At 43.5% G+C, this 112,823-nt stretch overlaps 2 protein-coding genes across 2 annotated transcripts; both read right to left on the bottom strand.

Annotated features, from left to right (window-relative positions):
- Positions 1-4,214: 4,214 nt before the first annotated feature.
- On the bottom strand, positions 4,215-61,860 carry LOC141469841 (cell surface hyaluronidase CEMIP2-like). The gene is made up of 25 exons (XM_074155589.1): positions 61,836-61,860; positions 61,579-61,728; positions 58,851-59,348; positions 53,997-54,137; positions 53,281-53,842; positions 52,862-53,031; positions 52,357-52,545; positions 51,829-51,998; positions 50,764-50,973; positions 46,689-46,894; positions 44,990-45,059; positions 44,212-44,340; positions 43,133-43,218; positions 41,633-41,764; positions 41,477-41,512; positions 40,496-40,648; positions 38,432-38,609; positions 32,941-33,156; positions 24,811-25,019; positions 13,424-13,606; positions 11,268-11,481; positions 10,409-10,510; positions 8,014-8,174; positions 6,625-6,734; positions 4,215-4,566 (listed from the first exon to the last, which is right to left on the bottom strand). The coding sequence occupies exons 1-25, from the start codon at positions 61,858-61,860 to the stop codon at positions 4,346-4,348; spliced, it is 4,521 nt and encodes a 1,506-aa protein (XP_074011690.1). The 3' UTR covers positions 4,215-4,345.
- A 3,485-nt stretch (positions 61,861-65,345) lies between these two features.
- ABHD17C (abhydrolase domain containing 17C, depalmitoylase) lies at positions 65,346-94,331 on the bottom strand. The gene is made up of 3 exons (XM_074156170.1): positions 93,793-94,331; positions 70,104-70,283; positions 65,346-66,846 (listed from the first exon to the last, which is right to left on the bottom strand). Exons 1-3 carry the CDS (start codon positions 94,329-94,331, stop codon positions 66,627-66,629), a joined length of 939 nt encoding a protein of 312 aa, XP_074012271.1. The 3' UTR covers positions 65,346-66,626.
- Between the last annotated feature and the right edge of the window lie 18,492 nt (positions 94,332-112,823).

Raw genomic sequence — 112,823 nt, 5'->3', positions numbered from 1 at the left:
GTCCACTGCCCTCCCTGCAGTTTTAACACTGGAGGAAACACAGGGCAGACAATCCCAAGACCAAAACAGCAAAGAAATGCTCTGAGGACACAGGATCATCACAGACATCATGGTGGGGTCACACAGACACCCTGAATCCCGGGGAGGGAAGAGTAGATCTCTCCAGAACAGTCACACCAGGCTCTGACCTCGACTTGCCACCTTGCAGGACTCTGGGCCAACTACCCAAGCCCAGCATCAAAATTTTAAAACAATTAACTCATGATATTTGGTACCTTGAAATGCTTTTTATGACCAGCGTGACACACTGTGGAGGATGTACCTTCAGCATCTGCTGAAGATGAGGGTCCTTTCTGGTATGTCAAGCAGGGCTTAACAGGACCATTGACCCATCTGTTACAAACACGGCAAGGATGGGAGAAAAGCAGCAGCTGCCTGATCTCCCTTGAAAAAGATGTCAAACAGGAGCAAGAAACCTGACGGCTACTCCTACTGCTACTGCCCAGCAAGTGAGACCACAGACCTACATGGGGGCAAAGCAAGGATGCAGAGCCATCCCCAGAGAAGAGCAGGAAAATCTTACATGGAAAAGACACTTCTTAGTCTGGTGGAGAGTGAACTCTCAGCAGACACCCATTTTCACTTGAGACAACCTGTGAGTAAATCTGTGTTCCCCAGGGACTCTCTCTGCAAGGCAAGATCTCTGGGAGACCCTGCTGGGTCCATGCCAGGGTTGTGATGCACTCTCGTCTTGCAGGTACCCAAACCCGGACCCTTCCACTGCCAGAACTAAGGCTGAGGTTTCACTGGTTTTATGGCTAGGACTGAAGCCTTGCTGCATATTTCTTCATTCATATGCAAAGAAGCCAACATCGATTTGGAAGTTGATCCCTGGGAGAGGGAGGAGCTGTTTAATTAGCGCCTCTGCTACATTCTTGCTGACATTGCATGGCACTGACTGTCCTCTCGCCCCACTTGGGGAATTTTACATTTTAGCCCCGGCTGGGAAGATGGATTTGAGGAGCACATTTGCCTCTCTGACCCGAGGACATGCCAGCTCTTGCTGCAGTGACGTTCCTGTGCAGGGGGAGCCTTTGCGCACCCAGCCACAAGCACAGCTAAAGCCTTCAGACGGCCTTACAAATAAACAAATGCACTTCTAGGGATGGTTAATGAAAATGCTTTCCCAGTCCCAGCGTATGACAGCAGCGTAGCTTCCCCTGCTCTTCAGCTTGATCTTGTGCTTGCCACCCAGCCATTAACGGCTCTTTTTTACTGGCAAGTAGAGGAGGATAAATCTCAGGGACAGCCTTTACTTCTCAATGAAATCAGTACTGGAGTCAAAAGCAGCCCTCTGACTTTTTACCCAACAAACTTTCATTTCTTATAAATTTATCTAATATCTTTCCCTACAAGGAAGAGGGTTCTGCTCAGATATTCTGTATATAAACATCACTGCAAATTCCTTGATTCACGATGTTCATAAAAACAGAGGAGCAGGAGTTAGAGGAAATTTTTACAATTAATAAATTAAAGGAAACTAAAGTGTTTTCAAATTTGTTGCAATATTGGCAAAGTATTTTGAGACAGAAATAAAAGGGGAAAAAAGTTATTTTAAAGCTATGCTTTTTTTTTCAGATTTAACATTTTTTTTTGTAGAGGCTTACGGACCTTGAAAAGGAAAGGAAGCAATTTTTGGCTCAGCTAAAACAAAATCATTTGCACATCACTCCACCCATCCGAGGCTGCCTGAGTCCCAGTTTCACATGCTTTTGAAGTGCTCTGCATTTCACTGAATTAAACCCTCATCCACTGCATGAAGTTTTCAAAGCACCGAAGTGGTGGGAAGCTGAACCCCCTTTTCGGAGGTTGAGGGTGCACTGGTTTTGCTGTGCCTGCTGACAGCAACTCGGTGCATAGCCAAGCTAATGCTTCCAGGGAGTGCCAGAGCTACTGTGTTCCCACTGCAGAAATGCTCTAGGGAGTAACCAGGACAGCCGTACGTCCTGAATGCATTAGATGTACGGAACATGCCTGGATGAAATGCAGGTCCACGTGGACGGTCCGTGTGGCCTCCAGCATGCAGGTGGAGATCCTCCTGCTCAGGAAATCCCCAGGGAGGAGTACTACAGCTTCCCACAAACACAACGCCCACGCGACACTTACCCCCGCAGCTTCACACACACAGACCTGTGGTGCATGCCAAGTTAGCGGTAGCCTTTGAAAACATCGTCTTGAATGTCCCCAGGGGTCCGTGGAGGAGCTGTACCCTCTGCAGAGCGTCCCTGGTTTTGAAGCCTTTTTTCCCCTCCCAAGGTAAGGAAAGTTGTGCAGTGGCTGAAGAGGATCACAGCATCCTGAATCCTCTTGAAACTGTGGCTTTTAACTACCCAAATAGTTGCATCAGGATGTAAATATTTTTCTTTTTGCTTTTGTGGTACTTTACTGTTTGCATCTGGCTTGCCACGGCTCCATGCCTTCCTCTCCAGGACATTTGCCATTTGCTCTCCTTCTGGGGCGGGAGGAGAAATAGAGATTTTTCAGAGGTTTAGGCACATTCCTCTCCTTCCTTCCTTCGCTAGGCTCTTCCTTTGCCAGTTGTTTAGTCTCAGCCTGGGGTTAGAGCTCTGCAAAGTTTTATTGGGATCCAGGGTCTGGACCTGTCACAGATTATCAAATAAATCTCCAAGAAGCTAAAAGCTTGCTCTGTAAGTGCTTGTTCCAATGTCGGGCTTAACGCTCACAAGCCAAAAACATCTTGCTTTTCTTGCCCTGCACAGCCTCAGAAATAATAACAATTAGGTACTAATAGGAGTTCAAAAGGACTTCAGGGAGCTCCTTGGAGGGTCAGTCCCAGCTGCTCAGGCTCTCGTACCATTTCTCATCTCCACCTAGGACATCAGTCTCCATTGGTCCCCGCAGGGGCCAGCTCAGGCCCATGATGTCCTGTGCATCACTCTTTAGCTTACCTTTGCTGAGCAGCATCAGTGATTTCTTCACACTTTCTAGCAAGCCAGGACCTCTCCCCTGGCCAAACCCAACTCACGCCTCTCCTACCTGGTGTGGGGATGGAGCCATGGTCTCCTCCTTTGCCTGTAAACCTTTCAGATGTCCTCTCACATGTCCTCCCACCCCATGTCCAAGCACCACCAGGTGGTATCTGATGGAGGCAAGAGTCCCAGCCGAGGAGTTCAGGCCCTGCTCAGAGGCACGACATCAGCTGGCCGGTGCACGGATGCCAAAGCGACTAACTCACCAGGGAGCCAAAGTCTGGCCAACAAAACACTAACCTTTCTCTGTAGCAACTTGTTTGGCCATTTCTGAGAATTTCAAAGAAACAACGGGACATTAGTAACAAAGCCTTCACCTACCTGTTTGAGTAATCTGTGTGACAAAGACACGGGTAGCCTGAAATTGCCCTTCCCTTCCCTGCTGTCACCAAGTAACATCATGTTCAAACCAAAATGAGTCTGTCGTCATTTTGGGGCAAGTTTGTACTTAAACTGTAGTCAGTGAGGTCATCAGTTGTTTCTCAGTTTGCATACAAAGCTCCATTTCAGTCTTTACTTCAAAAAGCAGCAACATAAGCAAAAAATCAAAGAGAATTATTCACTAATACTGGCAGTATTTCAGTCCTCAATGGGAGCAGAAAGTCAATACGAGCATTGTCTGAAAGGAACACAAGACTTTACCCTAGGCAGCACATACTTTATCACGGGTTTTATTCCTGTAGGTCTTTAATTAAATGTTCACATCAGTTGGACAAACATCATTTCACCAGTCATTAGCTACAGACAGAAACACATTTATAACTCCATGTTACACCCTGTATATTCAGTTCGATTAGAAGATACTATCATAAGATCACTACATGCTTACCAAGCAGGTTTACTGAGTTCACTTAAGATGCCACAGCAGGTGGACACTTAGGTTTTTAAAAGCAGACATGAATGGAGGGACAACAGCACTGAAGGGAGAGTTCCCACCTCCGCTGAAGTTCGTCTGTTTCCCTGGATGTTGTTAAAGTTTCCACACCAAATGTCATTTCCAGTCCCTGTGACACCAGAGAGCAAGTCTTTGCCTTTGAAACTTACCTTTTGATACCAAATCATGGACATTGTGAAACACTTCTCCTTGGGAAGGGCAGCCCACAAACTTTTTCTATCCTGCCCTGTGAGGCACCGCTTGAAAAATAAAGCTCTACCACGGTGGGTAAGATGAGAATATATTTATTAGTTATAAAATATACAAGTGAACACCATCGGTTTGGAACAATCCTGTAGAAACAAGAGCAGGTTTTGGTGACAGCGGCGGGCTTTGCCTGGCTGGTGTTACCCCAGGGATGTTAATCCTGGGGTGCCACAGGCTCTGGAGAGAAGCGCTCCGAGTGGTTCTGAGAAAAAGCGAATTTTAGCGACTCATCGGCATTAGCTGGACATTGATATTCTTTCAGCTTCAAGGGAACATAATGCTGTAGAGAAGCGGCTTTCTGATAACCAGCGTGATTAAGGACTTTAATCCAGGAGGGTTTGGCTTGTCCTTTATAGCCAAGCATGGCAAAACTCCCTGAAAAACAGACACAAAGAGAATGACCCTCTGGATAAGTCGGTGTACTTAGTAGCAGCACAGCACAGACTCCCTCCACACATCACGGAAACTTCTTAGCCCTTCTATTTTTCTTTGGATTAAAATAACAGAATATTTAGGAGAGAAAAAGGGTGAAAAAAGAGGGAATGAGCCTTGCTGCAACCTCACTGCATCACAGATCTGCAAGTATTTCAATAAGCTAAGATAGGCTCCCAGATGGCAGTTAGCAGGAATATTGTTTTACTCTTTATTTGTAAGTAAGACTGGTACTTTTTCATATTTGACTACATGAAAATGGTTAGGCACTTTCAATCCTTCTTTTATTAGTTTACATCAGTTTCTTCCTGTTATGCCTAAACTATTCCCCATGTCGACTCTGCTCTGGTCCTCTGCTGTCACAAAGTACAAAGGTATTATGTATTCTTCCAATTTAATAATAATGTCTTGTGTTTATATTATGCTTTTCATTGCAAAGACTCCCAAGGCTATTTGCAGCTGGTTGGATCGAGACTCTTCGTGTAAACACTTCTAATTTAAATATGGTTTTGCAAAACCAGGCAACAAGACCCGAAACCCTCCTCTGACTGGGGTCAAAGGGATAGGGGTTTTTTTTGCATTATCCCTGGCAGAAGCAGTAGACACTTGGGAGAAATGCTCCAGCCTGCCCTGAAAGGCAGCGCAGACCAGTCCTGCATATGATCACTTTTGGAGCTGTGAAGTCAAATACTGCACATACCTGAGTCAGCGGGAGAAGGCTCATGAAGCAGAACTTAATTACCCCGGCTGGAAATCAGGGCAGACACGTGGGTCAACACCCTTGCCCTTAGGAAAAGCAAAACAGAGGCGGCCCATGATCGGCCAGCAGCGGCTTAGTCCTGCCACCGGACACCAGGATCCCACTGAGGTGTCAGGGCAAGGAGATGGCCACCAACCAGCATGTCCGCAGGACTTGCTGCTTTTTGCACCCCAGGAGCAGTCAGGGCTGGAGGCTGAACCGAGCTCCCAAAACGACCTGGAAGTGCTGTGCCCAAGCAAGGGGCACAGGTGGTTCAGGGAACAAAGTTTGACAAAACAAACAAAAAAAGATTGCTTTTTTAATCAAAAAATTCCTTTCAAAAGTATTCAAGGCTTGGATGAAAGAATGAAGCAATGAAGTTCAGGACACAAACAAAAAAAGGAAACCTCAAATTTTTGCTTTTAAAAGCAGCTTCTCAGGAATCAAACAGGCACTGAAGTGAAATCACTGTCTCTGCTGTAAAAACTATGCTGTCCTCCCCTGGAACAGTCATAGCAATGAGCTTTGAAACTTGAACCAGAAACTGATATAAATTTCAGTAAAGCAGTAGGGAAAAAAAATCCCCAAGCCCTCAAGAAAAGAATGAAGCTGGAACTACAGCCAGTTCTCCATCTGATCTCTGCTTGAGAGATTGCAAATGAAATCTGAATTGAGATGGCCAGTTGTTTTCCTGATTTCTTTATCACCCAAATTATTCATCCAAACCTGGGCTCAGTAGCTCCTAGTTTTCTAGTAGGAAACCCAGCATGGATTTCCTGGACCAATGATACCAATGGATTTCTTGCAACAATCCAAAGCAAAGCTGTAACAAGAACTTTCCAAAACTGGTGATTTCACCTTCCTTCCATAAAAAAAATAATTAAATATCTCCTATTTCACTTCAGCCTATTTTCTTTTTCATCAACCTTTCAGTTTATGATTGTTTTTCCTTGCAAAGCAATTGAATTTCAGAGTTGGAATCTTTATCAAATTATTCTTTTTTGTTGTTGTTGTTAGAAAAACAAGCTCCCTTTACGATGATAAATTTGCAGCTTGCAGTTTCTCATTGGTGAAATAGGGTCAAAGCCCCAAAATAACTCCCCTGCTTCTCACCATCCCTAAGCCAAGAGGTTTTTACTAGGTTACACTGGCATATTGTGGTAGGAAATATGTTGATAAGCGCTATACAAGGATACGTTTTTGGTAGAGAAACACACCAGTAATTCTTAAGCAAAAAACCATGGAAGAATAAATACATTTACCTTCCTTATGGAAGATAATGGGCTTTGCTGAACCTACCCTGGTAAAAACAGACATTTCAGAGCTCCCCACCACCTCTGCAATATCTCTAGAGCAGATGAGAACAAGTGATCTGAAAAGAAAGACAGTAATTACTGCATGATTGCAAAATATTTCTTTCATTAAGAATCTGCAAGACCTTTAAGCTCCAATTCAGAAAAGTACTTAAGAGCTTTCTTAACTTTAAGAACATGCTTAAATCCCTTTGATTTCAATCGCACGTAAGCTTTCCTAAGTTTAAGCCTCTGCTTAAGTGTTCCTAAATTAAACCTGTGCTTCACATGGAATCAAAACAAGCACAAATGACTATTTGCAAGTGAATCTCTTACAGGAGAGGGACACTCAGCTGCAGAAGAAATTCAGTTGCTGTGCAGTCCTGAGCCTCTGAAACTATCTATGTCCTGGGTCTGATTTTCAGTCAAGCCTCAGTCTGCCTTTGGTCTGTCCAGATGTGCTTTCAGCCCCCAGTTAATTGTACCCACAATGAACTACAGGTTGCACAATTGGTTGCATTTAGCTGAATGCCTAGACTTGCAAAATACACATCGTACCAGAAAACCAAACCAAACGTACAGGCATCATATGGATATATGTCTCTTCATGCACGTTTTATACATGTACATACTCAGGGGCATAAATACAGACATAATAGCTCAGGAGTGTTCAAATCTTTGCTCATGAACTGCTCAGAAAGTCTATTTTCTGGTTATTTGGCCTGCTTCTACCAGCAGCCAAGAATTTATCTATAAATCTCTGTTGTTCCATGTTTATGCGGCGACACATAAAACCACAAGGAATGTGGGACAGACACAAACAGAGATGATGCAGACCAGTGCCAGGACACATGCAAGGTAACAGAGCCCGCAGGCAGGCAGGTCTATTCATTGGCTCGCCCAAGAAAAGTCCTATTGGAAAATCTGGCACACCTATGATTTTCATCTGTCACAAGAGGCAAAAACAATCAGTAAGAGTAAACAGAAGCCAACTCGTTTCAGAAATGGAAAAGTGAATCATCAGCTGCCAGGAAAATGCTGGACACCGGGATGGGTGGCAAGGACTGCAGATGTCATTGCCAGGACCTTATCTACTCCATGCTGGAAAATGAATGGTTAACTTAGAAGGAACTGCCAGTTTTCCAGAAAACCTGTTTCTGTCTGCTCTAATCTGTGCAATCCTGGGAGAGATACATTGCTTCTCTTATTATCTGGGTGATATTTGGGACTTGTACATATTTAATCTGTGCCAGATTTCTTCAGAGCACGGGTTTGGTTATGAAAGCAGGTAATTTTTTCCTTTCTTTGTCTATCAGCCACGGGTTGCTACATGAACTGGGCTTTCAGCAGTTTGCTTACCTCTCTTTTATAAATGTTTGAACATAATCAGTTATTGCACTGGCAGTGTTTTCACCAGTGACTGTGTCAAAGTGCCGCCTACTCACGACTGCTCCTGAACACGCATCTAGCACCACGAAGAATATCCCACGGCTATTGAACAGGAAAACTGTGTCATTTATCTGCAACAAAAAACAGAGGTAGGTTTTATGGAGGCAGGCTGGGAAGCTGCAGCCTCTCATCCTGCTTCTCCATATAAGGGAGTTACAAGCAAGGAAAATATCAAGGGTAATTTTAAATATATAATTAGGACAGACGAAGTGACATCCCTGATAGATGGTCAGTGTCAGAAGGAAGCGAAACCCTTAGTTCTCAATGGGGTACAAACCCAAGAGAAATGAGGTCATCGGCATCTTTTGTGTGTTAGGAAGATACATTTGGGAAGCCAAGAATCCTGGGAGTAAAATGCTTAGTTCAGTCATAATGCAGTTTCTTTCCATGTGAGGGAAATTACTGTCTCTTGGCAAAGCAGATTTGACCATGGAGCAAGGGAGAGGTGCTGAGACAGCAGATGGGGGAACAGAGGCGACACATGGACTTTTCTTGTTTTGCCTGGAAATATAAAAAAAAAAAATAAAAAATTCCTTCTTGGGAGGGCTGTCCCAGTGCCTCAAAGAAGTTGTAGCACAAGTGGCTCCTACTCCTCTCCTTTTCTACAGCAAGGGCTCCTTCCTCAGGTTACACCTCTCAGGATGCTCCACCAGCTTTGCTTTGAGAAAGGCAAAGGGTTTCTGAGGTGCCTGGCACTGGTGCATCTCTCCAGAATCCTGGGGGATGTGTCCTCCCAGCCTGGGAGGACACAATCTCTGCCAAGGAGAGCAACAACGTACCAAGGTCAGGCAGTCAGAAAGCTGAGCCCAGGATACACAACATGCCACTGTAATTCACATGGTCGTCCAAAGCCCAAGGCACCAGGGAGCTCAGATACATCCCATCAATGTGAGACACGTGTGTGCCTCCAGGGAATATAGGGACAGACTGAATGAGGGAGCCAAGTGTTAAAAAGTGGCTTCTGCAAGATGTTGGAGGATGCTGAATGCAATAGGGGGTCAAGGGTAAGGAAAACATGAATGTCCCCACCACGGGTAGGCAGAGGGGAGTGAGGAGGAGCAAAGACAGACTGAATCTTCTGCCTGCTCCTGGCTGTCTACACTCCTAAGCCTGGGAAGTGTGTCAAAGTCTGGATGCACACAGAGCAGAGAGCAACCACCACTGCAAAGCAACCTAAATGTGAGTCGCTGGCAAAAGAACCAGTACTGCTGTGTGTTCTACCCCACACACTGCACACGCTGCAGACCCACCGAGGAGCCAGCATGAGGGCTCTCACCGCCCCATGGGAGCTGTAGCAGGGCACTCAGTCCTTGGATTATAAATTTCAAACATTTCTGACTTTTGCACTTCATTCAGCAAAACAAGAAGTTTTGATAGTGGAGGCTCCTTTGCTTCACTTCTTTATTTCCAGATTTTCCTCACTTTTTAAGATGTAGGGTAAAAATCCTCCTTTAGACGTTAATCTTTATCATTTGCCTAGTCCAGCCTTTACTTCAGCTAGGAGTACATGTGTCAGAAATAAAACTCCCTTTGAGAAACAATACTTTGCATTAAAGCTTTAGAAGAGCCAAAGCATCCCTGAGGATACTACTCCTGTCCCACGAGCGCGGCACACACACAGGTCTCTGCACTTCACCGCATGTGAGGATGCTGCCTCCAGTAACACCTGCTTGCTAATGGTGTTCGGATAAATTTTTGATGATGCAGCCAGTGCACATGGCAAGAGACCTTGGCTGCTCAGACTCCTTAGGGATGCTGTACCAGCTTTACTTGGCATTTGTTAGCATTAATTATAATTCAGTAGCACACAGGCATGTATGCCTGGACAGTGTCCTTGCAAGCATGATTTCAGCCACCCTTCACCATCTAGACAGACATATAAGGCATGTCCAATCCCCTTCAGTAGTGAAATATAGTTATTTTTATCTTTTACTGCAATGCCAGCAGAGAAAATCAGAAAAACAAACTTGTTTTTTTTCCCCACATCCTTTGTAAACAATGACTTCTGGTGTGCTTTCCCCGCCCCCACCCCTTCCTCTACATTAGAGTGGTAGTGTTAATTCTTCTTCTGAGGTGATAAAAAGCCTTTTTTTCCCCTAAGGGCTCAAATCCTCATCTGAATAGAATACGAACTCCCAGTGACTTTAATGAAGTTAATTGTAAGGGAGAACAATGCACTCGCCTCTTCCAGGGGAACTTCCCGTTTCCTTCTGCCAAGGCTCAGCATGATTTTGCAGTAACTTTCCTTGGAGATAAAGTTTCCCCTGTTTAATCATCATCTCAAATGCGGTAAAACATAACGTACCTTAATGAATGCAGATGTCAAATGGTTTTGTATGTCTGCCCTGCTGAGAGACTGGATCTGGATCCTTACATACTTGACAGAGGGCGTGCTAGTGATCACAAGCTGCAATTACACCAGAGACAGAAACTTAAAAACTGGTTTTCAACAACAAAATTACACCAGTGCTCATATATATCATCACAAATTTTTCAGAATTCTTTTTTCAAACTGTGATCCTGGTTCACAAGTAAGTGCTTATTATTAAGGCACCACTAATCAAAGGATTGTGGCAGTGCTGGTTGGAAGGGCCCTCTGATGGTCACTCTGCCACTAAGTAAGTTTAAAACTTGAATATGAATTTCATATATTTCATAGATTTTGCCTGGCTATAAACTCAAGTGCAGATTTGTATGAGCCTGAAATAATTCTAGAGTATTTAGAGTGGGGTGAATTTACAGTAAATGAGAAAAGAACCTGGCTCTAATTTTCCAGTTGTTCTGTTTACCAGAATTATTTCCCAGTGTGAAATTCAGCAGCAATGTCGCACTTTGGAATTCAAAGCCAATCTAATCTGAGCCATCTCAAGACTCCTTTTTTTTTTTCTTGTTTAAGAGAAAGAAATGGGGAAAAAAGGTGCCATAAATGTGCATTCACATGCTTCCAGGTGAGCAATTTCTTTGAGACTATCTTTGAAGCATAGTACAAAAAGCTGCAGAAATTCAGAGCAAAACCCTTCCCTCTACACAGGTTACATGATACTGGGCTGATTCATGAGTGGGAATTCCCTATGCCTTTTCATTGTACACTGTGAAAACTAATTGACCTCCCATGGCTGCACATACACTGCAGAACCCGAGATGCTGTTCCATGCGGGGGGTACCTGTGGGGCTCCACACACCCGGCACGGCCCAGCCAGGTGTTGGGACACGGGACGGTGGGAAGATGGTGGCCTCTGTGGGAAGGGGTTCGGGTCACAGCTCCAGGAGTCCCCTGGGTACATACGTGCCGTGATCTTAATACGTTCACAGCCTTGTTGAGAGCAGTAACTGTGTCCTTTCCGAGCTACGTGGGCTTGCAGGTGAACAAAGAGGTACCTACAAATGAGGGCAAACAGTGGGATCAGAGCCACCGTGTTCCTAGAGGCAAGGTCTGCACATGCAAAATTGCATTATCCCTCCCAGTGCCCAACATCATGAACCAGCTCTGTCTTAGACCAATGCAATATGGCACAGCCATTGAAAAATGGGTTCTGCAAGGATGGAGGTCAAGCTCCCTTCTCATCCTGGTGTGATGAGACCTGCGGCACTCGCAGCCCGTATGCCCAAGCCAGCTGCCTTCACCAGGTAAGCATGGCATGGGGCAGACACCACCTCCATCCCCAGGGACCCCATGTTGCCCCCAGGTGTTGTGGCATCCCACCAGAGAAAGAGCAGTGGCGATGCTCAGGCTGCTGTGTAGAATGAGACAGCCTTGCCTGGAAACATCAGCATCTCCCCTTGGGCTCTCTGCATGGCTTGGTCCTGGCTCACAGGCAGAGCTTAGCCTCAGGCATGCACAACAAACGCTCAAAGACAGCCAGGTCTTCTGGCTTTCAGAGTGGTTTTTTTTGGGCGTTTGTTTTTTTTTTTTGCTAGCTGTTCTAAGTATGTTTTCAATCGTGTCCATTCTGCAATTCAGGCTGAGGAAATTATATAAACAGCTCAGTTCAGCTTCAGGATCAAAAAGATACATGAGGTTTAAAAGGATTTTTCATTCTATTTCTTTTAAAACTAAATATTTGTTTCTATTTGTCTGGAAGAAAGAATGAGTAAGCTTGGTTCCTTCCCAAGGATCCAGCATGTGGGGTTAAAAAAAGAAGGGGTAACATCCCACTTACTATGAAATAACATCTAAAAAACAACAACAGGAAAAGAAAAAATGCCAATCCCCTAACTTCTGTACTCTGGAAGGCTAAAAAAATCACTGCTGAATTCAACAGAGAACCAAAAGACTGATACTGCCAGAATTAAGTTAGGTTAGACCCATCAATCCTCAGCAGCTAACGGCTCTTCCCCCACACACCCACATGTGTAACCGTTTTCCCCACCATTTAGTAGTAAACAACCTGTTTACAGAATTTGGACAACATTTTTTCTCAAAAAAAAAAAAAAAAAAAAAGAAAGGAAAGGAGGATTAATTAGCAAATTGTTATTTCACAATTCCTATGATGAGAGAGACCTGGCCATCAACGAGGAGCCTGGTTAACAGGGAAGGCATTCCGGGATTCGATTGCTCATGTGTTATGGTTGAATGAATAAATATATCCCATCTTATTTTCAAATCTGGCACTTGTGGATTGATTCCTGAAGCAGCTACTTAGTCAGGTGAAGTGTCATGGGACCCATGGTTAGACCACAAAACACTTTTTTCCTCCCTGTTTTAGCTGACTGAGAAACACAGTTTCGTAATATGTTTTTTTAACCAAAGGTGTTCTAGAGTCTTACAAAGGTGGTGCAAGGTCTCTAGGACTCTCTTCATGCCTTCAAAATGAGAGATGTATTATTGTGCTTTCCTTTTTTTTTTTACAAAAAATAATTTTTAGCATGTGATGATCTTAGAAATCTGTCTTTATGGGAATATGAAGAAGTTGAAATTTCCCAAATTATCTCGGTGTTGGAGCTGCAACAGTCACGAGAGGGCTCCTTTTCATGGCCCTTTGGGGTAAAATAGATGCTGACAAATACTTACACTGCACCCACACCTGCAGCAATCTGAGCAGTGGGGATGCCTCAAAGGAGATAAGTCCAGGCAAGAAATCAGGCATTTTCTTAATAGCAATGCAAATCGCTGCTTGGTGATACAGAAACAGACCTAACCCAGGTACACCAGCCTGTAAGTCCATTTTGACCTGAAATCAGTGCAAAGACCATGCAAGATGGATGGGCCCAAATTTTAACTCTGAGAAAGGGAAAGGAGGTGCTGGGGCTGGCAAGAGAAAGACCCCGAGGGTTTGCTGCCCGTTCCCTGAGGGACCCTCGGGGACAATGTGGGGCTCACCCCGATGCTCTGTCGAAGTAGAAGAGCCGCTGGCCGGTCCCGTTGAGAGCGCTGGCCCGGGAAGGGGCGGCAAGGTAGTGCTTTACGCTGTGCACCGTCCCTGTCCGTCGCTGGTAGATATCTGCCACCACCTGGAAAACGGCTTCCCTGGGATAGCAGAGGGCAACACGCAGCCAGTCTCCTCTGTCGGCAAAAAGGGGAGGCAGGGGGAGAGAGAGAAAACGCACTTAAGAGCCTGAGTACAGGAAAGATGATCTGCAGCCAAGAGTACAGTCTTCAGGGGAAAACAAAGAAATGTCCTTTGAGGTTCTCGTCTTCCTTTAAAAAAACACAACAAATCCTCAAAGCCAAAGAAAATCAGATTTTTTTGCTTTGTCTGGAAACAACAGCTGCTTATTACAAAGGTCTGATCCAGGGACCCCGGCTGACCTCAGAGGACTTTGAGTCAGGTGCCAGGATGGCTTAAAACCAGAGATTTCCCTTCCTTGCCCCGTAAGGCTGCAGTACAACCAGTCATACACCCACTCGCATCTCCTGAGGCAGCCGGGGCTTGCTTTAGTTCATCTGGAGCTGCTGCGGGAGAGGGAACCGGCATCCAGCAGACGTTTCACCGGGGGCACAGATTCAGGAATTAGAAAGTAATCTCTGACTTGAACCAGAGCCACAGTCTAAAGAGACCTGCTTCCTCCACTTTACAGCAAAGTTTATTATTATGGTTTACATTAAAATCTCCCTCTCCTCTGCCTTTTCTTCAATGGCGGTTTAGAATAAACTAAGGGTAAAGTTAAATCATCTTTTAACCCTTGTGTATCACAATTTCAGCATGGACCTTTACAAAAAATTGCCCCCGTAGCTTTCCTTTATCCCATGATTTTCATCACCACCCTCACTGAGAGAAAAACTGGCTCCAAACTAGAAAACTTTGTTACGTGACTCAGAAACAAAAGATGCAGCTACAGTGCAATTCGGATACTGATGGGAAGGATCTTCCACAAAACCCGACACCCTTTCCCGTCTGCAGGATACACTTGCACTGTACAATGCGGAAAGCCACAAGAAGTTTACACTTGAAAAGAAAAACTGAATAGCAAGACAATTAGCTTAATTATTTTTTTTCTTTCTACCCTCTGAAGTGGCTCAGTGGACCACACCAAAGGGCCTGGACCAGTACCATGGTTAGCTTTCCTTGTATTACCAAAACCATCCAGGCTTTAAATGTATTCTTTTAATTACCTGGCTTCCGGGTTAAAAATGTAAGAATATAAATTTGGCCTAGAGAAAGACAAATACCACCTTTGTAAGCTGTCTTTCTGGGCTCTACAAAGCTGAGGAAGACAAAGTTTCTCCAAAGGCTCCCCTGAAATGACCCACCACCTATCCCTGCCTGCAGAGTGATAAATTGGGGGAAACCGCTTTGATTTGGAGAAAACTGGGAATCTGCATGCCTAGACCTCTACTTTGCATTATACATGGAGAACACAAAAGCAAAGCTATTTCAGTGTTTTTCTGATTTTCTCATTAAAACAAAACAAAACTGTCTACAGGATGGAAGAGGGGACAGGCTGTTCTAGAATAATAAATCAAAGCCGCACAAAGACCCATCAGCTTAAGCCAGATACTGCCCTCTAGATTTTAACCACCTCCAGCTGTGTCATAACACAGGACAGCTAGAAAACGGATATATTTTCAGATGATTTGGCCTCCGACTAGAGGAAATGAAAGAAATGCACCAGAGCCATGTTTGTGGAATATTTTTAGGACAGAGTCCCAAGACATTTGGCTGTTTCATAAGGGTGATTTGCATTGCGTTAGCACATTTCATCCCCTGAAGACGCCATCACAAAAAGGGCTTGTCATCTCCCTCAAATGCTGGGAACCAGCTTTGGTGCCATGCTACACTGACTGCCACCTCTCTGGGGAGCAAGAAAGGCACTCGAAAAGGCAATTGGAGGGTGAAAGAAAAAAAAAGTGTGAAAAACTCCACAGCTGTGACCATCTTGAGTCACTGGAGCATTTGGGAATACGAGGGCTAGAGCCTAGTGTACACGTGAGCAGGCTGAGTGAGACGCTGCAATAAATTATATCAAGATTGAAAAGATCAAATGAAGAGCGCCTACTTTGGTGTTTGTGGAGAAAGAAATGGAAATAAGTGCATTCCCACAACAAAGAGCCTGGGAGGAGATGTGAGAAGGGAAGGCATTAGAAGTTATCCTTTATGTAAATATAGGAAAGAATAAGGTGGTTATTTTCTCTTTAATTTAGTGGTATTTTAACAGCTTCCTATTTAGTTCTTTACTTCAGTTCTGTTTCTTCAGCTTGTACAAAATCTGCCGTAAATCACACCTGGCTGTGTGACTGAACTTGGCTCCACCATCTCCGGGAAAAGCAAAGCAAGAAGCAGCAGCGCTACGGCAGGACGGTCCCCAGGGCTCTGCCTCCCAGCTGGCCAGCGGCTGGGGGTCAGATGCCTGTTTTCCAGCCCCTGCCAAAACCGAGGGAGAAATGCAACCGCAGGCAACAAGCAGTAATCAGGCATGGGATGGCTTGGACATGGCGTTCAAAGTAAAACAGATATGTGTGTGCTTTCCTCAGCCACTGCGCTGGCCACCAAGGACCTCCTGGCTGGGTCTCCAGCACAGGAAGCCTTCATCTTTTTCAGGGTGGTCAATAAACTGCGGCTCCTGCTTTATTTCTCCATTAAACCTCTCCATTCTGTCTTATTTACCAGCTCTAATCCGGGGTGAATATTTGCAGACAGAATAAGAAAAATAAGTCCTTATTCTGCTGATCTCAGTACTAGCACGTCGGCTGGGATCTCTGCAGATGCCCCAGAGGCTTGGGGACACAGGCAGCACTAGCAAGAAGAGAAAACACTGAATTCATAGTAGATCCCAAATTATGAATTCAGAGTAAATTCAGACCCCTGCCTGAATACTGTGGGAACACCTGTCAGATGCTCTTATGCTTAAAGACCAGCACAAAGGGGGGGAAAAAAATTTAAAACACGAGGGGCAGAAGTCAGACTATTGATACACAAAAGGCTGTCCAATGTAGGACTTTCTTTTTTTAAAAAAAAACTTTTCATTCTTAGGAGTTTCTTGGAAGAGAAACAAATAAAAATATTCTCAGGTGGAAAGCCTGACTTTTGAATTAGCTGTCAGTTTAAGGGAAAGCCGAATTAACAGGTGTAGGAAATTAACTGGAGCTATTTAAGATATTTTCATCCCAAAACTAAGTAACTGGTTCACAACCTTTTCCAGTGATAAAGTTCAGTTCATTTTAGAAGTAAGGAACATTTTTCTTTCTCTTTTTCATTCTTGTTCTTAATCAGGCCAACATTTTCCTATGTGTTTTTAGAAAAGAAAAATCGGCGTTTGAAGAAGAAATGCTAAATATGCACTAGCAAAAAGTCAGTGTTTAGTGGGTCCCAACAATTTCAAACACCACTTGGAAAATTTTTGAGAGTCTGCTGACACCAGCATGTATAAAACCTGACACTTCTGCCCCTCTGTTACTGTCATTCAACAATCCCCACAGTGCATTTCATGCATTTTTATGAATGTATTTAGCCTGTTTATTTCCTTTTGGAAATGACTGGGTGAAACAAACCCAAGAAACCTTTCTTTTTTCACCAGGATCTTGGCATATGCAGTTCTGACTCTTTCAGGTGAAGCAAAAACATAAGGCAAAGTGTCAAAAAACTATTCTTGTGTTTTGGCAGTGAGCAGGCTTCCTGGGATAAGCAAAAGCAAAGAAGGATGAGGGGAAAAAAAAAGCAGGCAAGAGGTTTCCTGTTCTTGGGTATGTGGTAGATACAGATCTACACGTAGACACATACATATCTCATTTACAACCCTCAGAACAACCCCCCCAGCTCAACCCCAAACTCCCAAAGGCAAAGCTGTTCAGGGAAATGTGATGAGGGGAGACTTTTGTGAGTGGTGGGATGTGAAGTGAGTCATGTAACTTGGAGACGAGATTTGGCCAGAGTAAGCATAGAAAGAGTGCATGTCTGGGACTCTCACTGCCTGGCAGAGGACAAATAACACTCATTCAATATTGTGAACATGCCCCTTGGCTACATTGGATGTAGCATCAGTCCCGGGCAAATGGGTATGATCTACTGCTGGGGTTGCTGGTTATACTGGACACCAATCCTGGCTGTATTTTAGCTAAGGGAACTTCTAAGCTGATGAATATTACTCTAGAAAACATCTCCACCATGTTTATTGACATGGTGTGTCACATAGCTGATGACCATGGAAGTGCACAGTCCAAATCCTGATCTCACTGATGAAAATCTGGGGTAAGCTAATGAGGGAATGCCGCAGAGTACAACTAAAAAATTACTTATTTTTTCCTTGAGCTCGAAAAAACAAGAGACTTTCATCCAGTGAGTCAGTCTCCCCCAACTGTTATTACTCCTATTTAAAAACAACCCCTCTGACATTTTGGTCAACATCTACGTGAGCTGAACTTTCAAAGGGGTTGAGAAAATTGGGAATTTGAAACTTTCCTTTTCATAGTGTGGGAAGTAAGCAGAAATCCCCACATGCTGCTTTGGTAAGTTTGTCTCTGAATTTTGTACTTCAAAAGACAAAAAAATGCAAACCCATCATTCAGCCTCCAACCTATCCCAAGAACAAATCACAGGAGGTCAATGCTCCTTGCTCTAACTCAGGATACAGCTGCTTTTTCTCTCCAAAAATATCTTCCAACCTCACAACAACCTGCCCAGCACCAGGCTGAATCTCCTCTGGCACAAAACCTGCTTTCAGGACAAGCCACCTCCTCTCCAACCAATATCATGGGTGGGGAAAATGGAGTGAGAAATACCCACACACCTCACAGGTGCTGGGAAGAATGGAGAAAGAGCTACAAGGAACCTGGCCATGTCCTCACCACTTCCTTTCAGTTGAAGCTCTTTCCCTTGAACCCACATTTCCCACCAGCTCCCTTCAGCTGTCACTCACTCCTCCTCTTTTTCTAGACTTCTTTTTAATTTTCTGCCTTCAACTCAAGTCTGTCCAAACCCCCCGCGATGGCAAACACGGCTGCTGGGCAAACATCCAGCAATTTTTTTCAAGACCTCGTTATTAAGGATTGACTTTTCTGGAAGACAGCTTGCTGCAGGGATAGTAACAAGTTAGGTATGTGTTTAGCTAACTGGAGTTGTGTGTATTGGGATTTAAACGCCTTTCCTGAATGTTGCCATTTAGGAAATGCCATTAAAAATTCAAAAGCATAGGCCATCTCTTAATATAAATTAAAATTTTTGGTTTTACCCATGTGCCTCCTTAGGCAAAAAGAATGATTTTTGCTTTTGCAAAGCTCAACAAATTATACAAGGGATCCTGCCCTGAGGTACACTTCTGCTGATACTCATGAAACCTGGGTCTCATGACTCAGACAGCATTTGGCTCACAGACAATTGGATTCAAGGAAAAATAAGAACTTCCTGCATTTAAATACAGTACATCATCTTATCATCTTTTTTCCCACCCTACGTGCTTTCATGGAGGAATCACATCCCAATTCAATTTGTATCTTTTTTAATGTGTTCCCAAATAGTCTGACTATGTGTATTTTTTATTTTTCTGCTGCTGTTCCTTGGATGCACATAAGGTCAGGAGAGGCTGGTGGCCCTGAGGAGCCCCAAGCCCCACTTCATGGGCCAGGAGAAGGCTGAAAGCAAGGAAAAACCTACAGGTTTCACGTGCCAGGCTTCAAAGTGACAAGCAGCCCAGTTTGCCACAGCCATCTGGGGACTGTTGGATGCTCAGATTGCTCTAATTCATGCTGTAAAATGATCAGCTGAGGAAGGATGTCTGTCCTCAGAGTCACCTTGGTAATCCACGGGGCCAGCTGCAAGCACAGGCCACGGAGGACAGAGAGCAGCGAGGGCTGCAGGCGGGGAGGCAAAGACGGGGCTTAAGGATCGCTCAAACACAGCGATGTCAGCACCCGCTTTGGCCCAGCTGTACTAAAATGGTGCAATCTGCAACCTGGTGTTCTGGCAAACGTTTTAGCTTCTTTCCAATTTAAAAAAAAAAAAAAATCTTGTGGCTTTCATCCACGGGTTGACCTTTGGGCAATTTAAGGGATTTAAATAGACAGAAGGGAATTCAAATGTATCTGTTGACTTCTGTGTTGTGTGGATGATTAACTCCAAGTTACAGATGTTATCAGGAGGGGCAGGCTATGAAACCTAAGTAGCACTTATTATTATTGGAAATAGTGGTGGTGTTACTTGTATTACATCCAGATCTGGGGGATCGAGATCAGAACTCATGTATGTACAAGAACAAGAAAGCAGTCACAGCCTTAAACTGTTAACTCCCCTTTGAAATACTAATTTTTGCCTTCCTGTGCATTTATCAATCTGGGAAGCAAAAGGAAAAGATCATTTAGAACTAATCTGAAAAAGAAACATTTTAGGAAATATCTATAAACTGGGCAAGTCTGCAACAAGCACATTCTAGCCTTGTCTCATTATCTTTGTTTTCCTCCAGACCTTATCACCACTAAGGAATTTAATCGCAAAAATGACGAGTAGCTGAAAGTATGAATCAGACTGGCATTGAATAAGAAGCCGTAGGAAACACACCTACCTACACAACCCTGACAAATATGAATATAACAAGTCCCCCAGAGTCTCAGTGCAGACATGGGCTGCAGAAGTTTGCTTACACTGAAATCTCCTCTTTTGGATGGGTTGCAGCATCCTGGAGGCTTCACATCACCCAGCATCCAAAGGCTCCGCTATTTTTAATGAAGAATTTACACCCAAACTTATTCCAGGCTCTTGAATTTTCAGATAACTTAGATCATTCACTGGTGAATATGATAACAAGCCCTCATGCGGAACTCCAGCCTGGCAAATACAGGAGTCAAGCAGCACACCTGTGCCCATCCCTGCACAAACACGGCAGCAGGGGAAGGGCTGGACACATTCCCAGGCACACACATGGACATCTGCCTTTTTGCTTGTTGTTGACAAGGAATTTGGCCCTCCCCTGCCAATTTTTTTTTTTTTTTGAAGGCTCTCATAAGGATCCAACTCCTGCAATAAGGTACCAAAGAACATCAATAATGTGAGCCTCACTGTATCCCTCTAGGTGAAGCAAGAGGATGCCGATGAAGAGAGCCTGGGGGAGGCTGCCCTACACTGTCCTTGGAGCCAGCACCTGTCAGGAGAGGGGCAGTACAAAGGAAAACCCCTGTGTGCGGGACTGTGGCAAGCTACCTACAAAAATTACCCTCTTTATACTGTTAGCTGCTCACATTTCCCTGAATTCTCTGTTGAACTACAGCAGAGAGCCCTAATAAGGAAAAACCCTTCCCTCTGAGCCTTAACAGACCAAGTACAGAGATTTGCCTGTGCTCATTAAAAACAAGGAATGTTTCATCTAATTGCCACTGCTTTTCAGGCTGCTCCAACAACACAACTTATTACATTATGCTTCAGATATGTGCTTTGAGGAGATTTAATTCTTATCTGTAGATTTGCTGATAGCACAAAGAAGCCTGGCTGATTTACTGAACAGCACTGTGCCTTTGATAATAGTATTTGCCTTCGCTGCTTCTGCGACTAGAAAATTTGCACAGGCACAAAGCCTAGGTCATTAAATTGAAGGACTTCATTTCTGACTCTGCTTACTGTATGAAGTGCCAATCTTTGTACTGCTTTCCATGCACTTGCAACCAAATAATGTCTTCCATCCTCTCCTCCTGGTTTACCAGCCTCTTCCTGCTCTCCTAACAAGCTTGATGCTCTCTGGTGGCCTGTGTGCTTCAGGAAAGTAACTTTGAGAAAAGTCCTTAACCCAGTCTTACAGATAATTCTCTTACTTCTGTGAAGCAGAAAAAAAAAACCCAAGAAAACACACAAACAGCTCAGAGGGGAGCAGGCGGAACCTGCCCCCACAAAGAGAGGAATCCCATGGAGAAGGGGTCTGAGGTCCCCATTCATGAAGGTTTCGCACACGCTGTATGCCCGATGAGAGCCATCCTCGGCAGATCTGGGCTGGTTCTGGAGCACACTCTATTCCCAGTCATTAAAATTCCAGCCGGCCCTCTCCTGTTCGCTTGCCAAAACATTCAGAAGTTACTTGTCCTGCAATACCTCTTTCCAGAAACATCAATGCCCATCCGCCGCCTTCTCCTCCTCACAGGGAAACTCCCAGCCATTAGACAGACAATCCTATCTATAGCTTAATAAGGACATTTCTGCCGAGACGGCTACGTTCCCCAACAGCCTGAAAACACAGCCTGCGGGTCTCTGCCAGAGCTTTACATTTATTTGCCCATCAGTCACCTAGTGCCAAATGCAAACAAGTACACCTTGCATTGGAAGGGAAGCTGGCGTGCGTTAAAGAGCTCGTTTGCAGCACATGGAAATTTGCATGTGGAGACACAGCAATTTTGTTTGGTTTGGCTTCATATTTTGATGGAAGTGAAGAAACTGCAGAATTACTCTAAAGACGGTTTGACTCCGTGAGAAGACGACACAAGAACTGCAGCGAGCCTCCAGGTGCCCATGATAGAAAGAAAAAGATCTCAGTGACTGTGCTGTGACTGGTGTCCTCCTCCTCCGCTGAGTAAAGCCACCCGAGCGGTGCCTCTGAACTCCCTGGGCAAGATTCGCAGCTCACAGAAAGCAGCACTGCCAATTTCAGCTGAGTCATGGGAATTCATCCCAACCAGCTCCTGCCCACCTCAGGAATCCGGACGTTCCAGTCTTTTAATAGACATCTGAACTGGCATGACATCTATTGGGTCTTTCTGCAGTGCTTCAGAGGCAGGGAAAGCGTTAATCATGCAAGTATTCAACATCAGTGCTATGCCTGACCTCCACAGAAATCCAAATCCTGGTACGCATCTCCCTGTCAAATTCCTTATTTCCCCTCTGACCTTCCTTTAGCCAGCGCAGAGCAAATTGCTCCAGAAGCGTGAGGGCTGTCTAGCGGCACAGGCAGCATCCCGGATATATCCATCCATCATTTTACAATAACAAGGCTAAAAATAGTTTAATTGTTCACCCAGGTTATGTCTGAAAATGTTAATCCTAGAAAATTTCTACTAAAGTTCATCAAACATTTTTTGGCTTGCATCACATATTCTGCACAGATGTTGCTATGTTAAGAGCTCATTTTTTGGCAGATTATTCAGTATTTTGGATTATAAAAAGAACAAACAAAACATAAAGCCACTTGAGACAGGTAAGAGCCTTCCCTGATTTTCTAACTGTGATTACTCTGGGCTCCACAATCTGAGATTTCTTCCATTCCAGAAGTGACTGGAATACAATTTACTAAAGGTCATACATGGAACTGCTTAGGCAGGCATTCGTTTTCCTTCAAACTCCTAAATCCTCTTTTTCACCTCAATTCCCTTACCCTTCTACAGGAATCTCATTTCTCCATGTTTTTGCAGGTAGTCTGGACATTTGTCTATTGCCATTGCATCAGCCTTAAGTCTCACATTAGTTAGGATCCAGCATACTTGAGATGTATATGGGGCAGCCACACATTTCATTCCCAATTATTTCTTAGCAAGATGCTCTAAATGGAATGAAGTAAAATTGTGGGTTTCCTTCATTACAGGGTATTTCTTGTTTATAGTTCTTCAAAACACAAACACACACCTTGCCAACTGTTTCTGGATCAGAAAAATTTACAAACCTTTGCCCTATTCAAAAGAACTGGTTTCACACAAGACAAAGAGAACCACAACCACGTTGTGGTTTTTAGCAGTAAAATGTAAATTAAGTTGCTGCTTGAACAAGAGCTAAACTTCAAGCCAAGCTTTACCAAAGACCCAGTGCTGCCTTCATATTTGAATCTGTGCTTGAAGACTGTGGGCCAAAGCTTTGGCAAGTACTAATTGGCACAGTGATAGAGTAACCACCAGTTACTCGGCAGAAGATTTAGCTCTGCAATTCCAAGGAAATAGCTAATCGTTTTAAGAAAGATAATAATTGGAAAGATCAGCTTGTCCCTGAGTGACTAATGGGTTTTCTTCTTCCTTAAATTGTACAAAGATATATTAATACGGAAAACAGTGATTTAATTGTAGTAATTACTCTGTGACCAGAGTGTCAAAACACCGATCCTCCAGTGACTTAGTCATGGCCCTACAGCTACTACATCTTTAAATCAAGAGGACTAGGTATATCACTTACTATAACGGGCATCTATAAAGAGGAAATATTGCCCTTTGTGGCTGCATTCCCATGGGGCTTCATAATGGGAACTAAGGACAGTATTTTTCCCCAAATTTCTTCAGCTCCAAAGTTCAGGGGAACCAAATGGTGTTCAAGCTTTTGCCAAAACTATCCTATGCTAAAACCACAGCAGTGACACTCTGCTGGAGGAGCAGAGGACGTGAGGTTTGGTGGATAAGATTAGCTGGACTTGGGAACCTGAGAGATTTACCAGCAGTACATGCTGCTTCGTGTCCTCAGGGTCTCTGACTTCTTTCATCTCAACTATCTAAAACCTGCTTTGCAAATCTGAGCCTCTGTGTGGCTGGGTTGCGTGTAATCATGGAATATTTCATTTGCATAACTCTGTACTTCTGCTGCATTGCATTTTTATTGATAACTGAGGAGTCACATGAACTGGAGAGGCCAAGGTGATGGCCAGATTTTTTTTTGTGGTGCTCATCTCTGGCAGCATATCTGTGCAAACCATAGCAATGTCTGTCACTGCTAAGCTGGCTGGACTGCAGAACTCTCTCCTAACAGATGTACCAGCCCAAAGCACAAATAATTTCACTGAAGTAAGAAAAACCAGTACTAAAAACCATGAATGAAATTATGCAAAATGAAACAGACTGCAAGGGAGAAAAAGTAGTATCTAAAATCGATATACTCCGCTTTTATATAATGCTAGAAGAAAACATGGAAAATAAACATGGCACAACCTATAATTTTGCTGTACTGAGTCCTAACATTTTAAAACTTTATGTAAAAAGAAAGTGACTGGAGTGCTGTTTGGATTACAGAAAATGCAAAGCTCTGTGCGCATTCTGATGTACTTCTGCACTTTATATATATGGGAGATAAATTATGTGTCCAGCAACCAGTACAAACAAACGAACAAGAGCCAGGGCTGTTCTGGAGGGATTTCAGGGACAGCAGGCCAGGACTTACTTGGATTCTGTTTCAAAACTTTCTGGAAAGAGAAATGTCTCTGCACATCAAAAAAGCTGGAATAAAGCGAAAGCAGAGGCATCTTGTTGCATCAGTAAGTGCCAGCCATTAACACCTTGCTTCCACGCTCTCAGAAATTGCTGAGACATTTGAAAGGTCACTTGTGAATAACCTAGGAAATAACTCCAGATCTATTGGAAAAAGAATGCTTTCTAACAACATAGGGCAGTACCTGTTGAAGTTGATGGGGTACAAGATAATATCCTCAGGTGCTCTGCCGTCCCACTGGATGATATAAGCCTGCTCGAGCATGACGACGGGCTGGTACTGCTGGTATGGTGCTCCTCTGTTCACGCCTTGCAACCGCAAGGGATGGGAATGGTATGCGGCTCTGGCAATGGATAAGGTCAGATTCTCAGGGCGCCTGGCCTGAATATAAAGCTGAGGGTGAAAGGAAAATGACAAACATATCCATTAAACCAGCCAGGCTCAGCCATAACATGTGCATTTGATCATAGTTGCCTGTAAATGGTTTCTGCCAATGAAGAGCTCAGAACATTTGGAAAGTCACGGAAACATTTCCAGTTCAAATAAAAAGGTAAACCAGAAATAGCATCTGCAGCCATTCGTGGGGACACCATGAAGTGAGGTATGAATTGTACAGCACCATAAAAATGTTCAGTATTCAAAATCTTAAGGGAGAAGGATAATCAAGCAAATATCACAAAGTAACTTTTTTATCAATTCAAATAACTGCACTTTAAAAACAGGCTTATTCTATTGAAAATACAGAAAACTCTTAAGTTATTTCAATAGGCTTTGGATTCAGTCCAGTTATGTAATAGAATCCACATCTTTGTGCTCAAGTAGAAGACTATGCTGAAAATTTGGGGGCTAAAACTTGATGGCCTGACTATATAACCTTATAGACCAAGCACCATGTCCCACAGGCTTCAACAGAGAGCTCTTCTGTGCAGGGACCAACAGATTCCCTTGGCCTGTAGTTTAACTCTACAAAGTACGCTCCTGTTGCATGCTCTTTCTGTCCGGCTGTAACTCAAATGAAGGCCAAGTCATGTGGCAATCAGTAGTTTTAAGGCGGAGTGCATAACGTTCACCTGTTTTGCCCCATGTGAATTTCCGGTGCAAAAAAAAGGATGCACAGCTAGTCATACAAATCTGTTTCGGCATGCGGGGTCATAGGAGACAGCTTGTCATATTCCCTGAAGGGTCTCAAATGCACTGAGGACACCTATAATCCTGCTTCTTTCACTCTCCTGCAGTGTAGAATAGCACTCTTTGCATCAAGAATTTAGACCCAACATAAAGATCCATGCTAGCTCAGAAAAGTCTAAGCTTCTACATGAGCATCCATCCAGCAAAATTACTTATAAGCTCAATTTCTGTCTTTAAGGTAGACCAAAATGGAGGCAGTAGTCTCTTAAGATTTTAAGGCCGCAGGCAAGGATACAAGCATAGTCAAGACTAGCAGAGAGGGTGAGACTCCTTTTATCAGGATATCCGCCTTCTAATGCAGGGCTATGAGACCTTGGCCCCTCACATCTCCATATCTGCTTCTCTTCCTCTTGTCTAAGCAGATTGAAAGCTCTGCAAAACCAGACTGTCTCTCACTGGATTATATATGGGCTAATTTTAGTTGGGGTTTCTAGCTCATTCAGCTCCCATTTCCAGTTTCATGCTCAGAAGAATTCCACGCTTGTGCCTGCTCTTGATGTTGAGTTTGAGCTCCTCAGGACCTCCAAAAGACAGGCCATCTCTGCCTACCTCTCACCTTACCCCTGAATTCAGCAGCCTCATGCTGGGTCTTGAGGCAAAGAAGCAAACCAAAACTGGTTGTAAATGTGTCTTGGCTATTCAGTCTGTTCCTTCTTTCACACCATTGCACTTTAATGATGAGAACCTATCATGAGTGGTATCTGCAGACCCTTGAAGATTAAAGTGGATCCCAGAATTGCATTAAACAGTAATTTTTTCCTGATGGCTGAAACTATTGATCAAGTAATTCACCCCAGTCTCTGAGCAGCAGCCCGTTTGCTCATTCTTGATGGTTCAAGGAAGAAAAAGTTATTTTTACAGTCTGATAAAAGACCTTTTTTATTCCTGAAACCAAAGAGGAAAACCTATTTTCCCTTTGCATTTAAACCGTGATTGGAAAGTCAGTAACATGCAATACAACAAACCACATTTCAATCTCATTTTTCCCCAACCAGATGGGGAAGTGCTGAGATCAGAGCAGGTGATCAGTAAGGTCCCTACGGACCTGAAATCCCATCAATGTATTAATTTTCTCAATCAAAACAGCATTTTCTGACAAAGAACAGTTGGAATGAACTCTGATACTGCAAAATAATACTCCGCTTGTGTCTTTGTGGATAAGAAACAAGAGTTTCTGTCCTATCACTGTAAACTGCTGTTATTTCCTTCTAATATATGTCTCCAGCAAACATAGAATATTAAAGTGGCTGCTGTACACTTACTACAAAATTAAATGCACCAATGATAAAATAAGCCAAAAAAAAGGAAGGAAATGCATTCAATCACTCCCAAAAGTTCAAAAGATTCCTATATACATTAAGGTATTTGTGGAAAAGGAATAAAAGAGAGAGAGAGGAGGCTATGCATGGCCTGAGCTGCTCACTACAGTGATTGTTAACGAGTTTAAGAAAGTGCTGGAAGAGTTTACAGTATGCTTCAGTAAGAAAAGGGGGAAAGCCTATCAGAGATTTGTTGGTAACATTTTCCCTCAAGTGCCCAGGGACCAAGTCACAGGTCTGACATTAAGGAATAATGGAGACTGCTGGTTTGAGAATGAAACAGTAATTACTAGAACAAAGAAAAATGACACTTCTGTGTTGACAGAAATATTCGTAAATGGACTTTGTCTCCTATAATGACCAGCAGTGGCCACTGAGTGAATGCCTTCCAGAATTGCAAGCCACTAAGGATGTGATTTTCAGAGTAGTTTGGTGTAGTAGATCTGGTGGATCATGCAAAATGTTTATCACTAAAGGAGGTCACAGTAGGTAAACACCCTGATCAAACAACCTAGATCCTACACAAAGAGACTCTTTTGCCCAGGTAGAGCATCACTAAGTCAACAGGACTCTTGACTGGGAGCAGGGGCTGCCTGACATGTTTCTGGCAGCAACTGGGCTCAGCTCCGGAATGACATTCCTGATGGCTTCATCCTTCTTGAACACACCAACCTGCACAGAAGGCAACACTCCACATTTTCCCATTCATCCCCTCAGCCTCTCCCCTCATTTGAGGGAACAAGGGGCAAGAGGGGAATCCAATCCCAGAAGAATCATCCAACAAAAGGCTGCATTTAATTCCCGATGAGATGAATGAAGTAAAAAGAACCCTTTGAGCTCCACCAGCCCCAGATAGGTGAGATATCAGCCACTGTCCCAGCACAGTGTTCTCAGGATGTCAAAATGTGGTCTCTTTTCTTCCTCAGCCTCTACTCTGAGACACGTTTACTCACTTGAACTGAACTTGGAAAACTTTATCACTTTTCTTCCTTGTACCTACCTTTGCAGGTGCAAAACACTTGTGAATAGGAGTGGAAAGGAGGAAACAAGGAATTTGTTTCTAGAATGAAAAATCCATCTTCCTTAGCAACACCTCCATAATTTTTGGTTAGCTCTATTGAAATATTTAAGAGAAGAAAGTGGGTCATAAAGATACTTTAAAATATGATAAGTGATGACAGCCTAATGTAGTAGGAGAAGAGCTAGTTAAAACATTATAAAACATGAGCCTTCTACTTGCCTGGATGGTTTAATGGACAAAGTTGTCATTTTAGCTGCTAACACTTCAAGCTGAAAAGATGTGTCAGATTTCCCTGTGCTTACATGGCAATTTTCCCAAGTAGATTGTGAAACTGAGAAGATAAGTTCTTTTACAATTCATGGGGGACCTGCTATTCAACTGCATAGTGAGTATGAAGATAAGCGACATGCAAAGTCTTGGAGCAGAAAATCTTGGTGTCTGAGAAAAAGTTTGCTTACTTTCGAGTTTCTTTAACATTTCTTTTGTCCTGCTGTGCTGTCAGCTGTCAAACTGGGGCAAAATACCTTAAAAATGAGAAGCTCAAAACATACCTTCTCCCCTTCTGGTTGTTTGACTTGAACAAAAAAAGGTTAATTTCCCAGAGCAATACATTTTCTCTGTGAAATTTCCAGGTGAAGACTTCAAAATTCTTTCAGAAAGGAAAAAAAAGGTATCTTTCTTTCTCTAAGACATGGTAGGATGTCCCTGACATCAGCAAAACTACTTTGATTTTCCACTGGTGTACACCAAACATGAAAATGGGACCTCTTTGTCAAAACACAGGCATCATTAGCTGAAAAATATCATGCAGGCTTTTCCTTCCTCCCAGTCTCTGCAAGCTGACAATCCTCAAGCATTGCAGGTACCCTGGGATTGTATGGCTTTGCTTGTGGTTAGAAAAGCGCCGTTCGCTACCTACTGCATCTCTTGCTTTGCAAAACCAGGTACACAGGCACAGAATACACACAGTACCAGCTGAAGGTGTATAACTTGGAGACGCAGTTGCAAACATTCACTGCAAGAACAGAGTTAACAGAAGTGGAATAATTTCTATTTCAGCTGCCCACAGTAAGGTAGTAACTAGGTGAACTGGTAAAAAATCAACAGCATTTCCTAAAGCGTTTTATAATAGCAAGGCATCCATTTTTTGTTAATTCAAAACTGACACTAATTTAGCCATGTGGCAGTCACTTATGACTGTCTAACACCTTTTTAACCTTATAAAAGAAAATAGCACTTACTGCCAAACACTCTGCTTATTTTAATGAAGGCTAATACCAAAAAAGAGAAGTTTCACAACCTCTCCTGATGAGTTGCTGTGAAGTCTGCAAGGAAGCAGTAAGTGCACAGCTTCAACTGCCCAGTGGGAGCCAAGGCACTTGTCTTACAATTTGTATAAAAATCAGAAATGGTTGAGGAATCTCATTTACATTTTAACGAGTAATGCAGGCGTTGAGGAGTCTCCAGTTCACTGCAGTTGAAAAACTCACCCACCTACAAGGAGAGAACTATGGGATGAGCCTCTCCCTACATTTTTCTTTCATTACTAGACTTTGCAACAGCTGAAAGTCAGATTGATGGGACACTAAGGACATCAGCACCCTGCTGATGGAGTCTGAGTGACTCACAGAGGTTGCCAGAAGATGTGGTGCTGCCAACTCTTGTGATTTCCCTGTGAGTCTCCCTCTATTTATTGTTCTTCCTTAAAGCCTCACTTTATTTACATTACAACATGAGAGTTTCAATTGTCATTAAAAAGCAAAGGGGTTGGTCTTGTTTGAACAACACCAACCCTACAGGCTCCAGGATCGAAAGGGGAGGACACAAAGACCTGATAGTTCTTGCATGTGTAAATTTCGTCATTTTAAACTGATCTCAGAACCCTTTTTTTGGTAGTGAAAAGCAACATTGGAGCCAAAGCATGAGGCATTTCTTAGTGCTCCCTGCTGAAGGAAGGTCTTGGACACCATATGGGGAAGGTGGCACGATGCTCCTTGGAGATGGTGAGGAGGAAGGACCATGAAGAAACCGTAGGAAGGTGGGAATGTCAACTTGAGTTGCCAGATTAAAACACCCTCAGGAAAGTCTGTCCTCAGGTTTTTGTGGAGCTGAATATGCTGCCAGAGGAATAGGTTTTCCCCAGGCATTTCCTTTCCTAGGCAAATTGCATCCAGGAGAAGATGAGCATGAAAAGTGAATGAAAGAAACCAAGCAGAAGGGAATTAACTGAACTCTAGACACTTTGCTCAGAAAGGATTGGCCTGCAATATTAGCTGAAGGACTTGGATCTCACTTTTCCACACCAAGTGGCCCATCCCTAGGCTGACTATCTTGGGCCGAGTTCAGCAGTAATATCAGAGTCACTATTTCCTTGAACTGAAAGGACATTTTCACCTGCTTATGCTAGGGAAGAATAAAAGCTCTTGTCTACCAGAGCTGCATGAAAAGGAAAAGAAAAACAGATTTTGTAATAGAGTTGCTAAGATCAAATAAACCGTCTTTCACTGTAATTGGATTCACTCTTTTAGGCTTTTGATCTAAAATATGACATTTGGAATTTAGCACACAAACAAATCATCAGTTTGTCAGGGTGCTGAGAACCAGGGTTAAGCTGAAATACTCCAACATATATACCCTCCAAATTAAATCAAACACTGCTGCACGGGACCAGTTTCTTCTACCCTGCACATATATATATATTTCCCTACCCAAAACCCATAAAGTGAAGCATTTAATATGAGCTTTACTCATCCTGCTGGATACTGATTAGTTGAAAAATGCTGGTAAGTAATGGATCCCAGACAAGCAAATGTTTATGCTTGCCTAAACCTAGCCAAGGAAACTTTCTATGGTGGAAAAACTGCCTCACCACATAGAGTGCCATAACCAGGAGGGTATTAATAGAAATAAAAATATAAATGCCTACTTGTTTACAGTTCTGAATTTAACTGTTAGGTTGCCAGAGCAGAGAATATCATTTCTCTAGAGACACAGAGCAAAATGTAAGTGCCAAGCACAAAACCCTAATTCAATGGGAGTGTTTCACAGGAGCCCAATCCTGTTTCTGCCGAGTCAAGAGCAAACCAGGGGATGTAAGTCCAATGTCTAGACACTGAAATAGCAACTCCTGCTCTCTGCTGCACAACTAAAGCAAATGAATATACTTTCTTTTTAGTTTAAAGAGACATGTGTAATCTGGATTTGTCTGTGCACATATTACATTGGCATAGAGGTCTCAAGGATAATTGCATGCCTAAAAGTTTCATGCATAAAGTTCCTTGGAGAAAGGGGAGCAGTGTTGTGTCTGACTACCCAAAGCGCAAGCCCACACTTCACATCAGAGAAGCCACAGAGAAAGCACCTTCAGAAATCTCCCAATGTGGAAAATCCATGAGTCTAGGTTTGAAACCCATCCTGAGGTGCAACTGCAGGAAATCAGGCTCTGCTAATCCCCAGGCTCACAAAATTACATGTTACAAAGGGAAACCTGACGGCCTGCTCCTCTCAAGGCAATTTTAATGCTGCCCAGTCCTCAGTGATTTCAGGCAGAGCTTCCTCCTGTGCCACAACTGCTGATGTATGGGCAATGCCTACTGACTCCCAATGAGACAACAGTCTGCAGAGTGCTCCCAAGTGCACAGAAGGCTTAACAAATAAATAAGAAAATAAATAACACCTGCTGTATCTCATGAACTCTGATCTTATGTTAAGATCACTTCATATTCTATTCTTGCCTTTCATATCCAGCAGTGCACCCCACTACAGTCTTTATTTGACAGTGCAGGGCTGTTCTCAGGGGTTAGGAGAAGATAATGGTCCCTCCAAAAGCCACATCTTGTGCAAGGGCTCCCAGTACGCACTCTCCAACCTCAAACCATGTGGTGCTCTGTGTGACTCCACAAACAGTCTTAATATTTGGCTTGTGAAACACAAGTAGAGAGGAGATCTGGCAAGATGTCCAGCTGGAGTAACTGGAGTTTTAAAATAGGCCTGGATTAGTATCCTTTAGAAGTAGAGGAACAAGGAGAGCCATCTGCGGTATCTTACAGGTGACTGTGAAAGCTGTGGTTAGTCACGTATTTACAGGATGCTCTATCCACCCATAAAGGTCTTGTTGAAATTTGAGCAACACAGAATGAACCGCAATCTGATTTTGAGGTCATATTTTCCCTCCATTTACCATTCTCCTCCTTCTTTCTTTCCCTACTGAAAGGTTACCTGGTATTTGCAGCCGTTTCTACCAAGGTGTTGACATCTCAGCTAAGGTCTCTAACTCAAGCATGATATAGAAAACTCTGATGAAGGTTAAAGACTGCCCTGACCTAAGACTGCCCATCCCTCAGCCAGTGATTTCTGGATGGGAAATAAGTGTGAGTTTGTGTCTCAACCACCCATTTCACTACCCTGAAAACAGCGGGATGTATCAGAGGAGTAACATCTTCCACTACTGAAATTTCATTCACCAGACTTATCCACCAGAGCCTCATGACAGAGTGGACAAATGCCTGGAAGCAAGAACTAGAAAACACGAAACTTTCCCCAACTCAATTTCAACTTGCAGCTTCTTGTGGGCGACAAGAAGAGACAGGGCTCCTTACAGCCATGGGTTGCAGGCAGCGGCACAACAGAATTGGAATTAGGCAGATAACACTTGGAGGAGAAAATTATACCCAGTTTATTGCTCACCTCTTCTCTTGCGGAGTGTTGAGTAGGTTTCACTCCACCACCCCTCAGCAGAGTATCTGAGGACACCCACCCAACGTGCCCAGCAATGTTACCCCATTACCTGTGCGAATTTCCCGGTGCACATCACCCCGTTCCAGCGCGGGACAGTGAGACACCCGGGATGACGCAGCAAGTAGTTGTCCGCTCTGCCTATGAAAGTGTCCGGGTAGCCTGTCACCGAGCCATCCAGATCATGGAAGATAGACATTTTGTCACCGTCATTATCATTGTTTCCAAACCATTGGCCCGATCTGCCAAAAAACACTTTCAGTCCAACCTAGCAGGAGAAAATAAGAAGAACAATTACTGGTTAGCTCTAAGTAAGGACTTGGGTTTGCAGTATTTGTTACAGCCAAAACAGTGATACAGAACTAGAAAGCTCTATTGTCTGAGTAAAGACTTCTGTTTTGCCTTATCTATTTAGAAAAATTTCCAGCTGTATTGGTTTTCCCCTCATTTCTTAATCCCAGCAGATATTTTCACAAAAATTAGACTTTCAGTTCTTTGAAATGCACCCGCATGACCATGTATTCCTTGAAATCACGCAGCAATAAATTGTACAGTGGCAAAAGGAAGAGGATGACTCAAAGGGTAGGGAAGTACTGGAAGATTATGAAATGCACTGAGGAATATCACAGCTGTGATCAAAGAAACAAAAATTACTAGATATTGGGTGAATTTTCTCATATATTTTCAATGGCTGTTCTAGGGGGTTCTGTGAGTGCCATTTTTTCCTAATTGTTCCCCTAAAACCTTATAAAACTCATAAAAGTGACAGCAGTTCTCAGAATTGGCTCTTGTGCACATTCTAATATAACCCCTGAAGAATTTTTTATAGGAAAGAGAAATAGCAGGAAGCAGCATTATCCGCATTATGCACAGCTCTGTTTTCAAGATTTTTCAGCAGCTAAGCAAAAGAATCTGTCCTGATATGAAAATCCAGCAAAACAAGGAAACTGCAGATGTTCAGCAAAAAGGCATGGAATATTTTAATGTCTGCAGAGAAAATTATTACAGTGTGCAACCATTAAGTTCTGAAGTAATCAAGAAAATAGTTACTCCAGGTCAAGCACTCCGAATGAATCCTGCAGCAATGTGTATAAAAGCAGACGGCATAAATAGCGACTGGATCACGCCGACTCAAAGGACTGTAATTTGTTCCATTTAGCCCAACTAATTTTAATTGGACTGTGCACATGAGTAAGAATTAGGGTCAGCAGGATTAGGCTGCAAGTTTACTAAGGGCTTTAAAGACTTTATTTCAACAATAATAAACAGAACAGCTTAGGAGAATAGGAGGGTCATTGTGATTCTGAGTTAGATGGAAAGTCCCATTGGCTTAAAAAAAATGACCACTGCAGCAAGAACTACTTGCAGAATAAAAATCTTTATTCCTTTAAAATTAAATCAGAGATTAAAACTTTTTCTCTGCCACCTTCTTTTCTGAGTCTCATAAACAAATACCTGAACCAGTCTCATTGAAAGGAGGCTCAAACATATGGAAATTTTTGAGTGTTTTAAAACCTTTTCTAACTGCACCGCAGGAAATTTTTGCCCAAAGGGCTACTTGGCAAAGTAGGAGGATCCCAAAAGCTGGATTTTTTTTCTTTCATTTTAATTTATAGAAGATATTTTTAAAAATGTAAACACTCTGCTGCAGCTCAAAGCTCCATTATAAATACATTGTGACAGTGCATTTCTGGAGTTGCATATGGAAACAGGCACTTCACTGGGGAGGAGAACAAAGTCAGCTGGACTTCAAAACAAACTAAGGCACAGCCAGTACGGCTTCCATTTGGCTAAAACTCGCAGTCTTTCCATCCAGCAGCAGACAGTTTTGGTGCTAACGCCAATCTGATCTCTAACATTCTCCTCTAAAAAAGTCCGAAAGTCAGGAACAAAATGGAAATGTTAATGAGCAATGTCACTTCTTTTATAAGTCTCACGGTTACCTTACTTTTGTACCCTGAGGGGTAGGGGTGCACTGAGATTGCAGTTACAGCTATGGCAACATTTATTTTTTTTTATCTAATTGAATACACATGGACAGAGAAAAGACTCAGCTGGTCAGGTATGTCCATGCGGAGCTAGGAATGAGCTAGAAGAGGGTGCAGAGACAGGTCATGTCTAGATACCACACTACTATTCAGACACCTAATTTTCACTAGGTGTGGACAACCTGGGAGTGATATGGTAGAAAGGTTACTTGAATTACCTGTCTGAAGCCTGACAGGGAGCCCTGACGGATGATGGTTACTTGAGTACGTAATCTCTTAGGAACATGCTAACCCAACCTGCCCAAAGGCAGCACGCTGAACACAGCTGCAGACAAACCCTGAAGACTGCAGTGGAAAACACTTTCTATATTAAAAAATTAATAACATACTGGAAAACATCATAATAACTTGCCACTTTTTCTAAAATTCAAGTATTGGCACAAGCTGCCAAAAAACCCATATCACTGTTACCATTTTAGGGAAACCATTTTCAGTCATTGTGAACCTTCCTCTATTTTACCATTGAAGGACTCTGCCCTTATTAGCATGGCTTTTACTCCGATGGAGTGATGCAAGCCCTCACCCTGCAAGTTCCCTTTGGTCAAGAGTCTCTTTGGGGTTTGGGATTTTTTTTCTGCCCTCTTTTTCAGAGAGCAAGAGACTTGCACTGTAACTCAGTGTCTGCTTTTCTTTTTCCCATCATGAACTGGAACTGGTTGCAAATTTCTGCTTTGACGCAGAAACCCTGTGCTAAGACAACACAGGCTAAACATAGTAAAGACAACATCAGGAAGCGCCCATCTCTTAGCTAGGCAGGACTGCAATCCCATGGGAGTCGCTAGACCACAGCCAGAAGCCAGTTCTGGTCCCTCTGAGCTCTTCTGAGGACAGAAACCTACCCCACACAGACCACTGAGATTTCTTTGGCACAAGTGATTTCAGAGATGCCATAGTGTTGGCACAGCTAAGAGTAGAATCGGCTTGAATCCACCCTAAGCTCCCAGCCGTGGGGAAAAAATAACCAGAGTGACTATTAGCAATAGATGTGAACTGGGACTGCTTGTGAGTTTCTGCACCTGCTGGAGGTGGCCTTGTTCATGGGAGCCCAAAAGGTCACGTACAACCTCTTGCTCCTCACCTCACTCTACAGGAGCTGTGCATCAAAAAGGCAGAGGGATGAATGGGTTGCTATTTTATGACTAAAAAGAGGTATGTCAGGTCTTCTTAAGAAATGATGCAGAAATATCCTGTTCGGACATGGCTCTGTTCTGGACTGGGGCCGTCTCCATTGGGGTCTCCAAGTCCTACTGACTGACAGTAACCAGATCTACAGGAGACCACAACCATCAGTCATGCCTTCAGCTGGCTTAAGACCAACTACCACTTCCACTGCTTTGAAATAACTTTTAAAAAGCAGCCTTTTTAAAACAAGCAAACAAACAAACAAGCCTAGCAATAATGTTGCTATTGATAAATGCACAGATATCTTAACATGTGAGATTTATGTTTGTCAACAGAAAGGCAACTAGAATACTTTTTGTGGATCATAGTGTTTAGGTCTTCTGTTCTACTTGAGTATTGTTAGTGCTGCAATTAAACAAGACTTGACTGGCTTTACAATTTTGTTGTCTGACCAATCTGCTGATTAGTCTGATTAATTATACAATTATTCCTTCAGCATGACTAATAGTTTTGTCATCACTATACAACTTGCAGTAACATTCAATTTCTTCTTAAAAAACAACTGTAAAATAATTATCCTTTAGGGAATTAGTACTTAGCTACCCTTTAAAAAGTAATAAAATGAAGCCTGGAGATGGAAAATTAATTAAAGCGGCCTACAAGCTCTATCTTAACTAGTCAAAGACATATTGTCCCATACAGCAATTAACAACAAAACAATAAACTAACCGTGGTCCTTCAAGTCTGAAATCAGATTTAGCACATCTGGGTTCAATCCAGATAAAATAGAATCAAAGTGAAAAGTGCTGGGATGCAGGTGGTTACAAACATAAATGGTTTTTAAGTTGGCAAAACACCAACTTCAGAAATGTGTATTTCTTGGAAATGTACATATAAGAAATAATTATTGGGATAATGTCAATAGTTTTTTTGTAACAGGCTGACTGTATTATTTTAATTTGCTTTGCAGGAGTATCTAGTAAGTCTTCTGACCATTTTTACCTTGAAAATCTCAGATCTTAAAGGCGCTGCAGTACTAAACTGCCTCTCAGACAAAAAATGCTGGGATATTTAACAGGCTCATTGGCCTCAAATGGTGCAACTGTATTAAAGAGCTGCATTTTCAGCCATTCAAGAGGTAATCATCCCCTCTGCTAATGTGCACAGATATCATCTGTCTGAAACCATTCTGTTGGACAGAGTCCTACACCCATTACTGGAGGAAAATTTCCACTCTACCAATAGAACTTTTTCCATCGTACATTTTTTAATAAGACCTCTTCCCTGGTTCCATGTTGATTTTCTCATTCATATTCCCCATGATCATCTTATAACCATTTCTCCAAAGGAGGACATAAAGAAGGTACAGCAAATAAGCCTTTATTTGTGTTCCAAAGCTCCCTAAAGCACTAAGGTAACTTAGATATCTTTACTGAAATGCACAGGAGTTTTCTTTAGAGGAGCAGTCAAGTGACTGCAATCGACATCATCCTTTCATTAAATGCCCTCCTGTTGTTAGTCTAAAGTGTACCAGAGAGGGGACAGACAAACTAACTGCTTGCCAGAGAGAGTGATATTGGTCAATCCCAGAGCAATGGAAATTTTTCTCAAGAAAAAAGCCAAACCTCAAGCCAAAGTTACTACAGTTCATGGACATCCTAACAAGCATGGACCTTGTTCGAAAAAAGCTAAGGAGAAGTTGTGATCCCTGGGAGCGGGCCAGGTGGAATCTATCATTTCCCAAGCCAAGCACACAGGGTCACAATCCCTGCAGGAATCTAGGACAAGAACGGGAATTGCTCAGCATCCTATGGCTCCTGTCAAGGCAGAGATAGAGCCCCATTCTGCTGTCACTGCTCAAGGGAAGTCCCTGTTGTGCTCAACAGGAATTTCACTGCTGATGCCAGAAACTGGGCCATGGCTTTGCTTCTAAGTGCATTTGCTTATGTCTGTGTAAGAATTGTTTTGCAGCTTTCTGCTTCCTGACATCTCATTTGTGTTCCCCTCAACCTCTGAGGCCAGGTCCTCACCAGGTCCTCAGCATATGAAAGCTGGTAATGCTGCACCAGCTAAGAGTGAAGTCCTGGATCTTCTGTTTACAAGGTGAAATCTTCCTCTAATGCAGATTTTTTTAATGTACATCTGCCCAGGCATAAGATACCTTAACATTTTACCAGCTTATAAATAACCTTCATTTAAAAAAAAAAAAAAAAAAAAAAGGAAAATGCGCTGCAAAATGGATCAATGGTGTGCACCAATGTAACATGCATCACTACCTGGAAATTCCTGCTCTAGGCTAGATCTCTCACCTCTTCTAAAAACCTCTAAAAAATTGCACATCTAACAGCATGCATTTCTGCTTTTCTTACTCACACTTTTCTCCATCAGGATCTGTGACACATTGTTCTGGGGGCTTATCTGCCAGGAGTTTTTCATGAAGAACCCGATGGCACTTGAGTATCTGTCAACAGTCGGAGTGAACTTCTTGAAAGTGCATTTTGCCATCCTGACAGGCCCATCATAAATCTGGAATCCACGTATAGGGAATGTCCTGTAAGATTTAAAAACAAACACAGTCCTGCATTAAACGTTTGGGCAAACTATGAGTCTTCTCCCAAAGTCACAGAAAGATATTAACAAGGAGCTAAACCACCTTTCCTTTCCCAAAACTGGGATCTGGATGCTCATCACAGTTAATGAAAGATGAAACTCTGCTAAATATCCTCTCCAGGATAAGGCTCAAGATCCAAAAAAAATTACTTGTAAGCTAGCCTAAGGCTTGCAAGCTGGGGTAAAGCAGTTCAAAACCCTTGTCCCCAGCTACCCAGGGGTTCATCACCACAAGGAAGACCCAAAGGGCTGTGTGGCAACATTGTCTTCAGGTGCCCTGTTCCAGGGCAGAAGAGTTTCTCAGGAAAACATCAGCATGATTGAAAAAATACCAGTCAGGCTCCCTGGAGGCAAGTGTTTCCTTGGAAGCAAGTACCAAGTGGTGCAGCACAGTTTCTGCTCTCCCTACAAGCCATTTCACACGAGATCCCTAGGATGTAGTCCACAGCATTTCATACAGAAAAGCAATTTCTGCAGCATCGGTCCATGGGCATGTCAAGACATCAGAGTTGAAGGAGACACCACTGGAGTCACAGGTAAGGACCTGCCCCTTCCATGGCTTGTTTTGGGAAGGTGCCAAGTTTTGCTTGGCCCCGGTTGTGTTTGATTAAAAGGTGGCCTGCATCAGCTTCTCAGACAGTAAAGAAGTTGGCTAGTAGTGGCATGAAAGGGTAGGTGAAATCTTACTGAGTCCGGAAAGAGTTGTTCAGGCATGAAAGTCACAAAGCGGACATCACATGGGGACACAGGCTCTCTCCAGCCTGGGGGCCACTGAGGCCCAGATTCCCCTCCACCCCTGATGTTTTTTCTTGCTGGTTGGCTCCAGAGATCCAGAAACACTTTGCCAATGGGAAACACTGGGCATAAACAGTGTTTCTTGACCAAATAATTCTTCTTCAGTTTCCAGAGCTGTTATCCCAGTAGTTGGATCTGGTACAACCCCCACAACCCATTTTGCACCATGGCGTAATGAAAGGACAGATATCAGATGTTTTGGCATAGTCCTTTCCAAGAGCACATTGCTTAACAATATCACAGACGATTAGACCTTGTTTGAACTGCAATGGAGATTTTTTTTGCAATTGCAGTTAAAATAACACCACCAATTATAACTGAGGATAGCTCTGATTATTCTTGCTGTCCTACACAGATCCTATTCCTGTGTTGCTTATGTCTGAGACATGTATAGTCAGGGCTGTGTGCTTGGCATGGCACCTCTGCTGAGAACTGCTTATTTCTTAATTTTATAATCCTTATAGAGGGGTTAATAATTGGTGAGCATCACCAAAAACATACATTAGGGTAGTATTTAGGCTCAGGGAAGTACACCTTGCTATGGGGATGTGGGTAGGCATCGCAGTTGCTAAGCAGGAGGCTGTGCTGCTATCAGAACAGAAAATAGCATATAGCTATTGAAGGAGAAATAAGATGCAATAATGAAAAATGGTTTCTCCTTTGTCAAACTGGCTGTGTTTGCCAAGCTATGCCGGCAGGAGGGACGGCAGCATGGTGTATGGGAGCTGCTCCATCAGCTCGACGCTGTGCTACTGAAACACTACACAAAAGCCATTTGGTATCTTTCAGATTGTGTAATCCATTCTCCAGTGACTAATAAATTAAGCAGAAAATTAAATCAAACACATTCAGTCAAGAATGCTCTCAAGCTGTTGGCCTGAAGAGTGAGTTTATTCGGATGCTTATTGTTTCTGGCCTGTACAATAATTTAAACACCCGGTATAAATTGCTCCTTGGTAGTCACATTCATTCCTGAGGCTTTTCTTCTAGCTTATGCTAACACAAGGAAGAAATGGCAGAAGAATAACTCACTTGTTTCTGGGCAGTGTTCTGTATTCTCCATTTGCCCCTTTTCCCCAGTAGCTGTTTTGGCCTCCCTGGGAGCCAAAGTTGTTGCTTTCTCCAACAAAAATGGAGCGTGTAACCTCCAGGCTGGAGCCTTCGTCTGTCGGGAAAGTTCCATCACTACAAGCAAAGAAACACCAGGTAACTATGCAGTACAGTGCAACCGATTTAAAAATTTTAATTACACCACAGACATGTTAGATTTTCTTTCTTATTGTGGAAAAAAGTGTATGCACTGATATAACAGCCTGTTTTAAAATCTCCTTAGAAACCAGCAAGTTAGTGCCGAGGTAACTTAGTGCTCAGGCGTCACTAATACAGGTAACTCAGGGTAAAACCAGCTCTAATATATATATATAAAAATATATAAATACTTTCTCTATAGTAAGTTCCTTTATAAATTTCTGGGTACATCCCTGAAGAAAGAGCCAAATATCACTGATTCTCATTGCCTGCAGTGGGCTTTGGCTATGGCTTGTTTTTGCAGGTCTTTTGCAAAAGGGGTCGAGATGAGAGTGGCAGGAGCATGGTAGACACCAGCAGAGGAGGCAGAAGACCTGCTGTGCCCCAACGTGGGACCATCCCAGCCACCCTGCCCCAGCACCACATCAGCTATGGGCAATGCTGCTCCACCAGGCTAGAGTAGAAGAAAAGTCTTCCCGAATGCAGAACCAGATGTTTAGTCTACGGGTTCAGGACCTACCGTCCAAAAGGAAATATTCAGCAATTATGATGTATTCCCCAGACATGCTGAGGCAAAGAGAATGAAAGGCTAAATTGCCCCTTGTATTAACGGCTGCGCAGGGATGACTTGATGTGGTCTGGGAGGGAAACATGAGGTTTTCTCGTGTCTTACAGGAATTACCAGGGGAATGTCTCAGGTTCCATTCCTCAGCCTCTTACACTGGGGAAAAAAAAACTGGATGAAGGTCAATTTTAAGAAATTACCTTGCCAGAGTGAGTCCAATTCCATTGTCTGAAAACCTGGGACAGAAGAAACACAACGGTGTAAATCAGGAGGAATGTCTGCAGTGAATTTGGCCTACAGACCTATTTATGTCTGCCATGAGGGGAATGATATAACACGTAATTACAGTAACCTACCCTGAGTCGCGGAAAATAATGTCGCCGCCCCTGGCCCAGGCCCCATGGTCATTATTTTTAAAAGCAATAAGACCGTCAATCATGGCAGGAACTCGCGGCTTTTCAGGATCAGCATCTTGATGTGGGTGAAACCTGAAGCAAGGAGCTTAGTTAATGGGGCACAAGAGACATAGGAACTGACCTCAGACAGAGGAGGCCATGCCTAGCAGACCTCATTTGGCTTCTAAATATCATTGTGAAGGGCCTAAAGAGGTGATATGCCCTGGATCAGAGTCAAGCTATTAGCCAGATTTCGTCTCTGTGCTTTGGTACAAAGCAGAAAACAATAAACATTCATAATGGTGAAATTCTGGCCTCAGTGAAATCAACACGAGACTTCTCACTAGACTTCAATGGGCCCACTGCTACTTCTTAATTTGATTCAGTGTAATTTAGAGGCATAGAAAACATTTTTCCCAGGTCCCTTGCGTCCTTTTGTAATTGTCCTTACAAGGTCCATTGAGAATCCCTGGACTGATGCTAGAAAATCAATTAGGTGCTTTCAAGAATCTCATTCAGTAAAGATAACGGAGTAATTGGATGCTTTCCTTGCATGTACAGACCAGACCTCCATATGCTTCTGTCTCTGCTCAAAGGGAAGCTGTCATATGAAATAGGGTTTTGCCTTGGGAACCGGGTGCTTCTCAATTACTATTCAATTACTAATAGTGTGGCTATTTCTTGCCATGATGGCTGTTAATGGTAGATTTGTGCCGTGTTTGGAAAAAAATTACTTTTTTTGAGTCTACCCTCACCTCCTACTTCTTCCAGCTGATGTACTAATGGAAGTGTCTCCTCAAGTGCCCAAGGGGATGACCCTGGCAGGAAAGTCTCGCAAAGGGACAAAAAGTCACCCTTTCCCTTCACCCATATGGGAGCATCATAAGTGGCATTGATAGGGTATGGTGGAGGAGGAAAAAAGCCAAGGCTTGACCAGGAGCAGGCTGATTTCTGCCATATCCCCCTCCCATAGACCCACAGGGCTGCAGTAAATGAGAAAATGGCCTTGATTTATCTGCTTCCACTCTGCAAAAGGAAGCTCAGAGATTTTAAAGGAGCTGACAGAAAACTTTGAGGCTACTTTATTTTCCTCATTAATCCTAAAGCAGTCTCAGCAGGCTCTTACATAATCTTTCAGATGTAAGTTCTCCTAAGTAATTAATAAGAAATGCTGGAGTTTACAAACCCACTAACGGAATAAGGGGATCTGGCTCCCCTTTCACGTGCTTCACTGCTTAGTCCTCATAACCCCAAGTGCACATGTATCACTTTTGATCAGCAATAACACAAACAATTCAGTGCACAGCTATGAAGTATTTGCCTCTGCACATCAGATATAGCTTGTGTGTTTTTTTCAGATGCTCCAGCCATAATGAGGCATTAATGATCTGCTAAATACAATGCAGAAGCCAAGAAGCAGTACAACTATCCAAAATACTTAGCCATACAGCATATGCTTACCTGGCATTATCAACAGTGAGATACTCTCTGGGATCTTCAGCGCTGGCTCTCGTTGTCTTTACTCCTTTTCCAATAAACAAACCAGCCTGAAAATGCACACGACTCCAATTATTTTAACAGAGACCAGAGATCCCGGATTTTTATCAATGAACATGGGCAGCCAGTGCATGCAGGCACAGCAAGCACCGCAGCCTGGGCTTTCTCTTCCCTTTCGGTGTCCCTTGGCTCAGTGTGACACTAGCCCAGGCTGGAGCAGGCTGAAGTCAGGACAGAGCCTGCCCTGCCATGTGTTATACATCAGCATCTTGGGCTGCCTCCTGACCTGAAGCAAGGCACTGAACTCCCACTCTCTTGCTCTCTCTCTCTCCTCACAGAAAGCAATAAGGGACTCTGCCAAGCTCTTGATAACTTTTTGGAAAAAGAGTGCTGTTAAGAAGTAAGGCTTTAAATAAAGAGTGACGAGTCCCCCGACAGTCAAAAGAGAACATGAGCTGCTGTAGCCAAGTTAAAGACTTTGGGCTAGAGCAGGAGCTGTCATGGACCAAGATGTAAAATATACAAGGCACAGAGAACAGCACTGATTTCAATCTAGAATCCTGAGAAATAAGTTTAAAATACTTTTTATAGCTTACAGGTTACGTTTTCATGTCAACAGTATATTTGGAGGAAAGTGTTTTTCTTGGAATCACCCTCACTTTTCAAAGGTGATGAGCAGGCCCTGGCACAAACAACTTTTGCTCATCCCCCTATATCTGTACACCACTGTGGCCAATAGCAGTGCTCAGTGTCCTGCTTGGCATTCCTTAAATCTCAGTTAGCAGTAGGTGTACTTACAGCCTGAGCACATCCCCTCTAACATAGGCACCCAACTGAAACAGGAGGCCCCATTCTGCTCAGCTCCATCTTTAATCATTAGAAAGAGCATCACCCCCAAATTCTGATTTTCTCTTGATACAGTGTTAAAAGACCATTATCAAAATGTAAGATACCCATGACCATCTGATTTCAGAGCACCACACACAGCCAGCCCCAAGCCATACTATTACATTGGCAGCAACATACAAAAATCATCCACGTGCCTTGAAATTGGAGTGGACTCTGTTGTTGTAAAATACTCCCAAGGGGGTATGTTCAGCCTGTCCCTCTGGATATTGCCCCTCAGACTGTCCAGTGGGAACCCGGTGGAAGATGTACCATATCCCAACATCCTAAAAGAGAAAGGGAGGTTCAAGAAACGGGCTAATACAATTAATGATACAGTTTATCTTGAGGATTTAAGGTTTCCCACCATGCTGACCTGATTCCTAACCTGAACATGCCAAACACATGCAAGCCTCAGGGGACACACACCAGCCCATGCTCTTACACCTCCCAACTTATCTTTTGGCATGCCCAGTGGGGCCCCAGGGCACACACACACAGGTTCTAAAAATGCATATACTGTGGGTGAAATTCAGGTGGTTTACTAGAAAACATAGCCTCCTCTATACAGGCACATTAAAAACTAATATGATTTGGGTAAACAGAGATAATCAGGAGAAAGTATATATTTATATATACAAATATAAAATTTTATTGGGCATTTAACTATTAACTACTAATAAAAATCAACATTGGCTAAGAGGCACCACACACCATTTCCAGCCACAGTTGTGAGAGAAATCACTCTCAGAGATACCAGTGTGAGAACAGCAGGCAAACGTTTGTTCTTAAGAGAGACAAAGGTTACCGAGATACATATCCAAATTTTACAATGGCTTACTAAAAGTTCATTGCCCTCACCCTAGTGACATCAATAATAGTAGAATATATGGGAACTAGAGGCAAAGCATAGCTCTTGCTGTTAAATGATTTTACCTGAGCACCAGCTGCTGCATTCCCTATTAAGTTGTTGTTTGGGTTTGCAATCCAGAATGTGCTGACAGCCCTGAAAAATCAAAATCAAAATGATCCTAAGCAGTTACCAAACAGGAAGGGATACATTTTCATAGCACTGCACTGGACTTAAGCCACAACTCTCCTATTGGCTTTAAAACTCCACACAACCTTTTAATGATACTCTTTAAGGAAAAGAAACCACCTAGTGATGTCAGAAATGCTCATTTATGGAGCCACATGCCGAACCCATTGTAAATTATATGAGACCGTTAACACAAAATCCATGCTCTGTTAAAGGCACCTTAAGGAAACCTGATGTCATTTTTTTATTTTTTTATTTTTTTTTTTAAGTTAAGCAGCTTTGGAAAATGTCTGAAAAGTGCACTTCTGGTTTGGTTTTTGGAACTTCAGGGGCAATGGCAGGAGGTACGGGATTCTCTATGGATTTATGAAGCTTCAGCGTGGAAAACAAAACAAATGTCCTTGCAAGCCGCAAACGGCTCATTAAGCGGGAGATTAAGGAGATACTATTTTAACTTTTGTTCAAATAAGGAGTTTTTCCTTTAGAGGGAAGATCAGTAGTGGCACAATCAGAAGCCAGATATAGCTATGAAAATATTATCATCTGTTGTCTCACTTCATTTGATAACATCTTTTGCAGTAATAAAGACCACATGTAAAAACACCGTAAATCTTTTCTCATGAGCATACCGATTAATTTGATCATTCTAAGCAGAAAATCTCAATATTTTTTTATCCACCTTATCTATTACATAGTCAAGAATCCACACTCCTTTGGATTAGCAGAACCCCTAAATAGGTGCAAAATACATCTATATTGACAGTACAAGCAACCTTAACATTTCAACAACGATAATCATAATTAATTCTGTTGGGTTATTTGCACAAATTAAAATATGTAGGGTTCGGCCACTGGATCCTTTTCCAGAAAATATGAAAATACAGATTTCCTTGGCTAAACTGTGCTCACAAACAGTAGCCAGCCAAGTACTTGCATCCCCCCAGGTGCCCATGTCACAGCTAATCAGTCTCCAAAACAGAGGCTAACTTGGGTCAGCTATAGCAGGATGTTGTTTATTGTTAAATGATGCTTACCGTAGTTTATGCTAATCTCTACATTCTCACTGAATCTCCTGATGCACTTTAGATATTCATCCACTAACATACTATTGATCAATTTGCTCTAGATGCTCCAGTCCCAATTCAGCCCCGGGGGAAAAAAAGGCAAAAACTCACTTTCTAGTAAGTTCATATTTTTGCCAGTCTATAGCAGGGCTGAAGTAACTTGTATCAGAAAAACTTGTATCAGAAAAACTTTGTGGAGCCTTCAACATCCTACTTAAAAAAAATATTGAAAGGGGTTCAGAAAGAAGCAAAGTGTTCTAACTTATTTACGATTCTCAGGATACAGCAACAGGAATAACCAGCAGCAAATACTCCTTGCTTAGAATTCATGCAGGTGTTAACAGATGTCTTCACAAGCAAAACACGGTCAAATAGCTAAATTATCGTAAAATGAAAAATGGTAGAAAAAGCCACAACTTTTCATTTACTTTCAAGTAACACCTTTCAAAAGTTTTACCACACCATTCTTTGGGACTCAGCTACAGAGCACAATGTAAATGCAGAGCTTGACTCCAGCTCTGGGAGCACTTACATGCAGTCGGTGCTTGGCACAGGAACATAATTCCCATAGACGTGGCTGCGGATGGCAAGGCACATGGCCTCATTGCGATCCGAAGGCAAGATCGTTCCCGACCTCGTGAGGAGGCCCAAGTTGTGATGAAACGTGTTGCGTTGCTCCGTCCCGTCTTCGAGGAAGAAGCAGTGCCCCAAAGTGTCATAGCCAATGGTGTCTTTTACCTGGAAAAAAGTATAGAGGCCATAGATCGCAATGTGAACAGCAGTAGGAACTGTAACTGATGTGCTTTGCTTATCAACAAAATGCCAGAATGCTCCTGGAGTGGTTTTGCCACCCCTCTGCACAGTGAGCAGCGCCTCCATAGGCATCCATCCTGGACCTAACTCAAACTATGTGCGGTTTGCATAACTGTGGGCTGATCTTCTTAGACATCAAAACTGCTATTAAAATTACTCTGAGGAAGGTCACATACATAATTAAAGGAAAATTGCAAAATACTGGATTTAAAACTGCCCTCAGCTCTAGGAGAGAATATTCAATTTAGTGTCATGGAGTAAATATCTGTAAAGATAAGTGTGTCTCGCATGATAAAGAGTTAGCCTGGTTAATCCAGAAATTTTCATGACTGCAACATTTCCCAAATAAAATAAGAAATTCTTTGAAATGCACCATTTGAGATAATTTATGTTAATGAGGTTTCTGTTCTTTCTCCTCCACTCAGAAGGTGCAGGGCCACATCACTCCTGTAATGATCAGCTTGGGCAGAGATGGTATTTCACTCTTTCAGCCTATTTAAGATTAACTGACATGCACAGGGATATTTCATTAAACCCTAATTTGACCAAGAGGACTTAGCACAAGCCTCCTTTGATGTACAGTCTTACAAAGACAAATTCAGAAATCCTTCTTTTAAATGTAAATACTAAAATAGGTTAGTTAAAATATCAGCTATTTGTTACTAAGTCTTACTGAAACCTAACTTTGTACTCCAGTTATCCCTGTCAGCAAATTTATTCACTCTTCAGGCATACAAAATTCCTGTTGACGTCAGAGTTATGTCCCTGTAAGACTGCAAGATTAACTAATATTAACCTACTTGGTTATTTCTGTATACAGAGGGACACTTGGAGCACCTCCATTTCAGATTCATATCCTGTGGTTTCTGTAATGGGCTGGAACCCTACATAACATCTGAAGTCACAAACAGTATAGTTCCCAGAGGTATATCTCTACTGGATTTCATTGTTTTCCTGGCAGTCACCCCTCAAACTTCTCGACTGCTCCTCCTGTTTCTGCCCTAACGAGGTGTTCAAGAGAGAGTTCAAAATAAGGCACAGCACAACCAGGTACCCAACTCCTACCCAATCCAGCTTTGGAAAGCCAGTGAGACCCTGCAGGCAGGTACAATAGCTCGGGGTGAGCCACAAGGAGGATAGCAGAAAAGTTACATGCAGCGACACTGAAGTCGTCCTGACCAGCTGAGTCTCGGAAGTACAGATAGGAAATGGATTTAGATAAAAATGCAAGTGTCCTTGCCAGCCTGCTAAGAACAGTAAGCCTGGCTAATTCTATCCTTCCAAATGATGGGCAGAAGCTGCGCTAAGGAGGCCATGGGAGATTATTTTTGGAAAGAAACTGTAACAGCAAACTGCCTGCTGTCTTGAACAGCATTTCAATTGTAGAGTTTCATTCTTCTGAATTTAGCTGAAGTTTGGCTAATCTGTGCTTCAGACAGCTGTGTTAAAAAACAGTCTTGTATCCAAAATGAGATCTTAGCTTTAATTAACATGATTTGCCACAGCTTCAGAAACACATGGCAGCCTGGAAAACTTACGTACACAAAACTATATCGATCACAAACCAGAAATAACATAATTTACAGCTGGCTCACATTTGCACTGAAAGATATGGGTCCATGCCACTGGACTACAACCCCAATAACTGATCAATTCTGGCATATCACAGATAGAAACTAAAAGCTTGGAAAGGAGAGCCCACCTGCACCACTGTGACAGCAGTGTATTACTGTAAGTGTCAGCATGAAACACTGCCCACCACACAGGCTACAGCCCCACTGCCGTGTCCAACACCAGATGATTAAGATGCCTCTAAACACTGAATTATATATAGTTCAGCAACACAATATAAGTGACCTTTATGCACTGCAACGTTAGACATGAAACTACAGTAGTCTGTGTGCGCCTGACGTGTGCCAGGGCAGCAGGGGCACGTCGCAGCCTGCTTCCCGGCCACGGCGAGAAACCCAAGCTGTTCATGCCACCGGCTCGCAAAGCAGCACAAGGCTGGCACCCGGGAGCAGCAGATGGGAGAAGGGCCTTGCAGACAGCACCGCATGGCCCGGACACAGCAAGGCACAAACCACCACGTTCCTGCAATGTACATCTACAATTACATCCTCTAAACCTTTTAAAAACCAATTTTAAAAATTGGTTTTTTTAATTTTAAACCTTTTAAACCAATTACATCCTCAAAACAGGAGAGGGGAAAAAACACCTATCTGGTTTGTTCTGGCTCAAGGCTGAAGTTTCATAATCTGATGCTAAAATCTATGACCCATCTATGTCATCTAACTGCCTTGCTCTGATAAAAACACTCTTCTCTGGAACTGTAAATTATTTTTATTTATTTTAAAGCAAGGCTTTTTATTACATTTTAATCACTCTTTATCTTAATGACTGTACTGAAACCACATGATTCTTCTGCAGAATCATATATCTAATCTTTGCTATAAAAGCTGTTCACTGATTCAAAGCCCTCAGCAGTCAGATGCGGCAGGAGGAGGGAGATGGATCTCACACTTGGATTCTTGATTTCACAACTAGTTCATCCCACACATCCAGATAAACCCTTGACAACCTCACTTCTGAGAAAGAGCAAGAGCATACACCATTCTTCTCAGGACTAATATTAACACAAGGCTTAATTTTTCATCCTGGGCATGTTCCTTCAATTCCAGAGGTTTAATACCAATGAGAAGAGAAAGCAAGCCCATATCCTCACATACTGGGCAAGCCTCCTACCACTTAAAGGCTCTGTATGCAAAAGGAGGCTCTACAGCCAGAGTAAATCATGTATATGAGAAGGCAACCAGTAATTTTGAATGATCTGGACAATACAAACCCAGTTTAGGGTACATGAAAAGTGCTCCCAGTTGTACAAGTCTAGCATCACATTTTCATGAATACAACCTTTCGGGGGAACCCTTTCACACAAGGGTCCCAGCAGAGTGCATCTGGGCTGTGTCTTACACAGCTTTATGTCCAGGGTTGAGAAAAAGTTGTCGGGACAAAAGTGGGAGGTCACGGGTAGTTCAGGGAGTGTCTCTGCCTGAGCACACACCAGGTGAATGAGGAAATACCCACGGACACCGAAACACCGTTCAGGGTCCTGCAGAGCACACAGCAATTGGACGTGTCAGGACTGGAGCAGGAATCCGTCTTTTTCCAGCTGAGACACGTATGGCTTTTTTGTGTTTTTTTTTTTTTTTTTTAAGTTCCTCTCCACAATGCCCTTGTGAGGATCTAGGTCAAAGCCAAGTTCCTGAGGGCTTTTCTGGCACTGAAGCCACCATTTGGGTCTGTCCCTCTCATATTTCATCCCCTTTGTCATGTGAATATTTCTGGATATATTTCACATTGCCCTGACTTGAACAACCCCTCTCTTTTTTATCTCCTCTGCAAATTAAAGGTCCATTGTTTCAGTCAGGTCCAGTAAAGGACCTAAAATGAAAACCTAAAATGAAAGCAACTTTCATTTTAGATGAAAGCTCCTATTATCACAAACTGTCCAGAATAACCATGGCAGAGATTTCACTATATCTGATGACACCATTAATAATATTAATTAGGCAAAACTAAGAACCCAAAATTCCTTTCAAAGTGCTGCACTACCAGAGCAACAGTCCTAACCTGACCACCAGTCAAATGAAGCTGACAAGTCGGGACATTTCTTGGGGAAAAGGTGCCTTGTTTCAATATTTTAATTTATCTTTGCATCACAAAAGGCTCTTACTGTTTAGCAGTGCCTAAGCAAAGAAATTAACTTGGTACTAATAAAATATGTCTCCTACCAGCAGGCCATGAGTTCCATGTATGGCAACACACCTAGAGAAGCAGTGGTGGATAGCCAGATTATCGAGGTAAGTTGGGTGTTCGTATCCTCCTCTCTCATCCACATCCTCAGCCAGGTGAAAATGCACAGGGTAACTGCCCAGGATTTGCTGCCCCATGTTTTTTAATTCCACTCCTGACATGTGAACAGAACGAAAATTCCTTAGGATCTGTTGAGACAAATGTAGATCCAAGTAAGGCATTACAATATAAACACGCAAAAAGAAAAACACTTTTCTTTCTTTTTTTTTTTTTTTTCCCCTCTTATTAGGCAATATGCTTGCAGAGTAAGCCAGGGCCTGGTCCCAGAAGGAAGTGTCAGCTCCCTGCTCTGAGTCACGGCAGCGCAGCACATGCGGAGCACAGCTACAGGCACGGGGCTGCTGCCACGTACAGCTGCCAAACACCCTGCGCAGTATTTAGCAACAGCAGTGTGTGGCACAGCTACGGGCAAGGTGCTCCTGCCAGCTACATTTACCACCAGGCTCTGTTTCCTGGCAACTTTATCTCTGTCAAGTGATTTTAGGTGAGACCTGCACAGCTCCCCAATTTCCACCAAGTGGTAGAGGAATCGTTCTACACAAAGCCCCTGCCACAGCAAGACTTTGCACCATCACCAAGAACACGTGGGACAACCAAGAGGAGGCAAAGCACAACAGGGAGAGACCCAGCGCTTCTCTGAGCCGTGACGGGAGCAGGTTTGCTCTGCAGGAAGCACAATTTCTTCAGCGGCATCTCGCAAACTGTGTAACTTCACACTGACCCTACTGACAGCGATGCTGCTAAAGAACCCCCCTCTAGCCCAGGGAAGGGGACATTTTTGCATACACAGTGAACAAAATGGCACAGCCTCATTGCAAGTCTAGTTTTTCTAGAAAGACCAACGAACATTTCCTTCCTTCAGAGACAAGTATACTTTTAACCCCAGACGCAATGGCAGTTTCATGCATTATATTGCTTGTTTACAAACCAGGAAAGGAACGATTTGAAACCACCTAGAGGCATGTGCATGAAAAATTACTCACTTTAATATGTCCTCCAAATGTGTCAAAGGAGAAAAACTGGCATTGATTTTGTCCATAACAGGAGTCCTCCATTTCTCCTTGAATAAGTATATTTCTAGTCAGAAGACCAACCTCTGCCCTCATATCGACGCCATCTATGACTTCTCCAATATGAAGATAAAGTGGGCTGCCTGTGAAAATCAGAAACCTCTTCATTCAGGGTGAGCACGCATCTTCATTATGGTATTGTTCTAAACAAGTGCATGCCTTTAATTTAAACAATCACAAAGTTCGGGGACGTGCCCAGTTGTTGTATTTGATCCCAGAGCAGATCAGCACTTCCCCTGGCTTTGACAAGAAACTGCTGCCTCTGGTCAAACTTCAAAGTCCCAATATAATACTGGGGCCTTCAACTCTCATATAACAAGTGTCTATGTGTTTATGTCACAAAAACTAGCTAAAAAGACAAGTAAATGTAAATGTAGAACATAAAAGACAAGAAAATGTAAATTTTTATCACAAAGAGTGGCTTAAAAAGAAATTTCATACCATCAATTTTCACTTGATTACTTTTACATTCAGGGCAAGGAAGGAGATTAAACTCTTCAGCCTGATGCATAGAATAATCTGTACTGGCAACGACGATCCGGTCACCAGGTAACCAACTGGTAACCTCATCCACCAAATGAAGAATTATTCCTTTAGACGCTTCCACTTTAAATCCATTGATAGGCACCCCTGAAAAACGAAGCAATCGGTTATTTTTACAGTTGCGCACAACGGAACCATGCAATTAGCCAAAGAGCATACCAGGTTAGTTTTTACCTAGATAACTCTATGTGTGATAGAAGTGCTCCAGCCGTTAAATATGTTGGTGCCATCTCTTTGTGGGCAACTAAAACGTTACTTTGTGAGAGTACTGCTGTTAGTGTGGTCACCGTCCACGCGAGCAAAAGACCACAGTATTATTCTCATTGCACGGTTCTGTTTCCCGGCAGCCAGGAAAAGCAGAGCAAAGCAACAGAAGACAAGCAATTGTCGGGGAAGACTAAACCTTTTATCCATCCACTGAAAGCGGTAACAGTAAAACGGGTGCCATCGTAGGTGAGGAAATCTCTTTGGGCCACGGCTAACCCCGTTGATCCATTCCCGTGATACTCCCGCTTCTCTTCCACTATGGAACCCCGATCCCCGCCGAGGATCCCCACCAGCGCCCAGGGCTGCCTGAAGGAGACCGGGAAGGAGCAAAGAGAGTGACATCCCGAACCCTCCATCCCCCAGACAGCTCGGGCAGGGGGGGAGGTCCCCCCTTCTCTCCCTCCCCCGGCCGGGGGTGCCCTCCGGCCCCGGTCGCTCCCCGCCGTCGGGGCGAGCCCCGGGCGGGCGCGGCGGCGCGGCGGAGCTGTCCATGGTGGCGCGGCGGGACCGCCCCTGTCCCCCCCGCACCGCCCCCCGCACCGCCTCCCGCCTCACCTGTAGCCCAGGCGGGCGATGTACCTGCTGCCCAGGCGGTCCCGCAGCAGCAGCCGCGTCTCCAGCGTGAGGCTGCGGGCGGCCGAGTCCCCCACGGCGGCCGCCACCAGCCTGCCGGGGGGCTGGAGGGCCAGGAAGGCGAGGAGCCGCCGGCACTCGCCGGGCTGCAGGTGGGTGTCGAAGCGTCCTGCCGCCACCACCCGCCCCGTTCCGGCGTCCAGGATGCGGAGGTTGAGCCCGCGGCTGCCCCATCGCTTCTCGGAGGAGTAGGGGCCGTGGCGGAGCCCACCGGGGTGCAGAGTTTTGTCCAGGAGGGTCCAGGAGCGGGGCCGCCGGCCGTGCAGCTCCAGGACGCCGCCGCCACCCACGCCCACGAACTTCTGCCCGAAGCCCTCCACGGCCGCCCCGTCGCCGGCTCGCCCGTACAGAGAAATGGTGGCCCGCGAGCCGTAGGGGCAGCGCTCCGAACCGATGTGCAGCTCTCCGCCGTCGTGGATGAGGATGTAGCGGGCCCGCAGGGTGATGGGCGGCCCGTGGGGGCGGTCGGCGAACACCAGCCTCCCTGGCGGGCGAGGGAAGAGGAGAGGGGCTGGGGGCGAGCACCGCCGGGGCGCGGGAGGTGCTACCCAGCCGGGACGCCCCCGCAGCGCCCGGGCTCCGGGAGCAGCCGGCTACGCCAGAGAAGGGGGGAAGGGGGAAAGGGACGGCCCTCTTACCTCCGTCGCGGATGACGAGAGAGTGGAAGGCAGCGGAGCTCTCCAGGCGCAGGGCCACCCCCCGGCCCACCACGGCGGCTCGGCGGGTGTCGGAGCCGGGTCGCCACGGGGCGAGGTGCGGGGCGGCATCCGGGCAGGGCCCTGCAAGAGACGGATGGCGGCGGCAGCAGCGGAGCGCAGAGGAGCGCGGAAGGGCACGGAGGGGTGCGGTACCGACCTGATGCGCTGCCTCCGCTCGCTGCTCCCCGACGCGTCCCGCGGCGGCGCCGGGACCGGGACGGGCTCCGGGTCCGGCGCGAAGGGCAGGAGGAGCCGCGGCTGCCCGGGGCTCACCGCGGTCCCCGCCGGTACCTGCTGCCCGCAGCCGCGGGGCAGCCCCCGCCCGCAACACGTGTGCGGCGGCGGCTCCTTCGCCGCGGTTTTGCACGGAGCCGGCGCAAAGGCACATTTTGCTTTTGATGGGTTTGAAGGTTTTTTTTCCCTTCAACTCAACCTAGCAAGACCGAAAACACAAATCCTCCCCCCCCTTCCCCGCCTCCACAAAACCCTGGCCACGGCGAGGCAACCGCAATCAGCAGTACGAACAGAGAGAGGAGCCGGCGAGGAGAAAACCCCAGAGGCAGATCGACGAGAAGCACCGGCGGGTTTCAAACTTCGGCTGCAAAGATCCTTACCTATCCCCGGCAGCGCCGAGCAGCAAACTTTGCACGCCGCCTCTCGGGAACTCCCGACTCGGGCTGCCGGGCACCCCGGCTGCAGGCGGCAGAGGCAGGGGCAGGCAGGCGCAGGCAGCTCCCGCTCCTCCGCTCCGGCTGCCTTTCCTCCGCTTCCCTATTTATATCCATCTTCCAACCGCTGGCGGTGCCCGCACTGTTTACAGCAGCCGAGCTTCTGGCTCCTCCCAGCCGGGGACGATCCCTCCAGCCTGGACGTATATCTGCGACCGGCGCCCAGATGCTCGGGGCCGGGGAGAGCCCCGCTGCCCGCACGCAAAGATCTTCCCCGGCTGCCAGCCCCTGGGGGCTGCGGGCTTCCTGCCGCACTCCCCGGGGTCATGGCGAGTCTCAGCTCCGGGAGGGCCCTGGGGTCTCTGTGCGGACCCACACAGCACCCGGCCAGGCTCAAAAGTCCCACACAAAGCGTGCGGCTGGGGGGGGGGGGGGGGGCAGCTGCCTCCCCAAGAAAGGCAGAGGGCTGAGGCACTCCAGCCCGTAGACTTCGAAGTGGTCACCAGGGCTTGGCATGCCTTGGCCCTTCTTGGGCCACCCCGGCACCTTCCCGCAGGAGTGTTTTGCCCTGTGCTGTCCTGCATTGGGCAGATCCATGGAGAATGCTGTGACCTGGCAGCTGCAGAAGTTCCCCTGAGAGCGGGTGAGTAGAGAGGTATCTGCCACTCACCTCTCATCACCTGCCAAATCAACCTGTAGCCAGAGTTTGCCGTGAAGGAGAGGAAAGGAAAGGTGCTCTCACATGACACACCATCAAAGAAACCCATGTGCTTTTACCCCTGTGGCCTGGGACTGCACTCCTGCCTTTTGCAGGTTCCTGTCTGGACTCCAGTCTCAGTGGACACGGCACTGCCTGCAGAAGGACCGTCACACGCTGGTTTTTTTTCCATGAACCAGACTGTCACATTTTTTATGGGCTCTAAAATATAGTGTGAGCTTCCAGGTGACACATAAGGACAGGCAACTGCTCACTGTGGCCACAGACTGCTCCCTCCCAGAGTCTACATATAACTCCTCATCTCCACTCCAGAGCCCAACATCCATGGAGGATGAGCCAGAAGCGGGCAGGCAGCAGTGCCAACTGCTGCCCCTGCCCAGGGCCAGAGCCAACGAGGTGCAAAGCCACAGGTGCTGCCAATCTCAGAGACATTTGTGTGCCATCATCTGGTCAAACCGCTCCAATCTGTCACCTCTGAAATTTATTCTGGTGCAGGATTTCTTCTGACGGAGGGCACAAAGAGGCTATAGTTATGGTAATAAGGAGCAAGTGCTGTCAGACAAAATATGGGAACAGACTGGAAGCAGGGGGGTGGGCGAGGGGCACGGCCGTGCCCCACGCTCCAGACAACAGCTCTGGAGCAGGAGCAACACTCACTTGGGCTAAACAAAACCCTTCCCCTCTCTTACAGCCTGTCCTGGGACCCAGGGTATTGCTGAATCTGAAGATAAGAATCCAGCCTAGAGAAACAAATCCAGATAACGCTCCCTCATTTCAATACCCCATAAATACAGGGAAACGTTAGAGCTGCCACCTTTGCTACCGGCTGTTCATCTATCATTCAGTGCTGGCACTTCTATTCCTGTCTCAAATAGCTTTTGTCATTTTCCTTCCAAAAAAGGGGCATTAGTCAGCGTTGTGCCTCCTTCTTATCTGAATATGACACATATGAATGCAGGTCATGGGAAAGCAGAGCTGTTATCAGAGGTATAGGAGGCTGGGCTCAAATTTTTTTGAGAAAGATTTATCTACTGGTAAAAGTTTCAGGCAAGACAAGACAAATAGGCGTATTTTGTCTTAAAACACACTAACTAAATTCTCTGAATTCAACCGTTCTACAAATGCAAAATTTGATGTAGACGAGGACTTGAACCTTTATTTTACACTGGCCAGTGCCCTAGAAATCTCACACATCTTTATTTAAAATATTTACTCTGAGCAAAAGATAAAAGGCAACAATGACTAATCTAACACAGTAATAGTGGAAATAAATGTAGGATAGGCTTTGGTTCAGGCTAAACTTTGTGCAGGCCTTATCAGCAAATCCTAAGTGGCTTCTGTTTACATGGGACTTTTCCTGAACAAGAACCCAATATTGTTAATGCGCGAGCACTGTTTAAATCCTCCAAAGCCATTTTCCCTCTGTACTCTCAAAATCCACATAAATACACTGATCTGATTCCTTTTCCTGAAAGAACTATTTTCTTGTGAATGATTTCAGTGCCATTTTTCCCTGTATTAAATTTTCAGCGGCCTGAGGAAGAAAATTTCAGAGTAAATGAGGTTGGATATATCATCCCGTTTTTCTAAAGATTCCCATCTCATTTTAAGAAAAACACAGAAGTGCCTATTGTTATCTGGAGTTTGGTGCTTGGGAGCTAAACTACTTTCCTTTCATTCTTCTCTAAATTTCATTTTTCAAGATGATTTTTCTTTGCAGCAGCACCGGTCTGAAGCTTACACCACAGCGCTCGGTTACAGGACGCATCCTCAGCACGAGAACATTCCCAAAACATCCTCACACCTGCAAGCGGGAAATCATGACTAACGCTCACCGCCTCAAACATATGGCTGGTGTAACTCTTCCTGGCAAAAATAACCAACCCAAACCCTCCTTCCAATGTTATTGTTGGTTATAAACTAAAGTTTACCTTTCTAACAAACAAAACCGGGTCATTTTCCGTAACGGGCTACCAGGTATGAGGCAACCTCGACTGTACCGTGTCTCGGCGTGTCGCAACGACTGTAACACTTTGCCTACAAATGTGATCGTAACAGTCAATAACAAATATCGATGCCTGGCGAAGGTTCAATTTTAAGGCAACGGCGAAAAGCGAAGCTGCTGTACCGGAGCGAGGGGGGGGTGAACGGACCCCCAGACCCCTCTTCCCAGAGACCCAAATCTCGCACACAAAGGCAGAGAGGAGGGTTCCTCCTCTGTAAGTGACTCTCCCGGGCACACTCCCTCGCTGCGCGGTTTCCTGTTTCCTTCTGGCTCCCCAGGGAAAGGAAAGGAGCAGCCGAGCCAGCGTCCCCTGAGCAACACCCCATTCCCACGCCGCGGGGAACCGGCCGCACCGAGGGATAACTCCGGCCGTGCGGGCCCGGGGCTCCCGCAGCAGGGCCAACGCCAGCTCGGACCGGGCTGCCCCAAACCCCCGTGTCCGGACCCCCCCCACCCACCGCGGGGGGGAAAACGGGCAGTGGCCGGTGGGGCGCGCCCGGACCCTGCGGCGCCGCGGACGGCCGGGCGGGGGCGCTCCTGCACAGCCGCTGCCCGCCCTGCCCGTCCCTTGCCTGCCCTGCCCGTCCCCTGCCCGCCCTGCCCGCCCCCTGCCCGCCCTGCTGCCCCAACTTCCTCATCCCTCCCTGGGCAAACCTGCCTGCACATCCTGGAAGCGGAGGACGCAGGCCATTACCTCCTGCATTATACTAATTAACTAATAAGATTTTTTTTTAATTTTTTTTTTTTTTCTCCTCATCCCAGCTGCGGATCCTGTAATTCTCCACTTTTTTTTTTTTTTTTTTCCTCTTTTTAAATTAATTTGATGTTTTCAATATAGCACAGCCATAAGTCCACATGCAAGCTAGAGCTCGGAGCAAGGGAGCGGATCACACCAGCTTCTGGTGGGAGCTGGAAGCACTGGGGAGCGGTGAGGATCACACGGCTAATGCTGGCATTAGAGCTGCACCCAGGGGCCACCGTGGGCCTGGCAGACCCACCAAGCTGGGCACTGCCTTCCCACAACATGGCTTTTACTGCCTGTATCGACTCCCACAGGCTGTCTGCTTACAATGGCCCATCTGCGGCGACCATCCTCTGCACACGAGACCCACCTTCGTTTAGTGTCTCCTCTCCTGCAGATACTGATTGCTTCCTACCCGCCTCATCACAGACCTCCCGCTCAGGGCTAAGCACTCTGAGCCCTGGCTCTAGTTCAGTCTGAACACTGAGCACCAGCCCCCAGCACCATACAGGACCACCCCGTACCAAACTGCACCCAGTGACATTCACCGTTGCCAGCATCCCTCACCCTATCAGCATGGAGCCCGGCCCCACACCTTCCCTCAGCCAGCACCAGAATGCATTTGAGATACCAAACCCACATCTCCTCCTTATATACCTACCACTTTGTTCCACTTTGGGCTTTAACGGTGTTTTCCTTTGTTTAAGCATTTGCTTCTTGAGCAGAGAGAAGGCCTTGGACTGCTGAGCTTCAGACAACACTCCCATATTCCTGAGGAGCCGAAGCACCCTGTGTAGCAAGAACGGCTTCACCTTCTGCTGGGCCACCTTGAGAGGACTGATATGAATTTTGGGCAGGTTGACTTCTTGATCACAGTTATAAAACCGAAAGAGATTCCAGGCCAAGCTAGGTCCAAAGGTATCCATTAAAATATATCTGGAAAGTTTAAGGAGCATGTCACAGGACAACTGCTTTTCTTGTGGTTTCTGGCCCAAGTTCTGACTTAGTGAACTTCTCCTTCCCTGGTGACTCAGGAAAGAGCTGCTCCTGAGCAGGCTGGGTTTGTAGGAGCCCATGGTCCCAGGAAAGGTTTTCTTACTGTGCAACAGTCCTTCATAATCCATATCCCACAAAGAACTGTTGGGATTCAGGCTATGTTCTGAAATAATCATGAATACAGTAAAAGCTATTAAACATAAACAGCAAAGAATCCCGGTGGGTTCATTTCTTAAAAAAAAAACCCACAACCAACTATATATCTCTCTACATCTACTGCTGTTCTGCTGTAGCCCTGGATACAATGCAGGTTGCTACATTACTTTGACAAACTTACTGAATGTTTTGACAGGCCATAGATTTGCAATTTTTAGGTACTATAACATAATAACGATTATTTGTAATATTTTGTTCAAACTAATGCTTTCTGTAATGCTCAGGAAAACTATCTTTGTTACATATACACGCACTCCAGAGTCCACAGATTCCTAAAAAAAAAAAAAGCCAATCGCCAAAACAGTATGCACTTTTCCACATACATTTTCTGAAAACCATTGAGAAAAATAATGATTCTTATTAAAGACTATAAAAGCCTTTTCCATACGTGACTAAGAAAGGAAACTGTTACACTCCCGCTGGGCTGTTTGCCTGTTGGGTCCAGCCCCAGGGCCCAGCACAGCCTCCAGGTTTCCAACAGGTACAGGTTGGGTTTAAACGAAAGGCTCGGTTTTGCTTTCTGGGTGACAGCTCTGGTCTCTGCCTGCTGATTAAAGCCATTAATTAGCCTGGTGTACCAGGGTTAAGATGCGCCTGCTCAAAGGCCACAGTAGCTTCATCCCGCGGACAAGAAGGTACCAGTATGGGAAAATCCGGACCCTCTGGAGCTTAAATTTGCCTCTAAGGCAGTGCCCCTTCATTCAGGCTGAGCCTGAAGGTTCAATTTACACCCTGAGAATTGATCAATAAAGCAATTAAATGCCACATGAAGAGGCTGGGACTTCATGATAAGCAGGGCTGCAAACACACAAGAAAGCTCTAGTAATTAAAAGGGACAAGAAACCCAAAACTTAATCGCGTCTTGCCGAAAGTGTTTGAAATAGTTAATGTTTTAACATAACGGCGCACTGCTAAAGGCTGGAGGTCACGTCTCGGGAGCCCTGGAATGTGCCCGCAGCCTTCCCTTTCATTTCTAAGCGGAGAATGAGATTTTTAAGAATGTTCTTCTGTTTCCTAGAGGTGGATCACAGTCCAGCCTGTTTGAGAAGCTTCAGTTTTGTTTTTTTTTAAATTTGATTCAAGATTACGGTTATCAGTTTCAAGTAGTTGTGACTCAGGGTCCAGGGGATTGCAATCTTGTTAGTTAAGTATTCTACTATTGTGTTGGAATTTTACATATCCAAATGCACGTTGATGGCTATAATTCATCCCTGAAATAGAACCCTGTAGTACTTAGAAACTGCAAAATATGACGGCTAGGCCTAGATGGCAGCGGATAACTCAGGAATATGTCATAATGAAAGCAGCATTTTGTATCTTTACTGCATCTTTCATTGAGAGCAATCAACAGCCATTGCAAGAACCCTATTCATAAGACCCCTGAGAGATCAATGAGCTCTTCCACTCGTTTACTGATGGGTTGACGCAGAGGGGAGCAAACTCTTTGTGCGAGATCCCCGGGAGGAGCAAGGAGAGAGGAAGGAGAACCCAGCTCCAGGAGGACCACAGTAATATGGGGTCCCTTCGACCCCCTCCTCCTGCATGGATGTGTTGGGGGGCAGATGGTCCATGCAGTGGAAGCCTGCACACACCGCTGCCATCCGACCGGCACCGCTTTGAGCTGAAGGGAAAAGGTTTTGGGGCAGACCCAAAGTGTCCTTAAGTGCACCTAATGACACTGCCGCAGTGGAGTGACTTGAAATGTAAGCAATGTTAAATCTTTAAGTAGGTCTGCAAGCTTTCTAGAATAAACTGCTGTGTAAAAAGGTTATTTAGAATAAACAAAACTTTGGATCAATACCTTGCCTTCAAAGGCAGCCCTTAAACTAAAAAAGGACTAAAGCAAAAAATAAATGAAGGGCCCATTGCATGCCGTCACCTCCAAAGCCACAGTCGAATCGTGCCATCTATCTATGTCTTGGAGTCAAACTGGAAACCAGAGGCGTGCTGCCCTTCCGTTTTTTCCTCAGATAGAAGTAAGGGTTAGCAGCCCTTCCAGCCACACTCCGCCTCTCCCGGGACAGCCCCGGCCCCAGCCTCGCCGGAGCGGCGTCAGCCCACGCTGGGCGAGCTGCGGAGGGCGGACCGCTCCCGGCTCCCCTCCTCCATCATCCTCCTCCTCCCCGCCAGCACTGCCCACCCCACCGCCCGGGGACGGTCACCGTGTCGCTACTGACTGTCGACGCTCGTCGCCTGCGCCCCGGGCCGGGCGCCCACCAGCAGCAGCAGCAGCGGGAGCAGCAGCCGGGCGGCGGCGGCGGCGGCGGGGGGACCTTCCGGGGGGGCGCTCCTCGGGGGACCTGGGTCTCCCCGTCCGAGGGGGCCACCTGCAACACAAACAGAGGGGTTGGCCCCGCAGACACACACACACACACACACACACCCCCACCGGGCTCCCCTCCCGTCCGCACCCCAGCTTGCGGCGGCTCCTTACCCGGCGGCGCCCGGCGGAGCGGCATGGCTGGCGGCGGTCCCTCGGTGCCCGGCCCCCGCTGCAAGGCCAGCTCCCCCTCCAGCCGGCGCGGAGCCCAAGGGCTGGGAGGCTGCCCGGGCTGCGGCAGGAGGGATTTTTTTCCCCCCACCTGGCCGGACACAAGGGCTGTTATGTTGGGAGCCGCCGCCAGCCGGCACTTCGGGCGCTGCCCCGTGGCACAGGGCGAGCGGAGATGCTCCCGTCTCTGCCGAATGGAAAATCTTCAGCCCGGTCCCACGCAGAGCGGAAGAGAGAGCGCACCTTGGCGTTCAGCAGCTCCCAGGTAAAGCTACAAGCCCAGGGGACAGAGTGGCCCTGACCCAAAGTTGCCCACTCCCTGCTAGACCTCCAGGGACCCAGAGTTTTACTTAAAAAAAAAAAAAAGCAACGTGGTGCCCGCTCACAGCCCACCCCACCGCTGGGGCGCGAGGAAATCCAGAACAAAGCAGGTTTATCCTTACAGGAACCAGAAGACAATTTATAATTAACATGCTGAAGGTGTAGGGGTTGTCATCTTGTCTTGGGATTTCTCCTCTGGTGGGTTTTTGTTTTTTTCCTAGGCATGTTACTCAACACTTCTCTGCAAAATTAGGCACCCAGCTGCAAAACCAGATGTTGCCAGAGGCAGGGTGTCAAAGGAGTGCTGCTCACTCTCCTGCTGTAAGGACCGCAGCTCGTCCTTTTTACCGCTGTAACAGTTACGAGACCCAATTACAGCACAGTCGAAATACAACCTCCCGCTTTGAAATTCATCCCAAACCCATCCAAGAATTACTGCTGGACTTGGAAAGCAATAAATACTAAGCAGGTAGTTTCTGTGCTTGACCTCATTCCCCAGAGCAGATCGCCCACCACCGAAGAGCCACCAGACCTTTAACCAGTGCTGGGAGTACAAAAAACCCCACATTTGCAACACAAGACATTTCGGAGCTAAAATGGCTGGTGAATTCCACAAAGAAGGATACAGAGAAATAAGTTAAATGGACTTAAAGGAGATCATTAATTTACATTCATGAGACCTAGGGAAGAAAATATTTTCCAAATGAGACCAATCAAGGTTTACCGGTGAAGGGATAACCAGAGGAAGAAAGTGCATCGGTTCTCTACTTCTATGTTTAGCATCATTTAAAAAGAGCAAATATGATGCAGAATTTATAAAAGATGTGTACGGTTCAAAGTGTAAATACAGGTTTGGGCATTTAGAAAGCTAAAGGCTCGGCACCCAGAGCAGAGCTGTCACAAGTTACAGGAATGACATGGAAGAACGAGGAAGAAAAACGCAGCGGAGGCAACACGTCTCCACGCAAATGTAAGTTAAGTCTGTAACAGTTACATAAATTTAAAAAAGCAAACTCCCTGGAAAGTGCTAAAGTTGACAAATATTTTCCTCTGGGTTTTCAAAGTACAAACGTTAAACAATTACTGACAAAACCAGATGTGCTGCATCTTACCTTCCTGAAAAAAAGCCGCACTTCCCAGATGTCTGTACTGTATGAACAAAGACGGCAAGTCACACAGGACAAATAGAGAGAGCATCCACATAAGAAAAAAAAAATATTTGTGATCATTTACACCCTTGGAAGACCCGCTGCATAATTCATCCAGGCTGAGCCAGCCATTTTTACAGCGACACCTTGGTAGCTCTAATATATGCATAACAAGTCCTTGCAAAGGCCCACATTATACATTTAAGTGACAGAACGTCAGCAGTTTGCTGGAACAAACTACTTTTTTAGCCCAATCCAAAGTTTCTCTTTCATAACCTCACATCATCCCCTTTCCCATCACTTCAAAATCCTGTTCTAACCTTTTTTCTTTAAGCAAATGGGGACCTGAAGTCCACTGTCTTATTAGTTTCGTGAGTTGGCCACCGGTTTTTTCAACTAATAATTGTAATGTTGATCAGCAAGTAGTGGTTTCAAATGAATCAAAGCATTGCTGTTTCAGGTAAGTTTACAATAACAAGCAGCTCACTACTACTATTTGGTTTATTCAGTGTAAAGTCTATGTCAGAAAGTTATAAAAATTTCAGAATTCATTTAAGAATTACTGGGTGGAAATAAGGCTACAAGGAAAATTATTTAAAGGACCAAACAGGTTAAAAAAATACTGAATTAAAAGAGGGCAGAAGACCCATACCAGTGGATCACTGATAGGTCAGTAACATTTTAATTAACAGCAAAACATTTGGGTTAGTTAAACATAGATGAACTTCACAAAGCAAAACAGACAATGCAGAAGCCAGAAGAACAGTGAGGCGACCTCTGAGAGTTAGTCAGGCAGGGATTTGGACAAAGAAAAGAGAGTACAAGTGGAAACTCAATGTTCAGCAAGAACACTGTGAACACGGGCTGCACGTGCAGAGACCATGGGACATACGACAAAGCTGAATTCGTATTTGGGAGTCCCTTTAACAGAGGAATGGAATACTGACAAAAAGCAAAGCAAATGCAAAGACAAGTCACAAAATGACTGCAGGAGTTAGAAAAGTAGTAATAAAAAAAATACTAAGTTTATAGGGAAAAGGTTAAAAGTACCAGTTTGCTGAAGTAAAAGGGTAGCTACGAGGGGTCATAATGGGAAGAAACGTTGTAGGCTGAAGTTTTCAAAGCAACACAAAGTTCAATGAGGGTATCAAAAAACATTGCCTAATTAACTAAAAATTCCTCAGGTCACTACCCGGACAGGCTACACTTTCAAAGGTTACCTTGAACACCTACACCATAGGCATCAGCTTTGCTCCACAGGGCTATAGTCTCAGGAAGAACATATGTAGAAATGGAAGAAAATCCACTGCGGCTTTATAAAGGTGCAAAATAAAAACTAGACATATTTATTTAACATTCAGGAAGGAAGTGGCAAACTTGAGATGATGATTAGGCAAAACCTGCCAATTTTGGCTGGAATAGTCACCAAGATTACAGCTGGGAGCCCTGTTGCCTGTGGCCTTTAAAACTCAGGACTCGACAACACAGATGCACAGACCCCAATTCTAAGGACCCAGATGATGTGGAGCAGGACGGGTGTCCTCACTTCCCCCCACTGTAAGTGAAAATACCAGTTTTTCTCCTTTTACAGTAATAGGGCCAAGTCAATAAATAAAGACAATAGACACACTTGCTGTGCTGACAATTAACTACAGGCCTGTTATAAGGACCCACGACAACTATGTTCAAACATTTCTTCCAGGCAATGAATCATAATTTTTCATTACTTTAAACCAGCTGAACACCATTTAAAAGTAATCTTTTTACATTTGATTTACACACCAAGCTTCATGGAAATGTGGCTTTGTACTTTAGAAGGGTTTTACTTGAAAGGAAGGAATTAAATAATCAAATTCAAGTTACTCTCATCAAGTACACTTTATCTAGTACTATCTATCAAGTACTCTCATCAAGCACTTTACACTTTCCTTGTGTATGAAAATTATGCACTAAATAAGATTCAAAAATTCAGCAAGCTCTAATCCATGCATCCTTTATTCCATTACAATCACTGTGTTGCATTCTAGCAACAGGACACAAACTGCAATCAATCGCGATCAATTTATACAACAATCTGAGGCTTACAGTACATTTAAGGCCTTTAAATTTGGAAAAATTAGACCTATGCTAGTAATGTAACAATTTTTAAGTGTCTTGCATTTCTGATGCATAATCTGTGCGATTCCAGTGTCAAAGAATCAAATTACTTCTAAACTAAAAAGATCAGCTCAATGAAAATTTAGTTACATAAATTCATCAAAACATAAATGTGTAAATTTTTTTTTGTCCTGGAAACTTTATAAAACTTTAATAGCAAAATAATATAGGGATAAAAACATATTTTAACAAAATGTATTCAATCATATACAAACCAGAATTTTGCAGTTTATTGTAACTAGACTTAAATTAAAACTACCAATTAAGAATCTATGCACAATGTAAATTCAAATATGTACAGTACTTTTAAAAAGTCTACAGGAATGCTTTACAGAAGGAAATGTCTGTTATGGCTATTATTCAGACCATCTGAATATTAAAATGAGTTTTCTAGTAGTAAATTTACACATTTATTTTTAAACAAAAGCAATTTTGTCCCTAGTTCCTTTAAGAATATTCCAGTTATGTTTATACAGGTAATGGAGAGGTCGTTACAGAGTTTAGCCCCATATAGTAGTTTATTTTCAGGAAAAAGTATATTTAAATAATTTACTCAGGAAGATCAGTAAGTTAACAAAAGAACACTAGAAGGGAGGAGGGGGAACTTCATCACAATAACTTTCCAGTTACAATACCACAGCTAGAAACTTTACAGAGAAAGTACTCCCTTAGACTGAACCCATGACTGATTGTTCAGAACAAGCTGTAGCTCATAACAGTCGTGTTCTCCACACTGAGAACACCAGGAAAAAAAAGTCTTTGTAGGACAGAATTATAAACGATCTGAAGTGAGACAGAGAAAACTGATCTTCGATTAATACAGCACTAGGTAAAAAGTGTCCCCATAAGCAGCTAGTATTCCCACTTCCTTCAGGGCAACGAAGCTAAAAATTGTTGGAATTACAGTAGTTGACCATATTTGTGTGCATTAGTAGAATAATTTCCAGATATAAAAGACAAATTTCATCAGATGTTTGATTAGAACACCCTAAAGACAGGGTATTTCTTCATAGTATAAAGCTATTACAGCTATCTCCAGTTAAAGCATGTGCAAAACCAGGTAATTTCTTCCGTTCACAGTAACTGAGGTAAAATCAGGTAGGCTTCTTCAAGAGTTGGGAAGTTCATGAGATATGAACTGTTTTAGTCTCTCTAAGTACTGTGCATAAAGCTCTATGTCATTATGCCCAGCCCCTTCCACCCAGAGGGGCTCTACTGCTCGCGGACATCGCTCGTACATGGCCAGGCCGTGGGAAAAGTCAATCACCTCGTCTTCGGTACCATGGATGACCAACACAGGAGAGGTTACTTTAGAGATCTTGTCAATGCTAGGGGATGGAAAAGAGAAACATAGCTCAGTTTGGGGCTTTAACTTTCATACCATTAAAGAAAGCAAGCTTAGCTATCAACACATGATCCAGTTACCACTGCACGTTTTTAAATGGCTGAAAAATGTTGGAATTGCGCCCAAGAGACACAAACAAGGCTCACTCCCAAAACACACATGTAACCAAGAGCCTGCGCTGCGATCACCATCATCCCACCAGTTCTAATGACAAGAAGCTCCAACAGGCAGCACACAGATGGGAACCACCCCCCCAAAACAGAGTATATGGATCACAAAAACTCCTGGGGCAAAAAAGATTCCACAGGACATGCTGCCAGTGTGGACTCTTCACATTACACATTATCACCTTCTGATTTAACAGATTAGGAAGTAATTAACTACATTCCAGTCACAAGACTCATGAAAAAAAAAAAAAAAAAGCCTCCGTTCATGAGGTTTGAGACTGTCTTTAAACCCCCAAATTAAAGCAAACTGAGCTAAAGAAAAACAATCCGTTCTTTGTCCTGATTGTCTATGTTCAAATGGCAAGAAAGAAAACTGGGGAGAACAGTGTTACACAAGGGTATTTAACTGCAAACCAGAAGGAACACACAGGATTTTATGTCATGCAACTAACTTCTTCTGCAAAGTAGCCTTAAAGTAATTTTTTTCCCTTTTGTTCCACTACACTTGGCAGACCAATACAGCTAGTGACCACCTCTCCCAGGAGAACGGGCCAGAGGAAAGGGTAGAGTGACAAAGGCACCTTCACACCTAAAAGTTCAGGCCAGAAAAGCCCAGTTATGAAGCACACTGGCAGCACAGGAGCTTCAAAGTGCTGCAAACAGCAGCTTTCTCTGACTGCCTTCGTGTAGTCGCCAACTTTTATTTCCAGCCACAATTTCACACTGGTAGTTACCACTAATCCCAAATGAGTATAGAGGCACAGCGTGTTAATGAACTTCCAGTCTCCTACCAGCTCCACTTACATCAACAAATGGAGAAATTGGCTCAGGACATTATGCAGAATATGGGATAAAGTGGGTAGAAAAATGAATATCAGTAATACTCAATTTGACAGAAGGACAAGTCAATTTCTTTACGCTATCTAATAAAAGGTGCTTGGATTTTCCTGCTCCTGAAGAACAAGAAAGCATGCAATTTCAGCATGACTAGAGATTTTATAAAGTGATCAAGGCTGCTTAAAATGATTAAAAAATATGGATGCCAACATACGCTGATTTAAAAACAGGTTTAAAGAAGTTTAATGAAAATACAAAGTTAATTAAAAATTAAGACGTAGACTGAAGCACTAAACCTCACACATATAAATCTCAGCATTTAGTATTCTAAACAACCGCCATTGATATTCCAGTAAACAGCTGAGTGTAAACACATTTCTGTCTCTGTCTCAATACTTCTCCAGAAAAACAGGCGTCATGTCATTTAAAGAGGAAAAAAAGTGTTATTTAAAAATTAAAATGCAGCCTACTTCACTTTTCCTGTCTGGAAATTGAGTTGTGTGCAACTATGCTGAATACAGAAAAATATCCCGAGAACATGAGAGACATCAGAATAATGCAGATTTTTTTTTTCCATAATTGTCATCCTCAAATTAATATCATAGCCAAGCGTAAATAATTTATAAGCACAAGCTATATAAACTGAAGTCTTAAGCCCATGATGGGTCTGTCCCCGAGTTCCATGATGTGACAGACACATCAGCTACATACAGCTACAGAGATGTTTATAAATAATTTTAGTGGCTAGATACTAAGTTCTTATTTATTGTTGGAAACCAGGAAATCCCTTTCACTTCAGTACTCAGATAATGAAACTATTTTTTCACATATAGTCACAGACCATTAAGCTAGATAATATTTGTATTTTGCAGAAAATTGGAAAGCGTCCCATTGCCAACTCAGCGACTCATAAGGCAGTATTTAAACCGCACATTAGATTTGCTTAGTATTCTCAGCCACACCGCTCTGCAGCTAGCAAAATCTACAGAGACCAAACTCTCATGGAGTCCCAACATAAAATGCACATAATAGCAATTCACTGTAGGTGCACACAGAACTATTTGTTTCCCGCCGTGAAGACAGACAGTTGAGCTGCACACATTCAGAAAAGTACACTGCTGTTTATTTTCACTGCTTACAGTCTAAGTGAAGTCAGACTGACAGCAATGAACGGCTCAGTAGGGTAAAAACAAAACACTCAAGTGTTACAGTACATCTGTTGTCACTGTTCCCCCCTCCCATTTTTTCTTTTTTAAACTGTTATTTGATTTGGCTGATATCAGCTAATCACTGTCACTTTTGTAGTCAAAGCTATTTTTAAGGCTTTGGTTTTTTCTCCTCTAGCAGAAGCTTTTGTAAGTACTGGATTTCAGGTTTAAGGATGATGAATGAGTTGGAGTGTGTTTCAGATTCTGTCTGCACCTTCAGTAATTTAATTATTTAATTGATAAGTTATTTGGAAGAATTCTAAATATGGGGACTGGACATCGATACTGCAAGAGCCACTATTGCTCAGTCACTTGGTCACCGCTTTAGCTGTTTTGGCATACACATTTATATCTACAGCCTCCCCCACCTTCTAATTTTAATCTGTTGTAACTAAAACATAACAAATGCTATGAATAACCCCTACTACATTTATTGCAAACATGACCTTCTGAAGCAAAGTCAAGCTTTGCACAAGATTTTAGAAAGTCTCTGCTTTGTCTTCTCCTTTCCACGGGTCACTTTTTACCTGTGCTTCCCCTGCTGATCTGGTAAAACTATAGCAATATTTTAACAAGCAGCTTGAAAACAGCACATCCATTTCATGACACCATATTACCTTCTAAATCAAAGCTGACTGAGATGTTAAAGAGTGCACAATTACTGATTTGTCAGTCATTAGTTTGAAGGGCTTAATAGCGTATTATCAGTTGTTAAGCTACTACTCCAAACTTGACAGCACAAAAATTCTGATATTAACAACCCATAATACAAAAGCCAGGAGAAAAATTAGCTGTAAACATGAAGACTTTATTTGTTTGTTGAGTTGACAGGTCAGTTTGAGACTGACACCAGCCTGTTTCTTACGTGGTGAATCTCAGCTTGGATTTAGAAGGTGTGCATATCTGCAGTTTAAAATGCAGGTGACAATTCAATGAAGTTCCCCGCAAAGTTATACAACTAGTCCCCTTTAAACACCTAAAGAGCATGTCAAGTACAGAACAACCCTCTTTGCAGCGTTGATACGTACCTTGGAAAAGCATCAAAGCAATAGGTTTTCCTAGTGTCAGGAAAAGCTACCCGTAATCCAGACATCAAGGGAGAATGAAGGATTACTGCTGCACACTCGTACCGAGATGCCAGATCTACTGTAGGGACAGTACCAATACTCTGACCATACAGGATAATGTTCTCAGGACTAACACCATACCTGTAGAGAAAAGAAACATCCCTTTAAAGAAACCACATTCCAAATCACAAAAGCAAAACAACAAACAAACAAAAAAAACACAAAAGGGGGGGAGGGGATAAAAATCAAAGCATCCCTCCTATCCACTGTAGCTCTTTAAAAAATCTATTCCTAGGAGAAATAAATTTACAAGTCTAAACTTTAAAACGGCCAAGTAAAGTAAATAATCAAACTATTACACAGGCTGAAGAGAGCTATCCTCAAAGAGGGAATGTCAGTTTGTTTGTTAATCTTCACCATCTTTATCAACACCCCGTATCTTTCACTCCACAGCAGAGCAAATTATAAATTAGACTTCTCCCCTTATCCAGAGTCACTCTCAGGAATTTCAATTAGATATTCCAGAGGTTAACAATCTTTCCACCATTAAACTAGACAGTTACTCCTCTGCCCACCTTTCTTTTCACCCAGTTGGAACAAAAAGACAGAACTGCCTTGTTAGTGTAGGTAAAGACAGCAAAGAGGATAAAAATTTGAGAGGATGGTTCTGCTCATTTTTTCCAGTTTCTGGTCAGTGTAAATTATTCCTCATTTTTCTTTTCCAGTTCAAAACATGTCAAGCTTGTTTTGTAACTATAATGATACATAATTCCATAAAATCCAGAGTTCATAGGGAGTCCTGGATGGCTCCCCAATATTCCCATCCAGTCTAAACTGTCCTAGCTTGTGTGCAAAATATAAGGGAATTTGGAAGGGCCACAGGAAGAGGCAGCAGTGGCTATGAAGAAGTGAAGAGTACAACAGTATTTGGTCACCACAACTTGTTAGGAAAGCTGCAAATCAAAGCTGTTACTCTTATAAACTATTTACTCAGAAGATTTCTATGTATAACTCCGCTTCCTATTGCGAGCTATATAAAGAATAATCAAGTAGAGAAGAGAGCCCATTTCTAGTAGAAAATAATTTGTGTAGAACGTCTCTTTTTGCCAGTCTACACCGTGTACAGTCCTGCTGTCACTGCTATGATAATGAAAATCGAAGCCTACAGTTTAGGCTATACCCAGTGTGCACCTGCAAGGTTTCAACTCCCTTGCCAAGCTGACAGCGAGGTGTATGGCAGGCCTGGATGGTACTTGACTTTCCGGCAGCTAAATGATTGGGTAAAGGCAAAAGAGAGAAAATTACAATGGAAGAATAATCAAATTAATAATTAAAATTACAATAGAAGAATAATCCAGTACTAGTCATCCAACTACAGGCTGTCAAGATTGCCGGGTTTTATGATGAAGTAAAACTAGATTGGATTGTAGCCTCTGTGAAACTGAAATTTTCTTAATATTTCTATACCGCTGAACATAAGGGTGCTTTTGGCATCTACTGCAATATGAATAAGCAACTGTATAAAAATATCTCCCTGGAGGAAAATTTTATCCTCTTGGTAACCAAGCAGCAGCTCATGTTGGTGGTCTATCACCACAGCCATGGCCTGATGTTTTTAAAGAGATGTTGTGAAGCTCTTTTAGGAGAATTTTTTTATCCCTTAGTGTTAGAAATAGTCCAGCACACAGCAGAGCCTAGCTGATTTTAGTATGCATGGTAACAGGATCTTGGAGCAAAGCCTTGTCCTCATGGACTTCATTCCAGCTGTTGGGTGGGGAAGGCTTTGAAGGCAGCACATCATCCAAACTGCTGATCTACCAGCTGTCGCATCGTATTAAAGACGGGCAGAAATCCACCAACATCACGGTATACAAGAAAATGGGACTGGAACGAAATCTGCCTTGTGGCACTTAAGTAGGGATGGAATGACATTAATGCTGGTAGGTTTTGCAATACCACCCTGAACTCCAATATCATGATAAATGTAAAGTCTCTTTTCTAAAAGGTTTACAATCTAAGCAGAATACAGAACCAGACATCTGAATCAGAACCACAGGATAACAGGACACCATAGGGCAGCAAGAGAATTCCTTCAACACGTATCATTGCCTTAGTATGGCAATTTTCTTCAACATCTATTTGCCTTGAATTCACGCCTTTTGATGTTATTTTGTTTCTGAAAACAGCTTATATTGTAAGTGGAGCACCTTGCTGCTGTGGCAATAGATACTCTGGAATAAAAAAAAAAAACAACTCAATTTCATAGTATGCCAGTTAAAGTTGGATACAGTCTATAACATCGTTAAAAAACCCTACAGAGATATCTAAATTTAAAGTAGCCCTTCATCACTAAAATGCTACAACTATCCAGCATCTAACTCCACAGAAAGGCAATGTAACAATTTTGGAAAAAAAAAAAAAAGAATTAAAAAAGTATTAGGACACTGAGTTAGTGCACTTGTAGCCTGCTGTAAGGTCAAATGTCTTCTACTTTGTATTCCTACTGACAGACGACTAAAAGAATCTCTTGGACTGTTTTAGTTAGGAAGAGTCCAAGTTTCCAGACAGAAGAGTTACTGTAACAGATTTATCTTTTCAAGCCCTTTACCATTAGGCCATCAATCAGAAGGTGAGACATCAAGCTTACCGCAAACATCAGCACAAACAGCTACATGTAAAATTTATTTATTGCGAGGCCAAAGGACATATGACAACTCATAAGCAAGGGCTGTGAATAATTGACACGCAGGAGGCTCTTGGAGCTGAAGGCCAGGGCTTGGCTCCGTGATACTCCCTCCGTGTCTTCAGGAAGGCTGCTCAGCTGGTGACTCAGCGGGCACCGGTCAGGTGAGGTACAAAACAACCTGGGGATTTTATCTCCAAAATACAGTATCATATAAGCAAGGGCTGGCCCCCTTCCCCACTCTCTGCAACTCCCTTGTGGCATTAGATTCTGGTGCAATAGGAACAGTGATACAGAAAGTGAAAGAGAAGAGAGGAGGAGCAGACATGGATAAGGCGGCGGCAATGAAAGGGAAACTAAGCGACATAGGAAAAAGGAAAGAATATTAGAAAAAGGCAAAAAGACATTCTGAGAAAAGAGGGATCCTGTTACAATCTGCTCTCCTATTAAGGAAGAAAGTCCTTCCACCAGCTCCTAAAAATATCTTCCTTGAAACACACGAGCTTTGGTCTCTGTGGAAACAGCGCTCCACCGAGGGAGCAGGAGACCCAAGTTAAATTTACGGGTCTGCTCCTGCGCCTCTCCCGCGGAGCCCATCAGAGAGCTGAAAGCCAGCAGGGCAACACGGCAACGTGGAAACCAGTCTTCAGCAAAAGCAAAGTAGGAAGCAACTCAAATAGTTACTGCGGGCACATGTAAAACACTGATTTGACAAGGGAGGAAAAAAAAAAATAAAACAAAAAAGGCAGACATGCTTTCTTCCCCAAGGGAAGTCAATTACTGAGGAGTGCAAAGCTACTACCGTTTAAAACCATGCAAACATTTCTACTCCCCCCAACCCACAGACACGTATCAGGTGGCAAAGTTCTCCAGCCTAGACTACTCTCCAAAACCCACGAGTATATTATCTGGATTACGGATTACATTTCTTATGTGCGCAGAAAAAGACCCTGCTATCTTCACCAGCTGTCTGCACCCACAGCTCACCGACCCAGGCCAGGTCTAGCCAAGGCACCAACACACTCCACAGTTAACAGTAACACAGTAAGTTTTGGTTTTTTTTTTTTTCCCCTGGGTTAATGCCTCAATTCATACAAATTAGGTTTACCAGCAGTTCTGGTCTCCTCACGCTGGCATGAACGATGTGGACAGGAGTTGGCTGTTCTGCATCCATACCCCAGACTTTTCTGCTTTCTCCTGCACAGAGCAGCCAGAGACCTCAGTCACACCAACAGCCAGCGGGATGGTGGAGGGCGGGAGTATCGCTGACAGCGAGTACAGCGAAGGATGGGACACCATCACTTCCAGTGCAGTCCGCTGAGCTGTATGGCTGTGGCTCAGGCCACGTCCCTCATCAGCTTCCTCATACAACACAGATGATGGTATCAAATGCCTTCGTAAAGTACTTAAAGCTTTCTGACTGGCAGCACTATATACAAACTATGTATATCATACAACATCTTTAACTATGAGCATGATACTGATTTTGCCCCCTCCCCGGGCTTCAGCTCTGAGTGCTAGAGACGGAAAGTTTACCATTGCTATTTTTACTCGGTTGGAAGAGGCAGTGGAATGCTGCTGCGGGGACTGCAGACGCGTCACACAGCTGAAGCCCTGCAATGCTCGCGGCCAAAGTTACAGCATCTGTGCCAATCCTCAAAGGTGCTAAATACATATTCATTAATGAGGCCAGTTAATATGGCAACAGCAACAAATCAGTTTTGCAAAACCAGTCACTGGAGCTACCCAGGCAGAGCATTTTGACTACGCAAACCCTATTTGAGAATGCTGTCGAGACCTACTGCTTAACTGCTACTACACTAAGGCAGCTACTGGTGGGCAAGCTCTTCCTTAAAACACAGCGTATAAAGATAAAAGGCCAGGAAAACAAGGTAACTGGTCCTAAGCTGTGCTCTCCCCTCTCAAGGGAAACACCACAGCAAAATAATTAATTTTCCAGACACAAAGAAAATCCAGCATACATCACGAACGACGCAAATCATGCCACATTTGGAAGCCATAGCGACTTCTAGAGTATTTTTACTAGAACATACATGTGCTCGGTTATAGTAAGATCTTCTATAGTAAGGCTATTCTTCGCAGTCTGTTTCTTCCTGTTTATACAAACCCATTTGTCCCCTTTTCAAAATGCATTCTCTCTAAACTTTATAATCCAGGGAAATTGCTTGTTAAGAAACACAGACAGGTTTTTCTATAGCATTATTATACTCTTCCATAAAATACACATCTACATTTTCAGAAATATTTATTTAATCTGGTATGAATCTAAAAATCTAATTTTGGCAGTAAAAAGGAAAGCAAAAAATCCTCAATAAAGTAAAAACCCCACATGGAGACTGCATATCTTGAACAAGAGTATATGTTGTAGGACCTTTACGTTAAAAAAGCTCAACAAGAGAAATCTGCATTGTTGCAAGTGATTACAGTATCAGAAGAAAACACTGAATTTCACATTGTGCTTCAGCAAGTATCACTCCAGCGTGTCAGCCAAAACACCACAGAAATCACAGCAGATTTCCAGCCTAAATGCCAACACTAAATTGAGAGCAAGGCATTAGATTAAGGATTTTTGGTGTTAACCATAACATCAACTGTCTAATGAAAAAAAAAAAGAAATCATAATTATTTATTTCAAGATTCACAGGAAACCCTGGCACACAGCGAGAGTTCCTGTGCCAGTTTCTCACTCCAGGTTCCTTGAGTTCACACAAACATAGGTCTAAAATTCTTCACTGTTTTATTGAGCAGAATAGACACTGATTCTTTAAATTAGGCAACGTCTCTTCTTCCTCCTCTACCTCCTTCTGTCCAAGTCTACAAGTACTATGTGATTCAAGTTCAGGTACACCCGACTCTCTTCAACTTCACATTTTTATTGTAGTAAGAGCTAAAACCAGTTTACATATTCTGGCTTACAAAGCTGCAAAAAAAAAAAAAAAGGGGGGGGGGGGGGACGACACACATTTTTTTGGCATATATCCCAGCACACTGTCACAGGAGCAGAAAAGTAATTCCACAAATGTGTTCACACTCAAAATAATTTCAATGTCTGCCAGAGAAATTTAATCAAGGAACCACAGGTTTATATCACTATTATTTTACTGCCACACCAGATAGTTATTTGGTTATTCTATGGAGAAACTTCTGTGCTAATCAATATAGGCTAACTAATACTGGAGTTACAGAATGAACCTATGACCCTTGAAAACACCCTCTTAAAGGCTACTTTGCCAGTTCATTACTTGCAAATACCACACCACTACAGACTTGCTGGACTGTGTGACTATAGCACTAATCCAGCGATGTACCGGCTTTTCTTTTCAAATAAATAAATGGAGCAATTCAAGAAGTGCCTAGAAGTTGCTTTAGGATGATCATTTGCACTGCAAGTAAATTTAATTATACCGAAACATGAATCACTACAACTGCTTCTTGATTACTGTCTTGTGATAATCAGCGACTTGTTATCAAACACCGAGAACTGTGCTCAAAGTTCAACCAAGTTCTAACAAGGATATTAAATATCACTGGTGAGCTCAAGCAGCCATGAAAAACTCAGGTGATCTACGCGCTGCTGAGGCATGAAGCCACTGCAAGTTTGCCCTGAACAACCAGAGCAGGTAAAGAAAGGCTATTTCGTGGCATTCTCTGCCAAAAACTGTAATGAAATTACATTTTAAATTAACTGAATTATGCTAATCTACACTGGTGGTGTGGTGGCTGGGTGTCTTTTTTTTTTTTCTCCTATAAAACCCAAAGAATACTTTTTAAAAAATGCTCCTTTTTCAGATACAACCTTAAATTACCTTTTGTGCTTGTCTGCCTTGAACATAGGCTCCTGAAGATGTCGTGTTTCATAGCGGGAAACACCTTCCCTAACTAAAGCAAATCCGCTCAGGACTCAGAGCAAAATCAAGGGCTCTTGAACAGTAAATCCATTCCCCTCCTTTTTTTCCCCAGCTTCACCACTGCTTCTCCCACTCCAACAATGTTGGAATATTTCATACCACACCACTGCAGCACTCCCCCTTGCACCATGCATTTTTGAGCCAACTTACCACCACCTACCGCCAGCCCAGCCGTGCCACAGTAAAGCAACTGGGCAGGGAGCAGGTCCAGTCTGTGGTCTGTCTTCTGTTACTCAAATCAGGCTCCAGCCTCACAACCACTTACAGGTAAGAATCTCACAGCAGACTTTGTTTGACAAATGCACTTATCCATTCTAATTTTTCAAGCATTTTTCAGAAATAGTAGTCAAAAGAGAAGTGAACCATCACAGCATACAGAAATAATAGATCGTACACGTCATCAGCCAGGAAAGAAGACTTCTGCAAACTTGCATTCTGGAAGAAATCTTTTCCAAGGTAGCTGAATAGTAGCAAAATGTTGTCATACAAAGACAGAATGGGCAGAAAATATGCAATCTGTACTTGCAGATTTTTTTATTACTATTTTTTTAAGGAGCTGCAAAGCAAAACCTCCTTTGTTTTCGCTTGTACTAAGAACTCAGCTGTATTTACAACATGACTTTTCACCACCACAATAACCCAGAATACTAAATTTTGGTGTTTGGTTTATGTTAGGTTTCTCATTTGTCAACCACATGAACTAGCAGTTGTATGTATAAACAACAAACAGATTTGGAACAGTTGCTTCTGCCTGACTGAGGGTTTGCTGGTTTTTTTTTTTTCCCTCTAGAAGGCAGGAAACAAGGAAACAGAGTTTTCATTAAACATGTATTGAAATGTAAGCAGGAACTTGTGCCATGTGCACACTGATAAAAGAACAGAATAACTGCTTCTATAATCATTAATTCTTTCATACGGAGTGGAAGTTAGCGAGAAGGCCACTGACAAGCAAACCCAGACTCTTGTAGGACATCCAACAAAAATAAGCAGTGATGTGGCTGAGCCTTCTGTTTGAACTCCTACCTTTATCATTCCGCTGCTTTATGACAAAAGGTGAATTACACTCCAATATTCAGTGCGCATTCATGCAATGAGAGGAAGGGAGCACTTTCCTGAATAACCCCCCCTAAATGCTGGGGGTTTATTTTATTTGCCTAATCACTGGAGCAAATGCAACCCAAACCCACTGGAAACTGAAAGACAAGAAGCTAACAGTAACAGGAGTTAAACACATGGTAATGTTCAAATGTAATTCCCACTCCCCCCAACTTTCTTTGCTTCACTAACCTTACAAATCAACCAGAGTTCTGAGGCCAGCACCGTGTCACAAGGTCATGGTTCTGAAGACATACACACACTCTCTACTCTTCATAGTTTCTTGCTCCTCCCAAAGTGCTTTCTTAGAGCACTTATATTATTTAGTCCCAAGACACAACGGGTAGAAGGCATATTAAAATGAATCTTTCACTCCAGTTATTTTAAAAATAGAGCACTGGAGTTAACTTTAACAAAGTATTTTGCATTTAATTAAGATGCTCTATAGGAAATAAACATGGAATACAGAAGTCTTAAGCTTTACTTATCAAAGACAGGAAACCTTTACTGGCCACTAAGAACTCTATCTTCATCGACCACAGCATCAATAATTCACAAAAACTCAGTCAGCTACACTCTATTATATATTCTTTACTGTAACCAGTGTACAAAATCTATATAGCCAGTCTCTGCGGTACATTTAAATAACTTGAGACAGCAGATAAAATTCTGTTACTTTCACAGAGAAGCTCAGCCTATAGCATCTTCTGGAGTGAGGAATTCATTATCTTCACCCCAAGCTTCTATCTCATCTCTATCCTGCTGTGGTATTTTTATTTCAGCTGCACACTCTGCTCTACGTTTTATAAAGCAGCAGAGCTAAGACAGATGAGCACGCTCCTCACAACATTTAACAACATCACATTAAAACTTCAACAATCCTTTTATGGTTGCAAAAAGCTGGTACTTTCACTTTAGATATCCTACACTCAAAAATAGAAAACTGCTCCCTAAAATTACTCCTATAAGGGTTGTTATGAAGAACTAGAAAGATTCTATGATGATCCACGTACCTAAACACAGTATCTTTTTATATGAAGACTTCAGGTAAAACAAGTTTGTGTCAACTAACACAGAAACTGCTTGAAATAAAGCGTCCTCTGATTCTGTAGGAAACATTAAAAACTCGAGTGCAAATATTAACACTGGTTATGCATTCCCACAAGTTTTGTGCTTTCACAGCTGTTTCTTAGATTGCAGTTACTCCCAAACTGCAGAGCCTTGCCTTATTCCTGAGGCTGAAAATTCACAGTGAGCCAGTAAGTTCTGGCTCACCTCCCAAGCCCATCGCATAACCCTCCTCACCATCCTTGGCTCAGCACGGGGAGATTGAGGGCTTACAAGCCTGGAGGAAGCAATCCTGCTGCTCTCCAACAGTTCACAAAGCATTTTTGTTCAGGAGCACTGTATTATTCTCTCAGTACTCCCACCTGTTTATTGGAGCACCTCTGACACCTCTATCTTGAGAGCTGCGCTTACCTTGGACTCCTCTTCACATCAAACACTAAATTAACAACTTTCTGATGCATTTCCCTCACCTCTACATAACTATGGCACCACCCAGTACTGGGAGGTCATCCTGCTACAGGACTAATTGCCAGGAGCTGCACCTATGCAAGAGTTAAGCCTCTGACTCATGAGCTGGGATTACTTATTCGAGGAGGAGCGTGGTGGCTTTTGACCAGAGCTGCCGCTTGTTCCACCCAGCTCTGACACTTCTACCCTTTCACCAGGTACAGCTCAGCCGCTCACACACCAGGGAATAACTCCTGCAACGCACAAACCACAACAGTCAAGACAAAAAGAAATGGGACCAGTTCAGCTTTCTTTAAACATATCAGGCTGTAGTTTCTGAAAATACATTTGTCACTGTATAAGCATATCATGAAACAAGACTAACCTTAAACTGTAATCAAACCTCAAAGCTCACCTAAAATTTCATACTTCTAGGCTTGCACAGCTGACTAGCGATACACACTATAACTTAATAAAAAAAGGTATTGCCAACCTAAGGATCTTAAAACAGAAGTATATATAAATTCTGCTGAAGGCAATTGCCTACATGCTCCAGAAGAATTAAATGCTTTGCTAAACTGGAATTAATCCTTTGGAGATTAACATTAGGAAAACTAGATAAAAAAAAAATTTCAACAGCAGACCACTGAAAATGTGTGATACCTACAGGGCTTGGCCCTGGAACTACTCAAGTAACTAGTCCCATTGCTGAATTAAGAGGAAACTTTTTAACTTTTTCTTTTGTGCGTTGGGTTTCTATTTTGTGGTTTGTTTGGTTTTGTTACGTTTTTTTCCATTCTTGCCTTCCTTTTGCATCCTCTTCCACCTATTTACTGTAGTTTTATTTACACTTCAGTCTCTAAGTAAAAGCTATTTCATCTACAGTTTTTACAAAGAACCTCACATTTTCAAAGATTAACAGCATTAAATGACTAGTTTTGCTATGATTCTTTGATACAGCTTACAAGCCATTAAATCTGAATTATGTAGCATTGATACAGTGTTTTCCTTACATCACTTACAGACATTCATGGCATATACAGAAAACAAGCTGATAGAAAAAGATTCAAGTATTTTTCCCCTAATGCTAACAAAGAAAAATTTGAACAGTCTCAACAAACAGCAGGTGCTTGTACCCGAAATCCTATTACAGCAGACAAAGTTAAAGCCATTTTCACGCTGTTCTTCAAAGACCCCTGGAAATCTGAATGCAGTCTCTCCCACAGAGCACCAAAGCCAGAGTCCAAGAGGATTACATGGGAGCTGGAACGGATAAGGCCGTGCAAGCAGACAAACTGGATACATCATTTCTTCCCATCCAGAAGCATCAGTATAGCCCTGGCAATGATTTGAAAGTCTCCAACAGAAAAGGGATGAGAGGGCAGACAGGAAAGATGGAGGACAAGGCAGGCAGAGAGGTCCTGATAGAAAAGTCATTAGCACCACTGAGCTGGTCTAATATTCCTTAAAAGGACCAACTGCAGATGAATGCATCTGTCCCCATATATGAATTTTTTATCAGCTAGCATTACATGAAGATGACTCAGCTGGCAGTAGGCTCTTTCCCTTATATACTTATATTAATACGCTCAAGCACTGTAGAAGAGCAAACAAAGTTATTAAATAAGACTGAGCTCCTCTCAGAGATATGCAATGTCTCATAAACACTGATGCACTTTATGCAGAAGCCAAGCAAAGAAGTGTCATGGCCTGCGTTATCCAGGAGACCACACATCCTGCTGGATATTCTTCTTTAATTCTCTGGAAATATGTCATGTTTCTTTATGTTACTCTAACCGTTTCCACAGATTTAAAGAAGAAAAGCAGTATTTTCTTTTAATATAAAAATCAAACCAATTGGTGATTCCTCTGCACTGACATGTCTTGTGACTCATAAATAGGAAGAAAACCTACTTGGATAAGTGACACTATAACCTCTACTTTTCCCCCACTCCCAGGTAAGTAGGAAAAACACATACTAATTTTCTAATTGCTCCAGACACTGAGCTTTATTGCAGTGTGAATACACATGCACTTAAGCATCTGCTTTCAAAGTGGCAGTAAATTCACAGCCTCACAGAGAAACACTACTCTCCTGATGAGTCTCTCCTGCCTTCTCTCAATTATCCATTTTCAGCTAGATTCGTTAAATATTCTCACAAATACCAGGAGAGATAATTGCCAAATAGAAGACAACAGTCATTTTATGAAAGCAATCTATTACCAGAAAATAATTTTCCAGCATCTTTTCAGAAACAAGAGAATGTCAGAGTTCTCTCTTTTTCTGTGCCATTTTTGTATTGGCACTCTGACTTTTAAATCAGGCTCATCAATTCCTTTCTTCCTAAGCATCCTCAGGTGCTTTCACTCCTATCGCTCAAAGATGGGCTGACTTGACTCCACCAGGATTAAAGATCTGTTGTTCCACAAAATCTATGTTATCAAGCCAATGTTAAAACCTGCACTGTTTTATACTTCATTTTCCTTTTCTGCATGTTCCATTAATGAACTTTTAGCACACTGAATGTTCAGGCCCCAGTAACAGTCAATATAAAGCTGATTAAAAAAATATACAGCAATCACCAGGATTAACAGCACCAGATGTTCTAAAACAGCAGACCACAGATAACTAGTTCAGAGCTTAAAAATCAAATTTCCTAGCCAAAGCCTTTATCATCACAAACCCAGGGGCTAAATCCCTTCTCCCTTCTTCCAGTAAATACTACTTAGAATTGTGAACAATAAAATTTAGCAGAGAGTCAAAGTTTTTCCTGCGCGCTTCTGTTCAGTTGGAGTGCTCACGAAACCTGCTTTGTGCTCTGCAAGAACTTGACAACATAACACAAAAAAGTAATCTATTACCAAAACAGATATTTCCATTTAATTATATGCAAAACATTAAGAATCAGTAAATTTTATCTATTTCAAAATAACACTAATCTAAGAAATAATTTCAAACTAACATTAATCTAAGAAACAGGAACAGTATTTCTGTGCATTTAGAAACGTACTAACTTTCTCATAACTTTCCTGGACTCACATCAGAAACTCGAGTCCTAAAACCAGGTCATATGTACCCGTTCAGCTTATCCAGCTATCTTCTTTGGCATGATCTGAGTCTTTATGGAGTAAGAGACATTTTGCCCAGCCTGTGCAAATCAAGAGGTTTTAACAATGGTCAAACAGCATGCTTGCATACTTTGTTTTCTGCCAACATACCTCATGAACAGGACCAATTGCTTTTGTAGTCTTTTTGGTGAAAGATTTCTTGCTAGTCAACATTTTCCCCTCAAAAAAGGATGCTTACCAGTTAACAGTTAGCTACTCCACAAGTAGCAGAAGTACCAAGCAGTGGATCAAGGACTACTGTTAATGCCATAACTTAAATGCATTATTTCAGCTGATACTAAAGGTAGAAACTGACCTGCAAATGTATCTTAGAAAACTTAAAAGGGAAAAGCAAAGCAGCTTCCTGGACTATGATGTTGTTCAGCACCCTATTTGCCTCTATTTGTGATGCAGTCCTTGTAAAGCAAGCAGGCTCTTTACTTGATTGCAGTATCACTAGAAAACAACTGGTTATACAGGAAAAAATGTTTGCAATTCCAGTACACGCCACACCGGCACTTAACAGCCTACCAATAAACCAGCATAGCATAAAGAAGTCTTGTGATGCTGTAGTTTCTATTTTTGAAATAACAGATAACAGTGCAGTGCTTGGAAAACTAGGTGTATTAATGTCTACATTATGGCCAAACGCCAATTTGGATAGTAACATTTTGGCTACGTAGGTTTTCTGCAGTTCACCCTTTCACAACATGCACTTTTAGTTATAAGCTACTGCTTATAACTAAACCCATTTCTCCCCCAACACCCATTTTCACATTTAGCACTGCACACAGTTACATTTTACAAATTAATCGTGTTTCCCTTTCTTCTAGTACCACAAAACTTCCAACACAGAGGCAAAATAGAAATATTTAATGAGAACTAAAAAAAAAAAAAAAAAAAATATTTAAAGAGAAAGTCTGATCAGTTCCACAACAAAGACCAGGAGGAACATAGCTAAAGTTCCTCCACTCTCCCTCAAAATCTCAGTAATAGAATTAGCTAAGTTTAAGCTAACACGGCTTGCTTTATTCCAAATTAACACTCATTTCATAAGAAAAATAGAAAATTGTTGTGAATGTCCAACCAAAGAGACTTATAATATTTGGGTTCATTTCTTCTGCTGCTGAAATGCAACAAGTTTAACTACATCCACGTAAGAAACACCCAAGATCCTCATGTTTAATGTGCCTCATTATGAGCATTATTAAAGTGGATTTCTGGATGGAAAGGGTAATTTCCTGAAATAATTGCAAGGTGCCAGATCTTATTTATATCAATAGTCTGTTCAACGCTCTATGCAGAACAGTCCACAGATCTTAGATGAGCTTGGACAGAAGGGCATCCAATTTGGAAGGGTGGTATATTTGGCACCAGCTTGCTTAGTCTCAGCAGAATAATAAAGGATGGAAAAGAATTCAATAAGCCAAGGAGACTTTAAAACCTTCTCACGCTCTACAAAACTGGGTGAACACTGAGGATTTATGACAATCTCATCTTTTACATGAAGAATTCAGACCCAAGTTATATTCAAGAACATTGTCAATTTGTTAAATCAAACACAAATTACAATCATTTCTTCTTTTAGAAGGCAGCTAGATTTGTGCCTGTATTCCTTCATAGTAGTTTCTCCATTATCACACTGATTTTTAGTACAAATTTCAAAAACAGGATAAAGAACTAATTGTACTGGTTTTATGCACAGGGGGCTTTAGAAACGAACATCACATTACATGAGTAATTAGCAAGGACTCAGGGGAGAGGGCAGAGGGTTTCTGCCCTTCTGAGAAATCGAAGTTTGGCAGCTGGCAGAGATTCAGCAAAAGTCAAAACTTTTTGGGCATACTGGTCAGGCTTCAGGTTAAAACATCACTTAATATCTTCAGCTACTGTACTGACTCATGAAAAGGTGCTTCTTGCATCAGAAAGAGATGCCTGCAACATATGCTAAGTCACAGTGTAATCATTAACCAGTCTGAGGCAAAGGTTACATGTTCATAAACCAGTACACATAAAACGAGCAGAACTGTAGCTGAAACGCTACCCCACCTTTTCCTACAACTCTGGTACTTTTACAGTTGCTTCAACTTGATAAGATGCTCATACCAAGACTGAAAGACTAACTTTTTCTGTAGTATATTAAGGCGCATTAAAAACCATGCTTTACTAGAAAAATAGACAAGCTTTTTACAGTAGGGATCAACAAAAAAAAAAAAAAGTACTATGAAGAAAATGTGTAATACAACTCAATACCAAGCTGAGGTACATTCCAGTCTTCGGGGAATGAGGAAACTGACTGGCTCTTGACCAGCTGCCTCAAGGTAAGAATTGTCCAGGGAACACCTCCAAAATAAATATTATACCAAATTAGCTACTTCAATTAAAAAAAAAAAAAAAAAAAAAGAACAAAAAAAGAACACCACACCAAAACATACACACACTTCTGTGAGAAATTAATCTATAAAGAACACACAGCATACTGGAGAAGACTTTTGTAAATTTGCCCTAGAGAACATGCTTCAGAAACAAGACCAGTTTCTTGAAAGATGCCACTTCCCCCAGGCTGCCACACAGCCAACATCCTACTTAAATAAATTCATCAGATGTTGGGGAAGGCTATACAGAGCCGGGACAAAGATCTATACAAACAAGCCAGTTGAATGCTTAAGGGGGCAAGTTAACTACTCAAAATTTCCTTTAAAGTGTAGATGGCTCCATACACCATTTTGGCTGCAAAATGCTTAAGAGAAGTCTACCCCCATATTACTGTTGGCTTTTCATTTATTTTGCATATTATTAAGGCTTGCAATCTACTGTGTGGTGTAATACTTAAAGTAACCAAGACACTTTGTCCTATCATAAATAGCCATTAAGATTGATGATATAATGATAAAATAATCTGAACCTTATCACAGTTTATCTGTACACTGGAAAAAATATATAGCTGGTTTTGCTTCTTCGCTGATACTGAACACCATCTTGCAAGTTTAATGAAAACATCCAAAGCTAAGCTAACTCAAAGTCAGCAGAGAGGAGGAATGTCCAGAAAGATCCTATAATCTGAGCAAAACCCTTTCTAAACAATGTTATTACAGGAGGAACATTTCAAACCGTATTATGTAAAGGGTGCTTTCCTGAGAAACATGTTGAAGTTGGTCTCAGAATTTCCAGACTTGTTGGATCCCATTATCCATTACTTCAGATTTGCTATCTTGCTGCACACAAAAAGAAGTGGCCATGTCATGTCACAAAGTTAAATTTAACTGGTCTAACACACTGGGATCTTAAGAAATTTGGCAGCATCCTGTTAAAAAAATAAATAAATAAATCTGACACTGCATGCCTTGAGAAGGGTTATTTGCGAGACACTGATGTATGCAGCTTGTTTCAGCAGCATGTCTTGGCTGAGAAACAAGGCTCACAAGAGTCAAAGTTCTTAAAGTAACATTTTTATATGTAAGGACGATTTTTTCATCGGGCACGGTAATGCACATTTTCCTAAAAGCAAACCCAAAACTGTCTAAACCAACAATTACTTTCAAATTAACAGTTAAAAAAAGTGCATTTTCATCTTGAAAGGTGTACCTAGAAGGAATTTCAAGAGACTGTACCAATAAATAATATTACTGCCAGGAAAGCATACATGAAGATTCTCTAAAAAATTTGCAATACAAAAAACAAAACAAAACAACCCAAACAAAACCAGAGGCAATACTTTACTTTGAGATTATCTATAATTTAAAAGTTTCCTCTGGACCTTGAGACAAGTGTACTAACTTAAAACCTCATCTTCCACATCAACATCATTCTTCATTTGTGAACCAACATGGAATCCCCCTTTTTGAAACTGAGATGTTTCAGGTGTATTTCGTGATTGTAGGGATTTTCCCAAAGACCTGCATGTGCTCATCAGGACACATGAAATGAAGAGCAGGAAGGTGGGTGGGCACTGAGCCAGATCCTACCATTTAGCACAATTTTGTGCCTTTGTATTATTTGCCTCATGGTAAGCAAATCCAACCACAACGCTTAACATCAATAGTAGCAGCTTTGTTCCATGAAGCTAACGTAGTGGTTAAAAAAAATATAGAATAAATATATGGATATAGATAATGTCAGTATAACAATTTCATTATACAACTGGCCTCTGTTTGCACCTGAGATTGTTTGCGTGTAGCACAGCTTCATGTGCAAACGTGCCACAATAACCCATTTTTCTCAAATTAGCCTTTGAAATAAAGAACGCAAAGATGTTCCTCAGTCCTTAAGCTGACACTATGCACCATTCATCCTATTCTACATTCTTAGCCTTCTATTAAAAGCACCTTTGTTCCTCTGTGTTGATACAGTTTCCTGGGTTTACAATCACACACTTCCACTGCTCACAAAACCTGACACATTAAAAAGCCACACCAACAAAACACTCTGTTTGAGAGCGGGAATGAAATTCAGCTTCATCATCAGATGTCACACTGGTCTTGCGTGCTCAGCCTAAGTTATCCGTCTGAAAACTGGAAAGCAGGACAGTCAAGATGAAGTAGCAGCAAATGGGTCACTGAAACTGCTTATGTGGTTCACAAGCACCGGTCTGACACTGAGGTCTGTAGTGATCTCAATTATCCACTATCCACCAACTCACAGATACATGAGGTTTGCCCACCTATTGTATTTTAGCCCATACAAACACAAGTTTTTACAGTCAGACAAAAAACATTCCTTAAGTATTTCTATTTCAGATCAATATAAACAGTAAATATATACTCAAGTTCACATGAAGAGACACTTAAGAGCCACCAGGGTTAAAAAATCGTAAAGATATGCCTTTCCTAGATTCAAGAAAACACAAGGACCCCCTCATCTTGCACACGGATAAGTGCCTGCAATTTCTCTCAAGTACAGTGCCTGAAATTTCTCTCAAGTACAGTGGCTACTGAAACTATCTCCTAATCAAAAGGGAAAGATTTCTGCCCTTGTTAGGGGCTAATTGGCAAAAGCAAGCCTGAATGTGCACAAGCATGTCAGTTAGGTACAACGTATTTGCAGCTTATTTTATGACTCATTTCAACTGATTCCAATGCAGCCTTATAATTGATTTGTATTTGTGAGGGAGGGCAGAAGGAAGTGTTAGTTATTCATTAAATTTATTACTGGCTTTAGGGAAAAAAAAGGCTATGCTATTTGTTCATTTCATTTCTTACTGCTACATAATTTTGAGACTGTTGTCTCTAAAGCAGACAGAGAATGCAAACTGACAAAATAATTTCTCGATATTTCACTTAAAAGTGGTTTTGGGGCAGGGTTTAAAAGTTGTAATAATCACATTGCTTTCTCTACCAAGCAAATGTCACACTACAACAAATATGAAATTCAGACATATGCTACAGAAGTTAGGCTCCAAACAGCTAATTGCTGATGCTGCCTTTGTACTAGTCTACCTCCATGCGAGGAAGCATCACAGGGCCAAAAAAAACCCCAGAAAACCAAAAAGAATCTGTTTTCTTCATTCAATATGGAACTATAAATACCCACTTACTCAAGAAGTGTCACTTTTCCCCACAAAACCAGTTGCTGGCAGATAACCCACTTCTGTAGCTTGAAATGTTCTCCACCCACACCCACAGGTACCTACAGTCCCGGAGAGCACTGCTAATCGGTTTGGGGTGGGTTTTTTTTTGCTTTCTTCTTTTTACTTATGTTCACAAGTAATGAGTTAGTGTAAACTTCACTCAGCGCTTAGAAACACTCCAAAACAGCAGAGTAACAAAGGATAAAGGTTGAATTTTGGAGGGATTTTTTTTTGTTTTTGAGGTTGCAATGGACTGGAGATTGACCCTGGCTTCAGAGTAAAACCACTGAGGTTTACACGGTCCAGCTCATGGTCCATTGTTAAGAACAAATTGAAGAAATTTAAGTGCTACTGACAACACAAACAGGTCAAACAGCCACCCTGTAACAACCGTTGGCTGAGTCTCAAAAGGTGACACCCAGAGTAGGAAAGGAAAAACCTTGCCTTTTTCTTTCTTGTACACTTCATGCAATTCAGCAGCGCTGAAAGCAGACAGAAACCTTTAGTTACTTCAGCTTGTAGGATTTAACAACACGGTCCTCTAGAAACCTTTGTGTTCAGTGCTCCAACAATGTTGAGAACCAGGTCCTACAACCTTTGTACAGCAGGGTAAAGCAACATCTCCAGTTCGGGCAGCTGAATTTCAGGACTACCGACATCCAGGGTAACAAGTACTGTTAGCCAAAGGCTCTTTGACAGCTTATTTTTCTTCCCAAATAACACCAGTTGCAAAACATTCTTGAGAGAGAAATTTTTTTTTTTTTTAAACAAGCTTTGATCTGGCATTTCTGACAGAAATAGGGAATATTTAACAAAACTACTTTTACTTCAGTGACTATACTATGAAATAGGACACCAAAGCTCAGTAAACACTTTGAATAACTTTGAACATCAGAGCACCTGTTTTAAACAGTTGTTGGTATTTGTCCCTGGGACGCTCATCATCTGAATTAATCTCTTCTGATCACACAGACGACAACAACAGGAGACTATTCTCTATGTTGCTATTTTTGAGCAAAGGCAGGTTTGTAGGCAGGTTTTTTTGAAGTACTGACCACGGCAGGCAGAAAAAAGTTCAGTTTTAGAGAATAGTCTCATTAAACAATCATTTGCAGATATCGTATCAACAGTATTAAAAGTTCCCACTGGGAGTGGGAAATACTCTATCGAAGTCAATGAGAGAAACATCTCCGAGGTGATGCCCCACGCACAAGGGGAACGCTATTACTGCAGGACTATTTGCAGTGCCTCTGCCAAGCACTGCCTTTGGCCAGGTCAGGAACTTAGCTGGTAACTTGTTATCAAAACCTCTGCAGAGTGAATCTAAAGAACTCAGGTCAGAAAATACACTACTAGTGAAAGAAGATTCTGCTGCAAAGGAATTTAACTGTTTTGATAAATCAAGGTAAAAATCTGAAGCTATTATTCACCTAAAAAGACGTAGCCACTTCAGAAAATCAGAATAGAGACAAACTAAACCCACATAACCTCAGCAGATTAGTTACCACTCTGGTCTAATCCAATGAGGTCTGTTTCCTAATTTTACTCAAATGAAAACTGTAACACTTTTCCACCAGCTCCTGCAAAGGAAATAGCAATAACAGAAGACTTATAATCAGCACCACAAATAATACAATTTCCATATAATAAAAGGTCTTGGGTTTTTTTTTAACATTAAATATGAGGAAAAACGTTTAAGATATTATTTAAACATTCTAAACTATCTGCTATCCATTCATCAAAAGCCCTTTCATTTTACCATACCGTTTCACAAGTCAACTCTTCCTTCCCATCATTGACCATGAAGCTTAATGAAAGATGGAAGTGAACCCATGTTCTCCTATGGACTGAAAGACAAACTCAAATGCCCATGTTTTGAGAAGGAAGGATTTAAACATTACAATAACATCTGTTATTCCTCAAAAGCTTAAATAGGAACAGAAGACACTAGTTTAAATTGTACACCATGAAAAAACATCATGCTATTATTTTGTTAAATGCAACAAGGACAGCTCTTCTAAGTTATTTATTAAGTACATTTTCTTCACCTCCTTTCAATACCCAACAGACAGACTAGTAGTTCTGCTCTTTGATACTTTACTACAGAAGCAGAGAGAGGGGGAAAGCAGTGCCTTCTTTCATTTGCCCGGGAATTTAAAACATTTCACAAATCCTCTCCAAATTTTTAGAGAACATATAAATTGATTTTAATATAAATAGCATGCAACAACAAAGCAGTCATGGTTTTGTGCTTAAGCAATGTACCCAAACCCTAAGCGTGTATCCTGTTTTTAAGTATTGTACATTGTCTTAATGTAAAAGTGTTAGAAAGTTCAACCTCTCCATATGGAATTCAGGAAAGGGGGGAGGAGGACGACAGTCAAGTCATTCTGTGCAGATGTTGTACTAAGTCAATCAGATATCAGGATCAGAGTTAATCACATCTCAATAAAAACCAGCAACTTAAAACCATATGGACTATGCAAGACGACAGAGTCCAACAGAGCTTCTCTTCAATCTGGTTTTGGAACAAACAGAATGGAAACAGACCAACCTGCCTAAAATAAAACACTCAATAAGTGTCATCTGAAGCATTGAAACAGAAGATTATTTTTGAGAAACATTTAGATACCAGATGGAAATTTGTTAATCAAGTGGAAATAAATATATATATATAAACCCAAATTAATTACTGAGTAATACTTGATATTGGAGCTAGAGTAACCAACGCTACAGTTAGATCTCTGAAAGAACATCTATAAAAACTCATCTTAAGGGAATAAAATATCATCATCTTTACCTGGGCTGAAAGACAGTTAGCATTCAAACTTACTAATTATTAAAATAATTGTTTAAGAGTGTATTTTATTCATGAGGAGAGATATTAATTATGGAAAATAAGTTACTCTTTACAAAGACTAAAAGAATGGAGAATAGTTGACACTGATTCTCCAAAGACAGGGCTGATAATTGAAACCAAACAAAACCCCCTTGATTTCATCTTTCATCTACTGTTTATGAGATAGTTTTATAATCCTTTGTTATGTAAGGTTTGACACCTAAATGTGTATGTGATAGCAAGATCCTCATTTCAGTACCTTGAAAAACCACAGTCAAAATCTGCAGCCAAGTTTGCAACCAGTCAGCTCACTATCATTTCTAAAATTTGGCAGCAATCTGTTTTGTCCAAGTGTAGGATTAATTCCCACCTTACTCTGGGCAACTTTCAAAATACAGTGATAAATTACCATTTGCTAAGTATCATTGGTACTTCACAGCCACAATTTTAAAAAAGAAAAAAGAAAATCTTTGACTTCCAACATTTTAATGATTCCTTTCTGCTGCCAGGTGGAACGCCTGGTGGATTCAGAAGAGCATCATCTTCCCATAGAACTTAACACAGATGACTAAATGCTTTCAATGGCATAGTGAACCTCTCCTATTTTAAGGCTTCCCTTTTAACTTTGCATTACAGTTCACTACCATAAGACTATAGGCCAAGTGCTAGGAATTTGCATTACAAATGAAAGCATACACAAACTCTTGGAAACTACCAATGAACTACTGCAGCAGAAATGGAGTAATATAACATTTTACCTCTGGAGGCAGACTTGTATTTTTAAAGCAGAATATTCCACTTAATTGTGAGCCACTTGGACTTATTAAAAGGGGCTAAGAAATTATCAATCTCGTAAAATTCACACTACTGCTTAGAGAATTCATCAGCGCAAAGACTACTGTTTTGGCTCATACCTCTTATGAGGACAGTCATTGGTTAACAGACAGAATCGACTAATTTTTGTTTTAAGCTTACATTTTGCAGTAACCGATTTCTTTACTGGGCACCTAGAATATTGTAATATTCCCTTTCGTCCGAAAAATCTAACTAGTGACAACACAACTACTCTAACAGCATCCTCAAGGTAGCACTAAGAGGTGAGGTTTACAAAAATGACAAAGGAAGAATTGCCAAATTTCAACCCCTCAATTTAAGGGGGGAAGTAGAACCTAGATCCTGTATAAACCACAGAAAGGACTCTAATATACACTACAAATTTCCTCCAGTTGCAATTTAATAGCAGGAGCTCAATCTTCTCAGAGCAAGCTAGGCACATGTTGGCATCACTGGGTCAGGTTTCTCAAAAGACTTAAGAGAAGGAACCCCTTGCTTCTGGATCTTCATAGGCATTTAGTACATATTTAAGATCTATCAAGATAGGAGCACTTCCACACAGATGTGAAACCACTTTTTCAGAGCTCTATAAGGCTTTCACGAAAAGGTATCATCAACTAAACATGAAGTGAAACTGAGAGTTAACACAGCAACTGAAGGTCAAACATTAACTATGTTTGGCTTAGACAGAGAACTCTTCTTCCCTTAAACCTTATTTACATCATCCACATGCATATTAGTGGCATTTGGTAATTTAATCTGCATATAGCATATACAAATTATTTCTTTACATAAAACCATATTATCAACATTCAAGAAAAAATATGGGGGGTGGGGTTGGTTTTCAGTTTTGTTTTTTTTTTTTGAGAATCCTGGAAGATGAACCCTGGTTCTGGCTTGCTCACCAACCAGACAGAACACATGCTATGAAAGAGTAACTTCCCCCTACACCTTTCTCCCCCATGCTCTTAAGTTGACTTGGGCAGACCAATGTCAAAAGCCGTTTGGACTCAACGACCGACCAATCCCTGGATCCTTGAAAAGCCAATTATCTAAATTAGTAACAACTCCTGTCACTATTTTTGAAGCTGGCACGTATCCCCCAAAATAGACATTAAATACCCATTTCACGTAAGCCAAGTTCATCTACACAACCCCAGAGCCAAGAACAGAAAATGTTCATCGTTCTTTTCTCTTGCCCTACTGCAACACTAAGCTTTTTAAAGCTCTCTCTTTCAGGATATGTTCTGCAAGGTCCTACTTCAAGAACTACTTACGCAACAGCAAAAGGAGCTCATTGTTTCTGTGGACAGAAGAAGCAACAGAGGCCCAGGGGTGGCAATCAGTTGTAGCAGGGAGCCAGAGGCAGCAGTGCAGGATTCTGAAATCCTCTGCTCAGGATTTCCTAGAAACCAAGGGCTCCCTGTTCCTAATGGCCATCCCACCTTGGCAGAGCCTTCTCATTGCTGCTCCATCCCTTTGGATGCCACCTACTTCAGCATGTCCTTCTGGCAGAATCCCCAGCTCTACTTCTACCTGTCAACACTTTTTCCTTCCACCCTGCTACCCTACCCAATTTGATAACAGTCGTTGGGCTGCCAAAAGAGAAAGCTGTCTACGTCGCACGAGCTCATGTGAAACCCCAGATGCATCGCAGGCCATCAGTGGTTTCTCAGGAAGCACTAGCCTAGGCTGCCACCAAATTCATTCAAAGTTTTGGCTCAACTAGATTACCTCTAAGCATGGACTGCGGTAGGCAAGTCTTGAACAAAAGGGGAATTTTTCCATCCGGTAAGCTCAAACTGCAACCAGCGCAACACGTCCTGCTCAAGATGGAGATCTGTAATGGTACAGCTGACTAGACTAATTTACAGCCCTAAATCTAGAAAAAGCCCAAGGATGAAGGCCATCCAGCAACTTGCATTGTAGCTGTTGATGGAACATTTGGTGAGGTCATCAAAATAACTGAAAGCACTTACAAACCCTTCCCCTCCACCTCTCAGCAGGTTAGTTGTGCAGACACTGGACTTATGAGGATTAAACGGAGATACAGAAATACCTTGTCCCCAATATCCATTTACCTTGTCCTGAGGGCCTGCCAGGCTGCATCAATGTCTGCGTACAGGTTTTTCTCAGAGGGCTTGCCGGTGCTCACCCCGTAGCCAGAGTAGTCATAAGAGAAGACGTTGCAGTTGATGCGGGAGCCAAGGCCAATATAGAAGCTGCACATCTGGCCCAGGTCCACAGCATTACCATGCGAGAAGAGCAGTGTGTACCGGCCAGTGGGGGCACAACGTACAAACATGCAGCCCAGCCTGTTATCCCGAGCCGTGCGGGAGAAGAACACTTCCACGGCATCCAGTTCCCGCTGGGAATACTGCCAGTCCGCCCGCTCGCTCAAGTGCAGGCTGCAGGTGCCCGATCCCGTGGGGGTCCCTGCCCCGGCGGCCGCCCCAGCCTCCTGCTGCTGCTGCTGCTCGGGCTGCAGCACGGTGTAGGTGGGCTCCGGGGGCAAGAAGGCCAGCTTGGCAGCGATGCGGCTGGGGCAAGGCGGGCAGCAGAACAGCCAGCAGAGCTCGCCCAGAGAGAAACCGTTCATTCTGGGGCCTTGTTCTGGCATCAGAGACGCCGGAGAAAAACTAACCTATGCTGGAAAGGAGTCAAACCACGCCGACCCAGAGCCCTCCTCCAGCGCAGACCTGCGCACCTTCCTGCAAGGCCACCAGCTGCCCTCCCGGAAAGCAAACAACCACAGCCTTGGAGGAACTGCAGTTCAGCAAGAGCTGTGCAGCTCTTCAAAGCCTGAAGATCTGCTTGTACAGAAAAAAAAAAAAAAAAAAAAAAGGAAAGAAAACCCCCCAAAAAACCCTCCCAACAACAAAAAGACCAACCCCACAAAAATATAAATGAAGTACAACCAGCCCTTAAAAAAATCCCACAACTAATGCGACTGTAAGCTCGACCCTCCAACGCACCACCCCAGATTCCCCCAAAGAAAACAAATCACACGTACACGTGTGCATTTACAAAAGGAATCCCCAGACCCTAGAGATCGACGCGGCGCTCCAGACCTGGCAGCGGACGCCCCCCGCCCCGCGGACGCCCCCCTCAGCAGGGCTCATGCAGCCGCAGCAGGCCAGGGCCCTTCCCTCCCTCCCTCCCCTCACAGCACCACCCGCGGCCCCCCGGCGCCTGCCCGCCTCCACCCCGCTACCGGCCCCGCGGCCCCCGCAAGGCAGCAAGGGACTCCCCCCGCCTCAGCGCTACCGGCCCAGGCAGCGTCCGAGCGGCGGCGGGAGGAGAAGGAGGACGAAGGGGAAGGCAAGGTCGCGGCTCAGCCGCGCGTCGCGGCTGACAGGGCCACGCCGGCTGCGGCGCGCAGGCAGGAGCGGGCAGCGGCCATGTCCCGGCGCTCTCCCCTCTTCGCAGCCGCACCGCTTCCGGGTTACGGGCGCGGAGCGGGGCCGCCCGCCGCAGGTGCCGTACCCGGCCCTACCCGCAACGCTGCGGCTCGCGGCCGCCCCCTAGGCCCCGCGCCGGGGCAACGGGCAGGTGCGCAGGGAGGGGAGGGGCCAGAGCCCGTAAGACCAAAGCGAGAAACGACCGCCCGCGCGGGGAGCGCGCCGCCTGGCCCTTTAAGGCAGAGCCCCCCTCGCCTTCCCCGTCACGTGCCGCAGGAGCGCTCGCGCCCCCTCCCCCCCGCCCACCTTCCGCGCATGCGCGGCGGGGCCGGGGGCAGCGGCTGAGGGGCGGGCGGGGGCCATCTCGCGCCGCCCGTGGGGGGGCGGCGGCCTCTTGCGGGTCGCTATTCTCCTCAGGGTTGCTCTGCCTTCCTCGGGGCGGCCCCTCTGACCTCCCGCAGCTCTTCGGGATTCCTTGGCGTCGCTCCCGAGCCTCCCCGCTCGAGTCACCGTGAGGGAAAGGGCCTTTTGCTGTTCATCGCTGAAAGCGTGGAATGGCGGGCCCGAGGCGCCGGTCAGGGGCGGCTGGCCTGGTCAGGCCAGGCTGGCAGGCGGCCCCCCGGGCAGTACCCGGTGGCGTTGAGTTTCCCTCCCAGAGAATTACCCATGTAATCCTGTAGAAATGCAAATAGAGCTGCTCCTCTGGCGGGAGCATCCGGATCTTAGCTCTCCTGGCGTCAATCGTGCTGTCCAGCCGAGACCTGAAAGCCGTAGAAACCTCAGGATCTTTGATTTGGCTGAAACTGGTCAGGGATTTCAAAAGACACCACAGAAAACTCCCAGACACAGTGCAATGGCAGAGGCCTCATTTCTTTAGAAAATCGGGCTAATAACCTATATCCCAAATAATTCATTGAATAAATTAGCAAATCATTTATGGCCTACAGCAGAACCCATGAATCGGTGGTTGTGGTACTGTCTCTAACACACTCATCAACCCAGAGAGTAAAATACAAGACGGTGGGCAAAAGACAACTGGACATATTTATGTGTAACATACTGCTACTAACACAGGTTATAACTATATGGAATCACAGAATGGAAGGGACCTCTGGAGATCATCTCGTCCAACCCCCTGCCAAAGCAGGGTCACCCAGAGCAGGCTGGACAAGAACATCCAGGCGCATTTTGAATATCTCCGGAAAAGGAGACTCCATACCCTCTCTGGCCAGCCTTTGCCTGGGTTCTGCCACCCTCCCAGGAAAAAAGTTTTTTCTTCGTGTTGAGGTGGAATTTCCTGTGTTCCAGTTTGTGCCTGTTGCCCCTTGTCCTGTCGCTGGGCACCACTGAAGAGTCTGGCCCCATCCTCTCAACACCCGCCCTTTAGATATTGATAAGTATTGATGGGATCCCCTCTCACTCTTCTCTTCTCCAGGCTAAACAGACCCAGACATGCCACGCACATCCACCCCCTTATGGTGCTCTCTTGTTGTGTCTCCCTGACCAGCCTTGCTACCTACGAGGAACAAAGTTTCAAAAACTCAAGAAGAACATTGTTCTGAGGTCATTTCATTAGTGGACAGCCTGAGACAAACTTCTCTTTCAGTGCTAGCATTTGCCAGCACTAAGAAAGTTAGTTCAAAACCTGTATACAAAAGAGTCAGTCATGTGTGATATTCCTTTGTCTTTGGAATGTCAAATGTAGAACCACCCCCCATCCACATCAGTCTTTCATTTAGTTTTGCTAACAATGGGAATTTTAGAAATCCTAAATTCAGCCAGCAGTAATTGAGTCTACGCTGACTGTTGAGAGAGAAAATGAAGGCTGTGCATCTCCAAGCAGCTTGAAAGTGCGGCCTCTGGCATGGATTTTTCCTACAAAGACAGAGAATACCCAGTTTATTATGTGTCCCAGCTGGGAGGGTGATAGGGCCCAGGGATCGAGTGGGGTAATGAAGCATGTCCCACCTACTTTCCTTCAGGTGGCAGAGACAGGTTCCTTCAGGTGGCGGAGACAGCCAACACAGCCCATGTACAGACAGTTCGGACATCTGATGAAATGGCAAAAGAGACTCCTACTGCATAGAATGTGATAGAAAAATCTGGGTAAAGAAAATACAGAATAGATAAATGAGGAGCCCTGAGAAATTCTTTGGGGATCATGAATGGCTTCAGGCTCCACCTACACTGTTACAAGAGGCACTATTGATATTCTGTGGGAAGACTGATACAACCCTGAGAAAACCCTGGATATACCCTGAGAAGTGATTTCGTTGATGAGATCTGAGAAAAGCCTGGTCCAGTGCTGCCGCTATGCGTCCCTCTCCCTGCACACACACTGACACCAAGATAAGAGCTGGAATTCGGGCATGCCCCACCAACTGAAAGTAACATTTCTCAGAGCCCTCTCAAAGGCAGCATGACTCGCCTGGAGCCAGTCAGCAGAGGCTGTTATATCATGAGTAGATTGCTACTCCAAAGAATAGACAATTAAAAGGACAATATTTCCCATGCTCCACCCTGGTCCTTCCTTAGGTCATGTTTGTAGTAGTGAGATTAAAGTGTCCTCTTTGAATCCAAGGGGAAGTGTCGTGAAATTTGCTCCTTGAGTGAACTGGCCCGTGCAAACCTTATTGGTTAGAGTTTCTTCATCGTTCTAATCATACGCTCTCTGTAGTTTACCTTAATCTCAGTCCATCTCTTGTACAATGAAATAGTTCCTGCACAGTGGGTGCCTCCTCAAGAAAGGTAACATTTGCCAAAGTCTTGGAGAACAAAATGAAGGAAGGAGCAAGAGGGAGTGGCTGAAATGGAAATGATGCTGGGTGAAAAGGATGAAAAAGTAAGAAAATGGAAAAGTAAGAAAAAGAAGTTCCTGAATAATGCTGCCATCATGGTGAGCTGAAAACACAGTGTCCATGAGTTTGTAGCTCAAGAAGTAAAGCACTTAGGACTTAAAATTAGCACAAATTTAGTGTGTATCCTGCATCCCGAGTTGTCATAAGGGACTTGTAACGAACAGGTGCTTAAGAGAGAATTTTTACCCATCCATTTGTGTGCTGCTTCAGTGGCAGCCACATCTCCAGCCTTCCAGGATCCATGGTAGTCACGGGGAGTTGTGCTGCAGCTTGCTGGGCTGAAGAGGTGGCTTTGGAAAGCTGGGCACAGGCAGCTTCATGCCTCTCACAGGCAGCCTGTCCCTGGTGCTGCCCAGAGCTTGGTTTCTTCTCCTAACATTTTAGACGTGTCTCAGAACTTTCCTAATTACAGTAGCTCACCAAACAACCATGCTGGCTACTTTCACCACTATAGATCACTTTGGTTCTTCATAGCTTGCTGCTTCCTTCTTCAGCCACTTCTTTTGCTAAAGATCTCACACTTCTGCTGTGATGAGGGTGTTTCCAGTATCTTCTGACATTGTTATGTCCAGGTACTCAGCTACGGTGGGCACAGAAGGACATGGAACAGGGAGTGTGCCAATATTTCTCATGCTTAACATCTGAAATTGGTATGTGAAGAATGGCTATTTTGGATCTTTCCTCTGTGTATTCCCCTCAATACTCCTGCTTCAGTCCAGCAGTCCCTCTTACCTCATCTCTCTTTTTCCCCAACCCCATACTTCCCTCTGCTCTTTCTTCTCCTTTTCATTTTGCAGCCAGCAGGCATCTGCATAGTTTTCACTTGACCAAATGCTGTGAAAATTCTCAAGAAAAACAAGTATTTCTGCTTGTTCTGTTACCGCAGAACTCATCTTTTTAATGATCTGTAAATAAAGATGTCCCTACTGCTGTGCCTTACAACGAACATGACACTAAGACTCAGTGAAGTACCCTGCTTCTTCACTAAATGTTAATATATGGCCTGCAAGGGTAGAATACACAAGCATTTAATAATAAACAAATTGTCTACCCTACTAAGAGAAGGGAAGAAGCCCACAGGAAAATGTGTATCTATGAGACTTTTTACTATCAGCCTTTAATTAACTATTGATGGACCTAGAAAGATGCCTCAGGTAAGCAGGGAAAATCTTCAAATAGCTACCAAAAAGGTAGATATAACCAATACAGCACACAGGGGTTGGTTATGACTTGATTATTTCTACCATGTCCTGTGGTCTCACCGTGCCTGTTAGAAGGGCAGAGCACTTTGCACTCCCCTTCCTTTTCCTGAACGCTAGATAGACAAAAGAATAGGCGAGAAGACGGTGAGATTGAAGCCAAAGACGACACCTGGCAGCAGCCCTGTGAAGATTATGTATCTTAAACACTAACCATGCCTAACTTCCTGCTGCCGCTTGCCAACTGTGTGACTGTTACAGCTGGATAAACAGTCCACATCTAATACCTGCACACGTGCAGCCATCATCTGATTGCAGGACTGGTGACAAACGCCAAATTCGAACTAGGAAGTTCCTCAATGCATTTTTTCTTATTTCCTGGACAAATAGTGCACGAAGAGTGCAAGTGTTGTTTCTTATTGCTCATATAAGTTAGTATCTGGGTATCTCAGGTCTATTCTAGAACATGTTAAAGCAGTAGCAACACTGAAAGGCAATGTCTCCCCCAGCTGAAGCACAAGGCAAGAGATCACACTGGAGTCTACCAAACTGAGGTGCAGGGGAAATAATGAAGCAATATTAATCAGCGTGCTTGGGTTTGTTCTTATCAGCCAAGTCACTGTCAAGTTATTTGCAGTTTTAGGGCAAAGGTGTGCTTAAAGAAAGGATTCGAAAGAGAAAAATTAATTTGCTCTGGGGATGGATAGAGGACCTTCCCAAAAACAAAAGCAGCAGATGTAGTGGTGTGTCTGAAAAAGACAACGCATGGATGGTGGCATCAAGAACTTACTGGAGACATATATCACTCTTGTGCTAGCAAGAAGAAGGTGAAGCACATGAGGACACACTGTGAAAACCTTGTCAATGAAGTCAGCAATGCTGTACGGGATGTGCTACAGGCACAGCACTGTCCAGAGGAGTTAATAAAAGAAAAGAGGGATCATATGATGGGGATGTAGTAGAGAGGCCTCAAGAAAGAAACCTGTGATGCAGCCAAAACTGGCAGGGAATCAGGATTTGACAATGATACCTCTATTATGCACTTTGACCAGCAGTGTCTTGTTGTTTCCATGTATTCTTCCATTTCCTTGTCTTTCGTTATATAATTACATTTTAGCTTTTGGTTTTTTTTCTTCTTAGCTTCACAGCTAAAACTCTAGGCACTAATGAGGAGTAATAAAAAGGTGTCAATAACTTTTAGGTTTTTTAGTCAACAGCTCTTTAGAAACATAGAGCCAATTTCAGGTTTCTCGGATAGGTATGTAAAATCTACTGTTGCTGCCCCCAGCAAACTGGTGCTAGGCTAATGCTAAATCACTGCTGCAGAGGAAGTGGAGAGCAAGGGAAAGGCTGGACAAGGAAGGAGAGCCAGACACTGAGCCCCTGAGGGCTGGCCTTGCTGCTCCTGCTGCTGCCAGGAGGAAGGGAGATCAGGGCAGTAACTGCTGCTCCTGGGACAAGATGGGTCCTCCACCCCACAGAGACAAGCCTCCCTGTTGGCAGCAGCGCACTCTGTTCCTTTCCAAGCAGGCACTGGGGCCGTGGCTCTTGATCCACCCTTGGCAGTCCGACACCGCTGCCTCATTTGCAGGCAGCTTAAGCTGGTCCTCACACTCGGCGTGGCCTTGAAGTGCCAAAGGGCGGTGGATGTTTCCGATCACGCAAGATGCCAGAGTGCCAGCCCCTGGTCTCTGTAGAGTCAAGACTTTAAGATTTAACACCTAAATTAGTCACCCAGGGTAAGTAGGCTAAATATAGCCTTCAGTAGATGGCCCATACTTATGTTTTTTCTGTTGGGTGTATCCTTCCCTACATTGTGCCAGTGGCAAGAACTTCCATTTCTTATTTCTCTTTCTGTCGTCGAGCAAGATCATAGCAATTTCCTGCCACGTAAACCCGTGTAGCATTAAACTTACAGGTCTATATGGATAAAAATGCATCAATTACTTCAGCAGAATGAATAACAAAAAAAAAAAAAGAGAAAAAAAATAGTAGAGAAAACCCACAGAGCTTGAAAGATCGATTTCTTCAGAAGTAGGAGTCTAAGATAAATGACACCATTCAGGCTTTAAAAGAGCTCTCTCTAAGATTTGCAGGAGTTTAATCAAGACCCAGCTATCCCCAGATTTGCTGTGAATACGTTATGAGAAGAATGTGGAAAGGAAAACAAAGATGTACAAACATCAGAACTTATGGGAGGGATAATTTGGGGGGGAGGGGGGAGTAGAGGCAGCTATGTGATATACAATGGGGGTTTAGAGCCTTGATTTGCAGTGACTGCATTTTATGCCTGTCACTGGCAAATTGACATTTTAAAGATATGTTCTTGACTGCTTTTTCATGTCAGTATCTTTGTTCAGGCTATATCTGGGCTGATGAAAGGAATTTCAATTAAGGATGAGTCCTTTCCTTACTGTATTGAAATGCAGAGGGTGGGAGCAGAGGGAAAATGAAGCAGTGAAAGCTCTATAGAGAGTTCTTAAGGCATCTTGCTGACACAGGACAAGATAGTTTAGGAATGCCTGAGGCAGTGCACTCCATAGCATGGTTTACTGGGCCTTTACAAAGAAACAGTGTGCATTCACCTTAGTGCCTGCTGCCTGAGGCCATGTATTATTCAAACAGGGGGCTAAGGGTCTAATAAATCCCAATCTAGTTTAGTCCTCAAGGGAATAGCAGTCTAGAGTCATTCAGGAGTGGCAGGGACGATGGCTGCATAACCTGGCAAGAAAAGGCTGATTTTTGCCCTGTGAATGTAAGCAGTGTCATGAGAAATGAAAGGGGTTGTAAATCTGCATAGCTGTATTGGGAAGAACTGGGATGAAGCGTAGTGAAAGCCTTAGGGAAAAGGAGTGTGAAAAATAGTAAGACATGGATATGAAGAGAGGACATGAGAGAGAGAGAGAGGAAAAAAGAAAAAACAATGGAAAACCCATGGGAAAAAGAAAAAAGAGAAAAAGAAAAAAAAAAAGAAAAAGAAAAAAAAAGAAAAAGAAAAAAGAAAAAAAAGAAAGGAATACTAATTGTAGAAAATCACATCAAAACCATTTTATCTCACTACCTTGCAGTCACCTAATACTTGGGGTGAAAGACAAATTAGTTCCCACTGAGCACATTCACGTAGATGTCTTTCTCTTTGCATTCATGTCCTTGTCCACCATTTTTTCTATCCTGCCCCTTAGTGAGAATTTTTATTCTGCTGATACATACAGGATGTTCACTGGGCACTCAGGCTTCCAGCTGGGCTCCCAAGCAGCCGTGGTGACCTCCAGAGATCAGCTGATTCACACTCCACTCCCGTCCCTGCTTTCAGCGTGGGTGTAACAAGACCACTCCAAAGGCTCTGTAGGACCTCTCTGTGTAGGTGTAACCAGTGCCTTTGCTCAGGTCTGAAACCGGAGTAAGCACTAAGGCATTGCCACCAAACAAAACCTGGACAGAGCCAGAGCTCTGGGTCACTGTGGCTGGACCAATAATCAAGCTATAAGTTAAAAGCTAGTTTGTGTGTGTCTCCACTACTATAGAGTCATTAATGTGACCGAAGTGTAGACACACATTTCATTCATTACAATAATTCATCTATTAAGATGATCATCCATTAAGATGATTTATCAGCAAGAGCCGGAATTACCATTCGTGTGGTTTGCACGCGTGCAGATATTCAGGGGACAGCCTGTAATGTATGAAATCCCAACCCGAATATCTGCAAACTGTCAAATCCCATATATGTCTCAGGAACTAAAGTGGAGAACTTCTCCTGCAATAATGTGGAAGCTCTGATGTTATATCACATTTTTGCTGAAAAAAATCAAAACTAGAACAAGTGGTTTTTATGTTTCCTCATTTTGCAGAAATCACCAGAAAACATATGTTTCATTTCATTATAAACCTCCAGGGGACTTTCAAGGTCAGTGGAGATAAAGATCAGGCTCCCGTTCATGAGTACTGGTCATGTAATTAAAATAGAAAAGTACATTTAGGCTTATGCGTACTGTCTGTCAGAAACCAGCAATGCTTTGTTGAAGCATGTGTACCCTTTCCAACTGTCTGTCAAATGAAAACAATCTTCACGTCCAAACTCTGAACTATGTTCTTCAGCTGGGATAAACCTATCATAATTAGCTTGAATTTCATTTTTAAAAAGTACAAGCACAGAAGGGCCAAAGGTGATCTTGATTTCTTATGGGAGGCATATTGATTTTTTCTTCTCAACATCACTCGAAATCTGTTTTCTGAAATCATACAAACCAAAAGACTCAATTAGTCCGAGACCATCTCTGGACTCACTAAAAGAGATGTAAATCTGAAACCATTACCTGCTCCTCCCTTCCTTCTCTTTAAGCCATTACCTCCTCTATTCTGCCTTGAACACCAGGATAAAACCTGATGTTCTCCCCTTCTTCTGGTAACAAGCTTTTATCGGTGCATAAGGAAGCAGGGAGCTGAGCTGTGGAACATATTGTTCGCTGAGGGGCTTTGCTAGGGGTTGCTTTACCTGTCACCATACGCTGGTGGGACTCTTTCTGCCTCCTACAGCAACAACAGCAAGACATCCAGAACTGCTGCCTGCCCCAAGCCTGCTCTTTGTTTTTGCAATACTCATCTTGAATTCTCCACCCTGGCATTCTGGCAGCAAAGAGGGGAAAACTTTGACTGAACAGATAGATACCCTGGCAAAATGAATCTGGAGGGAAGACATGAAGCTACCAGAAGTATGCTCTGTATGCAGCACTGGCTGAATGGACTGGACATATGGGACCAGCGGAGGATGCAGATATTTAGGATAGAAACAGCTGAGCAGACATGCTCCTCTCTGTGAGAACAGCAATAGCAGGCAACAGAAAAGACACATTGTGGATTTGTTCCTCACCAACTCTCTACAAGTGTTGCCATTACTTAAAACCAAATACGGCACCTTTTTAACTCAAGGAGAAATTCTGCAGAACAGAGAGAAGAAGCAGAGGGGGCACCAGGCTGAGAGTCCCCTGCGCCGTCTTGGAGTCGTTTTGCTGGCAGACTGAATTACCACACATTGCCACACAATTAGTCATTGTGGTTTCTGAAAGATCAAACCCTGATGTTCATAGTCTAGGGGAAGTTTCCTAGAAAAGTCTTCTATATTTGGTCCCTAACATCTAAAAAAGCAATACAATTGCATCTAAGCACAGAAGCATAAGAAATAGAACCAAGTGAGCTTTTAGGAGGTCTCCCAGTCCTGCTTGGAGGCAAACCCATACTATCCTAACTAACATGTTTCAACCTGTTCTTAAATCTTTCTAGTGAGGCAACCTCAGGCAATCTAGTCCGTTGTGTCTCCATTCTTCCTGTTGGCCCTTTTGTTTCTTAATTTCCAATCTATATGGTTCTATGATTTAAGCCCACCACAACCTTTCCTTCAATCAACATTAAGAATAGCCTCTTTTCCTCTTCACAGCAGCTATTTACATATTTGTTATTACCTCTATTCAGTTATTTCTTCAGCTTAATGCAGCGCCTTCAGCTTTTCTTTGTAACTTCTGTTTCTGAATCATTCCCGTTCTCCATCTCTCTCAAGCTGACCCACAAGTGTCCTCAAGTGCATCGCCCCGGGCTGGATATGGTACCCTAGCTGTGGCCTTACTCATGCCGAGTAGAATAGTAGGATGATCTCACAGCTTGTAGACTGCACTTTCACTGATCTATCCCAGTATGATGTTTGCCTTTTTTTCCTCTTTTTTATTTATTTATTTATTTATTTATTTTATTAAGAGCCGCATGATGCTGCTGGCTCCCATTGAGCCTGCAGTCCACTCTAACCCCCATACCTTTTCAGCCAACCGCTGTGCGCTCTGTTGGCTCTTTACCCCGTCTATTTGCAATTGATTATTCCTACCAAGGAGCAGAACATCACAGTTGTCCTTATCGGGTTGCATTTATCCACTTCTAATACAATCAACGCACTGGGCACCTGCAGAGTTGCAAACAAATACAGCGCTGAGTACAGAGGCCATGCTCAGGTCAGCCCTGCCTTTTTAGGAAGCACTTAATAACCTTATTTTTAAACCTCTTCTTCTCTACAGATAATACGCACTGCCATGGCTGTTGGCCAGCCAGGATGATGGAGAGGGTCCCTCTGAGACCCCCTTGTGCTGGCCATGGGGGGGCAGCAAGCCCACTGCTGCATGGCAAAACCCCGACCCTACCCTTCCCATACCCCACGAGTCAGCCCAGTACGCGCGAACCTTGAAAAATGACCGGCAGAAGCAAATTCTCCCATTTTTCTAAAAAGAAGAAACATTTGTCTTCTTTTTGGCTCACATTGCAAGGAAAAAATAATAAAATTTATTTACCATCCTGTGAAAAAATAACTGTTTTCCCCTTTTTTTTGCTGAACCTGCTGTTCAACTTCTGCTGTTATATATGAGGTACTTTACGGGAAATATGCTTACTCAAAAGATAGGGTTTTTTCTAAAGTGCATAAAGCTTTTCATAGATTTACCCCCAGTCTTCAAAAATCTTGTTTTATGTGTAATTACCAAACTCTACACATACGAACTCTGACAATACAGAAACGAGCAGAGCAAGGCTAGTCATTCTTCATACCTTTCTCCGACAGGAGTGTTCAAAGAGACGTGCTGCTAATCGCTTTGACTGCAGGAGTCTGGGCACACAGGTAAAAAGACACTCATCATTTACCACTGAAGTAGCAGTAATGAAATTCAATGACAGTGACCTGGAGGCTAAACCCAGAAACAAAATAACCCAAGTTACTGTGATAGCAGATTAATGTTAAGTGTGCAATTAGATACTGCAAAATGAATGAAAAAGGAAACAGATGTAAAGCATCTTAATAGTTATTTTGTATCTTCCTGCCAAGCATATCTTATTAAGGGTCTGTTGTTGCTGCCTTTAAATCTCTGCTAACCAAAATGTATCAGATAAGTAGAGCAATGACATTTTCCTTCAGGGGTTACAACCCTGAGGTTCTGCCAAGCTAAACTCATTGCAATAACCTGCCAGAATGCTAAATAGTTAATGAGGTAACAACAACTAGATTTATAAGAAAGAAAAACAGTAAATGGCCGGTTCCTTTTGCTGGAAGTCTTGAGTTTTTAAAAATTAACACCAAGGTACTGATAAACTACATGGTAATTTCCTGAGGAAAGATTAGAGGCTTATGCAGAAGATAAAACCCAAAGCATATGTTTGCCTGCCTTGGCTTTCATGTATTAACCGAATATATAATGACGGAGTAATTGAAACAATTCTATGACAGTCACAATTTGCTGAGCACTGTACTACAGCTAAGCAATATTCCTTATTCTCCCATGACCACAAGAATCTGAGTATCTCACTGCTTTCGCTTTGTTCAATAATAAAAGGGAGGTTGATGCTCACGTCTGTCAGCAGGTAATAAAGACTGGATGCCATAGGAGATGATGTCTCACAGCCCTTCAGAATGTGACCAGGCTGACAGATCTTCTCTGTGCTCTGGTTATCAAGAGAAGACACCCCCTTCCCACCAGCTCTCAGCCTGATTTGCATCAGCAAGGCTTTGAGCAACCACGTTAAAAGCCAGAGCTGTGGTCTAGACCAGGGGCTCGCTAGGTTCATATTGACACTGAAGTTCTATTTGGCAGTGAAGGCAGTGTTGAATAGGGGTACCAGGAATGGTACGTAGCTCTGTGTATCTGCTGGTCCGCTTACCCATTCCTTTTCCGCCTAACCATGGCCAGGTTTCAGTAAAAGTATTGCAGAGTTGGAAAGCAGAGGAGGAAGGTCTGACAAGTTCAGGAAGATACTGGAAAACTTCCCGTGTGAAACATGTTTTCCTCTTCCTGCACATCGGTCACTCAGGGGGAAGAGAGGAAAAAAGCCTTTTGGGCTGAGTCATTCAATTATACTAAGAAAACCACTTGCAGCTGTACTCTAGGGATAGCGTTACTGTAGAATATGGGAGTACCAGGGTGAAGTGGGACTCTTTTGTTTTACAGCAAATGTCACTGCCTGAATTTTATTGTTCATTTCCAAGCATCGTTGTGATTCAGCCTGGGAGGTGTCTATTTTCACAAGTTGCTATTACTCTGTATTTCAAAAGGGAAACCGGTTAAAGTACAATGCACTTCTTTAGTTGTACTGAGACAGGATTGTTTTTTTTTCCTTACAGACATTGGATGAATTTTGGCTCTGAACTGATTAAGTACTTACTCTGGTGCTTAACTTGAAATAGTCCAGTATGTCCATTGAAATGAATAAAATTGTCCACACACACTAAGTTACTTTCCTGTTTTTCTGGACTGGGTCTTTTTAGAGCTGAACATTTAGTTTAACAAATACAACCTGAAGCATAATTTTAGCATGGCCTGAAAAGCAAATGGGTTTAAATCGTAGATCCTGTGGCTTCTGTTTGTTGATGGGTTGTTTTTTTTTTAAACAGAAAGTTTTCTGCTTCCCACTTTGGGCCAAAATGCAGTTTTCTGAGGAATGGAAATTCTACTCTGTCACAGTTCAAATTTCAACATTGATGGCAACATTTGCAGTTTTGTTTGCAGTAGTTTTTAACAGAAGGATTATTTCTCCCTCTTGGATCCATTTGTTTCTTGTAAGCGCTCGATGCGGTGTATCCGTTTGGCAATAGCCCCCTCGTTGGGGATTTACAATCTGCTGGTTTTGTTTTCCGTCTGAAGCTTCTCAAACAGTGTAAGTCCCGAGTTAAATTTATCTGAACCATCGTACACAACGGTTCACACAGATGTTGAGTCACCAGACCCTCCTTTTCCTTACACCACTTCCCAGGTGTTCCTCCTACAGAAGCCAGTCATAACCTGGTGAAACAGAGGTGAAAATGGAGCTTCACGTGTCAGCAAAAGAGCTCCTCAGTTGAGAGAGAGTTGAGGCAATCTCCCCCCCAAGCCCCAGTGAAGGCGATGCGTGGTGACCCACTTCTCCAGCTTGGGAGGCTTGGCTGATCTTCGCAGAAACCGGTGAAACCAGGTCAATTAACTGCAGTGAAAGATCTGGCCAAAGGAACAAGCAGGGTGGAAGAGAGGTGGAATTGATAATGGAGCTAAACAACGGCTGGAGATGAAGTGTTCAGGGACCATAATTCATGTGGCAAGAGGATAAAAGTGAAGTTCAATGACAAGGTTCCCTTTGAGCCTCTTTTCCCACTATTTGCACTATTTAGTGTGACCCAGTTCCCCTTTTGGCTTTGGCACTGGGGAAAAGCATCGCCCATTCTGACCACGATTTTATTTCTAACTCCACCGGACTGAATGGAGGCTCCCAATTTACACTAACAAGGAAACTTGGCCCTTGGGGTTAGATGATGGCTTAACAGCCTCTTCCTCTTCCCAGCAGTGGCGAGCTCGGCAAGAAAATGTTAGAACAATTAGCTGGGCTGGCAGATGTTCAGCCTGACTTCAGAGGATGAATGAAACACTGGATCTGCAAACGTTGATAGTTTTCTGATTAAAACCTCTCCACTGACATGTAGATAGAGAGATTAAAAAAATATACATTTCTATAAACAAATGAAGACCACAGCACAGCCTTGATTTACATGTGCACACCCAAAAGTTGTCACTGGCTTTTCCATCCCTGGAGGTATTCAAGGCCAGGCTGGATGGGGCTTTGAGCAACCAGGTCGTGGGAGGTGTCCCTGCCCAGGGCAGGGGGTTGGAACAAGATGATCTTTAAAGCCCCTTCCAACCTAAACCATTCTATGATTCTACGCGTGTTTCCTTCCCCAGCACCTCACTAAATGTGCAGCGCAGAGATCCAGCCTGTCCTCCACCATAAGGGAAGTTCTTGTGATCTCATTACAGCCTCTCAGTCCGGAGGCACGGGGCATTGCCTGTCACGTCTTATTGCCTCAGCGCTATGACAGGAACTGCATTGCTGAAATACAAAGATGATTGACATGTTAATTGCTTCTAGCAGAATGTCAGCAGCAGCACTTGCCTGGCTGAAAGAAAAGCCTCAGGGCATTTACCTGAAGGCGGAGGAGGATCCTCCCTATGCCAGGGTCATAGCAGAGCAACGCCATTGCTTTCAGCCGAGCTTGTGCTTTTTTCCCCCATGAAGAGAGAGAGCTCAGAATCTGTTCTCTATTCATTAGTACAGCCTGACATGGAGAAACTAACTTAGCAAGATGGGAAGTCAGCCATGAAATAAATTGTTAATATAAGTAAGGAAGCAATGACAGACATCAGAATTACTGCTGCTGTGCATATGTTTTGGGAGATGACAGAATCCCAGCAGATCATTAGCAGGGGGCAAATGCAGAAGTAAGTCCTTAGGCTAAATCTTGCCATTGCTCCCAGTAATTGCCTTTTAAGCAACTGGGAGTTTGTAGGTGAAAGGTCTTGCACAACCAGAATGAACATTTTGTGACAGTAAATTTTTCCAACTGTAAGTCAGAAGCATCGAGACCTTAAATATACACGGCTTTGCTAATACTAACAAGAGCAATGTACTCGTTTAGAGGCTGCTTTCCTTAATTTTATTGTCACTCGTACAGCCAATAAACAGATCACGCTACCTTATTGCAAAGATTTCTTTACACACAGATGGTATTAGAAAACATCCCTGTATATAAAATCTGTAAATACGCAATGAATTAGATATCTGATACGCGATGAATTAGTTTTGTGTGCAATATCCCCAACAGGAAGCAAAGCATGTGTAGTGACTAAAACCAATATTATTACTTGCTTAAATAGAGCAATGCATCCTGTTGTTGTGAAGGGTAAACTTTGACTGGAAAGGACTGTTTTTGCAGCTTCAAATAATTCAAAACATTTTTTTTTTTAATTTAAAAAAAAAAAGTAAGTTTTATTCACTTCTAAGTAACAACTGTTGGCGTATTTCCCTGCAAAAGACACAGTTGTGTCCGGCTATTACTCAACCACTAACATTAGAGACATTAAAGTTGCAGGAAACACAGTTCATCTCTTGCGTAGTTAGAAAGGAGTTGGCTTCCCAATTACCCTGGAAACTGGACTTGCTGCAGGGCAGAAAACCACAATTCACAGCGGAAAATAATAGTTGATATATGAATATCTACCTAAAGACTAATCAGCAAAACAAATAACATATGAGGAAGATGACCAACATGACGTTGTTTGGAGGAAATTAGTCACCAGTATCCTCTTGCTTCTTTTTGTTTTAAAATGTTAAATCACTGCCCCTCCCCAATTTAGTTGAGAATGGGTTAATACAATCTGTTGTGAATAAGAAATCAAGCTGCTTTCAACAGACAGGCTGTATTTTACAAGCGCCTGATGTTGACCTTGTGCCTGTTGACCTCCAAGGGTTAGTGCTTCAGGCTAGCACTTAATTCCAGGTGTTATTGCACATCAGGCGGTGCTAAGGGTCCTAGCAAGCACCATGAAAAAAAGAGATGAGAAACTGGGGGTAGAGGCAGGATAAAGTTTGCTCTGTGCATGGTCCCAACATATCTTTTGTGGTTTCCTGCCATATTCACTGAGGCAATGAGCCCACCTCTGACAGTTTTCTTTCTTCCCACTACTGGCTTCATGGCATCCTATTTAGGGAGGACAACTGGCTAAATACTGCAGTGAGGTAAGCCTCTCTGGCTCTGAGGTAACTGCGCTGACTCTGACTCCCAGGTTAATTACACCAATGCTCAACCAAGAGCAATGGTCCCAGTCATGCCAACTGCGTGAGATACAAGCGTTATTCTCTGAAAGTGTGTGTTTTCTTCCTTTTCCACTGAGAAACTATGCGTAGAACATTCTGGATGCCAAGTACTGCAGGACGTGCATGACAAACAAACAAAAAAGGTCATGAGATGGTCCAGGACCCATTGATGTCAACGGAAGTTTTTGCTGTTCATTCCATCACGGCTGGTGGTTCTCCTGTCCCCAACCCACAGGACAGAGTGAAGTTGGTGCTTGGTAGTTATGTGGGTGGTGTGGCTTCTCCTTCAAGGTGGCTTAACTGCTGTTTATTTTCAAAAAGCCCGTGCATTTCTTAGTGCACGCTGCTCTGCGTGCGCGCTTAGCTCTGAGGCTGGCAGCCCCTTTGCTTCTTTGGCTTTAATTAGGCTCTAATCTCTAGTAAATTAGCTTGATTGCAGATGTCCACTTTTATTAGTCAAAGACCTAACTAACACATTGTACTTAGAGCTTTCTGGCAAAAACGGATCCAGACTCACCACTGTTTCACACTTGGCTTCCCCAAACCAACAGCATTTATTAACACATAAGCTTTGGGGGCTATAAGCGGCTTTGCCCTATGTCCACTACAGTGCAAAGGCATGTGGCTTACTGAACTGGAAACCACTGCCAAAACAGTCCGTTTTGATGTGTAAACCAGAAGAAAGGTCAGTGAGCTGCGGAGCAGACAGGCACTGACATCAGTGACGTGTGTAGGAGCTGGAAAAAGCATCAAGCTCCGCGGGTGAACATGATGACAAGGCAGTCTGGTGCTTGGCAGGTCTCGTCCTTCACCTTGTATCGTATCCTGCCTTGGGCTGCCCACCATGGACACCCGTTTCTGTAAGCAAAGAGCAACTCTGGCAGAAGTTTAGGGGTTGTCAACCTCTGGGGTTTGTTTTCATGCTTTTTTAAACATAACTGTTTCATTGAAAGAGAGGAAAGAAACAAAGAAAGAAAGAATCCTCAACCCAAAGCCTAAAACACTCTTTTGAAGCTTTGAGAAAAATGCTATTTTCTTCCCACCCCTCCAGGAAATGACTCGGTACTAGAGAAACTTAAAAAAAATAAATAGATCAGCTTAATTGTCTGTTAGTATAAAAAACAATTAAAAAAACCCCAACCATGCCACGAGATGTACAGCTGGCTTGGCTGAACAAGTCTCCTAGCAATGGTCTTCCCTCATCTTGCCTCTTTCTCCTTTAGCCTCCTACCCCACAGCTGTGTCTGCTCCATTCCCTCTCCTTCCAAATGCTACTTCTTCAAACAAATCAGCACTACTAAGAGTCGCGAAAAGGCCAAGCTCCAGCTCTTTCACCTCATCTCCTGGTGTCAGAAGCTCCCGCAGAGCCGCCTAGCTGAGCTCGCCTCCTCTTTCCTCAGCCACGGCCCCTGGGATCGGAGCCACGGTCATCCCGGTGCTGCAGGAGCTCAGGACAGAGCCAGGGCTGCTGCCAGCAGATCTGCGGGGAACTGGATCTTCTCCCCTCTTTGCCCTGAGGCCGTGATTTGGTTGTCCCAGCAGCAGGCTGCCTTAAGCAACTGCTTACTGGTTGTACTGGGTGGATATAACCTTTAAACCCCATGACTTTTTCATGTCCTGATAAACAATGCAAATATTTTCTGTAATCACTACCCACCCAACATTTTCTGCCTCGGCTGTCCATCAGCCACCACACAAGCCCGGGTGGGATCACACCAGTCCCTACAAATCACCACACTTCCACACTGCAGCTCCCCAGCTGCAGATCAGAGCAGGGCATAGTGAGGGGGTAATGAGCTTGTAGCAAAGTGTGTGTGCATCTGGTGTGGATCACAGGGCTGACTTCATTTCCTTCCTCCTGGCTCCCTTGTTGTGCTCTGCCTGGCCATTTCGCCCAGGTCTGGCTGTTATCCAGTCGGTACCTAGCTTCCTCAGGGCAGAGCCACAGATAGCACTGGCTTCCCAAGGTGTGGGAGAGCTAGTCATCGCTTGAATGAGCCTTCATGGGCAT

This window comes from Numenius arquata, chromosome 11 (genome assembly GCF_964106895.1).
Source record: "Numenius arquata chromosome 11, bNumArq3.hap1.1, whole genome shotgun sequence".
In the NCBI taxonomy this organism is placed as follows: Eukaryota; Metazoa; Chordata; class Aves; order Charadriiformes; family Scolopacidae; genus Numenius; species Numenius arquata.
Note: the sequence above shows the minus strand (reverse complement) of the source record. Positions and strands in the feature narration are given on the sequence as shown.

Coding starts and splice junctions, on each gene's coding strand:
- ABHD17C (XM_074156170.1), bottom strand. CDS start 94,331: ATGCCAGAACAAGGCCCCAGAATGAACGGTTTCTCTCTGGGCGAGCTC. Junction 70,284..93,792: donor TGGCAGGCCCTCAGGACAAG/GTAAATGGATAT, acceptor TTTTCTCTACAG/GTATGGTGTTAGTCCTGAGA. Junction 66,847..70,103: donor TGCTTTGATGCTTTTCCAAG/GTACGTATCAAC, acceptor TCCATCCCCTAG/CATTGACAAGATCTCTAAAG.
- LOC141469841 (XM_074155589.1), bottom strand. CDS start 61,860: ATGCCGCTCCGCCGGGCGCCGCCGG. Junction 61,729..61,835: donor GCTCCGCCGGGCGCCGCCGG/GTAAGGAGCCGC, acceptor TTTGTGTTGCAG/GTGGCCCCCTCGGACGGGGA. Junction 46,895..50,763: donor ATGGAACTCATGGCCTGCTG/GTAGGAGACATA, acceptor ACTTTTTTCCAG/GTAAAAGACACCATTGGCTA.